We start from the raw sequence: 115,009 nt of genomic DNA, 5'->3' as shown, positions 1-115,009 counted from the left end.
TCAGCACAGCAACACAACATGACAACCGTTTTTCTTCTGAGAGTAAAGAAATCAGTTACTGTGCAGAAGGCACTGCACGAATATTTGTAAATTAAAAATAAGATTGCGTGTATGGAATTTGACTTAATTAAAATTAACAATACTCCAACCTTCATGATTGTCACATTTTTCTTCCAATAGTACCAATAACACACATGTACAGGTCACTAAAACTCACGTCAAAAACAAGTAAAAAAAAAAACTATTGCTGTACGTTTTTTCTGGGTTATGTAGTCACCACAGACAACACAACCCTCACACACTCCTGCAGTTTCTTCCGGACCTATGACGGAGCTGGAGCGAGGTCCTTGAAGAAGGACCCCTGGTTTCCTCCGACTGTGCGTGGCTAGAAAAGGAAATAACTTCAAGTATTTTGTAAACAAAGCTAAAAAACAGTAAAAAAATAAACAAACAAATTTGATCTATGACCTAACATCTACTGAGAGAATACGTAAAGAGAAACTTGCGCCTATTTTTCGCAAGCGTTTTGAATCAGGCACAGAGCTGGTGAGCTACAGCTCTTCCAAACCCTAACCCACATTGACATTGAGTGCAGGATCGCAGCGGGCAGTGGTTGTGAAACGGTGCTCTGGTAGACGGATAGGGGTGACGGGACTAGCAGCTCTTCCCCGGGAGAATGGCTCGCATGATGGGGCTGCTCTCGGCAGCGGCCTGGCCCCTGGGGCTCGGGTCCCGGTGCTCCGCGGCCAGTCGGTCCGCCGTCGCGGCGGGGGTACTTTCGGCGCCGGGCAACCGCAGGGTAAGCATCTCAAAAGCGGAGTTTTCAAAACCCGTTCGACCAGCTGAGCTGCTGAAAAAAAGTAGTTAAAAGTACTTCATTTTAAAGCTGGCGACAGTTTGGTAACCTGGACAAAAAAAGTGTTTTCTCTGGGGCCGTTGATGTGAAAAGTGTTATGCAAATCTGATGCAATGGTCGCTGCCTGACTCCGCAGACGAGAAGTCACGGAGCAGTCGGTACAACGCGGACGTGTTTCTGCTGGTTCTTAATTAAAGCACTCTGCTTATTTTGCAGGAGCTGGACATAACACTTTAAAACGTTATTCAGGGATTTAGACAACATTTACAGAGTTGGTTGTCTCGAAAACAGTTTTTAGTTGAACGGTAAGCAGGGTCTAAGGACTGAGCAACTGAGTAAGCAAATTCCAGCAGCGATGGCAGAGAGATCAGACTTAACTCTATGAGCTGTACCTGTCCTGTTCCGAGCCATAACAAAACCCTAGTGTGCTGAAATGTTGACCTCTGCCACTACTTCTATGTTTTACATGTTTTTTTTTAAAATTACAGATATTTTTCCTGGACAGACTAAAAAGTTTTGGATTCAGTGAAAAAAATGTTTCGTTCCACCGACGACTTTGTTTGAAACCACCAAAAGGTAAATAGTGTTACCTTAAAGTTACGTTCCTTGGTCTTATTGTTTCAAAGCGCATTTATTGTAGTTTGCTGGCGTCAAAAGTAGAGGTGAAATTGTAATTCTTATGCTATCAAGATTGCAGATTATTCATAGTGTTGCTTAATTGCAACTAGTAAATGGTTACTGATATAACTAATTTATTGTAAAAGTAAGAAACTGTGTGTCTCTTGTAAAACAAAAACTTAAAAGAGCATTCAAATTTGGATTGAAAATAAGATGTATCCAGTTATGAAATCTTATTTTGTAAATGCTTGTTTTGTCTTTACTGTAAGGTTTTGATAAGTACTTTCCAAAGAATGAGAAAACGCTTGGGAGAGACAGAGCTGGCAAGTCTAAAGGTAATAACATGGAAATCTACCAGGAACTGGGCTCCGTAGATACATTATTTTTAATCCAGTATTTTAGACATAGTGCTTTTTCCTGTTTTCTAACTTTCTAGATGTTCTTAGCTTACTATGGTAAAGGCTTAGAACATGGGAATGATGATGTGAGTGAAAACACTTCACTCAGGTTAGGTGTGGTCCAGCAGAGTCCTTTATTCACGTGCATGAAGAGGATACAATCATGCAGATCTGAGAGCAGTATCTCATGCAGATCTGTGAGTAACCTCTCCAACGAGATGGTAAATGCAATGGGTTTCATACAGCAAATTCACTCAGGCTAACTCATTCTAAATTTCCATATTAGGAGTTTTTTTCTCTCTACAAACACTTCTTTGTAATTGACCACTTTATTCTTAAGAAGCAGTTTTACCTTGTATACAGACAAATACTGTATACTGTACTGTATACAGATGTATATAAATAAAAGGTGTGAAATTGAGCTAGACATTCTGCAGTTTCTAGTATTAGCATCAAAACGTCAAATAATATGCTTGCAATTGTCCTTTCATACTGTTGCTAGGTAAAGGCATGTTAGCAAAGCCAAATAGTCACTATCTTATAGACTTAAAAAAGGTAAATGCTAAAATTTCTTCCTCAACGGTTACATCAAGAATCTTTCAGATAAGACCTTACAAGGTCCTGAGTGAATGGTCATTAAAGATCCTGTCACTGTTCAAAAGAGTACGAGGGGCTTGAGCGATCTGATCTTCCTAAGGTTCCCCTTTCATTCAGTCAGTGAAGCAGGTTCACACTTCCTCATCTGATCTGCTGCATCATGAGGCTCCTGGCGCAGAGTGGCTGCAGGCCAACATCCAGGTTGGTGCTAAACGTCAGTGATGGCTGAAGTGGGTCCTCCCTCATTAAAAAGCATGTTGGGATCCTCTGAGATGAAGAGCTCTGTGTAACTGCAGGTGAAGTGGCTCTGTGGGGCGATCTGCTAAACTGGCTCTTTTTGATTGGCAGAGGGGAAGGCCAAGGAGGCGGAGTCTGGAGCAGGTGGCGGGGGAGGGGCCAGTGGCGGGGGAAAGAAAAGTGGGAGGAAGGAGGATTCTAACTGGTGGAGTCGGGTGCAGAAGGTTAGTGCTGTCACCCCATTCCCTGTGTGCAGAGACTGGTCCTGTTTTGCTGTCGCCTTTGTTGCTTCCATGCATTTGAAGTTCATGCATAGAAACTGGCGCTTAGCTGTCAAACCTGTCATCTTGTATTCTCAAGTAGGAAATGGACACATGTTGATATTACACTGTGACACACATGGCTTTTGTAAGATCAGTGCCACTGGGACATTAGATTACTGATTTTTTGGGTTGGGGCCGTAAGGTACTGCCAAGACAAATGGCACAAACAAGTGTTACGTGCTGCTCATATTCACATCACTACACTTCGTTAGAATGCCTGAAAGAAATACAACATGTACCTAATGTTGCAAGATGACTGCATTCTCCACATTGTTGAACATTTCTCACCACAGCTGTGCAGTGCCCTGGTGAGGTTTGAAGAGTAGTTGTGAGACAGAGTCCGTGTTTTGGTGAAATGTTGAGATGGAAAGCTTTTTGTAGTCAGCTGAATCCCTCCTGCACAGATTCTGAATACTTGGTCTGTAGCGAAAGCCATTTTGACTCTCCAAGCTGGGTATTAGTATCCAAAGACTCAATTGATCCTTCTTTGATGCCTCGTCTTCAGCTCATACCACTTTGACACATTGTACCATTACCAATCTTTTTAAAGTTCATCTGTATCTTAAATATTTGGAATTTGTCAATTAATCCATCGTAATACAGTGATTAAATAGTCCTTGTAACACATTCCAGAGTGAATTGAAAATGTTTTTAGCCCTGGTGATTGAAGAGCAGTGTGGCTGTTATTTCTGCAGGGTGATTTCCCTTGGGATGAGAAGGATTTCCGGTACCTGGCCATCGTCATTGCAGGCTTTTCCTCTGGATTCCTGTACTTTTATTTCCGGGACACGGGCAAGGAGATCACCTGGAAGGACTTTGTCCATTACTACCTGGCCCGGGGACTGGTATGAATGGTGCTGTACTCTGCCACACTGTGTGTTGTGCAGGATGTGTAAGATGATTATAGAGCTAGTTGGACTTGCAATTGAAATTTTGAAAATGAGCAATGAAAATTTGTATGGAGCCCCAAATCATCACACTCACACCGGCCTGTGACTCCTGATTCCTGTGTTAACTACACATGGCGAGCCCTCGGGGTGATCTGGCTAGAGTGGAATTTAAACACAGATAAGCGTGATCAGATAATCAAGAGTATGGAAACTTTTCGTCCTGCTCAGAAGCAGCAGTGTACTGTTTATGTGCTATTGCTCAGTTTCACAAGATAATTGTCTGAAGAGGCCAACTTACGTTGTAAACACCCTGCAAAAAATACAGTGCCCCTCTAAAAATTACAGCGTGATACATTTACAAAACAATCAGTTTTAAAAAAAAATATTTACTGTATTTTATATTTATTTTGTACTACTGTAAGTATTCTAATGTTTCGTCTATTCTGATGTCTGTCTTTTTGCTTGTGTTGGGCTGGACTGCTGTAGCACATCAGTTTCCCTTTGGGATCAATAAAGTCTTATCTATCTAATGTATAATCCTGAAGCATGAGTGCAGTAAATGCAAGGGAGTGATTCTGCACCAGCTACTGTTCACACCAGTGCACTCTGTTCCATCTCCAGGTGGACCGTCTGGAGGTTATCAATAAGCAGTTTGTCCGCGTCATCCTGGCCCCAGGATTGAGGTCGTCAGAAGTGGTAAGACTTGGACTGTGGGTCCAGTTTAATCGAGACATAAACACACTAGTGAGCTGTCTTTAACGTGGTTTAAAATCTACCAGCGTTCACACTTTTGAAATGATTGTGGTCTTTCTTCTTTTATATCACAATGGGCCATCATAAGTTCTTCAGATATTATTTTTAGGTGCGTCTTTATGATAAGAAGTAATTTGGGTAAAAACATCCAAAATTGTCAAATTTAATATTTGAAGGAAGTGGATTCTGAGTGCAGATGCTGAGGGATCAGGAAGAATTTCAGTATGTAACTCTTATTTTATCACGTATTTTAGAAATCTCTTATTGCAGAGATGTCTAAAAAATGCTCAACAATGTTAAAGCTATGAAAGTCTCTCCAAACAGTACCTATGGTTTATAACTAGGGGGCAGTACTGCAGCATTGTCTTCTGACTTCACTTAAAGCGTAATGCTTCAAAAAAGGATAAGAGATATTTCAAAGCCAGAGACCTCTGGGCAGATTCTGGACTTTGCTCACAGAAATAAATGCAGATAAAACATGACATTATAGATTGATCTATAATTGTTATGATTAGATGTTTGTTACTAAAATGAGTATGCTAATAAAATGAGCATGCTAATATGAGTTTCCACTTTTCCGAAGCTGAATTTCAGAAGATTCAAGTTCTTTATGATTCCTAAGGGGGCAGCATTGTAGCACAGTGATTTAGCATTGCTGCCTGGCAGGGCTGGGTCCCTGGGTTCAGTTCCTGGTGTGCCGCCTGAGTGGAGTTTGCATGTTGTCCTTGTGTTTGTGTGGGTTTCCTCTGGGTGCTCCGATTTCCTCCCATAGTCCAAAGATACTGGTAGGTTAATTGTCTTCCAGGAAAGCTGGCCCTGTTGTGAGTGTGTGTGTGTGTGTGTGTGTGTGTTGGAGTGCCCTGCAGTGGACTGGTGTCCCATCCATGGTGTACCCTGCCTTGTGCCCGTTGCTTGCTGGGATAGGCTCCGGCTCCCCCTCAACCCTGCGTCGGAAGAATCTGTTACAAGATGGATGTGTGATTACTAAGCCCCCCGTGGTGCTCCAGTGCTCTTTAATACTTAGGGGGTGTGTTGTTTTCCCCTGGTAAGCAGTGTTAAACTGAGTGCCGTGCCCCGTGTTTCTTAGAGCTACGTATGGTTCAACATCGGCAGCGTGGACACCTTCGAGCGGAACCTGGAGTCGGCCCAGCAGGAGCTGGGCATGGAGCCCTCTCACAGAGTGGCCGTGGTGTACAGCACCGAGAGCGACGGGTGAGAGAGCAAAGCAGAACCAGCCTTTGGCCTGGCAGGCAGATCCCACACAGCAGGGGTCCAGCTGGTCCATCTGACCTCTTCGGAAGCTAGGAGCTAATGGCTCCCAGGATCTCATTCAGCCGTTTCGGGAATCGGCTTCAGCAACATCGGTTGCTTGATCCAGACTCCCACAGCCCTTTCGGTGGAGAAGTGTCTCCTGTTCTCAGTTTTCAGTTCACTGTGTCCTCTGGTTTATGTTTCGCTCTTCATTCCGAAGACGTCCGCTGGTGAGACGTGGTCACTGCCCTTGTGGATTCCGACCCTTGTACCCTCTTCTGGATTGCACTTCTATTGTTCGAGATTAAACAGGTTCATCTATTTCAGTCTGTCAGTCAGAGAAGGACGTTCCCTCTAGCCCTGTAGTGTATTGGGCTGCTTTTCTCTGGACTGAATTTAGAGCAGCAGTTTCTTTTGTTTAACAAGGTGACCAAGATTAAACGCAGAATTCCTGACGAGGCCTTACTAGTGCGTATCATCCCTCCATTTCAGTTCTACGCTCGTAACTATTTCTAGTAAGATTTTGTTTGCCTTTTAAGTTGCTTCCCCACATTGCCTGAAGATGTAGATAGTGTCTTTCATAGGCAGCCTCTGTTGTCTCCACTCCCCCACCACAGAGAGAGGAGGGGGCTCCTGTCTGTCCTGGGAGCAGGGTACAGCAGACATGCTGGCCGCGACGCTGTTCTGATCTGAAGAGAAGAGATGAGCTGTGCTTGTGTTGTGTGTGCACACCCCTTCCTGCACTGGCGCCCCAAGGATTCGAGATTGAGAAAGGGCAAATGTCAGCTGGAACAGCCGTGTCCGTATCTCCCAGAAGCAGACGGATCAGAAATTATGAATCACGACTGATCCCTGGGAAATGGCAGCGATCCGGAGCCTCAGCTGCCAGATCCCACCTGTCCCTGCGGGGATTGTGTGAATCACTTTTCCTCCATCTGCGCTGGTGGTTCACCAGCTGAGTGTTTGTTTGACACAGCTGAGCGCACTTTTAAAAGCAACTTAAAAGTAAATGAAGGGATTTCTCATGGATCAAATAGTGAATATTTACAAAGGTATTTATGCCCTGGAGTTATTTTCTTCTTTCTTATTTCACCACCTTACAGTTTTCTGCCTTTTGGAAGGTGGTAGCTAATCCCCCGGGATCACAACTGTGTCTGTGTTGTAAATGTCACCCTCTTCCTCTCTTGCTCTTTGGATCGTCCAGGTCTTTTCTCATGAGCATGATCCCCACCTTGCTGCTGATTGGCTTCTTGCTCTTCACCCTCCGGCGTGGACCAATGGGAGCGGGACGCGGAGGTCGGGGGGGCGGGCTGTTCAGCATGAGCGAGTCGCCGGCGAAGATGATGAAGGACAACATCAGTGTGAAGTTCAAGGATGTGGCCGGCTGCGAGGAGGCGAAGATCGAGATCCTGGAGTTCGTCAACTTCCTGAAGAACCCCAAACAGTACCAGGACCTGGGTGCCAAAATCCCAAAGGTATCACCGCCCTGCGACACCTTATTGCATTTTCTTTCTTCAACGTGATTTACGTTTTTAAGTCAGACACAGTTCAGGCAATGATTTACACACCGCCATGTCTTTTCAATAGAAAAGCACATCTTAAATTAAAATGTTTTTTTTCAGGTTCTAAAAGTCTTAATCAAGGAAGTCTGGTGTCTGCTATTTTTTTTCCGACTGGTTCCTTAATTGAAGAATTAACTGAACTAATAATTTGCTTAATTAGACCTGCAAGTCGTTTTCAGCCCCTAACGAATTGCTAATTTCACCTTTTTCCCAGTAGTTTGAATGCCCTCAGCTGAAAAGCTTTAATTAAGCATGTTGTAACTGGAATTGAGCTCTTCAGCTGGAGTAGAAACACTCCAGGAGTAAAATACTCAAGTATCAGAGTTGAAATGTAAAAATGTGGATATTCACAGCTCTGAAGGCTGGGTTTTTCTGTAGGACACAGATGCATTGTAGGCAGCTTTGCGTTTTTAATAAACCAAGAACTGTCGTATGTGAAACTGAAATTATGAAGTATTGGTTAAAGGTAAAAACATGCCTCCTTATCTCCCCTTACTCAGTGTGATTTAAAGGCGTTGTGCGATTGCGATGCTTCAGGCCTGTGTGATACTCCGGGAGGGTTGGGGTCAGGGGTTCAGTAGGGGCTGCTTGTCTGCAGCGCCAGCTCCCTGCTTGCCTCGGGCGTCGCATGCTGACCCCCTGTCCTCCTGCTGTGTCCCCCCCAGGGCGCGGTCCTGTCTGGGCCTCCGGGGACGGGCAAGACTCTGCTGGCCAAGGCCACGGCGGGCGAGGCCAACGTGCCCTTCATCACCGTCAACGGCTCGGAGTTCCTGGAGATGTTTGTGGGCGTGGGGCCTGCCAGGGTGAGCCACGGCCATGTGTCCCGCCTCCACCGGGAGGCGCTATTCTGGATCGCATGTTACCAAATGCTGAATTATTTGACAGGCTGGTGCAGAACGTGTGAACAGCGATCGTGTCCTTGCAAGGCTGTTGCTGTGGTCATTATTGTTCACTCTGCCCGTCCTGAAGAGTGACGAAAAAACGAGGTGGCAAAAGAAAAAGACTGCTGAGTTGCTGTGTTTAGTGAATGAGGTTTATTTCTCCTTGATGCCCATTTTTCCCCGCCGGAGGTCACCCCGTACTTTTAATGCAGTTCAAAGTTTAATCGACTGTTTAATTGACTCCACGATAAGCTTTAGACAAAGTGGACAGATATAATTTGAAGTTTCTGGCCCTGCTGTCCCTTAAGATTTTTCAGAACAGTGTCTTTCTAAAGATAAATGTTGAATTTGGTTTGCCGTCTCATTCCCCTAAGCAATCATGTGTGCAGAGAAAAAACATCATGTCAGCGCCTGTTGTTCTCGAAGGTGTAGTTGATTGCATCTCTCTTTCCTTTTTCTGAGAGTGAGAGCTGAAGGCTTAAGATGTGCTCAGCGATCATCATACCCAGTCATCGGTCTGCTTCTTTCCTGCCTCAGGTTCGAGACATGTTTGCAATGGCCCGTAAGAATGCCCCCTGCATCCTCTTCATTGACGAGATTGATGCAGTGGGCAGGAAGAGGGGACGGGGCAACTTTGGGGGGCAGAGCGAGCAGGAGAACACGCTGAACCAGCTGCTAGTGGAGATGGATGGTGAGTCTGGGGAGAGACGCGCTACTTGGCCAAGTGCTCTGGGTCACTGTCCTGCTGAAAGGTGAATGCCCAAGCGCATATCCAGAGCTGAGCTCTCAGTCCATCGGAGTGGTCATTCTAAAACTAATCTAAATACTCATTTCCTGGGCAAGAGCATATAGGAACTACAGAAAACAAAACTGAGCATGTTCTGTCGCACGTGTTGCAAGGAAGACAGACGCAGGGGAGAGTCATGGATCAGCAGGGGAGTTTTGTTATTGTACGTCTGCTTTCAGGTTTCAACTCCAGTACCAATGTGGTGGTTTTGGCGGGGACCAACCGCCCAGATATCCTGGATCCAGCCCTGATGAGGCCAGGCCGTTTTGACCGGCAGATTTACATAGGTACTGTCTTGCCCTGATGCTCTCTCACTGCACTGCACAGCGTCCTTGATGGCTTCAGAAACTCAAACACGCTCTGTTCCCTGCCACACTAGCGGGGATTAAGGATTGGTGGCAGGGATATGTTTTACTGCTGCCCCTTCAGCCAGCCCTGTAATCCCTTTATCCCTTGAAAATGAATATCTCCTGTAGATTTAATGAAAGGAGCTTTTCCATTTTAACTACTGGATGTTGTGGTGCTGCCAGCAGTAATCCTTAGAAGTGATATTGTAGGATTATTGGTAGGAATCTCAGAACACTAATGCATTTTAAACCACGTTATTTAACAAAACAAACAAGCTGTATTTACAGAACAGAAAGGCAATAACAGAGGAGAGATGGCACTGTGGAAGATGTCAGGTTTTAAAGTGCAAATTAGAATTTTGAAAAATAACTCTGGTCAGAACCAGTTCAGCTGGCAGGTTGCATCTTTCCCTTTTCTTAATTCTCAGTGTTAAGAGATGCCAGTCTGCAGGTCTTGTTGGAGCACTAACGCATCCTAATCAGTGCTCTTAAGCTCTTCATTTCAATACTAACGTTGACTATCAAGTAGTTGTTCCTCGTATTTGTTCCTTTTTTTCTCTTCTTAACTGCAACACTTCGTCCTTCTGTTTGTTGGAGAGGAGAACGATACAGGATGAAAAGTGTATTAAAAGCTAAAGACCTGTATGAGGAGGTTGTGTGCAGGTCCTGTCTGGGCTGTTTCTGTCGCCTCAGAGTGAATGCTCTGCAATCTCCCCCAGGCCCCCCAGACATCAAGGGCAGGGCATCGATCTTTAAAGTCCACCTGCGTCCCCTGAAGCTGGATGCCAGCATCGTGAGAGACGCTCTGGCCAGGAAACTGGCGGCTCTCACTCCGGGCTTCACTGGTAAGTGTGCCGCATGCTCAGGCGAGGTCAATGTCTTTGCTTTGCAACACAGGAAACTTCTGTGTGGGAGTCTTCGGAAGCCTTTTAACCTCAGACTTCTACTGAAAGTGCAGAGTAACTGCACGGGCAAGATGGTGTTTCTTGCTGTCGGGGATTTCGTCAGGATTGAATTGATTTTGTATAACTCTGGAAGTAAGAGGGTAACCTAGGAAACCTCTTCATTTGTCCTTGAGGTCCCACTGTCAAAGTAAAAATGAATATTTACTGCAAATCCATCAAATTTGTCTGAGAGATTTTGAAACCTGTTTCAGACTTGATCAGACAAACTATGATCTTACTTATATGCGGTGCTGAGATTTTGAAATTCAGGCTTTTTCTGCACTTAATGCCTGCTTGCTGTCATCCAAAATGTGAAAAACAGTGTGTCCATTATTGCTTTCTTTTCTGCAGGAGCTGATATTGCCAATGTGTGCAACGAAGCGGCCCTGATCGCTGCCAGGCATTTAAACGAGTTTATTGTTGAAAAGCACTTCGAGCAGGCCATCGAACGCGTCATTGGAGGTGAGTCAAGTGTGTCTCCTGTGGGCAGAGCTTTGCTGAGAGTAGGCACAGTCAGACTACCTGTCCCTGCTGCCAGTATTTAATTAAAGCAGCAGGGGAGTCTGTGAATCCCAGTGGCCAGACTGAAAAGCCTCCCTAGCGCTGGTGGAGAAACAAGTGGGTATTGCAGAAGCCATCTGCTCCCTCTAGAAGGCTAAGTCTCCCTGTACTCATTGTGTGTAGAATGCAAAGCTGGGAACTTTGAATTGTACGGGTAGTATTGCTATAGCCAGACAATATCAGGCAGCTCAGGTCATTAAAAATCTCAGACGTGATTAATCAGTGCCTCCAGCTGAAAGGTCTGTATCCTGTATCATGTAAACAGACTGTCACTTGCACTTTTGTTCAATGTGAAGCAGACCTGGGAAGGTAGCAGAGCTGCACATCCTTCGAATGATGAGATCAGTGTCCAGTGGGGTCCCTGGACGTCGGGTGTGATGCGTCCTAACATGTCTATTTCCTAATTGCACTTGGCACTCTGTGGATCTGCCGCTGTTCGGTCTGAGAAGCTTGTTCAGAATGACTGTGAGAACTCGGCCTGCTGTCATGAACTGAGTTCTGCAGCTCAGGGGACAGTAGATCTGCCAGATGCTCGCGGCCTGCTGCTCTGCTGTGTCAGCAAGACAGTGTTGGGCAGGGCCAGCAGCAGAGCACTAGCAGTGAGGCGCTTGTGAGCTTTGTCTCGAAGTACATAAGAGATTCAATCAGCTCCTTTGTTTATTGCCTTCTGTAGCCCCCTGCTCAAATGTTTGACTTGTTTCCTATCAGCAGAAATGACTGATTTCACTTCACTGTCTCAATACTTATGCTTTGTACTGTATGCGTCATATATGACAGCCCCCCTAAACGTTCGGTCATAGTTTTCCTGTGCCTTCTACAGTGCCTGCAGTGATTGAGCCTCTTCTTTATCCTGCGGCAAATGCTATCACTTGAAAATGCACCACTCCCTTCCCACGCCCCTCAGAAGAAGACCCCGGCAGTGAGCACTGAGTTATTGCTGCACATGGTGGAGGCCTGTGAAAGCAGAGCTCGGAACGGGAGGGCTGTGGGTAGTCTGCGCATCTAACTCCGACGCCCTTGCGCCGTCCCCTGTCGCTGTGCAGGGCTGGAGAAGAAGACGCAGGTGCTCCAGCCGGGGGAGAAGAAGACGGTGGCGTACCACGAGGCCGGACATGCCATTGTGGGCTGGTTTCTGGAGCACGCCGACCCCCTTCTCAAGGTACAGCCTCTCTGCTCCCAGTGTTTGCCAGGGACCGTTCTGCCCGCCGGCACGCTGAGGTCCTATGTGCGGCCTGGCACCGAGAGTCCGTGCCGCACTGTGGAGGAGCCAGTTACGGTATCCAGGGTCAGGGCCGGGATTTCAGTTCCAGTTCTGCATTGGAGCTGGTGTGAAAGAGAGAGCTGGAACTAAATAACAGTAACTGGCCATGACCAGAGTGAAGGAAGTTCAAGATGCTCTAGCAGGTGATGGTGCAGCAGCACCAGAGAGAGAAAAGGCAAATATCTGATTGCTCGGCTGCAGGAAGTAAAAGAAGCCCCAGCTGATGTGTAAATTTCTTATCTTTTTATTAGGTTTTTATTCCTGGGCCTGGCATGAAATGTCTTTCTGTATTAAAATAATCTTTAGCAGCTTCCTCTGTGATTTACCAGAGTTCAATTTTATCTTTAACCTGTGTTTTTAATTGCTATTTTCTGTCTGCTCGCCTCAGGTTTGAGTGCATCTTGGAACATGTCCTCACTGAAACCTGAGATTTCTTCTGCTTTCAGAAAGATGACATTTATTGACGAGCCAAAGTCCTAGATCTCTTACTCTGGTTCTTCCTTCTGAGAAGGAGAGACACGGGGTGTAACACTGGGGTCCAGGTGCTGCCCTTCACCTGTCCCTGGATAGTGTTCCTTGCTGTGTGTGTCGGCTCTCCTGGCAAGAGTGGAGGGCGGTGCTGGAGGCCGACACACGACACTCACGCTGTCCTCGCTCCCTGTGTCCCGACGCAGGTGTCCATCATCCCCCGCGGGAAGGGCCTGGGTTACGCCCAGTACCTGCCCAAGGAGCAGTACCTGTACACGCGGGAGCAGCTCTTCGACCGCATGTGCATGATGCTGGGAGGCCGTGTGGCGGAGCAGCTCTTCTTCGGGAAGATCACCACCGGGGCCCAGGACGACCTGAAGAAAGTCACGCAGTCCGCCTACGCGCAGGTACGGCAGTGCTGCTCCCCCCTCGCTGCCCCGTGCTTCTGCTGGTCTGTTCCCCCTTCTTCTCCACTGCCTTCTGATTTCTGTAGTTTGTGCTTTTCATTATCCTCTTTCTCTTTCTTTGTTCCCTTTATTGCTGAGTCTCTGTCTTTGATCTGTCTTTTCCCTGCTCCATTTAATACAGCGCTCGGTCAGAGAGAACTAGGGAATAATGAGCCCTCTCAGCTCCCTCCGATAACATCAGTTCTGTGTTGAAAGGGCCAAAGATGTTTGATCTTATTTCTGATCTTTTAAACTTTGAAAACTACCCATCCTACCTTCAAGAGTACATATTGTAGGTTTCAATAATTAAAGCTGCAGTGAGCCTACCACTCTTAATCCACGTTCATCTCACGTTCATCTCACTTAGATGGGCTTCAGTCTCTTTCACACATGAGAGGAGCTTCTAGAAATCATATTGCTTACCAAAAATCATATTAACACAGTTCTCTTTGTGGTTTTCATTAATATTTATTCACAGAAGATGGAAAAAAGAATTGACTTAAGTATTGAGAGTGGTCTGTTGGTCTGCACTATTTAAAGCCAAATTCAGTCACAGTTCTTGGGTATTGCAGTATGGGTTTTGAGTAATGGGTTGGATCATCCCAGCTGCCAAGCAGAAGAAGAAGTGACACAATTCAAGTGATTAACTTCTGATCGTTTTTTAATCAGGGGTATTTTAAAATTCATTTTATTCAATGGCAGCCATTGATATAAGTAAACATGTCATTTGCGCTATAAAGATATGATGCAACTCAGTGATCTGTGTTGTTCAAACCCATGGATGGCTCTTTAATCACAGTTTCAGTGCAGAGTGAAAGCAAGGGTATGTTTCATGAGTGGAAAGAGGAGAGGAAGGGTGCCCAGCATTCGTGACCGGTACACTCTACGTGTTGCCTTGTCCACAGATTGTGCAGTTTGGCATGAGTGAGAAGGTGGGCCAGGTGTCCTTTGACCTGCCGCGGCAGGGCGAGGTGGTGATGGAGAAGCCGTACAGCGAGGCCACGGCGCAGCTCATTGACGAGGAGGTTCGTGGCCTCATCAGCACCGCCTACGAGAGGACCCTGAGGCTGCTCACCGAGAAGAAGGAGCTCGTGGAGAAGGTGAGTCGGGGCAAGTGTCAGGGTCAAGTCGAAGGCATTGAAAACAAATATGGCTTTTATCATGGGTGACAGAGCACATACCTTTGCTTATATTAAACCCAGCCTGTGACCTGTCTGCTGCTGGCAGTTTACTGACCCAGTATTTGATTTGGAATTTTCATGGGGTAGAGTGAGATTCCTACATCATTCGAAAACCACATCATTGTGTGCTTGGTTTGTAGTGTGATTTTAGATAGGAGTTTGATTTAATCCTGGACTGAACTCGGAGAGTTTCTGGGAAGGAGTGGGCAGGAGTACTGAAGCCAGGTTGTGTTGCGGTGCTGTGCCGGCAGGTGGGCAGGAGACTGCTGGAGAAGGAGGTGCTGGACAAGGCGGACATGGTGGAGCTGCTGGGGCCTCGGCCGTTCACAGAGAAGTCCACCTACGAGGAGTTCGTGGAGGGGACGGGCAGCTTCGAGGAGGACACCAGCCTGCCTGACGGCCTGAAAGACTGGAACCAGGAGAGGGCCATTCCGCAAGAAGAGCCTCCCCTGGCGCAGGAGAAGCAGGCGTTGTAGGGCAGCCCGGATCTGAACCCAGGCATGGCTGACAGCCCCTCAGGGCAGGGATCACACCCACCAGGCTGCAGGAGGCCTGGAGGAGGTCTGGTATACTGAACGTGTTGAGGGCTGCCAGCGTTCCTCCAGTCAGGACCTCCCTTTCAGGTGACAGACCTTTTTAGGTTCAGGTTTTTTAAGATGCCAGTTTTATTACAGAAGCACTCCTGGAACTCTATAAGGAGAGGACCGTTTCCCAAGCAATGCCTTAACAGTCCCCTGCGCGTCTGACTATTCTGTCCCCAGGGCGCAGTAAGCAGAGTGACAGAATTGCGTCGGGCGCATCATCAGTGAGGATCAGTAACAAGCCTGTGAAGTTGCTGTGCGAGTGCTGTAGTGACATGGCAGCTACGTTTGTACGTTGTTCCCGTTATATGAAATCATGTTTTGTGAGCGGTGCAATATAGATCCTGTTCACCCTCGTTTGATGACATCATGTTTTTAACGTCTTGGAAACTCGGAAATGTATACTTTCTTGATAACCTCTTTAATGTACAGTTTTAATTTAAAAAGATTTTTGCAACGTCGGAGCTTTCTAATTGTCAGCTGCAGTTATCCATAGAGTTAGGTTTGTTTAGTTGTGCTAAGTGAGGTAGTTGACAGTTGCAGACCATTACAAATATCTTATCCTACCAGAAGGTCAAATTGGTTTTTAAATATAAATATTAAAAGGTATGCTGTATGTGCTTTTGCTTTTTAAATTTAAATGAAGAACAGGGAGGCTTTCTTCCAAAAAGAGGGAAATATTTTTTCTAAAGTGACAAATGAATTTATGATGCACTTTTTCAAACTGCCTAAATTATAATACACCCAATATTTATCTTACTTCAGATTTACTAATAAGGTAAACCACAATTTGTGTGGATATTGTGTGATTGATACATCTATTACTTTATACTGAAATGTTTACAGTTTCATATCGCATGAAACTTTCACCTTAACTAGAAGTTAACTACACGTTCCCGTTTGTTGCTGTATTACTCTGCAGAAGGCCAATACTAATGCATTGACACTGTCATTTTCTGATCCTGCTCAAGTACGTAGGTCATACTTACTTGTGAAGAAACTGGCAGGGCTGCTAGATTGAGTCACATGTTCCTCTCTGGGGTGGGCCAGCCAATCAGGAGGCTGTTTGAGTCACATGTTCCTCTCTGGGGTGGGCCAGCCAATCAGGAGGCTGTTCGAGTCACATGTTCCTCTCTGGGGTGGGCCAGCCAATCAAGAAGCTGTTGGATTGAGTCACATGTTCCTCTCTGGGCTGGGCCAGCCAATCAGGAGAAGTATAATTACTCATGAGACCAGCTCCTGACATGCATTACCGCACAGTGACACAAACACATTCCATACTGCACCATCAGATGGACGGGACAGCAGTCTGGATAGTTTGACAGTTTATTTGAAAAACAATATTGTTGTCCCTTGGCTCCTCTTGTACTGAGCAGGGTTGCTATTGCAAGATCACATCATAAAGTAGGTTAAAAGGTACCTGTCCCATGTGCGATTCTGATCACTGCTCCAGCTGTGCATGTGAAACCAGTGTGCAGCAAGGATTAAGACCCAAGCTAATAGATCAGTCCATCTGCCGTATTGCTATGTTCTCTTTGCTACCTGGTTTTGAATGAGAAAAAAGTTTGAAAAGGCAACCATCTTGCATGACTACTAACTTGTAGTGTTTATCTGAAAAAACAGCAAATATAATTTTAAGATTTTATAAATCTCAACTGACAGATCAAGATTTTGTTTAGTTAAAATTACTCTTAGAAACCACAGTGTCGTTCCTCTTACTCTCTAAGAGGGTCCAGATCATTAGATCATGGAAACTAATTGGTGCCATTGTCAATGAGGGTGCATTGCTCCCAGCATTCCTGAGCGAAGGCACCGAGAGGTGTCGTACAGCAAAGATCTATAGCTCTAACTCTGCAGCGTGCCAAGAGATGTGCTATTCCTGTATTCCTGTGGGACCTCCAAGACACTTTCCACTTTCTTTTTAATCATATGGAAAACACTCTATTTAAAAGAACAACACCATAATGTGACATTAAAGATAAAACTGACCCTAGAACAATTCCATAGTCAATGAATTGGGTCTGCTGTTAGCTCCAATCTCTGTTGTCTTTCAGAATAGTTCATTTAATGTATTATATTAAAAGGCAAATTCAGTAAATTTGTATCAGGGCTGGAGTTCTGTTAACCATTATAAAACACTTTGATTTCTGGGCTTACTAACATTTCTCGAGGAAGCAAGGAATGGCAACTCATCTATGCAGATGAATTCTAAATAAGGTATCATGTACAGTATGAAATATCTCAGAACTGATGTTACTTTAAGGGTCTGTAGCTTGTAGAGCCTGAAAAGGTTGAAAAGTGCAACAGGAATCTTATTTCCCAAGCTGAATGGTTACTGTATTAACAAAACCACATTTTGTTTAACTTTTTGTATACATTAATTTTTCCTCTTTAATCCACATTTTGGTATAGCCAAAAGGGCTGTTTAACTTGGTTTGGGTTGACACCAGGGATGCCCACTAAAATGTGGCTGGTTTTTCCTGGTCACGCTGCAGGTCTTGAGCTCTCGCTGTAGGGTAGAGACGGTTTCAGCCTAAACCGCCAGCAGTCTGACCTGGTCCAGAGCCACAGTCGCACCAGAGGCTGGAGCAGCCCGAGTCCTGCTGTGCTGCTCTGATTGAAGTGGTATGATAGGGGTTTTCTCTCTGACAGGTTACAGACCCGTTAGGAGGGGTGACCAGTTAGTGTTGGCTCACGATGCACATTTTTAATAACCAATCTTCTGGTTGTGAAGGTACAAATTCGATCTCCTCTGTTTTGTTGTAGTAAAGTTGCAATGACCTCTACAATAGGCAGTTTTATTTCTTGCTGCCAAAAACTTTACTTTACCTTATGTGTGAAAATATTGTGCTTTCTACAATTTTGCAGAATCTCTAGTAATGCTGTTTAATACAGCAAAAGCGCCATTGGATTTATTACCGTCTATCTACTGTCTCCATTATCTATCTAGTCTGTCTGGACACGAGATTGCCTGCCTTGCTAAAATTCAGGATTTACCTTATTTAATTTTACTTGAATATTGAATTAATAATGGGCCTTTTTGTAGACATTTAGTTGGTTCATTCCAAACAGTTAACTAACAGGGATTAGGATTGCATGTGCGCAGCTGTGATGAAATGGAATCGTGTGCAAGAACACGTGTCCTCTGGAGGCTTGAGATGAAGCAGGTAGTATACAAGTAAACTGTGTTCATAGAAATGCAGCTATCAGAGGCCCTCTGTTGGATTATAGCAGTGCTTTCTTGTGGACCAAGGGGAGAAATTCAAAGGGAGTTTCAGAGAGAAGATGAACTATATGAAATTTAAAAACTAAGGAATATTGCTGTGTAAGGACACAATAATTAATAAAGGATAAAAAGACTGCTTTTTCACTTTTTTTTGTTATTGCATGGATATGTTACAGTACCTGAGCTTGAAGAGAACTCCCCAGCAACTCATGTTAACTTCGGAACATCTGAACAGTTACAGATGAGAGATGGCGTTCAGTGCACCTAGGTTCCTGGTAGTAAGTAGCAATTTTATCTAATCAAGCTGATTCTTGTAAGAAGCCAGGATATCAGGTTCTTTCCAAGGCGGGATCTGCAAAACTCTGACCTATAGTTAAAGGGATGTGTAAGGGAGATCTGCAATAATAGGTAGGATCTGCAGTAGTTGGAGGGATCTGAAGACCATCTTATGATCTCAATTCTGATGGAAGAGGAGCAATCAGCATAGTGTGGCGTAAATGAAATAATGCCAAATGATTATTTTTGTGCCTCGATACTGATAAGAAAAATTTTAAACTGAAGTCAACGAATCAGGCCAAAGTCTACCAAAGACCAGGCTCCACAAAATGGGCAATGGAGCCTGCTTCTGTGCAACACCATGCAGATGGCACGTGTTTAATTTGTGTCAGACCGCAGCTGAATGTTTGAACAGGACAAACACATGGAAACCACTCAGCCTGTGGCTGTCTATTTGCCCTTCTTCTGTCAGTACCTGAATAAGGACATGGGACAGCATGTAGTTTGTAAGACATTGTGGTTTTGAAGCCTCTCTTTTCATGCCAAACTAATGGGTGTAATTTGGGCTAATGAGCCACGTAGCAGACAAAGAATCCCTTCCCCCCTCTCTCCCCCATCTCACCCCCTGCTCTCATGCTGACAAGTCAGTTCTTTCTTCCAATATGTGTTTGTCATTGCAAAGCCAGTGATCATAACCCTAGATAATCCTCCAGCTGAGCCTACACCTACCTGTATTTAGCTGCCATTATTGAAGCTCTTCAGTACCTCTGTGCTATGTGCTGGGAGTCACAGCCCTGTAAGATCCCTTTCAGCTTTGGAAACTCACAAGCACGTCAGTCCTGTCTCGTCTCCCGGCCACTGTCCAGTCTCGGAGCAGGGCTCCAGTTGCATCTGTTGTGTTGATTCCTGCTCTTGTGGGAATGACAGGTGTTTGGAGGAATGGAATTTCATCTTGCAGCCATGAAAACCTCATTTGCTGAGACTCCTGCCTGAGAGCGACCTACTCACAGCTCAAAAATCATGTGGGCGGTTTTCCGTGTTAAAATCCATGGGAAGTTAATCGCCATGTTTAATCTTACCTTGTGTAAGATTTCCTTCAAACAGAATAAGCAAGCTGTCTGGCTGACTTTAGCCTAGCTCATCCGCAGAGCGAAGCAGATGGGACTCCTCCACATCAGTCTTTCCTTGTAAGAGCTGGCTGCAGTAGGTGGCTTGTCTTTTTTGGATAGGCTTGATGTCGCCACCATGTTTAGAACAGAAGAATATTTACAAACGAGAGGAGGCCATTGAGCCCATCTGGGAGTTCGTGGTCAATCGATCCCAGGATCCCACCGGGGACTTCTTGAATGAAGCCCAAGTACTGGCTCCACCCACATGGCCGGGTTGCTTGTTCTACAGTCCCACAAGCCTTTGAGTATAAAGATGTGCTTCCTAGTCTCTTCCGCATAATTTCCTCTTGTGTCCTCTGGTTTGTGGCCTGCTGTTCATTCTGCAGAAGCCCACTCTGTTGTCAGGGTCGTTGGGGATTTGAACTCTTGAGTCAGGTCCCTGTGGAGTCCTTCCTGCTCCAGACTAAAAAGGTTTGGTTCTTCAGCCTGTGATTATAGGACATTCCTTTGTCCCAGAATGTATCTGCTTTGTCTTTTCCGGGCCGATCTCAGTCCAGCAATTACTTGTTCTAGAGCTGTGCAGCCAGTAAATAGGCTGGGAAAGACGTTGAGGTCGAAGAGGACCCTAGTATTGGAACACAAACTTGAATATAGTCCCTTCATGGGACTCATTTCTTATTCCATCTATTTATTTTGTATTTTATGTAAAATCATAAAAACACAGACCTCTGTAAGTAACCAAGATTCAGGCCTTTTCATTGTGAGACTTCAGGCTAGATTATTTCAACAGTTTTCTTATGTCAAGTTTTTCTCAAAGTGATTAATGAGTCTGACTGATCAAAAACATAAACATTCAGGTATGAGTCATCTGGTCATATTTGTACCTGGCCACAGAAGAAAACTGAACTGGCACAAGTATGTGCTGTATTAACTCAGCGATGATAGTGCTGCTTGTCATTGTTACCCCCTTGTCCTTGCTTTGTTTGACCTGTGGTATAGCCCAATGTCGCCACTTGCCCTGGCAGTGAAGATGAGGATGTGATAGTGCCATGCTCACATCTGCTGGGGCACTGTGGAGTTGGCTAGTGTTACCGCAGAAGCCGGCCACGCCTCTACTCACCTGTCAGTCAGGGCCAATTACCATGGATACACAATCCGACAGGAAGCCTGTTTCACCTGTGGGCAATGCACAGCCTCCCCCATCTGAGGTGAACCAGACTCTTTACGTTCTCATCTGGCAGCATTCTGGGCTCTGGTTTAGAGGTTGCCCTAGCTTCTAGTTTCTAGTTTCCAGAATTCTTTAGTTCTGCTGTGTCTTACCCTGGATCTTGACCTGCTCCATGCCCTGGGTTTTGTACTGGGTCCAACTCAACTTACCTCAACTCCGCTCTTGGTGCTGCTGTGCTGCTGTGTGAGCCCTTGCCCTTTGTTGACCTGGCTTTGAACCTTGCTCGTCTGGAGTATGACTCTGGACTGTGTTTCACTGTGTTCACACCGAGCAATCCTGACTTCCTGCCTGCACTTGGGTTCACCAATCAAACCTTGGACCCCTGCTTTATTCCGGACGTCACAGATATATTGATAGATACCTTGCCGCACAGCCTAATGGGTTAATCTGCGGTGCTGTGGTTCTCCAGTCTCTTATATGCTATGGGGTCGTGTTTTCTCTCACTCCCTTCATCTACGTGTGTGCACCTTGATCTTTGTAGGGCTGCTGGTGCACAGAGGAGTTCATAAGCTGTGCGGGGTGAGTGGGTTTCACAGAGCTCTGTCAGTGCCACGGCTGTTGCAGAAAGTGATGTCACGCCCTTGGAATCATGGGCAGTGTGGAATTTGCCCATGATGGGAGGCCTGGCCTTTTTGCGGAGGGGAATTCTCTGCAGTCTGGTGAGAGGCGCTGTGCAGCTCTGAAGCTGGAGGTGCCTGTAAGAGGCCATGACTGAACCCATCGGGGGGGCAGATCAGCTCTTGTTATGGGGATGTTATCCACAGTGCAATGAGGTGCAAAAGAGGGAAGAAAACTACCTTCCTTATGAGTGCCACGTAACTACCATAAACTACCTTATGAGTGGCACTTAAATCCCATTGGAAGTTTGGAATAGTTTGTCCTTCCAGTCTACCCAAAGCTCTGCTGTGAATGTCATATTTTCACGAATCTAACCTCCGCCAGAGTTACATGACCCAAATGCTATTTTCATAGAGATGGAAGTCCATAATTAGAACATGCTTACATAATAAAATTCTCAGTTCTCTCAAAATCCATAATCCATGGCTAAGGATGGAAAATCTCTCAAGGTGATATTAGTATGTGATGTAGGGTGTTTGTTCTACACTATGTTTCTATAAAATCCTTCAAAATTATAAATTAAATCCAATGTAATTTTTTATACATGTTTCTGAAGATAGTGTTATAACAGTTACTTTTAAATTATGTATTGGTTTGTGAAATTCTTACAATTATTGAATTTCACTTTATAACTGTCAAAACACACTTACAAGAGCTGTGTGGACTTGGAAAACTACCATCTGTGAAAAAAATGAAACCCTGATATTCTAAAGATAATTAAAATGTATTTCAAAAAATGCAAATTCTGATATTTTAGCACAAGTCAGCTTTGGTTTCGTTTCCAAGGGGAATTAATAACATGCCTTGCAGTTGTCAGTTTGAACTACTTTAGAAACAAAGCAAACACAAAACCCCAAACATTATAATTTGATTTTTTTTCCAAGGAACTGCAGTATTCACAGAACGGACTCCAGGCAAAGCTTTTTTTACTTGAATTTATTTTATTGAATGTCAGATCCAGTGTTTCATGTATTATTAGTGAGGGACTAGTTATGTCAGCTGTCCGTTCGCATAGGCAGGCAGATTTGCCTGTGATAGATATGACCTATGAAACCACAATGGGTTCACATCAGTCTTACCCTGTTTCACAACCGAGAGAGAGAGAGAGAAAAGGATTTGACATCTCGCTATAACATTAGTAATTTGGTTCCTTGTGCTACAGTAGCAGTTAGTCATTTGGGGAAACCGTAGATACAATTACTTGAAAGGCAGCAAATTATAGGCTTGTGGTTTACACATTAAGTTACAGCAAAGCACTGCAGGAAGTTTCCTGCTGTTAGTGAGCTTATGGTCTTCACGTTGTACAGTACATCAACATCTCAGTGCTGAAAGAATATCGCTAAGGGACATTTCACATTGTTATGATTCCTGCATACAAGCAGGGACAGTGGTCTTGACTTGAGTGGTTGTGCGTTAAACCTATTTCTGCCTTGTTCTCTCCAGTAGGATGTTGCTTTTGGGGCACAAGGCTTCCCAAGCTCAGGGTTCAGGAAGGTAAACATTTCATCCAAACTGGCCAAGGCCAACACAGTCCCAGTACAGAAAACATCAGTGAAAGTGCAGCCTGTGAACACAAAGGATGTGCTAATGAAATCCCTCACAGCGACACGTGTTATGTATTTATAGGTGTGTCCACTCACAGCTTGGCTTCTATTAGTTTACAGTGCACAGCATTCAACAGCAATATCTCTTTAGCACCATGGGTCGGTGGGGGCAGTCTTGGCTTGTGCTGGCCGGTGACGGACTCAGGGCTGCTTGGGCCGGTCCATCTTGAGGAAGGGCTCCGTGTTCTCCGAGTCGCTGGGGTTCTTCCTCTCCCGGGGCTGCTCCCCTTTGCCCCGCGTCCAGGAGGGGGAGCGCAGGTACCCGCAGCGAGGAAGAGGAGGCTGGTGGCCTGTGAACACAGAGCAGAGGCGTCACCCTCACAGACGGGCGCTGTGCATGTAGAACTTGTGTGTGACTTGGACAAACTCTTGTGTTCTGTATTCGGCTGACTTGGGCAAACTCTTGTGTTCTGCACATTTTAGAGAACATCTACCCATCTTCTGACAGCTTCTTCCAATTCAGGGTAGCGACAGAGCCAGAGCCGATCCCAGCAAGCAGCGGGTGCAAGGCAGGGTACACCATAGACAGGACGCCAGTCCATCTTGGGGAACACACTCGCACCAGGGCCAGTTTTCCCAGAAACCAATTAACCAAGTGCAGTACGTCTTTGGACTGTGGGAGGAAACCAGAGCACCCAGAGAAGACCCACACAAACACCCCAGCTCTGGAATCAAACCCAGGGCTGCAGCACTGAGGTCTTAGAGAATGTATTGTAAGAAATGCATCTGTTTGCAGAGGTGCATTGATGATATGTCGGTCATGCTTTGGCCAGCAGAATACATGAGAAGACATCCCTAGAAAACTTGGGACATTTCTCAGTACCACTGCCATCGAGATTAATCTGAAAATCTGTAGCTGGACCTTCTGCTCTTGGAATTAAAATTGTGTTATTATGTGCTCATAAATAGTGCAATTTAAAATATTGCATTAAAAAACTAAAATTATCCCATATTCAGTAAACCACAGAAGTGTTTGGTGTAAGCCTTTTTTTTAAGTGTAGGTTTGGCTAAGATGAAGTGATATCACTCCAATATGGACACCCCCATTAATCATCTTTGACGTTCTCGGATAGAAAAGCTGACATTTATATTTAATAAGCACCTCTTGCTGGAAACTGATTCCATAAACATATACAGTTAAGTGAAACAAGCATTGACTGATGACTAATTTACAGTGATAATCAGTCTCTGCAGAGCTGAGTGCACACAACAAACACCGTTTTGTTGGAAGCCCAGTTAGAGCTGTGCAGAGGCTTTCACACTGCTTCTGTCAATAGTGTCATCCAACCATCAATTTTCTAACCACTTCATCCAATTCAGGCTCATGGGGGAGCTGGCATTTATCCCAGCAAGCAACAGGAGCATGGCAGGGTACCTCCTGGATGTGACGCCAGTCCACCGCAGGGCACACAGACACAAACACACACACACCAGGGCCAGTTTCCCAGAAGCCAATTAACGACCAGCAGATCTTTGGACTGTGAGAGGAGACTGGAGCACCTGGAGAAAACCCAGCAAACACAGGGAGACCATACAAACTCCACACAGAAAGCTCACCAGGAATCGGACCCAGGGCCCAACACTGCGAGCAGCAATGATGAGCACTGCGCCACCGTGCTGCCCTCAGCAGATTTATATTCTCAGATAATGAAAGCTCAGAAGGGTTACTGGACACAGAACTGTAAGAACGGGCTTGAGTCAGGTTTATTACTTTTTTTTTTTTAATTGTGGTGGTGTGTGTGGCTGCAGGACATTCACAGATTTAGTGGGATTTCCAACATCCCCATCCTGGCATCCCAGCAGCAGACTGCTGTTAAGCACCATTTCAAAGAAGTGAAAAACAGTTGCTTTTGCATAATTTAACCACAAAGTGGCACTGTTTACTGTAGTAGGTAGTCTTTGATCTTCATTTCTTGACTAAATGTCATACAGGGTATGTAGTATTTAGCATGTAGTATTTTTATTCTCTTTATATTGAAGTAATCATATCAACAAATTCAAACCAGATAATAGATAATCTCACAGGTATCAAGTAAAGAATTAAAAGCAAGACCTCATATTTGTTATTTGGGTAAAGCCAACCAGACTAATTCTTTTTTTTTCCTGCTGTGAAAATTGACCATAGAATTGCAAATCATACAGTGCCTAACCCATTTTCTCTCCTTCTCTTCAGAGCTGCACTATCGATCTCTGGTAGATTGATAGTACCAGTGCAGAATTTAATGAGCATGCATTTACATCCTGTCCACCGGCTCTGAGGTGTCCTGCTGCACTCGCCGAGCGGATGGGGAGAGGAAGGGAGATGAGTGGTTCCCGCTCTCTGTCATCTGCAATACAGGCCACACTGTGGAAGCAGAGTTACTTTGTGCTGAGTGAGTTTAAAATACAAATACCACACCAGTCAGCATTCCAGTCAGCTAGCTGACAGAGTGTTGGCTGTGCTTGATTGATGGTGGTATGAATATACATGATGCAGACCACAGCGTACTTCACAGTGGGATATTAGCAGAGGGAGGTCTTCCCAATCGATGCATGGCCATTCTTTGTGTGTATGATGTATATGAGACACCACAGGATTCAGCAAGACATCTCACAGTTGTCATGCCTAAAGTTCTGCCAGTGTGCTTCCCACGTAATCCACAATTCATTCATGAATCACAAGAAATGGCTTAGTTTGAGAAAGCTACTATTTCTCACATTCGTTTCTCTACCAGAACTACAACTATATGCGAACACCTACTTTGTAAGTTTTTCTTTAAGCATCCCCTCAGCATTTAAAGATCTAGCAATGTGGGCTGGTTAATGGGAGGGCTAAGCTATTTTGACAAAGAAAGAAAAACTTACTAAGAATATACAGTGACCAGGTCTGTCTGGAAAAGACTGATAAGTTCTGCTGAAATGTCCAGTACCAGCTTCTGTTCTGTTTCTACAATAGCTATGGGGATTCCATAATTCGTCTTAAGAGTTCAATGTCCAGCCCACCTTTACAACCTCACACTGTCCTGTCTGTCAGGAGTTCAGGAGCTGATACAGATGCTGAATAAAGCTGGGCTTTGGCTTGAAAGAGGTACTTTACTTCATTTGAATAAGAAATGCTGGTGCTTCTCTCATTAACCTTTCCTTGTCATCAATATTTAATGACGTGTGTCACTGTGTGCTCTCTTTCATCCAAAGCAAACCCACAGGCCTCCCCTGGGCTCCCTGGCTGGGACTGACTCAATCAGTCAGTGTCATGCGTCTTGGTGACCTTTGACCTTTCAAATCTTTTCGCGATGTGCTGGACGGAGCTCTCTGTCCTTTGTAATATACTTAAGGGTTTTATCCCAGACAAGAGAAGACGAATCATCCCCTACCATTAACACTACACAGATGTTCTGAATTCAATGCCCAGTCCTCCTAGTGCCTGCTGGACATTTCTCTGGATAGTTTAAGCACACCTTCTAATGAGGCAGAGTTTAAGAAGGGAAATGTGTACGGTGGATACGTAGTCTTCCATACAGCTAGGTTTTGAGACCAGGAAAACTTAATTTAGCCATCTAGAGAGTAAAAGAGAAAAAAGAGATGCATTTGAGCATATGCATATATATTGTATTTTATTTATATACATGACATATACACAATTTTGACTTCACCTCGTAAAAAGGAATAATATCTCAAGTGATTACATTTAAATGGCTAAAATGGGAGTTAATATGATATATGTTTTAGCTCCTAATTATCAGCCACATCTACATCTAAACAGAGCAATCTAATGTCTGTCCCCATGGACCCCACACTGTCTCTGTACTGCCTCCACAGTGCAGACTGACAGGCAGGTCAGCCAATGGGAGAGCATGCAGCAGGCTTCCTGTCCCGCCTTAATAATCCTGCAAGTTGGAAATGGGGAGACAGAACCAGGAAGCTGCTCAGTGCAATGCTTTTTCTTGACACACTGGCAGTAAAATTTCAACATTTCTGTTTCCAGTGCTAATAAACAACATGTTAACTTTAAAAATGATTTTTAAGCAATGAGTGTCTTCATTAATTTCAAAATTTAGAAATTTGCTTGCTAATAATTGGTCTTCCCAACGCACTATTCCATTACTATTGCAATGATTGCACCAGACAGCCAACGGAAAACTTTGCTGCTATTTCTTCTGTAACGTGGTGAAACATTTATACTCATTTTCAGTTTTCAGTGCTCCATTCTGGCAGTGTCCATCTCACAGCAGGAGTCTGAAACATTGCCTCACCTTATGGATACAATGAGCACTTTGCCCTGTGAGCTCAGAGCCAAAGACATTCTTGCAGGGATCAGTAGCACAGTGTTGTGGCATGAAGGCAGGACAGTCTTCTTAGGTAGAAATAACAGTTTCTCATCTACTAGAGAGATCATGATCACAATGCACTTGCAACCGAAAGCAAAAGGAAACCATTTAGCCCATCATCCAGGTGTAGTGAGTAGTGAGTTACGCTTACTGTAATTTAACATGTGGCCTATAACGAGTCTTGGTTACACTGGCTGCCAATGATATATAAAAATAAATCCACGAGAATTAAAATTCTAATTAGAATCCTTTTTTTCTGCTTCGTGCCAGAGACTTTTTTAAACTGATTTACTGAATATTATTTCCACCACTATCAAAATGCAGGAACATGTAAATATGTTTTAAGAACATAAGAAGTGCTGAAAACGAGAGGGGGCCATTCAGCTCACCTAAGCCATTTGTTAGTTCGTAATTTATTGATCAAAGGATCTCATCCAGCCAGGGTATCAACAACGGTTCAACAAAAGGGACGGGTAGCTTGTTCCACACTCCCACCTCCCTATGAGTACAGACGTTTCACCCAGAGGATGCATCATACCAACTTATAATGACTTACAGTATATTGTATTGAAACATCTATTGATCTTGATGCACCCTGTCAGCTGACATCACCAACCTTTCACTGAAATGGTTTTATGAATTTACATATTTTACTAAGATGGTGAAGTAAAAGAGTTTGCCGTTTGCTGGATTTGTTTCTGGCTGTGGTGGTGGTTATGTATGATTATGCATCTTTTTCTTCTTTCAATGTTGGAGATTGGTTCAGGGGAAGGCAAGTATATTTGCTTGGGTTTGTTTTTCGCTCCCTGTCTGAGCTGAGTGAAAGCAGAGCGTCATCTGCACGTACAGCAAGCCCCCGGCTGGGGAGTGAATTATTCATGGCTCAGTGCGAGTGCTTTCAGCTTCAAGGAGGACCAAGCACGCTGCACCACTATTCCCACATTGAGCATGACTGGGCTTTAACTCTTCGCTTACAGTAGGATTCTGCTGACTCTACTGATTGCTCTGGTAAGGATGACATGGCATATATTCAAAATATAATGATCTTGTTAACCACATCTATCTAGTCAGCAAATGAATGGTTCTTGCACTGTGTATATATAATAATTATACATTAAATATAACATACTTTTTCAGTGTCTTTCTCAGTGTGTTGGTGTCCTACACACTCTCACAAGAGAACGAATAATCACACCAGAATCATCACCAATTATGTTAATCAAGTTAATCAATAAGTTACCATAACAGCCTTCTACGGCAGAGGATCTGCTCCACCTTTTCTATCTGTGTTGGAGCCTTGCCAGTCTCTGGTTTGCGACATTGTGTTCTTGCCAGTCTGCTTCACCCCTACAACGTGCTACTCATCTGCACCTGAATCCAGCCTTCGGCCCCTGACCACTGTTCCTTACCAGTAAGGCCAGTGGCATCCCAGGCAGAGGTCCTTTAATTCTGCTACAGATGTTATTATACAGGTCTTGAAGTGGTGGCTGTACAAGGATAGGTAAGTAGCCTCCTTCAGAAGGAAACCCTGGGCTCCTGTTTGTGTCAGAGCCTGGACATGACTGCCTTTTCCTTTAGGGTAGCCTGATCGGAATGCTTTGGCAACCCGTGGCCTGGATTAAAAAAGCTCCTCTCTTGCCCGTGCTCAACACACACTTATTATTGTCCAACGGGCTGTAGTGTGGCAGCTCAGTCAGGATAGACTTAACTGTTTGACACAGTCAGCATGGACCTCACCTTGTCTGTGAGAGGTTCTCTCTTCATCAGCATGATGGAACATGAAAAAGAACAGCCTCCAGCTCTTCCACTGTAAATGCCTGCATTAACGTCCAGAGTATACTGCGCCTTGCTTGTCTGTGGGGGGAGAGGCTCTGCTTTCCTACAGTGTGTGAAGCTGCTGTGCATTCACCCAGAGTGTATGTAGTATCAGAAAACAGTTGGTTAATAACATAGGAAATATGCATGTTAATGGAAGAAATTATAAGAAAATTAAACCTCACTACATTAAGAATGTACTCATTTGTCATTTTGTGGAGTGAATAAACCAGTCAGTGGCATGTTAGACCTAGCGCATCTGTAATCTGGAACATTAATTTATTATTATGGCTTAATTTGTCATTATTGGGCATATGCATATCCACACAGAAACTATTTATAAACCCAAGAAACAGCAACTGAAGGCTCTCCAACAACTGTGCAAAGCTCAGATTGGTGCCTATAATCAAGCAATAAAAAGATTGGTTTAGCTGCCTCCTCGGAGATAACAAGGTATTTTGTGAACAGTTAATGCACAAGAGCAATTATATGTTATCACCAAAATGGATGATTTCATTTTGGACTGCTAAGGAGGATTAGCCTCTGTGTGTCGGAGGTGTGATGTTATTCCCAGAGGAGATTTGTCGTGTGGGAGAGCTGTGGCAGATGAGCAGTTGCTCAGTTTTGTGTTCTTCATTTTGTTTGTATCGATCAACCTCTGTGGAGAGCGACTGAGGGCATCAGGCTCTTCTGCTCGGGTTTTGAGTTTGCTGGACTGAATACCAAAAAGTCTCACCCAGTGCCAGATGACACCCCCTTGCCAGACTCTAGCCGATCGAGCTGACTCACTGCAGACGTGCTGCCGGTCCTGTGTCGGTGACCTGAGGTGTGCGCCCTGCGTTCTGCTCTGGTGCTGGGGCGATGTCTTTGGCAGCCCTGGGCAATACCGTAGTGCTAAACTGATAACCGACATCTAATACCTGTAGTGAAAATCTTTTTAAGTGTGTGGAACAAAATCCCTTTGTATCGCTGGGACTACACCAGCTAAATAGCTTACGACCTAATTCCAGAAAGTAGTCATTGGCCTTTGCCCTCCTGAGGAGAGAAATCCCACTCTCACAAGAGCCCCTTTAGGGAAGATGTTTTTTTTATATGTAAGAATTACTGTTATGTATTCATATATACCCAATTACTAATTCTGCAGAATCCTAAAACAGAAACTTCTAAATAACCTTTTACTAATGGTAATGTTACTCTTCCAAATAATTTATAATGTACAATACATATTTAACACATTACATTTCCAGCATATATAAAATACATAAAAACAGCAGAATTGAAACAGCCTTCTTCTGCAGATTTGTAAGGGCAATACAAGGTATTTCACCTACTTTGAAAGCTTTGCAAATGCATTTCAAATGATCTTGCGCTGTATTACAAATAATAAACACTTAAAATGACTAACCAATGACATTTAACATACATTAAGTATATCAAACACATTGTATTCGTGGGAAACCTTAAGTGATCAGAGATTCGTGTGACTAATTGACCAGTGTTTCCGGTCTGCGCTGTAGACATGGAGACAATGGTGTTAACAGTGAGCTCTGAGAGGAGGAACACTCCCTAGAACAGCCTACTGCCACCTGCAGGACCAGGAGACCTCAAGTCTGCACACTGAATTAGAGCAGGCAGACAACTGTGAGAGAGTCCCAATTCATAAAATATTGAAGAAATACACGGTTCTGCACTTCCCAATGGCGTGGATTCGAATAATTATGAGATGCAAGATGCTTGCCGGTGGAGCTGTGTGGTGCTGGACCAGTAGTGTGCGATGGTGGTAAAAACAGGATGAAGGGTGAGGAAGGCTTTATCCAAGCACTGAGTTGCACATTCATTGTTCAAAATAACAATAATATGTCTGTTTCATACGTGCTTTTAAAAAGACTCTGTTGTCCACTGTGTCAAGCCTGGTCTTGGACAAAGTAAGAAATGAGCAGATCTCAGATTAAGTGCTGGACTGTAGAGCTAGACTATTCAGTGCCTTATATGTAAGCAGGAAAAGTTTATGATGTGTTTTTTTATATGTAAACCAGAACACTTAACTTCACAGGGAGCCAATACAATTTACAAAGGGCAGCAGTTACAGTACATGCTGTAGAGTATTTTCAGCACATAAACCACAAATGGTGGACATACTGAAGCCTACCATAGAACCTATTTACTGCAGTATGTAATATAGTCTAATCCTGATTAAACAAGGTCATATCCCAATATTTCCACATTGGACACACAGAGCAACACAACCTGCACAACCTGGTTATGTTACAAAGAGGGACAAATATACTATTGTGACATTTCTAATATTCACTTCAAATGACAACACAGGGTCTAAAATATCAGCAGGTTTTCAATTTTCAGTCAATATTTGATTTCAACACAGTCATCAACAGCAGCAATGAAATCACCAATGTTGTGTACATATTTTTGGGAACTTATGAGCACAACCTGTCTCATCGCAGCTTAGCTTAAACACTGTGTTGCACCCATACTTAATATCAGACAGACAGCTGAAAAGTGCAGAAAGTGCAGCAGTGGTAACTGAATTAGTCTGCAAATATATCCGTCATCAGTATAGCAGTGAAACCCAAGATTATGGTCATAATCTGACCTAGATGCTAATTCATCCAACAGACCCATGTGGAACACCCTGAGTAACACAGGAGAGGCACAGGAGCAGATTTAGGACAGCCAAGATTTACTCATTGGCCCACAGTATTCAAGTAGGAGCAAAGCCAGTGATACCTGGATAATCTTCTGTGTGTCCCAGCAGGGCCCCATGACTGACAACAAAACAGCTGCATTTATGTCCACAGGGGCAAAGGGTATTAAGTGACCCTGGGTCATAAACTATTAGAAAACTATCACAACTAGGACTGTTTCAGTGATGCATTTCTGTCTAAACCCTGATTTAGGTTCAAACCTGGTTAATGCTTGTTGATATTTTTTTCTTGTTTTCTACTTTGCTTACTTTGATTTCTCGAAGGAGAGTTAAAGAAGTTGAAATAGCATGAGGAAACGGTAGCAGAGGAACTTGGGCTGACATCACACAGGGTGAGAATTATAATGAAATTAAATATAATAAAATTAGTACATATAAATTATACTATAAAAAAATAAAATGAAACTGTTTTAGGAACAGGACCTTCACCAATATAAGGAACTACTTTCTGTTTGACCTTAAACACCCATCAGAATGAGAATAGTTGCTTTGCTGTGTCACTACAGAATCAGAACTAGTGTAAACAAAAGATTACAGCACTGGGCTCAGGTTTCAGACGTACTGTAGTGGTAGTCCCTGCGGACCTGTCTACATGGACTGGAGGGAATAAGGGATCAATACTCAGTGAAGGAGTTGGCAGACTGTTGTTCATCGCCAGGAATTGGTTTACTATTTCTGACCACAGCTTCAGTGTTGATAGATGCTACTTACAGTCGCAAAGTCTGTCTTGTTTTTACTTTCTTTTCTCTATGAAAGATTATAGCTTTTCTTTTTAAAAATGCACATCCTCATCTGACTTTTAAATTGAAACTCAAATGAAATATGAACGTGTTTTTTTTTCAAACATGTGTCTCAACAAATGTGAGGACTTTGTTCTGTTTCTTGTGTCAAACCTATAACTTCTTTATGTTCACCAGTACCCAAATCAGCAAATTCTACAGGGAGTATTTGATGTGTGCACGTAGGATAACATCATAAAAGCTGTAAAGCTAGGACCACTATGTGTTGTGGACTTCAGATGGATTCGAATCTAGACAAAGAGTACAAAGGAATACTGAGAACAATGTATATATTACAAAGAGTGCACAATACTGGATAAATATGTACATTTGTATATATGTAATATAATAGCTTTAGAATATTATTATGCTCACTTAATAGCTTCAGCAGACAGATCTATTCTGTTTGTATTTCCAGAAGAAAAATGCTGCTAAGTGAATTTCGTCTTCACTTAAGACCCCTCTTGTTATTCTATTACTGCAACTCCAGTGCAGAAATATTTAAAGCAGTCTCTGTGAAACGCACAGCCGGTGCTTGTAATTCCTATTCAAACTGTGATAGATTTCCACAGAGCTTTGGAGGGATTTTCTGTTCAACAGAGCTTTTGCTAAAAAGCACAAATTAATACTACTTTCCATTATCTCTAAATGCTTTGTTTTTTTCCCATCAGAGGACGTGTGTAAACCATCTACTGCATCATATCACATATCACTGGAACGCAAAGATATTTTGCTTTGAGAAAAATGTTAAAAAGATTGTGAGGCTGTGCCCAGTCCTCCTAGACCTTCATATCCGCAGTTCATTTCAATGTACATATGCTCTGCAATTTCTGTTTTTGTTTGATTATATAAGCAATCCCTCACGCAGGCAGTATATAGAATCTAGGCCATTCGTTACCACATTCAGTATTACTCTAGCTGCTTTGCTGCTGGTGCACAACAACACACTGAAGAGCACAGAAGACACAGTAGGAGCCACTTACTTGCTGGGGGCTCATTCTGGTTCTCCTCATCCGAGTCAGCGAAGACCTCGGCCAGCTCCTGGTCCGACATGTCCGTGAGCTCTGTGAGGTCCAGAAGGTCAAAGTGCACCTCCAGCGATGAGACGCTGCTCAGGGGCTCTGTGCAAGACAGGGACGCCAACAGGTCAACGCCACACAATCTAACACTTCTGCCTGGGCTTTCAACTGGCTCCTAGGCCTCCGTTTTCGACTATGACGGCCACAACTTTTTTTTCCCGGTTTCGGTCTGAGAGTACCCTGAGCAGGTACCCTACCGCTTCTCTATGGGTTTATTGTTGCTGTGTTTTTTAATATCTTAAATCGTTTACATATATATGTCTACTTATCTCTTCTTATTTAATCTTTGGTTTATTTGACTCGTCGGTGTCCGTCTGCTAGCTGCATCTGTTTTGATTCTCACTTTCTGCAAGCTGCCGAAGACTTTCCAATGCATTCCGCCTGCTCACCTGCTCACCGACCTCGACACTACGCCTGTGTGAATTGAACTGGTGAATTTTCCCACCTACGTCTGTGGTCACACGCTTGATCTTGTTTGTGCTTCTGGCAAGCATGTCTCTGAAATTTGCAGTACTCATGACATTTATTTCTCCAGCTCTTTGCTGTATGGGCTCCCACCTCTCTACTCAACGAGCTGCAATATGTCCAAAACTCTGCAGCTGGACCAGTTACTCACACCAGACCCCAGCAGCACATCACTGCTACACTCAGGTCTCCACACTGGTTGCAATGTATATATGTACAAGTCACATATTCAATATAAGATCTTGTTACTGACTTTCAAGGCTCTAAACAATCTGGCTCCATCACACATCTGTTTACACTCCTCTCCATAGGCTCTGGTCAGGTGAGGCCGGTCCTCTGCTCACTGTCCTTTAGATCTACAGTACTTTTTTATCTTGATATAGCCTCTGTAAGGTAGTGTGTGGCCTTGAGCCAAGATGGCCACCTGTTAATTGGGAAAACCAGTGGAATGAGGCAGTGATGGTCCGAATGAGTACATGGCACTCAGAGGGAATGAGATTCCACCTGAGGGAAGGGGGCTGTCAGATAGGCTCTGTGTGGAATTATCCCCTCCTGGAGGCTAATCAAGAGCCTTAGAAGAGCAGCTGGGAGGAGAGGGGCTTCAGTCTGCGTCTGGGCTCCAGCCTGGAAGGAGGGAGAGTGCATGAAGATGACTGGGCTGACACACAGGCCTATGGGACTAAGCGAGCGAGTGAGGAAAGCTTGAGAAAATATACTGATGGAAAAAAGAAATGCAACATTGCAATGCAGGGCATTGTTGAAATACCACTAAGTGCCACCAGTCTGAGTGATGTAGAAGGCATACTGATTGAACAGAACAGTCTTGCTCATAATATTGGTATTGTACTGTGGAAGTTAGCGCTATTATTTTTGACCAAATCCCTATAACAAAGTGTAGAAGTGTAGCAGAGTCTTGATTTTCATGGACTGGAGCTGCTCAGGTGATGCCGGGGGGTTTAAACCTTCACACTGTGTGGCAGTCTTCTAGCTGGCAGAGAAGGTCTCTGCAGGTCTATTCCTGTGCTAAGACAGGGATCACATTAATCTCATTACATGGCATCATCTGTGTGCAGTCGGGTCAGGAAAGACAACTTGATGGGTGAATCTAATGTTTCATGTACTTTTGTCCTACTGTTATTTTTGTGGGAGAAAAACCAAACATTTGGGAAACTCTTTTGTGCCATGAAATTCTGCAGTATAATATAGGACAAGCAATCTTGAATGTACACACCAGTTTTAGCCTTTAGCAACTCCATTCAGGTATGTCCACGAATAATAAGGAGGACAGTCCTGTTATCTTCCAATACATTGCAACACTGTACAGGTTACATACAGTATAAGAGGAGGCTGTACAGCCCATCTTGCATGTTCTAGTTCTATGACCCGGGAATCTCATTAAGCTTCATCTTTAAAGACCCCACATAGCCAACTTCTACACATGACTAGGAAGCTGGTTTCTGTACTAAATCTTACCGACATTAATTTCCATTTAGCCCCAGGGAAATGTATAAAAACGGGCTTTGTTGAAAAAGTTTCCTGATTCATTTAGTCAAATTATCGCCACATAATCTTCCCTGCTCAAACCAAAAAAAGCTCAGCTCCCTTTATCTGTCTGATAGTCCCTTCAGACCACATGCTGTTACAGGGAATCTCACAGTAATTGGAAACAAGGTTAGTTTCCAAGCTGACCTTTCAGAGTAACAACTGGTAACAAAAACAGCACCTGTGAAAGACTGAGTCAGAGTACTGGGTAACCAGTGCCCATGGCTACAGCTTTAAGAGCAGGAGGGTGGCTCTCTCGGCCCAGTGGTCAGGTGGAATTCAGCTGCACTCTGGAGAGAGTGGTTTGCACGCAGCTCTTTCTGAGGTTACACAGCAGCTCGGTGGCTCCCTGTACAAGTGCAATAGCAGGGTGGTTCAGTCTAGTCTGATCAAGCCACATTAGGATAAACAAGAACTGTGTGTGTGCTATGCTGAAGCCTAAATCTTAATACATACACTGACCACAGATTTAGACATAAATATACTAGACTTACATGTTTTCTGTGCTGGCTGCGACACAGTGTACCAATGCTTTATTTACAAGCAATAAAGTAAAATAGGAGTTAGAGCCCCCTTATGTTTATTCCAGAACACAATGATCACCCCAGGGAACAGACACTGGTCTGGTTCAGCCCAGACTAATGAGCTCTAAGCTCAGGGAGCTAAGTGTTACTGCAAGGAAGGTCAGACCAGATTCCTGCTGATTCAGGGAGGAGACAGAGTACGTGACTGAACACTTCCCATGATGCTCCTGTTCTGACAATGTCAGCTGGGTGGTGTGACACGCTCCTCAGGGCTTACTCTCCTGAGCTGGCTCGTCAGCAGGATTCGCCCGTGTGGACTATGGGTGCATGGTAATGTCCTGGCTGGGCGTTGGGGTTTAACAGCACTCGTGCAAGCATGGGATTTTATTTAAAAGGTATGAGGTACAACTGCTTCTTTTTTAAACAACAAAACATAAAGTCACATGTATTCAGTTTCAAACACATTTATGTTTGTGCAGAGAGTTTTTCCCCAATGAAAAGTGCTATACAAATTAAAGATTATAGATCTTATCTCTCGGTTAATTCCAGTTTCATGCAGACATCATAAAAAGGTCATGTATTCCATATATTTACAGTATATATTAAATAGATATATAGATACAAATATTGATATATTCCTTTCTTATTTCTGTATTTTGCACCCGGGCATTAACTGTGGTGAATGCATTGTTATTGGTGTGATGAAATGGACAAAATGCTTGATTGACTGTTGTTGGTTGTAGAAAACTCTGAGAGTCGGTGGAATCTCATGGAGACCCCTTGTGCATCCTGAGAAACGGCTTTCTCTTGTGAAAACCATGCAAAATGGATCAGCAAAAAATCGTACGGTTGCATGTGAAAAGAAAGAATAAAGCAGATCATTTAGCACACTGACAGACACTGTGCATGATTCTGCCTCTCCTGGCTAACACCTCATTGTCAGGCATGTCATGGGTGTAAACTGCAGCCTCTGTAATGAAGCATCCCTTGAGTCACTACTGGAGGATCTCCGAGTCCCAGCGGAGGGAATTGAGGCTTTATTATGGAAAGCAATTTGTTACAGGATCCAAAGGGGTTTTCTTCTGCAAACCACTTGATTAATCTGTAGCACGGATCTTGGTGAAAAAGAACAAGCAGGGAAAATCAATATCGAAGGAGATTGCTCTTCATGAATAACAGCTTTTCTATTCCTGTTGTGTGTGACCAATGAATTATTATTCTTTATTACTAGAGAGTCAAAGTAAAATCACGACACAGTGTGTGCAGTGTCTTGCTGAAGTATTCAGATCCTTACTATGTTGTCCCATTTTGTGAAATTAAAAAATGATACATATACATTTTTTAAACTTAATATATTCTTCAAGACCTGAATGGTCAAACTGAAGACTTTAAGGGTAAATTACAGTAAATGTAAAAGTAAAGAAAAAACAGAAATAAGTATTCAGACCCATGAACACAATATTTCGTTGCAGCAGTTACAACAGCAAGTCTTTCTGGGTAAGTCTTTCCCAGCTTTACACGCAGGCTGGTGACATTTCCTGGCGGATTTACTCAGACTCTCTCAAGGTGCTTGGGGAAGGCTTATGGACATCAGTTTTCAAGGCTTTCCACAGTGTCTCAACAGGACTTTGACTGGATCCCTCAGGGACATTCTCTTCCCTGTCCTAAAGCCACTGCAGGGTAGCTTTGGATTATTGAGTATTGTCCTGATGAAAGGTATATTTTCATCTGAGTTTGAAGTCTTCAGGAGACTGAAACAGGTTTTTTTCACCTTCCCCCCACCACTAATTCACTGAAAAATTAGTAGGGGTGAGGTGAGGTCGCTCAAGTTGCTTCCAAACGCTTTATGCTTTCAGAATATGAGAGTTCTTCTGCCTTTACTGGAATTCCTAGAGGCCCCACACACTTACAGAGCTAGAATTACTTTAATCTAAAACTCATTAGTCTTGAATAAACATTTTACAGTGGCATTGAAGTCAAGGAAACTGAATAAATTCAAAACCAAAGGGAGCTGTCTGAATTGTGAATATGAATCCAATTCTCTGAGAATGACTCATCTCCCCTGCTCCCCTGTGGAAGTGCTGACCACTCTAAAATCACACATGAAAAACAGAAAACAAAGGACCTTTACATGACTTTCCTTCTCTTCTTTTGGCACCTACTGAACCCTTCCATAAATCTGCCCCTTCTGGCACAGTCTATGATGAGGGCTGATAAACTCCTCCTTCCTCCACCCCCTGTGGTGAACTACCGTGCTGGTGAGATAAGAGAGAGATAAGATAAGATCACTTTATTAGCCCTATACAATTTCTTCTATTAGGAACTTGGCTTTTGGCATACCCCAACTTGCTCTCCATGAGACACACAGACAGAGAGAGAAGCTTGGGGTTAGAGCGCAGGATCAGCCATTTATACGGCACCCCTGGAGCTGTTGGGGTTAAGGGCCTTGCTCAGGGGCCCAACATAGTAGGATTCCTCTGCCACAGGATTCAAACCGGCAACCTTCCAGCTACAGGCGCAGATCCTGAGCCACAGAGCCAACACCACCTGCCCCTTTCTTTTTGGTGTGTATCAATCACAGAGGCTTTTTCTTCTCACTACAGACTGTGAGTTGTGATTTTCCATAAATATAACCATCTATCTATCCAACCGTTTTTCCAACTACATGTCAGAGCCTATCCCAGCAAGCAACAGGTGCACGACAGGGTACACCATGGACGGGACACCAGTCTTACTCACATTTGTTTTATGACAAGATCCTCATTTGTGCTAAATATAGGACCCTCTTGTATGGAAAATGAGAAAAACACAATGACAATAGTTTTTTTACCAAACTGGAACAAAAACTTTCAAAATGTTTCAAGTTTCAAAATGCAAGTGGACGCAGCTACACAATCATTGGCCTTGTGTTTGCCCACAGGGTGATAGTATTAGTGCAGTAGTACTGAGGAAAAACTACACAGTTCTATTTTGGAGGTGTACTCAATAGAATATAGCAGAGCAACAATTACTGTTCTAACCTGCTTTACATCTACAGTCTCTATTGTAACTGGGACACATACTGTAAGGCATCACACTGAGTCAGTATGCACTTGTTGAACATAGTATTGAAGTTCCACACTTTACAAATAAACCTTCTTCTAGAGTATTTCCTTAGAGTTCAAATGTAGTTCGATATTCACGAGGGTTCAGTGCAGAGAACCGTCCTGAATAGTCAAATTCGCCCCTATACCGTCACATGAAGTACTACAGTATGTAGTCTGTATGGTTAAAAAGACATAAGTAACCCTCCCTTATATGATAATTAAAGTACTAATGCGTTGTCTTTAAGTTGATTTAAATTAACATTGATCAACTAAAACAAATAAAAGTACTTATAGTAATCAGCTAAAATAAACAACATGAATCCCTGCTCTGTGTCCATTCTGCGCTTTCTCTCTCTTTCTTTCAGACAGGGTGCTGGTTTCTTAATTGACCGATTGCCCTAAACAATGGTTCTAATCTTTAAGTAACTGGTGATTTAGGATTTAGGACCTATAAGTATAAATGGAATGGCACTGTCCGGGACCAAGGCTGGAGTCCCCAACTTCAGATAATACCTGGTTCAATAGAGAAGCAAGCTGATGAATTCGATATTGTTACAGTCTAGATATCTAGAATCTAGAAGGACTGCAGTTGCCGTCGTACTGCACATATTCAGTCAGAGAGTCTCATCAGACAGTCTGGGATTTGATGTGCCCACCTAGCTGCAGGTGGGCTGAGAGACAAGTAAACACAGATGATCAAAAGGGATTTTCTGGTTCACTCTGGTTAATTAACTTCATGCTAAATCATTAGCGCTCTTAAAGAAACCCAACATGAACAGACAAGGGCAGCAGATAGAGTATAAGAGTCAGAGGAAGACCGAGAAACAGAGCAGACACAGAGAGCAGAAGACACACCATCATACTCAGCTTCCTCTGAGTTTGTGCCATGTGAGAGCTCCTTGTTCTTATCAGTCATGGAGACCAGGTTGTGGCTCGGTTATCTAAACCTTGTAATAGAGAGTTTGCTGTCCTATTTATTTCAGGACATCCTTAACACCAACAACGTGATGTTGCCTGTATTTTTGCTTCAGTTTTTTTGCATCTGGAATTGTATGTATTCTTGTAATTCTATTATTTTTGTTCTGCAGTTTGATCTGTTCTAAATAATTATACTGCTACTGACGGCCCGCAAAGGAGTGTTTTCTGGCTTTTGTTCCTGAGTTCTTGTTGTCTAAACTGGTCAGTTACCTAACTAAGAGTTAAGTTAACTAGATCAGATCTAGATCTCTAGTCTCTGGCCTTTTGATGTTCCCTATAAAACCTGCAGGACCACAGTTATCAGTACTGGACATTCAGACTGCTGTCCCAGACAGGCTTCACGATGTGTATAACCAGGAAATTAGCGATAGGAGAAATTACTTTCACATCACGATATTTTATAATTGCATTTTCAAAGAGTTGTATATATTATTAAACATTATAATATCATTAAATATTATTAAGTCTTATTTAAAGAGTTGTTGTAGTGACAAAACAGCTGACTAGTAGGTTAATTGTCTAATATAATGGGTAACTGTCTAGTCCGAAGGCAGAATTAAAAAGTCATCAGAGGATACTCCACAGGGGAGAAATCGAGCAGGTCGGTGCTTTTGATGGGGAGAGAAAGTGGGAATGGGGTGTGTGGCGAGATTTATCCAGCACTTATCTTCACAATGATAACAGTGCCGCGCTTGTATCAGTCACACTCAAAACTGAAGCCCTCACAGGTCCACTGAGTGTGACTGGCAGCATATTCCTGACTTCTCTGTGGTGCCACTGTCTGCCAGGTGTGGCTGCACTGCAGCTCCGGCCTCCGACCCGCCTTGGGAACACAGTCACCTTCAGGGCCTCAGTCTCGATTGTGCATTGAGGCCCCTGGTATAACTGGTCCCTTGTGTGGTGCTCGTGGCTACTCGCTCCCTGAAACTGGGAAGAGGCTCAATCACAACACTGTCCATGCTGGAGAGCCCCGAACAAACAGAGCTTCTTCTTCGGAAGTTAAACATAATGCTGCTTTTCAGTTCACCCCACATGTCCCCGACAAACAAAAGACAATGGCCGCCACACAGTGTCCTCACAGCTGAGGTTTCGTGACTCTTTTTTTGCAGAATACTTTCCAAGGATGTGTCTGCAGCACCAGGCTGCTGAGATGTAGTGCGTCCAGGGCACAAGGTTGTGGAGAGATACATTCATCTTGCCAGATTTGAGCTGATACAGCTTTTAAATAGCGCACTAATGAAGTGCATTCCCACTGGGCTCACGATATGCAGCCCGGTCAGGAGCAACAGCACAAGTGTTCGTAGAAATCAAATGATTGTGTTGCAAAGTTAAGAGAGAGGGCGATCTAAGAACAAAAGAAAGGTTACAAATAAAAGAAAGCCGTTCTACCCATCTGGCGCTTTTGGTTGTTAGGATCTAACTGATCCAAGCATGTCAGCATGTCATCCACTGGTTCTTGGAAGAAGGCAGGGTAACGGCTTCAGCTGCATGGCTGAGTAATTTCTTTCATGCTCCCCAAACCCTCCTCATAAAGAAGTGCCTCCTTCTATCACAACATTGTTAAAACAAGTACAGTATGTGAAATGTTAGAATAAAACAAATTCATTTTAGTCTAACATTTCCATACCTTGAATGGAAGATGATGTAAATGATGTAGATCCTAATGATTTTAACATTGTTTGCACTGGAAAATGGTTCTACTTCATGGCCTCATGAACTAACAAGCCACGGGTCTTCCAAGAGGAATGAACGGGCATCTGGCTCAGTCTAGGTTAATCGAGCCCTTGAGCATTACTCCACTGGGAAGACATTGTGTGGTGTGGCTTTTAAATACTCCTGCATGGCATGCTGGATAGTGCTGCTGAGTCTTGTATCTCATTACACAACATCACAACACCTCAGTCTCTTCCCATCCCCCGGAGAGCCCAGACTTACGCCGCCTCTCAGCGACCTGCAGCAGCCCGGAGTTGGGAATGGGGATCCCCCCCTCCTCTCCTGGAGGGCTGTGGCTCTGCTCTGCGGCCAGGTCGCCTGAGCCAGAGGGCTTCAGCAGGCTCTGTGCGTCTTTGATGGGTTCTGCCAACAGAAAGCAAAACAGTGTGTGATTCCCGGGGATCAAAACACACCGGCAGGCGGATCTCCTCCCTGGACAGGGCGAGAGCCGGCGGGGCGGTGGAGCTGCAGCAGGGCAGAGCCGGGCTTGGGGTCCTGGACTCACACCTGCAGCCGGGCCCCTGAGCAAGATGCTTACCTGAACCGCGAGATGCCCAGCTGTAGAAACGGGTACAGATGTAAGTCACTCTGCATAAACACGTGAGCCAAATAAATCAGAAACTGGCTTGTAGCACTCATGCCGACAGCGGAGACTGACGCTGGGAACACAGAAGTGCTGCAGACGATCTGGAGAACCCCGTTCAGATTTAGGTGGCTAGACGGGAAAACTGAGGTGGCTGTGCTGAGCAGGAAACTTTCAACAATGTCTGCGTCTTCCCACAGTCCCAGAGATTTGATCACAAACATCACAGCAAATTGATTAGCATGTTGTTGTGCTGGTTCTGAGGAAGGTACTTTTTATTTTTGCTTTCTTGTAGTGAAATTAAATTTTAATTTTTTACTTCAGCCTTATTGCCCAGATAATTGACTTTTCTTGTTATCATTTAACAACACGGAAAACCTATTAATTGTTAATTCATGGATTATGCATTATTAACAAAGGAAGCTTCAGTATAAACCGAGTATTTTCAGCTCTTCTAGAATTAAGAGGTATAGAAGCAGGTATGGTGCTATGCTGTCCTAAAGCAGAAACTGCAAAGCAATATTTATATACTGTTTTGATATGTTTATGAATCTACAATATGTGTTTGCCTCTGTACCCTTGTAAATTCCAGCCATGACATGTATCTGTCTGCCTGTCTGTCTATGTAGAATGGACTATGTAAATATTGTCTAAAAACTACTAATAATTACAAATCTTCCAAAGGTATTAAAAGATACTGACTCTAGTGCATTAATCTTCACAGACGGACAATCAGTATCAAACGATAAAGCTCTTTAGACACCAGCTATCCAGCTGTGTTTATCTAAATTAACTATGTCCTTCTTTGTGGTCGACCTTTTCTTTTTATTCTGGAAACAATTAAAAAATGAACATCCCCCCCAAACTCCTCCTCCCCACAGGAACACACCCCTTCCAGCCTTCCTGAAATACCCCTCTATCCCAGAGCTCCGGTCCAGGGGCATGATTTATGTCCTTTTAATTTAATTATGTTAATAAAAACTTCAATAGATTCACTTTATATTTTCTAGAGTAATAGGTCGCAGGACTGTTAACAAGGTAATAGCGTGTTGGAAATTCTTAGCATGAAACATTAAAATTTCTGACCTTTTTGAAAAAAAACCATCCAATTCAAACCTGAACTGTTATCGTTCATCTAACAGAGTTTTTAATTCACCAGACTTCTGTTTTAGAGACTCTTTTTTAGTGAAGATAATGTTTTTAAATTGTGAAACTTAGAGAAATTGTTCCCCATCCCTTGAGAGACTATTCATGTAATTTAATGACAATCCAATTGAAATAGAATCTGTAGTACCAAGTAACGTTTTCTGAGAAAGCCCCTTGTGCTTTTGCCTGAGAATGGTAAGCAATTTCCGACAATTAAAGATTGTTTTCAGAAGCAATGTGGATCCCTTTAATTTTGTGACTGTGTTTAAGGAAGTGTTTCTAAATGGCAATCAAGGTGCTATCATCAATCAGTACTGGCCTTACTAAATTTCAACAGAATTACTCTGAAAATGGATCCATACAGAGCCACAGGATGGCGCAGTGGTTAGCATCGCTGCCTCGCAGTTCCTGGGCCCTACCAACGTGTCTTTGGACTGGCTGCTCCGGATTCCTCCCCCAGTCCAAAGACATATTGATACTGAAGGTTCATTGGCTTCTGGGTGTGTTTATGTCAGTGTGTGCCCAGCGGCAGACTGAGGTCCCATCCAGGGGGTACCCTGCCTTGTGCCCGTTGCTTGCTGGGATAGACTCCAGTGGTTAGAGTGGTTTGAAAATGGATGGATGTGTCTCTGCGGTGGACAGTGCTGTCCTCTGACTATGACGTGAAGCAAGGGTCACCCCTTCTTACGAACTCGTGGGGCAGCAGGTTCCAGAGGCTCACAAGGAGATGGTGGTTTTAACAATGATGTTATTATAAGGCAGCCTTACATCAGAGACTCGTTAATATTGCGGAAGAGAGACTGACATATTAAGAGCCCCAGAAAAACTTTACTCTCCCGAGCGTTTTGTAAAAGATAAAAAAGTAGATAACTGATGTTCACTTCTTTTAAGCTGTGAAAAACAGTAACACCCACAATTTAGTTTGGATGATTTAGAGCCTTAAAATGAATTATTGTTGCTAAATAAATATGGGACGCATGTACGGTATGCTTAGAATGCTTTTCAACTGATCTGTATCATCCCCGATGAAATAACTGTTCTTAAAGAAAAAGAAGAGTAAAGGATTTTTTATTGAAAAAAAAAGTTATCATAACACTAAAAAATAATGATCGTACTGCCTTGGTATTGAATGAACTACTATCCGAGTCAGCAGAGTCTGCAGGAAAAAAATGTTTGGGCTAACGTATCATAGTGAAGTATCATAGTAATAAGCAATATTCCAACAGTGTTTTTCATTGTCTGTCATTATTTTTTCTATTTGTCCTGTCCAAAGGTTCGGGAGACTGTAATTGAAATGGGAAATATTCTGTGCCCTGTCCTTCCAGTTTTTTTACCTGGCAAAATGCATGGTATTGTATAAAACAGGAACCCCATTTTCTCTGAAAGTAAGCTGCAGGAAAACTATTTGCTTGCTAATAAACAGAACAGAATGCATGCAGATTGTAACAGAGAATTACAAGGTTTATGAGTCTGTTTGTTGGCTTGGTAAATATGAATGGATACAAATATTTTCATCCTTAACTTTTACAAGGCCTGTAAATCTTCCAAAAGTGAAATTGGTCATTATCTCCTGAACGTTCCTGGAAATGATGTCACAGGTGAACTCCAGTCCTGCTAATTTGTTTGACCACCTCGGCCAGAGCATCTGTCACATACTGAGAGCACTTCCTGTTGTCACATTGAGATGCGACTGCGAATCTCACAGCTGGGTTTGTGAGTATACAGTGTTTAACATTTATCCATTATCTTCTGTAATAATAATAGGTAAGTCAGGAAATACAGAGAATTGGTGAAAATCCACCCAGTCCTCTTACATCTGGGGAAACCTGTAGGTGTCGGAAAGCTTTTTGATCTATAACCCTCTCTCCTTGCAGGCCCACACACCGCTTCCTGCGGTGATGGTAGAGAGATGTCAGCTGTCTCCCTGAGCCGCTCCTGTGTTGTCTCCGGGGCGGACGCTCTGGTGGGGTCAGACTGACATTGCCCCGGGGTGCGCGATCCAGACTGCGAAGGGGTGGGGTTCGACTGCACATGGACATGGTGATGTCCTGCTCCTCAGGGGGCTGCTCTCTGAGCTCACAACTTCAGACACGACAGCCGGTCCGAGCGTTGCTGCAGAAAGGGCGCCGATCTTTCCTGCACTGTTCTGTTATAAAACTACCCATAACCCTCAGAAGTGACTGCTGACGTCAGGCTGGTGACTATTCTCACCCATGAGGTACACATTGTGGATAACCCACAAAGTTTGCCTTTTGCCTCTTGACTTTCCCCTGCAACAATCAGCTGAAACACGACAGATTTTTATCCCAACTATCGTCACCAGAAAATTAGAGTAAACATCTGGAGAACTGTCAGTGGTAAATCTGGACAGAGGGAAGACTGCCTCACACCGAGATAACAAGATTCATCCATGAACGTGCTGCCATATTCCGTTATAATTTCCTGCAGTGTGTCACCCAGGGCAGGCTCTCAGATTGGAGACAGACAGCGTTTTGCATTGCTAGTGAACATACCATTCTGAGGACAGAGGTACATTTCATAGGACATTTGTTACCCACGAAAAAAAGTCTTGTTATTTTTTCAACAGGAATGCAATTTTAAAAATTGAAATAAACCCTTAAACTATCATTATTACGATCATTATTTTCAGCCCTGTTAAACAGTACACAGTATGTTGTATGTCAGTATTTGCAGTGTGGTTCTGTCACATTAGGAACAGGAGAAGCTAGAGCCAGGGATCGATGATTAAGGAAGAGCTTAATTTAATATAAACTTTTTTTTTCGTTAAAATTGAGTCATTTATATTCAATATTTGTGTATTCTTCTTGTTTGCTGATGGTTAGGTTCTCTGGGAAATTCGCTAGGAAATTTGGTGACACAACATTTAGTCACTAGAGTAGGTAACTAATGGAATATGATGTTGTCTTGTCCTGAAAGGAAACTGCAGTGATTCTTGGTCAGAGAGGGCATGAATAACAATGCCCTGTGGTTCTTTATCGGAGTTGTCCTCACCGTTTGCTGCATCGGCTGGTCAGAGACCGCATGTGCCGCTGCGATCTCTCGAGCTGAACCGGCTCCAGTCCGACTCGGGAACAACATCAGTGCTTCTGCTGCAACAGGCGCCGGAGCGGACACTACACTCCGGCCGAAAATGATTTCTGCACGCGTTTCGGAGGAAAGTGATGTCGCTCATGGCTGTGGGAGTTGTAAACCGTGCCAGCCCGAGGGCGAATTTGCGAGCACTGGATAAGTGAAAGCAAGCGTGGTCTAAACACACTGGGCTCTGGTTTCACTGTAAAGAGAGCGCGTCAGCCTCCCTCACCAAACAACACAATAGCTTTTTAACCCTTAGAACAGGCACAGCGAATCAGGCCACACTTTAATTATGTATTTTATTGCAGTGTTAACTAATTATTGTAAGTTACAGGTGTAATGTTACTCGTCTTCTTAAAACATTTTGTCCAACACTTTTGCAGTGACACAACGCTTTCGACGCAGTTTACGTTACGGTAAACCACGGGAGATCAAAAATTGAACAGCCTCTCATTTAAATTCTATGGGTTTTTTTTTTACTTTGGAAAGACATTGGTTTGTTGTGAGCTCTAGCTGGAAGACACATAGGTGGGACAACTCAGACTCGGGATCTAAATAAACGCTTCTCATGTCTAAATACCCGAAACAATAAGCTCGGTAACAAATCCTAACAACAAGGCCACCGTACTGATAACGATATTGATATCTGTAACCGTTTGATAGGACGATAAAGCTTTCATTAAGTATCTTTAATACTTTTATATATATGCTATTAAATAATGATGCGAGTATAAAGTAAGTTGTTTTCCATCCATTTTACATACTGTACTTTACTACTGAATCTATAACTGTTTATGTAGCAGTTCATGGTTTCCTTTCTTCCCTGACAGAATTTGTCACAATATTAAGAGAAGATCTTTTGGGACTAGAAGTTGTTAGCAGCATGGCAATTGTATTAATTCTCTAACATTCACAAAATTCTGTGAAGGGGCACTACTGAGTAGTTCGTATTAATGTGTAAATCCTTGAGACCTTTTTTCTATTGTACTCCTGTGATCTCTACAGTTAACCTATAAAGATAAAGATCTAATGATGGGACTGTTTTCTAGTTTGGAAATGATTGCACACTGTGTCCCTGAGCTGACAACTGAATGTAGCAAACGCTTTGTTTTGGGCGTTTTTGTTTTCTTCTCCGCTGGTAATTTTCATGGTGATCCTGACTTTTGACTCTTCCAGTATTCATATTATTCAAAACGCTCGGGGTCTGCAGCAAGACCTGTGCTTTGAGGGGGTGGGGAGGGGAGAGTGGTTTCTCCCTGGTTCCTCAAGTCTTTGTGTTGACCTGCCTGTCAGAGGAAACAATTTTGTGTGTCAGGCCAGTACTAAGCTTTGTGGTCCCATCTGTCTGAGCACATGGGACCTCTGCACCATGACACTGGGCTCCTGGTGAGTCGCCCATTTAAATGAGCTGATCCTGAGATCCCGGACCAGCTTGCTGGTTCTGCAGTTTTACAGTGTCAAAGATGAATATTCCAGCCAAAACAGAATCAGCACAGAGGAGTCCTAGGCAAAGTAAGACATGTCTTATCTTTCTCTGGCTCTGCAAGACCGTCTTTAGGAGGTAGGCTGTTCTACACAGTGTAATTTTATCTTGTGTTTTTCAGTGTAGTGATGTAGCTTTCAAAGCACGCTAAGACCTCTGCAAAAACACACAAGTGAGCTGCAACATTTACCATTAAAACAGATGGTTTATACTCTTTTCTTCACAAATGTACACGTGAAGTCCCCGAGAGCCCTACAACAACCAGAACCAGACAGCAGCAGCAAGTTTCTTGTACTGAAAGGAAATGTTTCGGATCGCTCTAAGATCTACCGGTCTGTGAAACTGAAACACGGTGCACCCACCTGGGGTACCTGCCCCTCCTTGTGCGTCCATCCAGGCAGGTGGTGTGTCCGGGGCTGTCTAAGGCAGCAGCATGAGACAGGAAGAGAGAAAGGGAAGGAGACAGCAAGGCAGAGCGAGGCGCTGGCTGCACTCTCCACGGCATCAGACACCAGCAACACCCTCACCGATCCTCACAGCCGGAGTATCCCCGCAAAATCACCACCCTGGGCATTGCACCAGCACAAACACGTTGCCATGCAAGCAAAGATCACTTTGCAAATTGCAGAGCCACGCTACACTGTAAGCATTGCATTGTAAATGAGCTCGGGAAGGGAGACTGCAGAAAAAAACAGAGGGAGAGAGAGAGAGAGCAGAATGCAAGACACACTGGCGATCATCCAGATCTGGATGGGGGGGGTGGTGGGAGGGGTGTGGAGTGCGAGCTCAGGGTTTTGTGTGTGTAGCACTGAGCCACACCTAAATTAAAGAGGAAATCTTCCATCCACTTCCTGTAAGCTTTGAGTAAAGCTATTAATGTAGGGCTGGAAGACACCATCCAATTTGCACAAAACCTAATGCCCGATTCTTCCCATCAAGGTTTAAACCTTAAGTGCTTGCTGTTGAAATGAAAGTTTGATTTTTTCAGATGTTCCCATTTGAAGGTAGCCTGAGGGAAATTCCCCATTATGCATTCAGCTCTTCTGACATGGTTTTTCTCTGCTATAAAATTTTCATAAGAGTTAAACACATGCATGAGATTAGGGCTCTCTGAGTACCCTTTGTTTTTTTGAGTGATTCTTCAATAGACAAGTAGTGTTCATTCTTTATTCTTAAAGGCATTCTGTGGAGTTAATATCTTAAATATTTTACACACTGGAAAACAGCAAAAAAACTAGCATTGGAACAGAACTGGAATAACACATTCAGAATAATTTTAAACAATTGAAAAGCTTCAGAAATGAAGTCACTGCAACTTAGTCCAATTAAATGCTAGAAAACTTATTCTTTGCTCAACAATACACATACAGCTCATCATGAAGGTGCAGATGTTTGCTAGTAGTATGAACAACTGGTGATACAGTGATATGATGTGGTGTACTTTTAAAGACAGTGGTGTAAATGTGCCTGGGTGGGTGTCACTTGTAGGCATGAAGAAATGAAGGGCATGGAGCAGTGACACCCTGTAAACTAATCCCACAGGACTCCATTTTCAAGGCGGGATATTGCCTTGGACAGGAGACGCCACTCCATCACAGATCTCGCTGAATTATTGAATCTACCAGGAAGTGAAATGTCCAGTATTTGTCTGGATAGTGGACTGGGATTGGACATATCACAGCATGGGATTGCATCACATCCTAAAAATAATTTTTCACCCTCCAGATTGTAATCTCCTGCTCTTAGAAAAGAAAAGGTTAGAGTTCCTGTACTGAATAGCTGGTACGATTTGGAGGAGATACTGTGCTCTCATTGTTAAGTGGAGACCTGAAAGAAACACAGCCACCACAGAACATGTACTGTATATTTGCATGGAGTGAAACAGCATTTGTACTGCGAAAATCAGGGGGTTTGGCTTTGCAGTTTATGATGACCTTTTCTTCTTTCTATTTTTTTCCTATATTTTCTTAACAAAAATAATACCCTAAAAGGAAATACTATGAAAAGTTTCTAAAATTGAACACCTGTGTAAATTGTTTAATACAGGATGTTTTAGAAATATATTTCACATTTAACTGACATTTTGAGGCACACGTATGCTTGGAAAAGCAGAATTATAGTATTATTCTTATATAAATTAACTTCATTTTATGCAATAAATCTGTAAAGTTCACCCTCTGGGGCCCACATAGTCATAAAGGTGTAACGAATATGCTCTTAATTCACTGGTAAAGTGAATAAAATACAAATGAAATCTGAAATGCATGCTGGCTATTTGTCGCTCATATTATTCGTAGATATGGATTTCTACAGAAAAAAATAATGCTAATACAGATTTTCTTTTAAATTCTTTGTGAAAATAGGCTGAAGAGTCTGCACATATGTTCATTTTGGGAAATGTGAATGGAGGAGCTGGAAATATCTGGCATTTCTCTTATCAAAATTAGATTTTCATTGGATTTCTGGGGCACTGTCAGGACAGCTACATCACTGAAATCACTGGGATTACATGTTATTATCTTGCTGTGGTTTTAGTTAATAACTTGATGTCTAAGGGAGCCAAATCTCCTCTTTTATCTGTTAACTCTTTAAAATGAAAGCCAAGGTTGATGTTTATTTTCGTACAGGATTATGGATAAATAAATATGTTCATGTATTTATCTTTAATAAATACATTAAATATTTTCACATTGGTTGACTGTAGTACACGTATTTTAAACTGTAGATATCTAAAAGTTTTTCATCTTCATTTGAATGTACTTGTCTTTTGAAGCCATCTTTATTTACAAGCTGTCGTTAACATTGTCTTTTTCTACTATTGTCCTAATTTTCTCAGCCTGCTGATTATAGAAGTACTTGTGTATGCACCATTTCTTTCACAGATTAATGCCTTTGATGGGTAGCCAGAGGAAAAATTAGGATTTAATCAAAACACATTTCCTTCAGTCTTGCAATTCAGGGCTGAGTGGAGCTGAACCTTATCCCAGCAAGCAACGGGCACAAGGCACGATACACCCTGGATGGGACGTCAGTCCATCACACTGCACACTAACACTCACACCAGGGCCACTTAGCCTACAAGGGTGTCTTTGGACTGTGGGAAGACACCAGGGCACCTGGAGGAAACCCATGCAAACACAGGGAGAAGAGACAAGCTCCATGCATATATACCCCAATATACTTCAGATACTTTTTATTTTTTCCATTTATAGGGACCTGCTGTTTTGTCAGGCCACACTTGGTATCTAAGCGGCAATATCAAGTTAATGGAGACTTCTGTCTTCTCTCTTCATCATCTTTTACTGAAACAGACCTATTTGAACGAATCGTGTGTCTTCTTAACGTCTGCAGCAGACAACATTCCTCATTTTTGTGCCAGCATAAAAATGCTGAATTTATTTGTGTTGATTTGCATAACAAAACTTTAACGAGGCACAGTGGAGACAACTACAGTACTTGTCCTTCAGTCACATGTACTGTATGCAAATCGATTTTATCTCCATATTTTGTTTATAGGCGTTGCCAGGAAACGCGCGTTTCCTGCTCCATGTCCTTCTCGCGAGAGCACGGCCGTTGCCAGGAGACCGCTGTGTTGCTCTGTAGGCCGATGCTGCAAATCGCGACAGCAGCTCTGCCAGAACAGCAAAATATTTCCACCCCTGCCTTTTACTCAGAATCAATAGTTTGTTGAAAATGGTAAGTCTGCATGTATTTTACTTTTATTTTTACTTACGGCAGCTTTGGAAACATGATTTATTAAGATCACCTTGACGTTGACGATCGTGGCTGTGAAAACTAAGGGTCCAAGTGAATTGATTTTATGCGTAATAATGCAGTCGTATAGTTTAAGATGCTTTTGTTAAACAACTCAGCTTTTGGAAAGACTTGACGTCGTGCTACTGTGTGTGTACTGTGTGTGGTGTGTGTGTGCTGTGTGTTATGTGTATTTTGTGGTGTGTGTGTATTGTGTTTTGCTCTGTGGTGTGTGTGTGTGTGTGTGTGTGTTGTGTTGTGTTGTGTTGTGTGGTGTGTGTGTGTGTGTTGTGTTGTGTTGTGGACGCTGCTGCTGTTGATCTTGAGTTCTGAAGACTCAGTAGTAAATCTGATAGGAGGTTTTAAAAGGCTGAACCGCGTCTCTTATTCACAGCCCCCCAAGAAGAAGAAAGGAGGGAAGAAGGGGTCTGCCAAGGGGAAGAGCCCGACTGTGGTGGACGGGATTTCCACGGAGGAAATGTCCAAGGAGCAGGTGAGCTGTGGCGGTACACTCGTGCGGTGTCGCAACGTGTTTTATGATGTTTCAGAATGTTTAAAAGTAAGTCACATGTGACATTAAATTGCCAAATAAAACACTGTATAGAAAGTAATAGAATAAATAATCATACTAAATAGTAATAAAAATATTTTAAAAAGTACAATAAAAAGTAAAAGAAAAATAAACGAGCATAAACACGTGTGTAAAGACAGAATGTCAGGCAGACACAGACAGTGTAAAAAGGTGAGTTTTGAGTTTGCATCTGAGGAGAGTCCAAGGTTTTGTCCCTGGCAGAGTCTGAGAAGCACGTTCCCTGTCACTGGTGCACCTGCGCAGGCGCGAGGCGGGCTCTGGCGCGCCTGCGCAGGCGTGAGGCGGGCTCTGGCGCGCCTGCGCAGGCGTGAGGCGGGCTCTGGCGCGCCTGCGCAGGCGTGAGGCGGGCTCTGGCGCGCCTGCGCAGGCGTGAGGCGGGCTCTGGCGCGCCTGCGCAGGCTTGAGGCGGGCTCTGGCGCGCCTGCGCAGGCGTGAGGCGGGCTCTGGCGCGCCTGCGCAGGCGTGAGGCGGGCTCTGGGGCGCCTGCGCAGGCGTGAGGCGGGCTCTGGCGCGCTTGCCCAGGCGTGAGGCGAGCGGGCTCTGGTGCACCTGTGCAAGCGTCCACTCGCTCTGTTTCCAGCCCCAAGGCTCGGCTCACCTCGAAGTCTGTGGCTACTTGTGTGCAGCTGGAGGAGCACATTGTCCGCCTGCGAGAGGAGCTGGACCGGGAGAGGGAGGAGCGCAACTACTTCCAGCTGGAGAGGGACAAGATCCACACCTTCTGGGACATCACCAAGCGCCAGCTGGAGGAGAAGAAGGCGGAGCTGAGGAACAAGGACCGGGAGATGGAGGACTCCGAGGAGCGGCACCAAGTAGAAATCAAGGTTAGGAGGGCTGTCTGCTCTGTTTGGCTCGCTGATATTTTTTTCCCCTACCAATACTGAACAAACATGGCTTAAGGTAAGAACATACTGTAAGAAAGGACAACTGAGAGGAGGTCTTTCAGCCCATCTGGTCTGTTTGGTAGTCAGTAGCTAATTGATCCCAGGGTCTCATCCAGCTGTTTCTTGAAAGAAGCCGGAGCATCGGCTTCAACAACGTGGCCGGGCAGCTTGTTTCACACTCCCGCCACTCTTTGGGTAAAGGAGGGGCTCCTGTTCTCAGTTTTAAACGTGCTTCCATCCGTTTCCTCTGGTTCACGTATCAGTGCTCTGTCTGAAGACGGTCGCTGGGTTAAGGGCGTCAAACCTGTGCGGAGTTTGAACACCTGGGCCAGGTCTTCTCGAGAAGGGCTCTGATCCTTCAGCCTGCGTGGACGTTCCCTCGAGCCCCGAGCTCCCTCAACCAAGGAGTGCACTTCATAATGGGATAAAATAGAGCTGGTAGAGTGTTGAGGGCTTTTAGTGGTTACATGTCCCCACTAAGGGCAGATTTGTCGTTTTATGAAGGTTTACAGAGTATCGCTAGCATGATTGTTGGCCTCGGTTTTCTGTGGGGATCGTTATTTGTGCCCAGTTTCTGTCATTGTCCATAAAGGCCTAGAAGAGGGCTTCCTATCCAAAATCATTGCTGAAATTTTTTATTGTGCATCACATGATTTTCTTTTTTTATGAACATCTATGTCTCTTATTTTTGTTGAAGCAAAATGCTCAGAGTGTATTATAGCCCTGATGACTTCATAATAACCTTACAATTTTCCTTAACATTGAAGAGAATGGTGGGTGCCTGTAAAAAAATAATAGGTTACCTGAATAATTAATAACAATAATTCAGTTAAAAAATACTTCATTCATCCCCAGGGGAGTAATTAATATAATTTCACTTTGATTACTTTCATGTGGTTATTGTTTCAGAACTCGTTTGCATTGATAGTAGTCCTTTTTGTGCTGCTGCAGAATATTCTGGATTGTGTTTCGGCAGGTGTACAAACAGAAGGTGAAGCACCTGCTGTACGAACATCAGAACAGCACCTCCGAGCTGAAGGCGGAAGGGGTCGTCTCCGTGAAGCTGATGCAGAAGGAGCAGAGCGAGAAGGAGGATGAGCTGCGTAAGGGAATGCGCACGCTCAAGGTGGACATAAAAGAGCAGGAACTCGCCAATGAGAATTTGGTCAAGAGCTTGAAACTGGTATGTGGACATTTTTTAAATGTATTTAAAAAATATATATCATATATATGTTTGTATCTATATTTCATTTTAATTGTCCTCTTTGTTTAACTGGAAGATCGAGTCTTAATTTAAGCTTTTTTCTCCACTTACAACCCGAATAGAAACACGATGAAGAAATTTCCAAACTGAGGAATGATTTTGAAAGACAAGTGCGAGGTACAACTTCCTTTTCAATAATGCCATTTCCTTTCTACAAGTTAAGAGGCCAGTAGATATGACTAATCAACTGGGATTTGTGTTTGTGTATTTGGATTTTACTGTTTCACTTGTAGTCTTGATGTATAGCTCCACCTAGTGATGTAGATCTGTAACAGTCAGAATATTGCTGTGTGTTTTCATATTCACTGTTGGACAGAGACTTACTGCCTTTGTGCTGAAACAGGAGACAGAGACAGCTCTGAATTCATTGTGTCTGACTATTGTATTTCATTAGATGATAAATGAGAATGTCATTGTTTGGTATATTCTGCATCTTGAATGAAAAACAAAGTAAAATACTCTTTGCTGGAGTTTACAACCCTCATCAGGAAAAGCAGAGTGAAAATGGATAAATGGCTAAAGAAGTAGCTTACGTGCTCCGAATGTAGATGTTGCCTTGATAATGATGATGATGATGATGCATTATTTTTTCTCTTGATACATAGTCTAAAATGTGGAGCATTTAATATTCTGTGTATGACAAACCGATAACTTGCTAGTTAGATTTCTGTGATGGGTACTTTCAAAATATGTGAATGTTCTTATTGGTTTTAACCAAAATAAATATGAACTAAGTTCTTATTTATTAATTGCTTCATATTAATTGCTTAATAATCCCTCTTAAAGTCCCTTTTTCTTTTACTTCCCGTTGAGCAGAAATAGAAGCCAAGTATGAGAAGAAGATGCAGGTGCTGCGGGAGGAGCTGGAGCTCAGGCGGAAGACGGAGATCCACGAGATCGAGGAGAGGAAGAACGGCCAGATCAACACGCTGATGAAGAACCACGAGAAGGCTTTCAGCGACATCAAGAATTACTACAACGACATCACCCTCAACAACCTGGCCCTGATCAACTCGCTGAAAGTAAGGAATGAGGAGCACAAAGCGCCTCTCGTGGCCAGGTTCCCGACCGGCTGAGATCTCTTGTCCTTGTGCTGTGAAACACACTGAGGTTGAGGACATTTTGAATCCCATTTGTAAGCCAAAATACTTATTTGACTTTTACAAATATATTCAGGTTTTGTGAAATCTTCGGTGCTCATATTAAAACATTTGTAGCTTTACTTCCACTTTTAGTAATGACAGTTAATAATAATAACAACAAAAACACTATTCGTTTCAGCTTTGATTTAATTTTTACATTTCTGATAGCTCTTTGTGAACTCTAGCCTGTGTCTGGAGGGATACAGGACCTCCTTTGCCTTTGACCAATGCTTCGGTCCCCCTCATTTTCAGGCTTGTGCAAACTTTGCATTGCTCCTGTACCCTCGGCCCCGTCACCGCCCTGATTGTGTCGCGGTGACCTCGGCAGGACATTCCTCAGCAGGGGTCCGATCCCAGCCTGCGGGGGTTGATTCTGAAATGTCTGTCCTGCGTGCAGGAGCAGGTGGAGGAGATGAAGCGCAAGGAGGAGCGCCTGGAGAAGGAGATGGCGGAGGTGCTGCTCCAGAACAAGAGACTCACAGAGCCCCTGCAAAGGGCAAAGGAGGAGGTGGCTGAGCTCCAGAAGCAGCTGGCCAATTACGAGAAGGATAAGGTTTCCCTAGCGGTATGTGTCTCGTACAAGCCATCCAAATTTCTGCAGAGTTTCTGTCTGTGTCTGAGGTGGGTGTGTTTAGATCTCAACAATGTCTTTGTCACCATTGGCCTATGCAGGAGAGAGGTAAGAAAGAAGCCATTGCAGTGTTTATGACAAAGCACTTGAATGATACAGCAAACATGTGGCAGAAGGATCAGAAGGTAACGATTAAATGTTTTGGTCTAAATTTAAAGCGTTGAGTCTGGGTACAAGCCCAGCACAACACATGATCAGCTGTGTCCCGGCTGGCTGCACGCTGCCATGAGGACACTTCTCATCAGCCGGGCCTGGCAGCTTGGCAAATGCCAGGTGAACTCTAGAGGGAAACCTGGTTGGCTCAAAAACTTCATCAAACACTGACATTATAGCACGGCAATGAACAGACCACTAGACATGGGAAATTTAACCACTGTGTTAAGTTGGTAGACACCTATTAAAAAACACTAGCAGCACAAATGTCTGCCAATGGTGTGTCTATGAAGTACTGGTGTAGGGTGGTTGAAGACTTGTGCCAAGTACATTTTGATTTTGATTTTTAGGTTTTGTCCATATTCAACTTTCAAAATAACAGAATTGAGTTTGATTATTACAGTTTGAAATAATAAACTGCAATTGAACTTTTTGAAACTGTATTTGTAGTGGTATCAACGTGACACTGCTTGTTGTGGTAAAATGAATACAGTTCACCCTTTCAGAACTAATGCAGTAAGGATGGTGTTTTTCAGGGAACTAACACGATGTGACTATTTTTCTAACCAGTGGGTTACTTGTTCAGACCTTAGATGATTTTCTGTTCATTCTTTTTTGAAGTCTATTGCATGTAAAGAACGCATTAACTTTTAAAAAGCATCTCTTCTTTGTAAAAACAAATAGACAAATAAAATAGTCAGGGTTAATAATGTTAACAATGTTAACATAAGGTTAATTTATAATAATGTTAATTTTTGTCAGGGGGCCAAGGCGCGTTTGAAGGTAGCAGACAAGGAAATGAAAGACTTGAAATGGGAGCATGAAGTACTGGAACAGCGGTTCAGCAAGGTACTGTAACACAGTTACAATTAATAAAATCAACACTCCTACACCTGGAAGTATAAACCTTTCCTCATTCCTTCTTTTTATACAACATAAACGCAGTCTGGAATCATTGGCAGATCAGTGAATCGTTCTGTGTTGTACACACTGAACAGAATTTCACTGTCCATCCATCTGTCTTTTAACCGCTTTGTCCAGTTCAGGGTCACGGTGGAGCCGGAGTCTATCCCAGCAAGCAACAGGCACAAAGCGGGGGTACACCCTGGACAGGACGCCAGTCCATCGCAGGGCACACACAGACACACACACCCTGGACAGGACACACAGACACACACACACACACCCTGGACAGGACGCCAGTCCATCGCAGGGCACACACAGACACACACACACTCGCACCAGGGCCAGTTTTTCCAGAAGGAAACTAACCCGCCAGCATGTGATTGGAATGTGGGAGGAAACTGAAGCACCCGGAGGAAACCCACGTGAACATGGGGAGAACGTACAAACTCCACACAGACAGCACCCCAAGTTGAGGTTGATTTGAAACACAGATAAATAATTTGGATATGAAACCTTTCTGAGACTTGCTTGATTCACATTACTAACTTTATTTCCCAGATTGATTTTCAGCCACATGCATTTTTTTAGATTCAGGTGTGCATTTAGAATCAAATTCAGATTGCTGGATTGAGATTGTTGCATGACTGATCTGCAGACTGTGCTTCTGTCTCATCATGGGTCTTGGTGCCTCCAGGTTCAGGCTGAGCGAGATGAGCTGTACCAGAAGTTTGTGAAAGCTATTCAGGAGGTCCAACAGAAGAGTGGCTTCAAGAACCTCCTGTTGGAAAGAAAGCTTAGCGCTCTCACCGAAACACTGGAGAAGAAAGAGGCTCAGCTGAATGAGGTCCTTTCTGCATCCAACCTCGACCCAACAGCACTGACCATTGTAACACGCAAACTGGAGGTATGCTCTTAAGTCCCACTCCTTGAAAAAAATTTCAGATAGGACAACAAAACCACCTGTCCTAAACCTGACTTGGGCCCCAGAATCCAGCGCTGAGCCTGAAAATTGTGTAAATAGTGTGTGAATGCTGACCCTAACCCTACCTGGGGTGTCAACTGAGCGTGTCCGTGATCTACTGTAGACATCACTTGTCTGAGCAGCCACTGAGCACAGTTTGCCTATTTTGTGAAGATGTAGCAGAAATATATTATCTGAAATGTTTTTTTTTTCTTTTAAAGGATGTTTTGGACTCCAAGAATGTTGCTATTAAAGATTTACAGTATGAGCTGGCTAGAGTTTGTAAGGTAGGAATGGTCATATCTTTTAAGGGTAATGGGATAAATGCATGAAAAAATGGCTTATTTTAAAGAATTCAGAAGAATTCATTTTGAGGTACCTACTTAGAAAACTCTAAGCTATTACATTGAATTCTAAGTGTTCTGTTCACATGCATTATAATTTTACAAATCTTGTATATTTGATTTCTTCTGAAGACGTATAGTTTATAGGTATTAAACTGTTGATAATTATAAATTATAACAGCCAAAGAATTCTGATTGTTTCACTAGTACTGTACTTCATTTATACCTGTGCTGCATGTAGGTATATGATGATATAGATATGATTCTGGGAAAAGGGTGCTCTGGAATGTATTCCTTTTAGCTTTTGGGGCTATTTACTATAGCAATGGGAGTTTAACAGATTTTAAGAACTTAGATCATCACTCCACAGTTATTTGTTTTGAGAATGAATATACAACGAAGTACAGTATTTTACATTTGTGTTTCTTCCAAATTGTAGGCTCACAATGATTTGCTGCGGACATATGAAGCTAAGCTGCATGCTTTTGGGATTCCAGTGGATGAGCTGGGATTCAAACCGCTGGAGAGCACAGTGGCAGGACATACTCTTGGCAAGGGGCCAGCAGGACTGGTTTCTTCCCCAACATAAAAAACTGTGTCAGAGATGTTGCTGGACATTGATAAAACAGAGGACGTCTAAGTTTCTATCTTGAATATCTCTGCAGCCTTGCTTTGTAAAACTATAGCCTTTGTTCAAGTCTCTATGGACAAAGTTTTTATGAGAAACCAACCAATGTCCCTCATTTTATACTTTTTATCATGCTATCTGTTATCAGAAAATGAAGAATATATTTATCTGAAACAAAAATGTTTTCTTTTTCAGATTCAGCTCATTTTTAAATCCTCTTTTGCCTAGATGGTTTTAATACCTGAAGACTTATATGGATTCAGTTTAAACCTGTGTTCTGAAGCAAAACAGCAACTGAAAGATGAGATTTTTCTTTAAGAGGATGGTGTGCTTGTGAATTCCCACACACTTTAATTAGTTTTATTTCTGAAACATCTGAAAACTTTATTGCATAGTCAAGGAACCTCTTGAACTCAATTAAGTTTTCTGTTCTTCATTATTTAAAAACAACATTTTTTCATACCAGAATGGTTTTGCTACATTCATGAATTTCCAGTTCCTTGTTAACAAACAAAATTGTGTGTAGCAACAGTGTGTAGCAAAATTAATTATAGTGACACACATATTTACTCGTTACTCAGTTTTACCAGTATCCGGAGGTGGCTTCACTTACAGGCAGACTATTTCTGTTTCAATGTAATGTCATCCAAAATTTGATGTGGAAGGTGTGCTGGAGCTGGTGTTAAAGCAGATTCATAAACACAACTAGGTACCTAAATTTCAACTGTAAAGAAGTATAAAAAACGAAGCTAAAGACTTAACTTCACTGGTAAATGGTTTTTAAACAACAGATCACAAATGAGAATGCATCTGAATGAGAGACAAAGTCAGTAACAGAAAGTTGGAACAGTTCTTCTACAATAAAAGACAGTACTCAGGAAAAATCTTAAAATGACCATAAATTGGAAAGAACATTTTCTTCCTGTACCTAATAAGCATAAGACAGTACAACAAAGAGGAACATTTTCACACTTGGAAGAACACAGACAGACCCATTTTCTCAATTGAAATGTGGCCTCTTCAGATCTCATTCACATGGGTAGTTCCCACTCTTTCACAGAGACGGTCTGCCTTCTGCTGGTTACTTTACTGTGTTGGAGTCTTTCACATAGGCCTCTTCACAGTCATGCCTCATACCTCCCAGTCAAGAAAGGATCTGGGGTCAGTGGGCTGCTGTACTGTATATGATATAGATATTACTTATCACTTGAACGAAGTATCACTTGAGCTCAGTGGCTGTTTGCAAGGTCTTCGTATCCTTGTGGTTTAGAACAATACACGCTGGGGGAGCTTGCAGACAGATTGAGGCAAATGTGTCCAAACCTTTTGGATACAACAATTAGTGTTCAGTTGACATTTATTTAGTACTGAAATTAAATAGCATTTCCTTACACATTCTTACAAGATGAAACACTCTTGAATGGATATGATGGCGTCATGTTTCATTTCATTTGAAGTTAAAAACGCATACATCCCTCTAAGTAATTGTTTATTAAATGTGATCTAACACTCGGATGGTTTGTCTGAAGCACCAATGTACTGCGATATACTGTACACACCGTGAAGTCAAGACAGGCACGCCGACTGCGGAAAGCAGCGCAGGCGCGTTGTCGCCGGCGAGCACGTTTGTGTCCCGCGGGCCGCCGTAGCGTCAGCGCGTGTGGAGGGTCGGGCTGCGGGTTCAATACGACACCACAACAAACCCGAGCGGTCCCGATCTCTTTATAGGTGTAGCCGGTTTCCGGAGACGGAGACTGTAAGAAAAGCAAAGCTGAACGAAGAATGGATCCTGCTGTCCAGTTTAAACCTGGTATTTCTTTTATCAAGTTGGAGTCTTCGGGCAGTTTAACTCCTTCCACATCGATATACTCTGAAAGTACATTGTACATGTCGCAAAAGTTAAATACACGGAACATAATTTCTTATGTTGTTTCTGTCTACTTTAGGCGTTACAAAATGGGATATTCGGCAGAAGGTGTGGGATTACATAGAAGCCAATGATTTAGCTAACTTTCCACGACCGGTTCATCACAGGATCCCCAACTTCAAGGTAGTGTTATACGACGTTATTTACTGTTATGCATCAGATGTGGCACCAAAACGAGTTATAAAGCAAATGCTTTCAAATATTTAAATTTCCTAAAGTATGGGTTCAGTTTTCAAGTGTGTTTTGATGGCCGCAAGGTACAGACCAAGCATCTCACCGGTCCTGCGTCTGTTTCTCACTCGGACAGGGAGCTGCCCACGCTGGACACAGGCTGTCCGGCTTGCAGGAGTTCAGGGCCGGCAGGGTTATCAAAGTCAACCCAGACAAACCCCAGGAGCAAGCTCGCTTTATTACCCTGGACGTAAGTCCCGTTTCATCGCTGTCTCTGTTTGCTCCAGGGGGCCTACCGCTCCTGCGACCAGCTCGCAAGTCTGGGGGTCCTCCACCATGCGAGCGAAGTTAAGGTGGACCCCGATAAGCCACTAGAGGGAGCTCGTCTCGCTGTCCTGCAGGTAACCTACTGTCGAGGAAGATCGAGGAGGAAACTGGACACAGAGGATGCTTTAGCACTGTTTTCTTAACCTTAACATCCGTGCATTTTAACATTTTAACATTTTTTTTAAGTGAGGGCAAGCGCAGGCGTCACTTTCTAGAAGTTAAATCTGTAATGGCACTAGCCAGTCGTGGCACTGTATGAGAGTAAATGTGACAATTGCTGTCTGAATTCTGTCATGTGTTTTTGATTGATGTGTTCAGGTAGAGTAGGGGTATCCTTGGGGACATCTGGACACTGTGGATGAAACGATTTGAAATGGACGTGTATTTATCAGTGAAGCTGTTGTGCCTCCTGGCAGAGCTTAGCATACAACAGGTTCTTGTGAATGACACCCATGGCCTAGAAGGAAAGGGTTTTGACTCTGACCACAACAAAGTGCCTTTTTATTTCAGGCAGGCAAAACCTTGCTGGTCCCCACCCCACGCCTCAGGACTGGGCTGTTCAATAGGATTGTTCCTCCCCAAAGAGCCACCAAAGAAGACCTCCGCATCTGCTCCACTTCCCAGGTGTCCGTCGCCTCTGCCTGCATGTTTCTCCTGTGTCCATTGGGCTCGGCGTTCCTGCACCTGTCCCGTGTCACATAAGCAGGGCAGGGAAGATCCCACACTCATTTCCATGTAGTGTCTTAGTGACTTTCACACAGCTAACACAGGTAAAAGGCATGATAGAAGAAGACTGCAGTGCAGCAAAAAGCCATTTTATGAAGACCAGTATGGTAGAGTCCTTCAAAACTCTGCTTCATGCTGCAATGAAGACAGTGATCTTTATTAACTGAATGGGCTCCCAGGTTTGTACGTTTTGTAATGTTTTTAATTTTGTCATCTTTTTGTTCCCACTCTCTATATTAAGTAGTTCTTGCACTTTGTAGTTCGGTGCTTTTTTTAAAATAAAAGCCATCGTGCAATTGGCATCAGCTGAACAATGAGTAATTATAGCATATGTGCTGACTGACTTCATCTTGAAAATGATATCCTCTGACATGTCTGTGCCTGTGACTCGACTGCTTGCCGTTCTTTGTTTTGCAGGGTGTGAAGCAGTACAGTGTGCCTGTTGGTCTGGATGCTAAAGTACATGTGGACTTGGTGGTGGTGGGGTCTGTAGCAGTATCTGAGAAAGGTCAGTTAGATTTGAATTACTGCTGGACTCAAAGTCAGTGCGTTACGTTAACAGTCGTGCCCCATGCCACCCCCTGTAGGCCCTTTTTCTGGAATGAAATTACTACCTTCTGCTACGTTATCAGCAAAATATTTTTGTCTGTTGAGTTGTGACCCACATGTTTGTTTTAGGTTCCCAGTGGACTTTTTCTGTTCTCAGACATTACTACCTACAGGGATGTTCCTTGCCTGCAGCCTCTGAGCTCCTCGTCTTTTTTTATCCAGGGTATCGTATTGGGAAAGGAGAAGGGTTTGCAGATATGGAATATGCCATGATGGTTTCAATGGGAGCAGTTAATGATTCTACAATCGTCGTTACTGTTGTCCATGACTGTCAGGTTAGTACTGAATTCTCCACAGACATGTGGACCTGTAGAGGAGTAATTCCTCACCTTGTTGTCCATTTGATTTTCAATCTGGACACTGTCAAAATCAGTAGTCTGTTTGACAGCTCTGTAAATACTTTTCAACTCTTAGCAATAGAATCAGTAATATATCCTTGCTTCTCTGGTTACTTTTTCCTCAGTCTTGTGTTAGTTCCTGTGGATTAAGGATTTTTTTAAGAGTTGTGGTGTTAGAGCTCATTAAAAAAAAGTAGAGATTTAAAAAGGGTGTAAAAAAAACACTTGTTGGTGACATAAACAATTCAGTCAGCAATTCATGTCTTTGAGTGTTTTACAAGGGCAGTGGTTAACCGAGTGTTTCCAAACGTGCTTGTTGGTGTGTGTTGCAGGTTGTTGATCTTCCCGAAGAGCTGGTGGAAGGCCACGACCTTACTGTGGACTACATCCTCACTCCGAGCCGCGTGATCACAACAGGTTGCTCTCGGCCCAAACCACAAGGAATTGTTTGGGCTAAGGTACAGTTTGTTTATATTTCTTTAAGGATAATGACTTCACTACTGAGGAAGAAGTGTCCTTTTCCTTATGTGCTTTGTTGCAAATGCTGATGTCAGGTTGTTTATTTTTTTATGGAAATCACCCATGTGACCTGAACCCATCTTTCCCAGTAGCTCAGTGGGGGAGTCTTCCTCATGCTATGGGCTTTTTGTCCTCCTCCAGCTGGATTCAGACATGTTGAATAAGATACCGATCCTGAAGACACTCCGCTACATGGAACAGAAGGCAGGGAAAGATGTGACACTGAAGAAGATGCTTTCTGGGACTGCTGCATTAGGGGAGAGGCCATCTGGTTTCCTCACCCACAGCTCTGAGGACAGGGACGCCACTCCAGGCCTGAAGGACAGAGACTCCGCTCCAGGGCCGGGGGACAGAGTCTCAGCTCCAGGCCTGAAGGACAGAGACTCTGCTCCAGGGCCGGGGGACAGAGTCTCAGCTCCAGGCCTGAAGGACAGAGGCAGAGATTCGGACTCCAAGGTGAAAAACCCTGGGCAGTACAGGACCTCCACCATTTACATTGGCAGCCTTCCTCCCAGCCTGCGAGTGAGAGAGCTGAAGAGCGCCCTGAGGGAGCGCGGCGCCGTGCCTGTACATCTGAACTGGCAGGGAGCACAGCGCAGGGCCTTCCTGGATTACAGCGACCAGCAGACCGCAGAGAGAGTTCTGGCTGTTCTGCAGGGGTTTTGTATAAACGGGAACAGCATCCGCGCTGAACTGGCAGCGAGTCAGAGAAACAGCTGGAGAGCAGGCCAAGTTCTCAGACGACCCAGAACAACAAGCACTGAAGGTGGTGCTGAAAGCCAGAGTCTTCCATGAATGCAGGGTTTTTTCAGCAGTGCAGGAGGGATGGCAGTCAGGATGTACAGTGTGAAGAGCTTATTTGTTTTTCAGAGAACCCTTCCTTTTCCAGGAGGTTTTCATTAGGGTTTTTCCTTGCTTAACTTTTGTTAACACCACCGTATCATGCAATGTTGAACTGGAACAGGATGACGTTTATCTTTGATGTTGTGGAGGACGAAATGGAATAATCGAATTTCTGGGTGATGAAGGTAGATCTGCACAACCAGAGCATGTTGTACTGTGTTGAGGCCGTACCATATTATAGCAACTGTGTTTTTGATTACTTGGAGTGAATATTGTAATCGGAATAGCTATATAGCTAGTTACCATCTAGCACATACCAGTTTAAAACAGAACGTGACTTAGGACAAGCAGATGGGGAAGTCTTTTCATTATTGTAGTTATTGGTAAAACTTTTTACGTTTGACAGAATGTTTTATGACATGAAAGCGTTCTTGGGCGCAGTAAAAAATAAACTAAAGTTGAATTGAACTTTGTTTTTGTTTGTTAGATGAAGTGTTCATTATTTTCAGTTGCTCTACAGTTATAGTTGTGCCTCAGTACAGACGCCATACTCTGTGTATTGTTAGACATGATTTATTTAATCATAAATTAACTGTAGTTTATGAATATATGGAATTATCCACCTGTTCATCACATAATTGTGCCCAGGTTCAACATCACTGGCATCAGTCATGCAGCTCGGTCTGACTCGGAAGCAGCTGAGCTCTGCTGTTAGGCATGTTTAATAATCCCAGTACAGGTACCAGATTACTGCACAGCATGCCTCATTATTATTAATAAGAATTCCTTGCACTTATATAGCTTTTTTCTGGACACTCCACACAAAGCGCTTTGCAGGTAATGGGGACTCCCCTCCACCACCACCAGTGTGTAGCCCCACCTGGATGATGCGATGGCAGGCTCACACCTACTTAGCCTCTGTGGGCTGCTAATTGTGCACGGTGATATGGTTTATTAACCCTGTTACTGCAAACAACTCCACAGATTACCACACAACGTGCCCCATTAATAGTACTGAACAGTTTAATCGCATATTCAAATGACCCTACTATTGCTTAATGATGTTATAACTCCCTGTATAGGTATAAAGTAGCCCATCATGAAGAGAGAACTGTGCTACTGACTGTGCAGACTTTCTAATGGAATAAGTTTAATTTGTGTTTTGACCTGATTTTTTTACTGCTGCTGACTGAAGCTTCCTGACTGTATTTCATGGTGCTGTTCTTTTAGTGCATGCTGGCTATTTATAGATATAATTCATCCACATACAATTGAATTGGTTGCACTTTAGGAATAACCTGTGTGCTGTGTGTTGTCCGTTTGAGAGTAACCCAGTGTTTTAGCACTTTGAGACCAGTTAGATTGTCCCTCACTTTCCATCGATGAGGCAGCTTGTGTGCTACAACAAAAGCTGGAGTCCCTGGAGCTTTGGGGCTTTAGGTCCCGTGAAGATGTCAGACTGGAAACACTGCTCACAGCTGGGAGATAAACTTCATAAAGTCTCCTCTTGAGTCGGGCGTAGATCAGCGCGGTGGAGACGTTACACTGCGATGGAAGTTTAAGGGGGAGTAATGGAGGTGTTGGGACTGTGCTGTGCACCAATGCCGGGAGGCGCTGTCCTCTCTCGTGCTTGGATACCTGAACCCAGGGAAGCTTCTAGAGTCTGTGCTTTAGACGGAGGCTAATGGATGAGCAGATTGCATGTATTCTTACCTAAACAAGGCCAGTTTGATAAAATCGTCATCTGAACAGCTGTGGGCTGGAAAAGGAATTTCACCCTCCAGTGCAGCCAAGTTGCTCTGTCTAACGTCATCAGCCAACAAATGTGTGGTCCTCACATCGCAGAGAAACTTGGACAGCGTTTGTGGAACTGAACGTTTTTTTTTCCAGAAGTTCAGCAAATGGTCAGTATCTGTAGTAGTTCAGTAATCCTTAAGACAAGTGCCTGACATAGAAGTACAAATTATAATCAAAATATCAATTTTTCAGTCAAGTACAAGTTTATCTTGTGGCAGCCAGGAATGCAGATCAGCCAATCTGGTGTATATATAGGTTGATCAGCCATTGTTATAACTTCTGAAACAGACAAACAGGAAAGTTCTTTTTTAAATGTATTTCTGATTTCATGTACTTAGAAATGCTTACCTAGAAATATTAATTTTAAAAACCATGGAAAGAACTTCTGATAATCTTTGATATTCAGAATATTTTATATTCATGTATATGCATATATATATACTGCATATGTATGTCAGTTTTCAGGCATCCTACATATAATTTATTATTTTTAATTGCTAAAGTTGCTAATAATATGGAGGTCACAAAGACTCGTCATTTAAAGTGTTATTTGGGAATGTCATTTTGAAAGAACGTACAGCACTCTTCAGATTATAAAATACTGGTAATGTGTCTCGTTCTTTTTGTGTGATAAAAAGGGAACCTATTATTTATTTGTATAGAAACACCTGCATAGTCTCTGTGGCTACGGTCTAAAGATTTTTGAATTATATAACTTGTTCAGATTGTGACCAGTTTTTTTTTATTATTTAATAAGGAACACTCCCAAATTTTTCCTTTTCCTGTTCCTTGTCCAAATCGCGGTGGAGAGGTGAAGCGTGTGAGCGATAGACCTGGATGAAAGGTCGTTACAGGTACGTGCCGCTAGGTGCCGCTAACACAGAAAGAACCACAACCTCAGTATATCTGCCAAATTCCTCCGATGTCTATCAAAAGCTATCTTGAAGATATTATTGTGTTTTTAAAACCATTTTCAAGTGCGAATTCAGGTTCTATATACGGTTTTCACAATCGCCTTGCCATAGGGTTAATCTTTATTTTGTTTTCCGATACAGGACTTTCGCTTCGTGCTAGCTAAGGTTTCTTTCTCTCAACAGCATCAGCCGCTAACCCCCGCGACGCGATCAGCTATCATCGTTTCTAAGGATTGTATTTTCAAAGTGGTTGCATTTAGAAATACAGAAAAAAAAGCTGAACTGTGAGAGTTTATTTTATTTTAATTTAACCTTTTTTCAGACGAATAACCCCTATTTTCCCTTTTCATTTCAGGTTTCTTCGTTTAATTGATTAACCCGTGTTTGTTCCTTTGCAGCTCGCACGCAGAGCCCAACTGTATGTTTTAAGTTTTACTTCTCATCATTTACATTTTAAATGTATGACAGTAGGATACATTTTATTTGAATGCGTTTTCTAAAAAAAATGACTATCCGTCTTTCATATGTAGAGACTTTAATAATGCGTACTGGTACTATATATGATGTTCACCAAACTACAAGTTTTTTTTTCTCTTTAATACAGAGTAATTGAAAATGAATGAATTTCTAGGGAAAATATTAAAACAGTTGTTTTTGATTTATCGTGATGATTTTTTTTTAATGTGAAGAAAACCCTCCCCTCACGGAGAAATACATATTTTAAAAACAAACTCCACGTCCAAAATGTCAAGTTTGAAAAGAAACAGTTCCTAAGGAGACATTCTGTTGCGAGAGCACAAACCGAGCAACTGTAGGTGGTCAAGTTCCTTTTCACTTTTAGCATAAAACAGAATCCGGTATGAACTCATTCTGCTACCCATTCGCGCATTACCGAGTGAGCTGCTTTGTACCTGGACAATTGCAGCCTCACTGCACCGATAACTCTAGTTCCTACCTGAACGTCACACTGAAGAAAACGTCGTACGTCGGGAACATTCGTCCTGGCGTTGTATTCCTTATTAAACAATTACAGAGGTTAAAAGATTCCATGATGTGTTTTGTGAAAATCTCTGTCGGTTCTTCTGCTTATATATATTGAGTAATTTGTCCTCGCCATTGAAAACGCTCTTTGAGGGACAGCTGCATGTTCGTTTCAGAGAGATTTTAAAAATTAAAACGGTGCTTTATTAGGGGAAAAAAATAAGAATTTCTGATTACCAAAATATCCAATAACGTTCGCTGAAACAGTTCGACGTGGACCTGAACAAACACATTTTCCCGAACATTTTACAATCCCAAAATAGAAAGAACATCTTTTTTAAAAGAAGATTTGTGTTAAGATAACATCGTGTCAGTATAACGCTTGGTATTTGTTGGTATTAGACAATCCGTGTTGCCATCCTTAAATATAAATTGCATTTTCCACCTTAATCATTACAATCCGTGGTAGTTTTATTCAAAACGAATAAGTTATTCATTCTTTTATTTCATTCTAAGCTAAGGAGAGTAATGTGTTGACGGACCTCTATCTAGTTTTCTTGAATTTTATTTCCCTGTTAATGTCATAATATTCTATATGCACCGTACATCCATCCCGTATTTATCTTTCTTGTCAAAGAGAAATATACCGTTATATATGAAACCAAGGGTTAAATAGTTAATAAAGAGACTAAATATATTTTGAAAAAAATGTTTATAGGTGTTTCTAACAGTTTCACTCAAACTGCATGCCAATATTTTAGTTTTATAATACAAATATTGTGTCTATTTACAGACTAAGGAGTTTTGTTCAATCAGAAACGTACACAAAAGACATTACAACATGTACAATTTATACAGTGCAGAACACAATAACATGAGTGTCAATAGTCAATACGGATATATACACATTAAAACATAATGTAACTGGCATTAAGTTACCGATTATCCTTAAACCTTGCTTACGTCGCATTATTTTAAAAAAGTTCTTCATGGCAAATATTGCCAATAAAGTAAACCGTTTAATACTGAGACTATGTTTTTACAGTTAAGTATACGCAGAATAAATAAGAGGTTGCGCTTTGCTATAAAAGTGCCTTAATTTCTCCGCTGTCTTTAAAATCGCATGTCCGTGTATTTCAAGATAAAGTCAAAGATCGTTTTCATTGTCATATACATCATATTCCTGGGGACAAAGTCTCCCGTTTAAAAAAATCATATAAACTTTGAGTTTTATCAACCTAATGGGCTGAAACAAAGGGTAAAAATGAAGAAAAAAAAGTTGTTCATCTCTTTTTGTCTTTTGCTTTTTAAAGTTGCGTGTATTAAATGTATAAAAGTGGTGAGTCTTCCGCCAGCAGAGTTAGTACCAGAAGCCTTCCTCATGGGGGAGGGGCGGGCTTGACTTCGCTTTTCTGTAGGTTGGTCGCAAGTTCTAAAATTTAATCACATCTTGTCGCTCCATAGTGTCGTACGTTACGTCTCCAGAATTCATGAAATCTTCGTACTGTACTTCGGTGATCGGAAGCGGTTCCAAGATTTCCCCACGCAGCAATCAGTTTTTAGGTAAATGGGAGCTGTTTTTGTTGCTTTCTTGAACGCGCTCCTTGTGTGGCGTGTAAGAGGCCAGGCTGAGACAGACCAACTGTTCGATTTCTGCACTCCCGTGAACTCGGCATCTTGCAAAGTGCAGAAATATTGCCGATTAGTTGAACTGTTACTGCTGGGGTATGCTTAGCCTATGCAAGTCCTTATTTTCCTCTCGCTGACCTAGTGTTTACCTCCCCTCCGGTCTCCAAAGCAGTGTGATGGCTTTTGGCAGTGTTCAGACCGATTGGCTGCAGCTGCTGTCCGGCTCTGTCACATAACGCAGGGCTTGATGTCTTGATAAGCCATTTGCTGGTGATAGTAGGACCCACCGCCAGTCGAGTGCATCGCCGACGATGTCATGGCGTTGAAAGAGAAGACGAACTCCTTTCTGTCGCACACGCTGGGCGACTGAGAGTGATACCGTGGTATGCCTGTCAGAAAACATACAGAACGGGTTTATGGTCAGAATAGCAATGCGGGCTATGGTTTACATTTGTATAAAATGCTGCTATCTTGGCAGAGCCACAGTAGAACCATATGTCCAAGAAATGGGCATATTTCAGTCAACGGATTATAGAAACAAGATGTGTGTTTCTGATTAGAATATACTTTATATGCGCGCTCAAGAACAGCTTCCTGAAATTAGCTTTTGGGTATCAAGCTTTGTTAGATGTTGAATCTTGAAATGCCTAGGCTGTTACACAAAGCGTCCGCCAATTTTTAAAAAAACGTTTTTGTTTTTTAAAAGTACTTTAATAATTAGCGTAACAATTTAGTTTTAAAACTACACAAACGCCACTGCTGGTATTTCAGTCTTTACGGGGGGAGTAAATTAAAATCACATAATCTTTTTTTACGTTATATGTATTTTGCGAGCGTAAAAGCTACATATTTCCACCCAGATTTCCATAAAAAGAGATCGAAACAACAAAACTATTGTTTTTATGGATCTATTCCGTCTTTTTTTCAGGGAGCAGAAGTCCAGTCCTTTTTTGAATTTTAAAAGTCAAACGGCACTGTGACTCATTGACTGTGGTGCTTGAGGCTCTCTGTGTAGACTTGGCTTTCGCAGAAAAATATGAAAATACTTTTGTTAAAAAAACAGTTCATAAAAGTGAAAATAGGATGTTTTGTTATAGAATAATAGTCATATAATCACCAGGCCAGTTAAATAATTATTCAAAAATATGTTACTTTTGAAATTGTATGCGAGTTACAGTTCTTTAGATTTTGATAGACCCTATTTTGTACTCATTATTGGAAGGTTTTATAAAATAATTTTAGTTTTAATGGAACAATCGTCAAATGACACCCTGGGTTTCGTTAATAAAGAAGAAAACATTTTTTTAAAAGTTTGTAAAATTTAGCAAAACATTCTGCTTATCTGTTTGAACAAGCAGATGTTGTTTGAAGGAATGTTGGGGACGAGATTAGGAGATTTATATAATTAGTACGAACGGACCCTTTATCACTGTTAACGTTTTTCAATTTCATTTTTTCAATTAATTTAACACATTGTTCTGTTTGAGGTTTTTTTTACTAGAAATTGTCAAAACATGAATATGTCCGATATTAATAAAGAACAAATGCTTGATGAATTCCACACTTTCCTCGCTAAAATGTAGAACGAAAAAGCACATCATCTTGTTTGCTGAGATTTCTTCAGGTGTGAGTCTTTCTTTCTTCCTAATTTCAGCCTGGAAATAATCTTTAATTGTTGTTTTGTAGACAAAGCGCGCTTAGGTGCAGTAGCTCTACAACTCGTATTAATACATTCTTATAACCCTCTGCAGTTCAGTGCTTGACGCCGATCATCCATTTTCAATCATAAATGTCGATTTATTCTGTATATATATATATCTCAATTCCCACTGACATCCAGGTTTTCAAAGGGGAGATTAACGACATGCTTTGGAAATGTTTTCAAGAAGAGTTAATAGGAATTTTAAAGGGCCTTCGGAACTGCTGAGCGGCCTACATCACTTACACGTTAGTGACAGATATTGTGAAATATGACGACATGACATTAATGTGAGCTATTTAAAATAGTTGAAAACTTTTAGACCAATTTTGTCAAATTATGTAACACGCAAAAGACGAAGACGTGGCGGGTAAACCTTCTCTCTTTTGGGAATACAGTCATTATGAAAATATTGCAATTGGTGAATATTTGTTTTACGTTTTCTGTATATATTATAACACGTTAAAATATGTTATATTCGTACTATCGGGGTATACGAATTAGGTATAATATCGCGTTTCCTGTCGGCAAGACAATTTTAGCAGATATAGCCGCGTCACCTCAGAAATACTAATAAAACTCTACAGGGCCGTGAGAAGTGGCCTGTGAAAATGAGGAGCTATTAGGCAGAGCTGTCGTTCTCCTCCGGTGGTGTTGAAGAAGGGTGGGGAATGAGGATGTCTGAGCAGTCCGGGCCGGGACGGGCTTAATTGACAGTGGACACGCTAATCCCTCAGGTCCCGGTGCAGCGGGGAGCGCAGACCGGCCGCGCTGGGGTTGTTGTTCTTGCCGCCGGATTGGCACGGTTCTGTACGCTTTCCCCACAGAGATGCCCTCAGCGTGCTTTCTGTAACCACCCCCAGGAATTTATTAGGAAAACAGAGGCAGGGTTAAACCCTCTGTTTGTTATTTAGTCGAGTCCTTGCCCAGTTAAACGAGGACAGGAAGCCGAAGCACTTAACTTCCTTGCTATGGGCTAATTAGACTATCCAGCTCTGTTTTTGTCTTTGTTAAGTAGATAATTTTAACATACTGAAATAATAACATTGACCACACTATATGCTCATGAAACACAAGCACTATCTCACTTTCTGCGGACTCTGTCAAAGTGTAATGTTCCAACCTTTAACTGTCTTTCTGAAACTCGATTTGAAATTTTAAAGCGTTTTAAAGATGTTTTAACGCATGCAATGCAACAGATTATTGCAATAGTTTGGCGTTCATTTCTGAGGTTTGAGACAGAAGATTTCTATAAACCCGTGCCAACTACAGCCAAATGTTTTCAATGTTCGCAGGTTAGTAATGTCGTAGAGCGTGCATTGCAATGGAACGGGGATAAATCTGTTTTTGAACACGGTTTTGCTTCTGTGTAAAGTTTGCTCCAGTCTTCCCGAAAACGAATTAAACCGTTTATTGTACCGCGTTAGAAAAGTGGAATTTTCAATTGCACGCTTCGATTTACCCTTATTACAGTAACCGGGATTATTTTAAGGAGGAACAACTGACGCACATTTAGTTGTGAACTTCATCAACCCTGTTAAAATAAAATTCACAGTTGTAAGATAAGCGCAGATGAGTGGTACGATACCTTGCAGTTCTGTGGTACTGTGGCCGTTTTGATGAAGGTACGACTGGTCTAGAGAGTGTGTCGGTAAACTGGGCTGCAGGGGGTTCGCTCCGGGATTGCAAGGCGACAGGGGCTGCTGTTTGATATAGGAAGCGCCGTTATTTAAAGAGGCTGAAGCCGCGGGGGCCCACGCCGAGGCAGCGCTGGAGTAGACTGAGTGAGGCTCCATCACGCCCCCGCTGGTGAGCAGCGGCGAGGCCGGCACCGAGTTGTCGTGGTGGGGGTAGTCGGCCCCCGACGAGCCTGTGCAGCTCCCCATGTAGGAATGTCCAGTGTTGGCAGACAGATGCGACACCGAATGTCCCGGTAAACCCATCCCTTCCACGTTGCTCGCCAAGTGCCCGTTCATCATGCCGATCCCGCTGTCCAGAGACAGGCTGTTGGGGGGGCAGGCGAGCGCTCCCCCGGCGCCCTGAAAGTTGTAGGACTCGGGGATGTGGTTGAAGCCCAGGCTGTTCATCATGCTGTACATGGGCTTGAGCGCCTGGCACTTTCGCCGAAATCCTCTGGGCCTCCTGCGGAACGACCCCTCCTCGAACATGAACTCGCTGGCGGGGTCGATAGTCCAGTAGTGTCCCTTCCCCGGCCTGCCGAGCCCCTTCGGCAGCTTGATGAAGCACTCATTCAAGGACAAGTTGTGACGCACGGAGTTCTTCCATCCCTGGTAGGAGCCTCTGAAAAACGGGAAGCGGCTTTGGAGAAACTGGTAGATTTCACTCAGCGTCAGCCGCTTCGTTGGGGAGCTCTGGATGGCCATGACTATCAGAGCTATGTAGGAATAAGGAGGCTTCTCCGGTCTCCGGATTCCGGCATTGGTCTTCTTGGTTTTAGTTGTAGAGGAGGCGGTTTCCATCACTGAAGTCTGTCCGTTCGGTTTTTCCGGCGCAGCAGACATCGGGCTACTCTGTGCAGGAGTCTGCAATGGTTGCTGAACCTCTGCCGTCATTTACACAGTCCTTTGCGCAACTTCAGGCTCCTTGAATCCAGAACCCCAGGGTTTCCTGCACAGGATGTAAAAAACGCGTTTGCTTTCAGGAGTGCAAAAAAGTCCGCGCTCTCGAACTGTTATCTTAAGTAGAAATTAAGGTTGATAAAAAAAGTATCAAAACTAATATCAGCACAGCACTGGGTATAAAGTTCTTTTTTTTTTGGTCCCGAAATGGCATGCGTAAACACGTTCTCCCTTCTCCTAGGCTGGCCGTGTCTGTGCTGGTGTCCGAAGTTGGTGGGCACACACGGGGAATCGCTTTTCAACGTTGTTGGTCTGTTCTCTTCCTTCCTAAGGAGATCGCCTTTTACTTATCTCTTGTCATCAGCTTCTCGGGGCTCTTGACCGTCAGAAGCGTCAGAGGCCAGGAGACCGCCCAGCCTCCTCCCACTCGGAGCGCTGCGCTGCCCGACTCCGCACCGCCCGCCTTCAACTCCACTCGCACGGTTTTTTTTCTTCTAGAACCAGACACACGATACATCTGTGCCCGAAATTAGCAGTATCTACAATTAAAACACTTCTTAAAGTTTTAGAATGGTGAGGGTAAGAAGTGGGATTATTCAAACATTTTTGCGTAGAATTTCATACTCAAAGCATTTCATCTCTCCTTCTCCCATTACTCTGCTTTTAAAGTTTTTTTTTTGCGTATAAATAAGCATTGCACTAGTGTAATTTTTTGACATCCCGGTTATCGCTCAAATTGCTGTATTTTAATTGGAAAATGAAAAACAAAGTTTGGAATGTTGCTGTCCTACAAAATGATGTTTAAGAAAGGTGCCCCTCTTTATAGACTACTACAACACTATCTGGCTGATTAAAGTTAATTAAATATAGAAAATAACGTGTTGAAACGCCAAATCGTGATTTAATATGAAAAAGGCATATCCATTTAAAATCCCCGTTCCTGATTTCTTTTCAAGATAGACAGGAACATGGGCAGGATGTTTATACAGCAAAATGTAAACATAATCGCTGGGCTTCTTTAAATAAAAAATCAAGCAAAACTCCTGCTAGATCAGCGAATGCCCCTTTCCGATGCATTGAAAATGTCCGTTTTAGAGGCCGTCGTGTGTTTGGATTTGACTTTTGAAAATAATTGCAGAAAGGCTTTCAAGCTGTTTCTGAAACGCTGCTTTCTTCCAGAGTGAAAAGCATCCCCTCGGCCGGGCGATGCGCCGTGTCTGCGCTGCGAACTCGGAGGGGATTTGTAATAGGCGCCTGGCGTCCTCTCCTTCATCAGATGTCATCCACAAATCAAGGTAAGTCACTTTCAACTCTTGTCACTCTCAAAAGATGACAGCCCGCTCTCGCAAAGACGAGTACCGAGGTGTCAGAACGCATTCCGCGTCTTTCTCGTCTGATCAAAGCAGCGGCTCACTGTGGAAACGCAGGATCAAAGCGCCCCTTCGGACTCGGTTACGCAGGCCTATGTAAATTATATAACATGTTGCGTTATGATCAAACTACATAAATTGTGATTAAAAGCAAAACTGGCAGGTCTGTGTATATACAGATTCAGTATGAATAAATTAATAGGTCACATTAGAGATATAAAGACATCGATGGGATCCCTTACATAAACTTCTTAATAAAGAAAAACACGCATTGTTTTAAAAACAAGCAGAAAAAAGAGACAGTAAAAACGTTTTTGTTGAGAGATATGAACAATAACCGTGGCATGTCATTAATATAGCTCTATATTTAATGAAGCAGCAGTGTGACGCCTTTCGTGGCTGAAAGTATATTAATTTTATCGATTGGCAAAACGTTTAATAACTAGAAAAAAACGCAGCTTTCCTGCGATGATGTGCGGTTCATTTCACGAGGAAAATCCTTTTAACACCAATATTCACAAACATCTGCTAAGTATGGTGCTGCAGGATTATTGTTTTATGCACATGTGCAAATTCTTCATACGTGTATTTGTCTACAGCTGGTGCGCCCGCGCTCTCGGACTTTTTCAATTTGCCTTTCGAAGCATTGTACATCAAAGCGAAATATAGAAATACATGTCATGGCTTTCCAGAGAACAGGCACTTAGTACCTACAGCACCATCGCTCAGAGGCAAGTGGCCTCCTGGATCAGTTTAGAAGCAGTGTCCACGAAGCATTGACCTTAAACCTGGAAATTGGTACAACTCGGCTCGGACTCCTGAGCTGCTGGATGCTAAACGTGTCCTTCGTATTTCGAATAGATTCGGGGATAATTTATGTATACCTGGAATTATTTAAAAAAATTCTACCTTTAAAACACTACAGCTTTATACACTCTGTTTTCAATTTCGTTTTTGTAACTTTGCGTTTTATATTTTACGTGGTACAAAAATATCTTAAATATATTTCATCACTTGAAAACAGCTTTTAATTGAAATTTCACGGATTCCATATTCAAAAGGAATTATACGAACAGTCTTCGTAGAAGAGTCAATATTTGTTTTAATTTCCTTTATTGAAAATATTCAGTAAAGCTTCTAAAATGAGGACATGTGATGGAAAATCCACATTTTAATAGACCCCATTAAAACGGAAATATCAGGTCCATATATAATGAAAAAAGATGTGACCTAAGTAACAGTACGCTTATACCAACCTGAAGTACCTCAAATATGCGGTTCTTGGGATGTAATGTCAGTTGTATTTATTCATAATCCCTTTTCGCTCACATGCTATCACGTCTGGTTTTAAAAAATATTTTATTTTTGTTCTGCTTCATAAATTGTGCGTGACCCAGCGATCTGTGTGCCCCCTGCTCGGGCTATTGCGTGGCGGGGGGGGGGGGGGGACAGCACCGGCGCAAGCGAGGCCGGTCCGCGGCTCGACCGAACCCCTAACCCGAGTGCCGAGGTGGGCATGGAGAGTATTGTTTTAGCCAGCCTCTGCAGTGGGCGCCCGGTGGGGAAGGGAGGCCCACGAATTTATCAGGAGAGCAGACCACCCAGCGCGCGAGGGCAGGGGCAGGCGCGCGCCCGTCTCCTCTCCCCTGCTTTTAATTAACGCTGATGACTTCATTCCGAGAAGACCCCTCGCCCCAGCTCCCAGCTCCGAACCCCCCCCCGCCCCCCTTGCTTCCCCGCCTGCGCTCTAGAATCCGTAGTCTTCTGCAAATTGATCTCTAAACGTTTACACAAACCAGAAGGGGAGCGACAGCAGCGATTCCGCCATTTGGTAAGGGGGGTCGGTACAAGACGAGAAGACTGGCGTTTTGTTACCTTGTAAATGTTCCAAGTAAAAGGTGTTGACAGGTCAGCGCGCTGTATTCTGGACACCTTTGGTGTTTTGGGTGCTGTGGACGCATAGCCGGTATTAGCAGAACACCACCGCCGCGCCAGGATAGCCAGTCAATCACGCTGTTATTATTCTGTATTGCAGCTCCAGAGTTATCGCAAGCGATCGACTTCTGCAATCGCAGACGCTCATGGATTTTGCACAGTGAAAAAGCCGCACGTGTTGTGGTTAAAACCAAGCTAGCGCGTATTTGGCCTTTTTAGATTCCGACCTGCTAGCTTTCACACGTTTTATATAACGTGAAAACAAGCTTTTAATCGAATATATAATGCTCCAATTTGGCAATTAAGCAAGTGGAAATGAAAAAGCGAGTAATTTAGGGGCTACGTCGAAGAAGCTAAACTACGTTAAGGAGACACATGTTGCTTATAATAATTAACGAAGGAGAGGTATTTTACACGAAAATGCATTCAAATGTAATTTATTCACATTTTTACCATCAGTGAAGAGGATAGGAAAGAGCTTCATCGAAATGTGTGCATGTAGGTTCCTCTGGTAATATTTTACAAGGTCATTCCATGGTCATACCTAAGTCATTTTTCCTTCATAGCGTCCTGAAGTTGCTTCTTTCCAGTTGGCCCTTTCAGTTGAAAGTACACACATTTTCCATGACGTTGTTCAATGAAATATTTGACAACATCGCATCTCTTGGAATTTACGACCACTTTGCTGGGAGAATTCTTCAGCGTTTGGCATCAGCTGCGTGCGCATTAGTCATGAAGTTGAACTACGTTCCAAATAAATTCCTTGACCCAAGGTTGCTCGTAGTCGTTCTCTTTTCTCACATAATACTTGGTTCTGCAATCCTTTAATCCAGTCTGAGGAGGCTATCAGATACAAACATCTGTGTTTAAAATGAAATGCCCAGCACGGATTTTGAATACACCTTGAGTCCCATAAACCAGACGATGCCATGTAAAACCCGCAACGTCAGAAATGCGCCTGCAATCACTTTTTACTTGTACCTATGAAGCAGATCAGTTGCATATTTGTATTTACCACTTTGAGTATATATTTATTGATTAACTTAGTATCTTACTGAGAAACTTCACAATTCGTGTCCTACTGTACATGTAACGCGTGTGTTAGATAACCTTGTCTCGTGTATTTAAACTTCTTTTGTGGATTTAACATAATAACAGATATTTAACATAATTTAAATTGCGTCATGTGTCTCGTTATTAGTTTTCAGTTAAAAGCACGAATTAACTGACAGAATATGAGTCTGTAATGGTGCCTGCTTATAACAACACTTTCCGATATTCCGATATATATGAGTATCTTCATGAAAGAATATTAAGGCTCTGAAACAGCCTTTTGGGTTTGTCTGAAATCTGCTCGAAACATAAGGAACTTTACATTAATCTTTCAGCTCTCTTCCAAAGGAAATCAGGTAAAAATAGCGAAACACTGTCTTTTGTCCCCATTCACCACTTCAGTAACTTTAGTTCAATTAATTAGTGCGGATTGTATCCGCACCTCCAAGCCGAATTTGTATTTTATAGCGTTTAAGAAATTATATTTTAATCTAGTGAAATCATATTTATTAAAAATAAATCCCAGTAAGTGTGATGGGGGACACAAATGGCATAATACAAATCACGACTCGTGAGATCTGAGCTCACGGCGGCACAATGTGTTTTGTTAATATATGGTTGTATTAAAACCGTCTAACTATTCTTTTGTTTTGATTTTATCACAACAAAAATACTGTCCCGTTGACAATCATATTTCATTGCTGCGGGCACTGTGGTGCTGTGTAGCATGTGCGCACATTTTACAAGTAAAATAAAGCAGGCCTCTTGCAAAATGCAGTCTCGGTACTGGCATTCACAAAATGTGTTGAAAATAATCTTTTGTTCAAAAAGGGGACTACTGAATTGTGTGGTATAGCCAATATATGACAACATAATGTATTTTTATAACATAAGAATGTTTTAATAATCCCAATATTAACAAAAGCATATCGCTGTGGTGCTGATTGTTGATTTTAACACAAGATGTACATCGTTCTCGTTCCAGCACTCGATTTGTTTTCTTTTCAAAATCATTGTTTTGAGTGTGGGAGTTGGAGTTGTTGCAACGCTCATTAGACAGATGCCAGTGCTCTAGATTTTTATAAATCGGAGGCAGCGTTGCTGTGGCACGCTACAGTCCAGCCCAATGCAACACACCGGCAGTGCAGTGCGGCGTAAAGGCGCCTCAGAGGCCACACACCCGCTAACTACGGCCGGTTAGCAATGAACGAGCAGAAACAAGTGTTTTCACGAAAGCGGCCTTAAAAGATTTAACTAGCATTTGGCTCAAAACTGAGAATCGCAATAGTTTAAATTGTTTTTTCTTACTTGCAAATACAGTATATACCCCATACAGATATAGTAATGTTAGATTTTACAATATTTCCTTAAAATAATGTAGTTAATACACTCGCTTGCAAGTGAAAGGGCGATCTTTCAAAGTCCTCACTCCTCCGCTATGGGGTAAACCAGAGCAGGCTGATTTCAGCACGCCACGCTTTCAGAGGGATGAAATAATTTAACTATTACAGTTGGAAAGGCATGTATAGGTGAATATGTCAACGATGCATTGCCCGATTCGAACAGCGAAGATGAGAAAGTTTTTATATTATATGTGATATTATCCAATGTGTTGCGAGACTTTTCAAACAATTACTAAATGCATTTTGGGGGGCATTTCAAGTTCAAGATTAACAAAATTATGGAATTACTACAAGCTTCGAAAAATAAAATTAAGATTTATTTGCATTACATTCCTGAATTTGTAGCATAACCCACATTAATATTATTTCCAGCTAATACACAGGATATATTATATCCATAACTGTATATGTGTATATTTAAATTAACTACCGTTGGTTCACAGAATCTCGTTTGTGTGGTCAAATCTATTAACATTAAATGTTTAGGTTATACTTTGCGATGTTCAAGTAGTACAACCACAGCCAAGACTCAGGTTTTCTAAGAGCTAAAAATCCTTCAACAGAGGAAAATAATATCTTGGACTTAAAATCCATTCGTTGTGTATATTTTCCACAAGCCCCGTTCGAGGAACACGTTGCTTGTTTATATAAGGAAAATACCGTGTCAAATCGGTCAAAAGGCATGTAATGGTCACGAGCTGAGAAGGTCAGAGATCCTGACCCCAGCCAGCGCGAGGAATTCGGGTTTCGGTCATTGTCATATCGGTGGCAGGACGGCCGGTCCAGCTCGGCTGTGTATTTGGAGATTTTTTATGATTAGTTCTTACATTTTAGTGTTGAAAATGTTTTTCCATTTGAATCTGAAGTTAAATCGAAGGAGAAGTACAGTACTGCATATGCAAGACTGGTATACATAAATAATACATAAAATGTTTGTGGCTGTAATTTTTTTTTTAATATTCACGTTTAAGAGATAGTCCACCATTTAATCTGGGATAAGCATTCCTTCCTCCATATATATAGGCCATACTATACACATTTATAGAGGCTGCTGCTGAAGATCTTTCGGTATGATGCTCAAACATCGTTTATTATTTCTGGATATTTTTAAACGTCTGTGCAATATCTCTATAGACGTACATACAAAGTCGGACAATGAGTTTAATTGCAGTGAATTAATCTCCGAAATTAGATGGTTTACAATTAAAATTGGAGCTTTGCATGCGGCAGGAAAGTGAAGTCCATCACATCCTTTAATTGCAGAATAACAGAGGAGCTGTGCTGACCAGGTTACACTCAAGGTTATAATTAAATGCTACTTCGCCAAACCAAAATAGCTGAGAAAAAATAGGTAGGTTAAGCTTTCTGTCTACTAACAGAGAAAGGGGAATTTTAGCTTTATGCTGTGGTTATTGTATTTTCTTCCTTGGAGTGCAATCTGGACATCCCGATCCAATTGAATTTAATGAGTTGTATTTTGAATTAGGATTTATCTAAAAGGTATGTAAGGGGTCTGTATGCTTTATATTAAGACAAGAACAAGTTTAATTTTTTGCAGTCCCTTGTTTCCACTGTTGCTTCTCATTAAATGTTGTGCTAGAAAATGAAAGAGAACTGTACTGACCACGACACTCCGAGGGCCGCCTGTGTTTTTTATATTATTCCCTTGTTTCCCTGCAGAGCCGGTCTGATTGACGCATTTAGTGTCTTAGATTAGTCAGGCTACCTATAAATATTGTGCTCGGAGCCCAAGGAATAAATGTGGAAGGATTCGATGCAGCCCTGCTGTGGCGACAGCAGATTCTCAGAAATCTTGACAAAGGGAATAAACCTCCAACATACATATTATCTGCCGTCCACATCCTGTTCTAGAGGTATAGATGACAGTAGCAATATTTTTTTTATATCGCGACCTTCGTGACACCCCATCCCCAGACACTTTACAATAAAACAAAACTGAAGCAAAATAGGAAAGAGATCCACACACACACAGATTGATAAAGTCAGAGACACGGCATTACAAGCTTTTGTGCAAAAGTAGGTCAAGGACATGGTCTGAAAAGGGCTGCCTGTCTTGCCAGAGCTAACGTGAGCAGAGAGGATATCCCACAGCTCGGTCTCCCCGGTTCCGAGCCGCGTGTGTGGAACTGAAAGGCAGGAATCGAGTCCAACACAGATCCCACGTCAACGAAACTGATTCATCACTAACGAGTGGAACCGCTTTTATAAAACGCCATTAAGGTGGGTATTTTTCTGAAACCATAGAACTATAACTCCCAGTAAAGGTTTGAATAAAACAAAAAACAAATAATATGTGACGTCTTATATAAATAAGATCACAGCTTCTTACGGGACAGTCATCATTTTTTGAAGATAAGATTTTGTCTCCACAGTATTTTTTTTTCTGAACTGTAGCTATATTGCTGCATTTGTAGCATGGGACAGAGTACTGACTTGAAGTATACATTCATTCGAGCAATCCTATCCATCTCTGGACCTTTTAATACAGGTGTTTGTAAACTAGTTGCCACAAGCAGATCTGATAAATACAAATACTTAACAAATGTGAGACTTTAAGATATTTATTTAGTCTGTATAATAACGTGAAAATATACCTAATTATTTTCTATTGCATAAATATGGATTATTATATATCTACTATATATTTGTCATATTTTATTATTAAATAGAAATGTACAGGACATCACAAACGATTTGAATAGCAATATGCTTTATTACAGCGACTCTGCAGTTATTGAAAACTGATGAGTGTACTTCATTATATTCAAAATTAAAAGTCTAGTTTAAATCTCTCAGTTTTTTCACCAGTGTATGGTTTCTTTGTTAGCAATAGTAGTTATTATGATTGATAAGAACATAAGAAAGGGTCCTTTTTCAGACGAGAGACATGTGACCCGTCTAGCTCGCTTGGTTGTTAGTAGCTAATTGATTAGAGAATGTCAGCAGTGTATTTGGTGAAATAACCCTTAATATCGAAATCAAAAGTATAGCTTCTTCCAGTCTCCCACAGTCCTTTGTGTAAATCCATAAAATATTAATTCATAACTGTAATTAAATTTAATCGTTTTATTATTAATAGTTTGCTTTGAACGACTGGATGCATTTTGACTTCCTAATCTTAAATTAACACGTTGTTGGCTAATTTGAATAAAAACAAAACTGTTGTCGAAAATACAAGATCCGCTGTGACTGACGAAGTGGGGCTTGGAGTGGTTCGTTCGCTTATTTTTCCAATAGCGTGAATTATGCATTTGAAAAAAAAAGTTTAGTCATAATCATAGTAGTTTAAATTATTCTCTTTGTACATTAGCCCACCATCGCTCTACGTGCGTAAAAAGCGCGCCAGCAAGCGCACAAATAAATAATGTGATTATATTGTAATTTCTTCCAGAGGCCGGCCATACTGCTGTACCTTAGAACTTAGGATGACTCCAAGTGTCGTTATAGCGTCCGTTACAGCCTAATGTGTCGCACCTCTCTGCACTCGTTTTTTAATTTGTCGGTCTTATTCCTCCTTCTATCTACTTGCTGAATACAATCGATTTTTAAAATATCATAGCTGTTGTTGTGAATCGGGAATTTAAATTGATCTGTTTTGGTTACAGAGCAGGACTGGACTGGGTCGTACTGTTCTTACTGTATTGTTGTCATATAATTGAAAACAGCAAAAAATAAAAGCACGGGCACGCACTCATCACTTTTACTTACTTAGTAGGTGGCCGTGTATATTTTTGTTCAAGTGGTGTTTATGTTAATGAAAAAGGATGAGATTACAAACAGACCACTGATTGCACTCATTGGACTGTTAGATTGAGTTGAACCGTGTATTTACCGACCCCACCCTTTCATGTAATCAACAGCACTAGAATCTCGCTATATGGTTTTTTAATTCTTCTGGCAAAATCTAGAGTTTAGACCTCCGTGGCACATTGTTTTGTGTAAAGCAGAGGGACAAAATCCCTTTTGCCTGTATTAAAGTATCCCTTTGAGGTAACTGCAATCAATCGAGGACGTAAACTCTGAGTCACGCTTTAGTGGCGCTTTAGCATAATCCTGAATTTGCATTCATGTATATACATATAAAATAGCAGGTTTATTTGAAAGACCTGTGCTGTTAAAATTAAATACAGATTTTAAAACATCGCCAACAAATTAGGACATTTTTACACACTTTTGTGCAGTGGCGTTATCTACATGTCTTTGCAGCGAGTCCCCCAGAATTGAACATGTGTGTCCTATGTGTAGGTATTATCATCACATATAGGCTGGGTCATATGTGCTTATACACATACGTGAGACGAAACTTGTGGGTCTGGTTGAAAGTCCAGAGAATGTGTCATGACTTTATCAAGACGTAGTCTTGTGACAGTAATTGTTACGTTTTGAAATAAGTGGGTTGTTATAATGTATATTCACATTGCCTAAACAGATACAAAAAAATCACTTGTGTTTTTGTTATATCATTGACAGAAAAACAGGCTCTCCGGAAGAATTTCAGAATCAAATGGTTTCCACAATGCATACGATAAGCAACAATTTTCTGAGTTAAAATCCCACACAAGTTATTGCTCTGAGCAAGATTTGTTTTGCATGGAAACATGCTTGTTATTACTGCGTATTGTTGTGGGTGAAGTTGCTATTAACAAAAACGTTTAACGTATTAAAACTCCTCTGGACGCCTAAATACAAAATGTTTCTGATTTGGTTTATGATTATTTTCATTAAGGATGTGGCTTCGTGATGCATCGCATGAGAGGGTGTAATGGAATTCGGTCCCCTTTAGTTTTTACAATCAGAGGTATATTTAAACGGGATTTCCATAATTAGACCAATTCAGACATATGTATGAATGAAGAGACGCCTCAATGCTACATGTACACATAGCGCACCGCACACAAGGCTGTAGAGGGGTCTGCTGTAAAGACCCCACTGCTCAAAGTCGCGATCGGGGGATGTTGTGCGCGTATGAAATGGAAGCGTTTGGATCCGCGAACATTTACAGGCGGAAAACGGACTCCTATGCCTGCGACGCGCATAGCTAATGGTTACCTCATTAGGAATGAACCGAACACATGAGCGCCAAGTCAATGCGGGACATTGTGTCTGTGCTGATGAGAGGCTCTGCTGCCTGCTTGTAAACGAAAATCAACTCTTATCTCTGCTCAGATTTATTTTTACTGTAGCCTTGAATTTGCGTGTCCTGGTGAATTAATTTTCTTTTATTATATTAGGTAGGTCTCTTTGTTCATTTCGTATACATTTTACTCTCTGATACAGTGTTCATCGTCCCAGCACTGAAAACGGGCTACAAGCTTGAGCTCGCTGTGGGGTCATGTTTAACCCTAAAAAACAAACAACACTCTTCACGATCGGGCATGATGTACAAGCTGGTAGAAATGCATCAACTTCTTCTTACAGGTGTAGACATCTGCTTGGAGCCAGATGTGAATGGGAAGAATCACGTGTCACGTAGCACTTGCGCCCCACGAGCTGCGCGCATTAATCTTGGCGAGGAATCTGTCCGCGCGCAGTGGATTCGGCAGGTGTCCGATGACGTTTCCACGTCACGGTGTCAAAAACACGCTGGCCGGGAGGAGTGACCGTGACAGTGACTCGGGAGCTCTGCTTCACTGTCCGCCATCACCTGGCGTATCTGGTTCAGGCGACTGATATATCGAACTATGTCTATGCCTTGTCGAACTCCAGAGAGGTAATTTACAGCGAAGTGTTGCGATGTTTATTTTTTCTGAGGCAGCAGAGCCCTAGAGCCCTGTCCTCACAGAAGATTTCTCTAAACCGGGTTTATTATTTTAAACTATCATGTATTTGTCCCTTCAGCCGAAATCAGTCACCAGCATACAACTGCAGCCCCGAGTTCACGTGTTGCCTTCGCCATTTGGCACTGAAGTTGAATAATCGCATGTAAATATTCTGCATAAACTGCGAGAAAAAGGTTATTAATACTTCTATTAAAAAAGCTTCTAAAATAATAATAATGTGTTAGATTCGTTTCAATAGCTACGGTATAGTTGCAATAGACTATTAATTGACAATACATTAAAATATTTAGTTTTACAGCCTTAAGTTTGCATTGTTAAAGTACTAGTTAGGACGTGTTAACCAGCGCGACCTGCATGCTCATGAATAGAAAGGTTCTTTCGACTGTATACCCATTGGTATTTCGCTTCAGAAATATGCAAACAATATGTAAGACAATGTTCTATTCGAAGAAATGTTGCATGAAAGTGCAACAAATAATACAGGGATTGACACAAAATAAACATAAAAAATATCACCTCTGATTTTTAGCAAACGGAGTTAAACCCCGAACTAAAACAGGTTGAATTTACTGTCAACAGGTAAAATTCTATCCATAAAAAAGCACCAAGATTCAGTTAATTTTCTAATCTCCTCGATTTACAGTACAGACTACTAGAAAGCTACGGTTTATTTATTTTAAAGATTAATAAAAGCCCAAATTATGACGAGGGTAATCGCTATTGCGGATGCGAAGAGCATCCCAAGACGTATTCAACGCCCACAAAATACCGCAGAACCGTAAAGTCAGCAGAACAGAATTTGTCAGCATAACCTATTGGATGCATTTGGGGTCTGTGACTAGGGGACTGTTTATTATTAGGATTGATTAATAGTCAGTGGTTGAAGTGGTGGATTCATTACTTCCGTCCTAGTTTCACGAGGCAGGACTTTCCATCTTGTCGGAATACCTGCCGGGGGAGAGCGCGACCCCAGCGCGTCCGTCACCGTGCGCGCCCGCACCGGCCGGGCGAACAGACAGCGCCACTCCCCGCGACAGGGGGCGGGTGCGTTTCGTGCTGTGGCTTCGTGATTAATCAACATTTCAATTCAGTTTAGCTTAAGAGCGTTCAAAGGCACTTAATTTCCCCCCTTTCCAGAAGGGTTCAAAGGGCGCATTTCAAAATGCAGACATTTCACGTAATGACAACTAATTATTCGCAATCGCTCACTAAGATTGTGTCTTGGAACTTTAAACATTTATCACAAAACAGGTGTCTTTTTTCCTAGCCTGGGAGGGGGGACGACTACGACTTTGTAGACGTTTCTCTTCATTTCCTTTGAACAAGACATGAGCGCGCATTCAAGTAAAGACTCTCAAAGAGAATGATGAGAACGTTTGTTATTATTAATTGTCATTTCGGCATACGCTGCCTTTTCAGTTTTTATATAGGGCATTTGCTAGATCTCGGAACCCGTTGTCATATTTTTAGAAGGAGTGTTCGTGGCGAACACCCCCCCCCCTCCCCCCTCTGGAGATCATACTGCGGTTTTATTTTATCACAGATGATCTTATCTGAGCTGTCAGACTAATGAAGCGCCTGGTCATAGCACACCAACAATTATTCGGAACAAATTGGATGATGATGGAGTGCGGGGCTGTCTTACAGCTTGTTTCGTTCCTGCGGGGAGAGGAGTACTGCAGTACCTCAGCACAGATAATACTGTACTAAACCTGCTTCAGCACCGGTCTGGAAAGGTGGCTCCATTCACAAACTACATTTAAATACATTCTGACACTACTAAGGCTTTGAAGCATTTCAGGCAACAGAAACACCGATAAATTTAGCGTATTATACTTGTGCAATTTTCCTGTTACCCCCTGAGTGCTTTGTGGGTGCTTCCAAAGATACATCCGTCTATTTAGAGAGAAGACTAATATGGACAGTGTGATGGAACTATAATAATGTGATTTCTAACAATAATAATAACCTTAGTTAATATAACATGAATGATACTAATGCAATAATTTAAAAAGCTTAATAATTCTAATAAAGGAATTTATTTTTTTACTGTAAAGTAAATCTATTAGTTTCAATTAATGTTTGTTAAATTAGAAAGTACCAGACTAGACCAAACATACATATACATTATATATAAGAGAAGATGTGATATCCAGCCCTGACAATCCTGTTTAAATGCCAAATAAAATAAAGGGAACAGGACCTTTCAGAAAATAAATACTGAAATTCAGCATGAATTCTGTTCCTTGTAAGCTCATTTTATGTTCAAAGAAGATATGATAGAAGATATGATATTTATATTGATAAATAATTTTGCAATTTTAGTTTTATCTTTTCTATTTCTGTTGTTTCACAGCTCACAGTTCAATGGACACTGTTTTGTCTTCTTGCTGCTACAAGTGAAGTTATAGTAAAGGTGCTTTAGTGTACAATTTCTCAAGGGCAGAAATGCTGGTTGGAAGACGACTGATTTAACAAGTACTATTTTCCAAGTGGTTGGAGGTTGATAATGTTGAATATTAACATCTAGGTACCAGTTTTGGTCTCATATTACAATGCCCTTTGAAAGGAGTATACTTTCATTCTCTCTTTTAGATCTTTTTTTATCATTAGGGGTGCACAATGGCTTGGCTGCTAGAGCTGCTGCCTTACAGATCTTGGGATCCTGGGTTCAACTCTGGGATGGGCACATTCTATGTGGAGTTTGCATGGTGTCCCTATGTGCTCTGTTTTGGACTGGTGTCCCATCCAGGGTGCTGTCTTCCCTTGTCCCCTGTGCGTCTGGGATATGATCCAGATTACTGTGACTCTCAACAGGAATAAACTGCTTTATTACAATAGATGGCTATTATCATTATGATTATGTTGATTTTGCAATAAGCTAACTCCAAGTAGTGATCCCTTTCTTTAATAATGGTAAATATTCCTCCCTTTTCTGAATGTGCTGAAACATGACTCTCTCACTTTTTTTGTAGATTGCTGAAAAGTTAATGTGAAGAAATAATTTCACCTAGCCAGGAAGTGAAAACAAGGCAATAATGCCTGATTAGTGCTTTTCTCACATAGATATCACTAAACACTTAAAATGTTCCAAAATATGTTACAATATTTTGTATGTTGGAAAACATTTTTTTGCACAGTTGGGCTTTATAAAAAGCATACTAAATTAAGTTAAAATGTCTTGTAATTGCTTGTTAGAACTGTTTCTTTTAGAAGTAATTTGCTTCCTGAATATGGTTAGTTTTATTGTTTTTTAAAGCACAGTCATTTCTGCCAGGCTGGATTCACAGGGCCGCTGTACATGACCAATTACAGTTGATTGAGCTGCCCCAGACAGTTCTGTGACATCCTGATTTCGGAAGAAGGTTGCTAAGCCAGCTAGGTTTAGCCTGAGCTCAGATTTCAACCAAATTTGTTCCCATCAACTCGCAGTGCAAGTATGAAAACAGTTTACCAGGGAAAGGATAAGTTGTCATGGATACTCCTTGTAGGATCCTCTCAGTCTGTCAGTATTCTCTACAGACACTGCTAATGATAATTGAGAGGTATGGATTCAAACGATTGGGTAGGGTCATAGTCTCTCCTCCTGCAAAATACCAGAGAAACCACTATAAAATTACCATTTTCCTTCTCACGCACTGCACACAGGCTCTTTAGCTCAACACATGGTCATGGAGTGTTGGCTGAAGGAAATCGTTGTGATTTCTGTTTGTTTCCCTCTTTAACTACAAAAAGGCCTATTCATGTCAGCTAATTATGGATCAGGAGTAAAACATCATAAGCATGAATTCAACCTGAACGTATAAAACCACAACTTCTGGCGCAGGTTAGTTTGCAGACTGCTTTGAAAGTGATCTCACTTTGCACAGAAAAAAAAAACATTTACATGGATATCTACATAATTCCCTTTGCTCACAAATACACATGAAGGAAAACTATTAAAAATCCAATTTAGAATTTCCATGGTGTAAATACTGAACACAATGTGTCTGTTTTCAAAGTCAGTTCTGGCCATGGGAATCTTCTGTAAAGTTAAGGATATTTTAAGCCACAGTAAAGCCACCTACTACAAACCGCCAAGAAAATTAGAGGAGGTGGTCAGTGGGTGGCAAGATTTTGAGTTAATTTCAATTTGTGGTGCTCTTAAACAAATGCCTCTTGCTGTTTTTAAGTGCAACTCGGTTCCAGCTGAGCAAGATGCAAGCTGGTTCTGTATTTGTGTTTCTAAACCTCTCATAGCCTTGAAATTCAGAGGCATCCTCCCTTCCTTTGGGGCAAGTGGCTGCCATTTCGTTTGTCAGAAACAGGCGTGTTGCATCCACTTTGTCTTGTGGCAGTGTTATATACAGTAGACTCCACTAGCCGTCTCGCTGGATCAAGAGAATGTGCACAGTTCAAACAGCTCAAGGGAGGTCTCAGTGAAGCATCAGGAAAAACTAATATGCGTATAAAATGATCCATGACCCTGGGACAGTCCATCCCTGTCATACTGCTAGAGTCCTGGCCATGCAGAGTTTTGACTTTGCTCCATGGCCAAAACGTTGTGTTTTCTTACTTCTCTTTTCAGCATGGAATAAACCTATTACTTATTCCTTTGGGAAGTTGTCCTGTAAGTGATTGTATCTCTGCATCAAAACTTTGAAAAATCCCAGTTAGTTCTGCCTTTAAGAAAAAAAAAGAAGACGATTTCCTGGAATCAAACCGGGATCCTCGGTGCTCTGGGCCTGGAAGGAGGTGTGCTCTAGAAGAAGACAATAGGATAAAACAACACTGCCTCCAGGCCAGGCTGCAGAGAGCCTGATATAATGTCATCTCCTGCCTTGGACTTCATTTTCATTCTACAGCCAGAGCCTGCTCCCAGGAGCTTATATAAATGTTGAAAGGAGCTCACAGGGAATCTTTCTTGAAATTGTCAAAAGGCTTTTTATTTCCACCTGCTTATTCCTCTTTCCGTTGGACAATCTCTAACAATGGAAGTGGAAAAGTATGAGAGTGTCACATGACAGTTGCTAGATTAATACAGGACTGTGTTTGGCTTTTTCTCAGATGTAAACCAAAAGGAAGCAGCATATTTCCCCTTAAAGTGCGGCTTAAAAGAAAGTAAAGTGCTGATCAGTACTTTTAAAAAAATGTCTTACACGAAAGTGCCATTCCCCAGAAAAAAAGCAACTTGGCAAGCTAATGTAAACAAGATTTTCACTACTCGTAAATCAATTCAGCACTACATGGAACAGGATAAACCTAATTTATACTGCTCCTTCGAAACCGAACCTCTCCACCCCAAGTTCACCCACACTTTTCATTTGGGATAAAAGACTCCAGCAGAAAGAGACTCTAGCAGCCAGTCTGACTTGCCTGCTTTCCATTTCCCCAAGTCTGCTAAAGAATGATTCATCATTTTAAATATGTGCTTTCTTTTTTTGTCATTTAGAGTGGATTGAAAGATGTGTGGTCAGCGTGTTTCCTCATTCAGGACCATGCAAGCTGTGTATTCCTTTGAAATTGTTCATATCAACGTTCTTCCTTGCTTCTAAGGGTATGTATACAGTATAGGAACAAGTAGTAGGCTTATTCCCTGCTGAAAAGAGAAGAAAGAAAACACAACGTTTCGGCCGTGGAGCCTTCTTCGGGTGTCACAGCCGAAACGTTGTGTTTTCTTTCTTCTCTTTTCAGCCTGGAAGAAACCTCTTACTTGTTCCTTTGCTGCCTGCGCATGCTGGCGCAGCTCCCCATCTGTAAACAGGATAAGCATACAGTGGGGTCATCTTGCATGTTTTGTGTTGAATTATTACTAATTTATTTGGTTGAGGTTTTCATCCAAAGTGACTTTAATATTCACCTATTTATCGCGATGTGTATTTTACAAAAATAATTTGGGTGCAGTACCTGGAAAATGTCCTAGCCCTACGTACAGTATTTCAGGACATTTTCTGAGAGTGTTATTACTTTAACATTTTGGTTCTGAAGCCCTGATTGTTTAAGTCAGTAGACAAAAAAAAGTGCAAAACAGAATTTTGGATTAGTTGTTTTCTGGCACTACATATGCCATTGAATGTTTTGAGGAGGGAAATCACCCAAGACTGTTGCAGTGAAAAAATAACAGAGAAAATGGAATAAACCCCCACGCACAGTACCTTCCATCTGGGAGCTGATTGAGACTGCACACAGCCAAGTGCAATACCACTAAGTCACAGGTTTCATGTTGTGTTAAAAGTATTGTGTGGTGTGTTATGTCGTTTACCTGCTTGCAAAACAAATTTCCCATTTGGGACAATAAAAGTAAGTAAATATTAAACCAACACCAGTTGTTCAGAGGAGCGAAAGAAAGTTCTTAAAATTCACATTTTTTATAATCTATAGACTTTGTATAGAAACTACTAAAGAATAATTTAGGTCACCAATTGGAATGAGTTTTTATCAAGCAGTTCAGAGTGGCATTTCAGCAGAATAATAACGTTCAGTCTCTTTTCACTCTCTTCCCTGCTCTGTTGAGAAACTTTGTGTTGTTCTAGGAGAATGCATATTCTAACACATCAATCTAATATGATCTGATCTAACAGTAATCTAACATTAGGACATAGTCTTATCCTTAAAATGTATCCCTTTTGTCTTTTTCTTTCTTGTGAAGGATAAAACATTCAAGGTTTAAAAACAGCCACTTGAAATTCGGGAGAGCATCCAGATGATTCAAGGAGTCCTGGAAATGTTCTAGATATTGCAAAGAGGGAACCGAGAAAGGGAAAAAACAACCAAGTTTGAAAAGGACAGATCTTCATGTTGCAAATTGACATATTTTATTAGTTGGTCTCCTGGTCCACATGAATATTTCTTTTCTTGCTGTCTTTGTAGGTGTCTAGTTTTAAATCAACCACAGGAAGTTTATGATGTTTACCTTGAGAGGAGTCTGCACTGTACTTTTATGTGATTCTTTTAACACTGACAAAGTGTTGTGCGGTCATTCATACTGTTTTGTTTTTCCCTTTCACATGAATAGGACTGTCATAAATAAAACTTAAAATATTTATTTGTCCTTCATGTGATTTTGATACATTCAGTCTGTTATTATATACCTGTGTTTTTCTCTGCCAAAAGACTCCTAACCTTGTTTATAACAAATGATTAATCTGAATATCTTGTTCTGAATTTTTCCAACAGAATTTCCTGATTTGTTACACACAAAATATTTACTATATTTTACACATTAAACACAGAACAACAGAAATGTTAAATATAATATGTGGAATAAGAATATTGCACTCGTATTTGCCAGTTTACAAGCAGATTAACAGAAAATCAATCTTGTGGTCAAAAAGTAAAAAAAGACAAACCTTATTATGACAAGTTATGCTTTTAGAAGTGGATTCTAAAATTCTGGTCTGAAATAGTCATTTTTATTATGATGAAAATCCAAATTAAGGAAGACTAAACAATGAATTCAGAATTCAATTATCTAATGAAAAGGAATAAAGAAATATTTTATTTTGGCAAAGAGTATTTGTAGCCTAAATAAATCTGTCCCAGTAGTTACAGTTTACTTAAATCTCACTTTGCTTAAATTTGCCACTGTTTTCAATATAAAAACCAGAACACAGGAATTGGCAGAATCAGTGGATTTCCTTATCAAAAAATCTCTAAAGCACAATAAAACCTTGAGGCTTTGAAAATAGAAACTTCATAGTAAGCCCCTAATCCCATACAGAGCATTAAAAAGAATAACGATACTGCACAAAACCAGACTTGCAAATGTTGAGACCAAATATTGAATATTTCTTAATTACTAGATCTACCATTTAATAAAACATAGACTGCGTTTCATACTGGTCTAAAATTTTATCATAATTACACAACAATGTTCCCCTCTTTGCATATTTCACACTCTTTACCTTTGGAGGATTTTTTAATTTAGTAATGTAGATAAACATGACTCTCTACAAACCATCTTCAGTGGCAAATCTGGAAATCAGCCTTGCACTCATTTGAACTACGTTTTGCTTTGCCTGTTTTCTGTGTACATTCAGCTGCAAATACACCGAACTGTCTATTACAGAGGAGTCACTGTAGCATGTCTCTGCCATTATAAAGAAAACGAATATACTTTAGACTTTTCTAGATCTGGAAAGATGTGTAATCAGTTATATTCTAGAGGAGCATATTCTTGCTGAGGTGTTTCATACAGATAAAGAAGGCTGGTTTTCCACAGTACTTCATGTGTCTCGATGGCTGCAAGACTTACAAACAGTAAAATAAAAGTGTGTATGAAATTTAATATTTCACATGTTTTTAGGTACTTTAGACAGTAAATGACATAGCCATAGCAACTATATGTAGTAACCAGCTACAGTACCTTATAAATGGAATTACTAATTATTTTCATCCATAAACAATATATAATAATCTCTTTTAGTATACTGTTGAACATTGTCAATCTTCTGGGAATTCAAAAGGTCATTTGAAAAATTAAGCACTTTATATATCCAGCTCCTTCTTTGGGTAGATTGCTTCCAGGGAACTTCAGGAGGGAATCTGCCTCATGCTCATATTAGCCAACAGTGCCGTACTCCTGTAGTGAGAGAGCCATCAGCCTCATGTCCTTGACTGAAGTCAAGACAGCTGATTGACAGGTTTATTTGTCAGCATGTGATTAAGCAATCAACACTCGCTGCATCTCATCCTCGGAACCCTTAATTCCAGTGAAAAGGTTAAGATTTTGATATGACTAAAGCCCTGGGAAAACTGTTTTGTTTTAGATGTAAAGCCTTCAAAAAAATAAAAATATTTCAAATCATGGAGTTTGTCCTCATTTTGGATTTTTAAAATTTATTTTTTCTTGCACAAATTTATAGACATATGACTTGGATGAATATCCTGGACATCACTATTTAATTAATCAGCATCTTTAGACAGAATAAGATATTTTTAAGACTCTCATAAATGACACATGATGTTCATATATTTGACAACAGAAGATTTATTTCCCTTTTTTTCAATCATCATGGGGGCATTATTTATTGTTTATATAGACTGGCTTAGTAGATACAAACACTTTCACCAGGTGAGGTCTGCACATTTGTATTACAGCAAGCATGACTCTAAAATCTGAAATGCACAATGTCCCAAGATCAGTTTTGCACTGGTTGTGTCATAGTCTCTTGTAGGTCTGCCTTATATCTTGGTCAGATTGAAAAGGAGATGGTCCCGTGTTCTTCCAAAAGGTAGCGATTGTAATTAAACAGTTATTCTTGTTAAATCTGATGACTACTATGATGCTAAAATATTTGAGTGAACTGGAATAAGCACCGTACTTGTGGAAGTGGAAAGCATGATGGGTCCAGGTACATGACATTTTTCTGTCTGTACACGCAGCGTTATTATCCATCTAAGCATCTTCTGTTTAATCAACAACCTTTCTCAACAGGTCCCCAGCCCTAAGCACGTCTCCACACTGTGCTTTCAGTAAGAGCCGTGAGGACACGCTACCAGAAAAGCCATCGCAATTTGTCAACACCTGAACCAGATTTATGTATGGAAAACAAGGAACAAAAATAAACGTAATTACACTACAAAAAAGCCCTGTCACAAAAGCTCAAATTAAAAGATCAAATGTCTCCACAGGTACCAGGATACAGTAGCAGAACTCATGTCATTCCCTTGGCGTACTCGCGGATACTACTCTTACCGATTGAAAATTAGTTGATTATAAGTAAATATTGTTTATATCTTTCCCACTCGTAGTTCCACAACTTTTACATTCTTGTTTTTGGATAATTTACTCAGTAGTGTGAACCATAGTTTAGACGAAGAACGATAAAAATAGAAAATGACCCATTAGGTATGCGCAGGCTTTGCCTGTTAATCTCAGGACATTAGACTATTGCTACTAAGTGAACGGATGCAATCTCTTAATTCCAGCTGATAGAGACGTTTCCTTTTTCAAATATTAATTTTTGAGAAGAAAAACTTTTGTATGGACTGTGAATTAGAGTGCACATGTTCACAACACAATGAAGACAGCCTGCGATTTTACGACCAAGTTTGATGAAGGTGAATGGCAGACTTTGACAACCTTGATCTTTAAAACGCGCCCCATATTCTGTGGTAACGCCATTAGTTTCCTTCCACAGTTAACCGTTTTATTTCTCTCAGTATCTTTACTATATCTTTGAGGAAACGTGCAACTTAAGAACGTGCCTCCTTGTGTTTTTTTTTCTTGAAAAAACACTGACTTTCAGAAGGGCTGTATAGGTTTGTCTATGGTGGTCAAGAGTTTACGGCTATAAAACACATTTTTTGTTGTCCATCTTACCTACCAGTCCTGCAAAATAGAGTTTATAACAAAAGTTCGGGAGAGATGACAACAACCAAGCTCAATCAGAATCAGCTGTCAGTAATTAGCAATCGCTCCTGACAATCCATTCCTCTACCCAACGCTATAAATTCCTAACAGATCCCTATATCTCTCTCTTGCATCCCACCTCCCCCTCTGCCGCTGCCCCTTGGTCACCCTGCGGGGGGTCCCGGTCTCCTCTGGCCGGGAGGCCAGCCCTCGGCCAAGCGGGTTAAATCACAATTTCGCTCAACGACGCTTTATTCTTGGGTGTTTGTCATTCATCGTGAAATGAAGGCTTAAGAAACAGTTGTCTGTGGTTCTGACAGTTCGGTGGCTGACATATTTGCCTATCAGAGACCAGCATGGACAGAGTTCCACGGATATAGGAAGCTGCAGGGCTACAATTATAGGGAAGCTTATTAGGGTAAGTCTCATATAATCTGTTTTTACCTGTTTGTTGTATCGTACACCCACAGAGTGCAAAACCAAAAAATTTATATTAAAAAAAACATTTTAGTGAAGTCAAAAAAAGTAAGTCAAGCAAAAAGTAACCATTGCATTTTTCAAGTTCCAAGGCAGCTGTGCGTTTCATTCGCTGGGATTCTTAATAGTTTTTTTTAAATTGGAGTTTCTTCGACATCTGAAAGATGTAAGACTTCAGAAACAATATACTAAACACTAAATACTGTGCAATCAATATGATGAGACGTAACTGGCAAAACCGAGTTGAATCAGCCTGTTTTGTTTTAATACTGTTCTTCATATTTCACTCTTTTTGAAAAATAAAGCAATTTGTTTACAGCCCTAAACAAAGAATCACTTCACCATCTGACAGAAGACCAGCTCTGCTGGGGAAGACTGATCTCTTAGCTCCGCAGGTGTTTAGGATTAAGGTAAACATTTATCTCGCATATCTCAAACGTAAATGTATCTTTATGGTGGTCCCGTGTTTATATAGGCACTTAAAAAAGGACGATTCATCACATAGTCCAGCCTTTACTCAACACAAAGGGGTACCTGTGACCACATAGAACCCATTTAGAGAGAGATTTAGAACAGAAAAAAAGCCCTCCCGCGTTTTATATGACCTATACGTAGCCGGTTGTGCAAAGCAGTGTTGATTCCAGTGGTTTGATGAACGGTTATAAATGCGGGTCTTACCTGTAGTCCTGAACAGCGGATATCTCGTGAAACTCGACACTTGATGAATATTGGAGCTTCTGCTACTTTGGCGATCTGCAGTCACAACAGGAGGGCAAAATAAATAAACTGGCGTTTCAGGACACTTTAAATTTCTCATGTAGAAAGCAGAGCGCTTCTCCAACTATACATTGTAATTATTTCTGAAGGCTCATGATTTAATTGGTTACCTTGCAGGGAAAAGACTAGTAATTATTTTCGTGATTGCTATAAACATGTACAATTCACTCACACACATAACCTTCAAATGCTTTCATTCTTAGTGATTCACTATCTGCTTAAGGAGTACAGCGTTCATGTAAGGCGGATTGCAAATATATATGTGAGAGAAAATGTTCTTCTCATGAAGCACTTGCCTTTAAAGTAGTTTGAAAAGAATTTTTAAAATGGTTAACATACTGCACACCAACTGACCCTTATCACTTGCAGCTGCCACACATTCAAGTTAGCAGAGAAAATGACCACATTGGGTTTTTTTGTGCTACAGTAGGCGCATGGACACTCTAATGAACAGACCAGACATACTGTAGGTATATTAATCAAGCTGGATCGCTTCTGTTATCAACAGGAGGCTTACTGTGGAAATCATTGCTTAGTAGCATATGTGTCCATCCTTGGAAGCAACACAAGCTGTGAGCTGTGATCTGTGATGGATCTCTTTCTGGATGAAAATACTGTCTCAAAGGGATTCTGCTCGCTTGGCCTGGTCGAGCACCTGCCTGTTGACTGGTTCCTGCCACAGGCCTCCTCAGCACAGCTGTCACATTCTCACCTCAAGCAAGCTATTGCTACACGATCAGTTGAGGACTCGCTAAGCACATCTGGAACGCTGTCCTAGCGGGACTGAGGTAGCGTGACTCTGTCAATGCAGCGGCCAGACACTCCTGCCTCGGCCTTCCCATGATCTCGGTGTGGTGTCTTGACTGGTGGTTTCCCGCATCGTGCCTGTCATTGACAGATTGTGGTTGCCGGCAATGTCTTTCCCGGTTGAGAGAGCGGAGGCCCAAAGCCAGTGGTCTCTAGACACCTGAGCATGTTGGTTCCTTTCTGTGTTTTCTGTATTCACTGGCTTGACCTTCAAACAGTGAAATCGTCTCCTCCCCTGTGCCCAATCAGCTATCCGACTAAAGAGATGATAGTCACTTGTGAATAATCAATCATAATGAAAAGCCAAAATATAATCAGTGTTCAAAACCTCTGGACCTTATTTTCTTGAAGCAGATGCTCATAAACTGTGAATTTTATTTTGATGTTCTTTATATTTTGATAACTACTATTTTTTCCTAATTATACTGTAATCATAATGGTATTGTACAGAGTAAAGTCATATTTGTCATAAGTAATGAATTGAAATCCTGATAACAAGATCTAGATAAGTTTTTCCATTGATTTATCTGCTGTATCTAATACAGGGGCATGGGGGAGGTGGAGCCTGTCCCCGCACAGCAGGGTACACCCTGGATAGGACACCACTCCATCAGAGGGCACGCAACCACACACGCATCAGAGCCACAGGACCATTTTTCCAGAAATCAATTATCATACTGGTGTGTCTCTGGACTGTGGGAGAAAATGGGAGTGCAGGGAGAACATGCAGACTCCACACAGACAGCACCCCAGGAATTGAATCCAGGGCCCCAGCGCTGCAAGGCAGCAATGCTGAGCACTGCACCACTGTGCTACCCCCAGAGCAGTACTTCTGTAAATAAAATCTGACGAAAACAAATCCAAAATAACATTCTGCTATTTGGAAGAGCAATGCAAGCATCTGGAACTATACAGGGCCCATACTGTTTCAAATTTTTCAAGGTCAGGGAGCACTCAGAAGAGCGCCAGTAAACGGTCTTTGACCTTTGGAAGTTGGGAGATGGCTATAAAAGAAGCCACAAACAGCAGATTCTACCCCTTTTTCCTTTTGTTTTGTCCATGATGAGGAACTATAAGGTTTAGTGGCAGCCCTGCAATTTAAGCAAAGATCTATAAATCTTTCAGTTATATGATGGATTTTGTTCCTGTTTCATCAGGGGTATAATGAATCTGAAGGGCGATATCTGTACACCTTGACATTGCCTCGTTAGTGATTACATCATCATGAGTGAGACATAGAATTTGTACAGTTTTGCCCACAGCTGTGTTTATTCTGTTGCTTTTCACATTTCCCTTTCTTTTGGGTAATCTAGAGAAATCGCTACATTTATTTCCATTTTATGCCTAATGGGTGATGACAAAACCATAGAAAACAGATGTTTTGTTATCCTTGCAAAACTGTATTCGTTTGCTTTTACAGTTTTACTGTTGTTATGATGCAGTGACCCCTGTGAGAGCACTGACATGGCTTTGTGAGCCAGCAAATCATAGTGTCTTCTGCCCCACATCTGATCTGTTACTAAAGCGATAAGTCATCATTGGGAATCGCTGATCAATGAAACTAATAACCTCCATGGCAAGCACAAGCATGCAAATTCACACCAGCGTGCAGAATAGATTGTTTTATGCGTTAATTTTTAGTGAATGTGCTGCGATGGAAATCTGTAAAAGACGAATCGCACAAAGCCGGGAGTATAGCGGAGTGAGTCATGTTTTCATGTGCCTTTAATTATTAGCTGCTGTAGTTAGGAAACCACAGACCAGCAAGTTGCCTTGTTGTGGTGAGGAGGATCCCTGTGCCATCAGGGCTCCACAGAGAGAGCAGCTCATGTGAGAGCAGTCGGCCTGAGTCATGGGGCTGCCCAGAGCACATGGGAAAGCTGAGACCCGGGATGTGTAGGTTCGAATGAGCCATGATTCTTTTCTTCTCTTTTAATCACGGACCACTTGCAATTAGGCGATGTGGATGGTCTCTTTCTCATGTGGCACTTGCCACTGTCCCACATAGGCACAAAACGCAAGCAGCAGACAGAAGCTTTGTTGTTCTGAGGACTTTCCCGGTTTTGAAGTATACCTACGGGTTTGCATGCTGTCTGGAAAAAATGCAATCAGAAGACAATTGCATGAAGAAAGTTTGAAACTGAGCGAAAGGGCCACTGAGGAATGCCTGTAGTTCTACACATCCATGATGTCAGACGCTCGCACATCTGTGGTGAACAATAGCCCAAGACATTCTGTCGGCTGTGTGTGAAAATGAGTATCTACAGCATGGAAATAAGGGTGAAAAGCACTTTGGATTACCTATTTACAATGCTGTTATAAGTATAAGATCAGACTCCTCCTGTATTGTTTGTTGCTGAGTTACTTTGCAGCAGAACAGAACATAGTATGTGTGTGGTACAGAAGTATCTTTTTAAATTTTTGGGTAAGTCACAAGATTAAATGCTAAACTGCAGATCACACACTGATTGGCAGTTCAGCATTTAAATGCTTTTGGTATGTCAATTGCCATTTATACTTTTTAAGTGGAGGAGAGTTAAGTGTTCGGTAAGTTTCAGAACTATGAATAGATTTACATTCCACGCTCCTGAATTAATAAAGTTAATGAGACTTAAGAAAAACATGATCTATTGTACACTTGGTCTCTCACTTATTCAGGCTTACTCTGTGTCTCCAAAATTGTCTTCATTTCCAAATCATGCTTCTGTGCTAGTGGATATTTATTTGCTGGTTTTTCTGTTTTTGACTTAAAATGATAAATGAGTTCAGTTTTGTTGGTAAGACACAGTAGATTTTGTGTTGTAATGAGTCAAAAAACAGCAGCATTTCACTCACTCTGAAGTCCCTGGGAAAATCGCATAAAAGTCAAGCCAGCTGCGGACTAACAAAGGAGACCAGGCCTTGTGTAACTGCACCCGTTTTGGAAAAGTGAATGAGTCTGTGCCACAGGAGAGACTGGGAGCTCAGGCCAACTGTAATTACGGCTAAGCTAACTTCTAAGAAATTGCAGAAAAATCTGTAAATTGTAGAGTAAACAAACCTATTCACAAAGATGTGTTTAATTTGGCAGAATGAAGAATTCAGGCTTTGGACAGCTTTTGTGTTAAAGGCTTTCAAAAAAAAAAATGCAAGATAATCTGTTCCACTGATTAGCAGCACGGGATCCAGGTACTTCAGTTGCTCAGCTGATCACGGAGGTGCGAGGACCTGTGTCTGCCCATGCAAACAGTACTGCTGCTGCTGTTGTTGTTGTTTCCAATTAACTCCACTATCATACATTTAACTGAAATCACATCTATGTCCCTGAGGTGCAAATGGTAAATTCTATTATTTATGAAACTCTTATCATCTCTGTTGTTGACCAAAATATCTTGTAATCTGAAGATCTGTTTTTTAGTACTAATAAGGAAGAATGCCAATCTCTGATGGGAAGAAGGTGTTACCTTATATCACCCTAAAAATTCTTTGTATATATTCTTGTAATAAACTAGGTTTTAAATATTATAACTCATCTTTTAAGGAAGGGTAACTTTTTTTATCTGAAATATATTGGGGAATGTTTTTCACATCTCATTGATTATTAAAAGATTTTGCATTTAATTGATTTTATTGAAAAAATCTGAAATGCCATCCCACTGTGTTTAAAACAAGCTGTTTGAGACTGTGCTAAGTGTAAGCCAACAAAGACTGAAAGATGTGTGCACTTGGTGAACGCTCAGTGAAATTCATTCCATTTCAGGGTTTTAAACTGGGAAGGGGCTGGGCGATGCTGGTGGACCAGTAGGAGGCATTCCCCCCAGGTGCACAATGCCTGCCATGAGGTTGCCAGGTGGTTGCTATTCTTTTATGGTGGGTGAGGTGGGTTCCCTACTATATGCAAACATCTTTGGGGGCATTTACAATTAAAAAGCACTATAGAAATTCTAACAATTATAAAGGCATGGTTCTTCAGATTTCTGGATGAAGCAGCCTCAGTTTTACTTTGAGTGGCTGGGCAATTTGGAATGTCTAATACTTGCATTTTTTTAAAACAGGCTGCGAAATGTTATTACTGGCACACTGTATCTGCTGAACAACCACAACCTTTCAGCAGGTTCTTTCAACTACATTCTGAAGCCCTTTAGGAGACTAGTCAGTTTATATTTCTTTGACTTTTATGTTCCAGTGAAAAGACTATAGAATGCATAACATACAGTAGTATAAGTATAAAGGATCCAAATGATAATACCATAGCAGTAAGGTGCTATGGAACTGTTGTGCTTCAGGTTGGATTGAACCAGAAGCTCGCAAAATATTTGTAATATCTCCACCAACACAGAAACATATTTCTAATTGGAATGGCAAATTGTTTCCTGTATTTTAAAAATTACTTCCTACATTCCATATTCTCTTTCAATATTCATCTAAATAACACACAGGGCTACTGCTACACAACTCACTTGCATTAATAGTGTAGGAGTGAGAAAATATTGAAATGAGTTACCATGCTTGATGAGTGGAAGGTGATGCACCCTAACTTGCTTCACATTGCAAGTGAATCTTAGTTTTGTCTGAAAAAATTTGGACCTTTCAATATTTGCTGTGTCCGGCATGTTTTTTTATGATGTGTAGTGCAACCATTAGTTAACGCTCAGCTGGGAATTTAAGAACATTTTTGCTGATTGGCTTCAGTCTACAGTACATTAGATGTCTGTGACTTTTTTAGGTCCTGCTAAAAAACATCAAGACACTGAGATGACAATAAAAGGTCGGAGAAGCTTTAAATTGACTCCCGATTTCACTGGTTTAAGTTCATTTACAGCTCTTTAAATGGCAAACGTCTTCCAGTCGTAAATTATTACATTACTCTGTTATAATCCTCCTGTTAAACCTGGCACATCCTGTTGTCTTATTTACTTTTCATTGCCATGATCTGTTCTTACAGCAATGAAATAAGCGCCAGGCCATATTGCAGATGAGAATTGTTTTATCAACTGACTTATCTGGTGGATGAAATAATTATTGAAAGGTTTCTTAGTCTCTCTATTTGGTTTGTAATTTGTAACTCTGCATTCCAGTCTTGTACTTTCTAACGGAATATTTTAAGTTCCAAAGACTCGGGTTTACCTCATTACAAGTAAACGTCTCTCAAACTAGCCTACCAGTTCTGTATCAAAGCTCTTTGAGCAGTTTTTCACATCTGTATTCACTTTTGTTTTTTTTTACACTTACTTTGATCAGAGTGATGTTTTCATTAAAACAATTTCTCAAAGGGTATATGCAATACTATAAACAAATAAACACATTCATTTTTAACATTTGGTGCTAGAAGAGGCTTGAATTATTAAAAGAAATTGTGTGAGTATTCTTTACTTTTATGTTAACTTTCGTTTCGTTAAAGACTTTATTTTTTAAAAAAGCCAAGGAAAAAGTGAAGGTTAATGGAATATTTTCTAATAGAAATACATAAAAAGGTTACAAATATTGAATAGGTTTACTATGCTGAATTTGTTTTTTTAAGCCATTAAATATAAATCATGAACATTGGAATATTTAATTCTTCAAGATTCCTAAGGATTGCAATCTTCCCTGAGCTTTACTAATCAAACCTGTCTTCACCTCCACCTGGAAGTGAATCTCTTCACCACATCAGCTCACGACAGGAGGACCTCTCCAGGCTCTCACACTGGCCCCAGAACTGTCATTTCAAAAGGTCATGCCTCTCCATGATCAGCCTTCCCACATCTGGCTGTCAGTCAAGGAGAAAAGAAAAGACAAAAAAGGGAATAATTTGGCGAGCTTTACAACAAAACCTGGACAATATTCCTGCTTTCTGCTTGAAAATCGATAGTCAGCCCCAGCACTGCACGCAAGACCCCACACGTTGCAGGGCTAGCCCACTGGGAACCTGATGCTTATAATTTAGTATTGGTGGAGAAACAGTGCTCCCTTTTCTAACCCCTGTGGTAGTGAAGCTTTAAAACTGCAGTGACAGAGCAAATATGCTGATGGAGAGAGAGTGAGAGTGGGAGAAGTCATGCTGGCTCAGACTGTACAGGCAAATATTTCCTTAATGACTCATCCCCTGACCTTTCATATGAATGTTTAATATACCCTGTGTCTGTTTACCAGAATGGAGTTTGAGTTTCTTGGGTCTTTTTTTTGCCTAGTGGTTTCCACTTGGGGCCAAAGGTTGCATAAACAAAACAGCCAAGACAAGATAAACACCTGTCTCCACAGACAAACCTTTTCGTGACGACATCAGCTGATGAGTTTTCTTTACTTGGGGGTCATCCGACCCACGCGACTGTACGTGCATGAACGCAGAGAGGCGGTGGGCAGTTTTCTATAATTGCTGTGGCTTGGCAGCACGGTGACGCAGTGGTCAGCGTTGCTGCTGCACAGTGCTGGAGCCCTGGGTTCACATCCAGACCTGGGGTGCTTTGTGTGTGGAGTCTTGATGTTCTCCCCGTGTTTGAGTGGGTGTCTTCCAGGTGCTCCGGTTTCCTCCCGCTGTCCAGAGACACGCTGGTGGGTTCATTGGCCCTGGAGTGAGCCTGGTGCCCTCACAGAAATGCCAGCAGCTCATTTTAATTTGTAGCCAGGAAATAGAGCCTTTAGACAGGGAAAGTCTGAGATTTACCCTCGAGGGTTTTATGTCTTTTAGAGTTTATCTTGCAGCGGTGAAGCAGGCAAGGCCTGCATTTGTGCCCAGCTTCATAGATCATGTGCCTCTCATGCAGGTCAATTAATTCACTGTAGCCTGGAAACGAAAGCCCAAGTGTTCTTATTACTCCAGTAATTAGGGTATTTGAAAAATAGCAGAGCTGAAGCGGATCAATAGATTCTCTCGTCACTGATACAGGAGAGTAGCATTCCTGCTGTGCACCAAACACCAATTCATTTCTGATTTCTCAAGAACATAAAGATTCTAAACCAGAGGAGGCCATTAGACCATCTTGGTTGTTTAGCTGCTGGTAGTTAAATGACCTCAGCTGTTTCCTAAAGGATTCTAGGAACTGGGTTCTTAGTTTGGCTGGGTGAGATGTCCCTGAGACAGTAGCGCCTCCTGTTTTCACTTCAGTAACTTCTTATTTTCATTTCTGTCCTTTATGCATTATTTTGCTGTTGATCCCGAAGCAGTTCTCTGGACTCCCTTTGTCCACCGCTTGTGAGAGTCTAAAACTTGTTTCAGGTCCCCCTTGTAATGCTTGTGACGTGCTTAGCTCTAGACTAAAGATATTTAGTTCATTTAAGCTGTCTCTGTCTGGCAGTTCTTTAACTTCTTCTCTTTTTTAAATTAAAGCCAGAGTAGCAATGTGCTTTATTCAAACATCACAACCAAAACCATACACCATATTCTTAATGAGATTGTAGTAGTGCATGGAGACTTGCTGTTTGATTTACAGTCAATTCAACACTTTTCACTGTATTTCATAGAAAATAATGTATGTGTATTTTTTAACTTTAATATTTTATTAAAAACTCAAATCCTCAAACTGAAGACTTCTAAGGGCAAGATTAGTGTAGTAAATGTCAGCGAAAACATTTTCTTAGTCCATTAATGCAAAGATCCTGGCCCAGGTTAAATCAAAACTTTCACCCGTTCGACAATAACAGATTTCTAAAACCGAGCCCCGATGTCCACTTTCCATTCTTTGGGTGCAGGAAGCTTCCAGCACAGAGAAACCCAGCACTGAATGACACATGTAGGATTTCCTGTTGGCAGCAGGCTGAGGTTTTGAAATTGTCCAGGCCACGGTTAAACAAATGTATTTTGTTTTTGGATGAAATAAAGTTTGAAATTGAAATTGCAATATGAAATCTCATTGCAGAGCCTTTTGTTCATGTCCTGTAGTTTTCTCACTTTGTTTCTCTGTGTTGAGGGGTGAGCAACGTGAAGGCACCTTCAGCAAGCTTTGGATTCTGGGGGATTTCAGTACTAAGCTTTAAACATGAGAAGTCAAATTGCCCAGGATGTTAGAGCTAATAATATAAAGGAGTGGTAATATTAGATTAAGTTTCACAACGAAATTGGTTGAGAACAGAGCTTTTCAACAAGGCCCAGGAGGCAGAAGTGACAAAAAGATATTCTAGTTTTCTTCTCTGCATGAGACAAGGGAGGATTCCTTTAAGAAAATACTTCCATGTTTACTGGATAACACATCTTTAAGTATGGGACCCCCAAAAATGGAAAATATATTTCTAGAATAGTAGGTCCTCAGTGGCATTGTATCTTTAAAGAATAGTAAATGGAATAAAGCAGTTTGTGGTGGGTTTTGTACATATTAATTCACAGTAATGTCTCCAACACTCAGATTCTGTTAAAAGTCATGGTTATTAATATGCACCTCAACTACTCATACATTCAAAATAAAAAAGAATCAGGAATACACATTGTCTGACAGTATCCCATAGGTTGAGTCTTTGATGAGATAGGATACTAATCTTTGGGGAATGTGAGGATTTGGTGTAGCCGGGCTTCTCTATACCTGGAGATAACTAAGATAGTCTAACTAGTGATTCTCAGTTTTCTCTCCCATTTTGTGAAATAGACCGTGCTTTCTCTTTTTCCAGATTCTTAAAATATTTCATATTTAATTTACTTTTAATGCTTGTAATGTATAGTTTCCACAGTCAGAATGGTCCCACAACAGGTGTATTTCTTTTAAATGCAATGCAAAACAGTGTAATTTTTATAAAATAAATATAACGAGTTTGTGTCAAACACGTGAGTCACTACTGTATTTCCAGGACTGCTGTAGTACAGCCAGCAGAGTTTATGAATAATCTATCTAATGTTACACATAATACAGATATCATTGTTAGGTCTCAGTGTAAAGTTTGTTTGGGGTTTTTCCCTCTCAGAGAAGTTCTTTTTTCTGGCCTGAGTTTAATGTAGTCCTTGACGTCTGTTTCTCTTTGTGTTTCATATTACATTCTTGTGATTTTTTTTTTAAATGTCTGACTAAGATGATATTTCCCACTTCTTGCTGGACACGGCCGATAAAAGAAAGGAAATATTAATTGTGGGTTTAAGAAGCCTGAGATTGGCAGGTGTGATAATGAGGTCAAAGGAAAGGATGGGAGTCAGCACGCAGGCTGGAGCTTTAGACATGTGCTGGAGCTGGAATCCTGGAATGGGTGGTTCACTGAGCCTGAGGCTGATTTCAGTGGGAGATCTTGGAAAGCTGCGTTTCAGAAAAGTATCCATTAATTGTGTCCTTAATGCAGTAGCAATCAGTTCCCCAGAATAGCACCCATGTGTATCGAGAGATGAGTACCACTTGGATCTTAGGGTTACACACTTGGCTCTTTTCTGTAACTTAATGAGATTATTAGACTAAATGTATATATTGAGTTTATTTATACAAGGGTGCATGCCACATTTAGTATGTATTGCTCAGCAGCATACTAAAGATTTTTCCTTTTTTATATAAAAGCATAATTTGTAAGATCTAGGTTTACGCAGCACAAAGTATTAAATAATTTGTGTTCATGTGCCAAAGGGTGCTGAATAATCTTGACATTTTGAACATGTGGAAATAATCATAAAACATTTCATAGGAGTCTTTACTTTGGAGATTCACATGCAACTGAATTATTTTTTTGGAGTTCTTATCCTTAATTATCTTTAGAAGGGTCCTTATTGCTTTACTTTACTTTAAATTAGAGATATTTTTGTTCTATGCATTTCTATAAAAATATCTTGCTTTTTATAACCAACACATAACCAAAATGTTTATTTTTTTGTAGTTGTTAGCCTTAATCCAGACTGGAGTGTCTTTAAATGGAGTTTTCCCTGTTTTAATAAGTATTTTTATATCTGTGCAGAGACAAAAGCCAGAAGCCCAGAGTCTGTATTGTGATACGGTTTGATAGTAACTCCCAATACTGAATGCACTGCTTTCAGATTAATAGTTTGGCACACAAGACCAACTGAGTTCGTTTCACACTTAAAAACAAATCCTTTGGTCTGTGTTCAGCCCCATGTCTGCTCCTTAACTGATCACAGGAAAGAAAAAGGTGAAAAGGCCTTCCTTCATTTTGACATGTCAGAGTACACTGTAAGAAATAAATCAAAGAGCTTTACTCTGTTTACCATTCTGGACAGCAAACCAGGATCACACAGTGAGCTGCAGCACGAACTTCTTCTGTGATTTTGTAATTCAGAAAAAAAAACTCCCAACATAAACCCAGTCGAGAATGTGTAAATGTCAGGCTATAAAGTTTTATTTGGCACTGCATGCCTCAGATACTGTATTATTGAAAACAATAGGGTTCCTGCTCATAAAGCAAGTGAGCAACACCAGGTAGATCTGAGCTGTCTGGTTCTCATAATAGGCTTGGACTCCCCTGACGTGTGCAGCCATCTTGAAAATCAATGTTTGCATGACCTTTGACCCCCTACTTTCCTCCTGAGTGTCTTTCTGCAGGTTTTCTCCCTAGGATGAAAACAATAAACCATACTCCTTCTTTAACTGTAAAGTCTTAGGGTTAATGCCTTTAACAAGTTAATGTTACTTAGGGGAACTGTAAATGAATTCACTGCTAAATTCCATTTGTCGGCTCAGGCCCGAATGGCATTGTAAAACCAGATGTGAAATCCACTGACAGGGGTGAGCTGTAGCTGCAATGCACAGCACAGCGAGAGTAGCTGAGGGAGGGCGGCTCTGGCCTTTTTACAACTCCTCCGACAGATCTGAACTAAAAGAACCTTCTCAGGTGCGTCAGTTAAGCATCTTTGGTTTTGACCCTCGCTTTCATTTCAAACAATTGATTTTAATGTCCTCTTTTGTGCTTCATATGAATTAATTTAAGTTGGTTTTGGCCCAGAAAACTGTGTTATGGAGTGCAGATGTGCCTGATATTTGTGTATTACTCAGTTCAAACATTAATCCAAATCATTCGGCATTATCGCATATGAAAGAAAAAAAGAAGCTCATGAAATTTGCACTACAGGCCTTCTTAACAATCAGATTTTCCTGGGCTCTGCATGAAGTCTGTAGCCTCTGATTATCTAATTCTTATATAGATAGATATACTGTAGATATAAATAACAGATTTAGATTATCTGATAAAAAGTCAACAGTGACTTCTTTCTTTTATTAAAAAATAAAAATTAAAAGAAAAAAATATCCATGCAGTTAATGATAAAATGTAGAAAAGTGGTTATAAAAGCCAGTCAAATGTTTAGGTTGAAAGAAGACGTAAACTGCAATGACACTTTTAAATTTGTTTAAAAAACTCCATCTCATAAGTTTTAAAGATATATTTATTTATTTTGCCACTTGAAGCTTCAATCCACAGTGCAATGGCAGCACCAACACACAGATATGGAGTTTTGTCTTATTGCCCTATGCTAGGATAAGGCATTTAATTGTATTAGACAGGACTTCACAATCTTTCTCCATGTCTTGTTTGGGATCTCTGGAATGAGACTTAAAGGGCTGATTGCATTAGAAAATGAACCTGAATTTCCCTCAAGACTTCCAAAGCTACGCCTGCTGAGAAAGTCCAGCAAGAAAGCATTCGTCCACCAGGTCCCACACAAGTACAATTAACACATTGCAGACAAAATGCATTCAAATGACAAATAGTGTTTCAAACATCCATTATTCATTCTACGTGAAGATGAAGAACAACTGTACATGCTTTGCTAAATACACCCTGAATTTCTTTGAAGGAGAATTCAGAGCTCACCGTTTCTGCCATCTTTTTTTTTTCCCTAAAAGCCAAGTTGCTGGCTCTGCGAGGCTAAACATCCTGTGAATTCTGTAATTCACTCTCAATTTCCCCAAACAGATGACAGAAGGAGGCACGGAAAGGAGATCTGGGAACACCTGCACAGTTCAGATGTTTCAGATCACTCTGTTAAAAGACCTGGCCCAGATCACACCACAGGCGAACAGACTTCATTACCCAACACTCTATTTATGGAATTTGAAAGGACTTCAGTCATTTCTTCACAATCAGCACAAAAAATAACGTGCAGCTAAGATATGTACCATATGCTCAGAGGAAATGTATGAAGATATTGGTTTCATCTGTTAGTGGTATCGCATCCTCAATTTTAATGCATTTGTCAGTATTCACTTCAAATAAAATGCGATTGCTTAAAGCTCAGCTCTACCTCACTTGACAACACTTGCTGTGTTTTAGTCTCTTTTTTTCATTTTTGGTGAAGTTGTACAATGTGATGTTGGAAGCTCAGCCATTGCCTAATAAATACATTTTTTTCAAGCCAGGAAAACCAGCTTCTTTGAATCTTACTACATTGTGCTGTTACAGGGCTTTCCTCTGCTCGGAGGTGGTTAGGGAGCTGGGGGAAACAGTGGAAAAAAGTACTACTTAAAGCAAAAGATAAGAGGCAGATTTTTTTTTTGCTGGTGTGTGCAGAGAGTGGGAACTGTGTGAACATTGCAGGCCTGTGATAACGAGTGGCTAGCAGGCCTGGCACTGTCGAATTGTACTGCAGCTCTATTGTTAAGAAAAGCAGGTTCCTGAACTTCACAGGGAGGAAGTGCAGTGCAAGGTGAAGGATACATTGCCCATTAATAACTTGGTTAAGGTCATAAAATACCTGTCGAGACTCAGAAAACGTCAACAAAGAGGACTGGGAAGAAAACTAGAAGCCCTTCTGGATTGTGGATTGGGATCAAAACAGATTGGTTTTAAAATTCTTTAGAAATTACAATGAAGAAATGATAATTATCTTGTATATAACTTTTAGACACTTGCAGAGGCATGTTATTGGCTGCCAGGTTCTCATTATTCGATAGAAAACAGAGTTGCAGTTTGTGCATGAAGTGTTTCTTCTGTGCTGCTTAGAAAGAGAGGCTTCAGGAAGAACGTAAGAAGACAAAAACAGAAGAGAAAACATTTCACAAAGAGACGACAGGCTTTCTGAAACTTGGAACGTAATGCATTTAATCTTGAACATAGGAGACTACAAAGGGGTTTGATCCAAGTATTCAAAATCCTCAGAGACACTGACGAGGTCAATCCAAGATAAACAGCGAGAACCACAAACCAGAGATAATGCAGACTAAAGGAAGGTGCGTTGTAAGGCTCAAAACAGGGGGTACGTCTGTACACAAAGGATTGCAGGAGTCTGGAGCAAGCTACCCTGTCACACTGATGAAGCTCATACACTCATTTATTTCAAGAAATGGATGAATGTGATTCTGGAATTAATCACCTATGGGCATTCAAACGATCAGGATGTGCTGAATTGTCTCCTCTGTTTGTAATGTTCTTGTGTTGAAACTGTCTTCTCATTAAGGTTCTTTCTTTGAAACATGCAAGTGCATTGGCTTCTCGTATGTTGCTTTAAATGCCAGGAGACTTTGTGAACAGAAATACGGTACTTTATCACTGCTCCATCTGATGTGATGAGCGGGGAACTTGTGCAGATTGTCCACACGGACTCTGCAGGTCACTGGTGGAAGAGAGGGACCCCTCTGGGATATGTGAGACACTTTGAGACAGGATGAAAGTGCTTTACCATAACACGGAATAGTATAGTATGATCCCATCCTCTTTTCTTTCCAAAAATACACTTGAACTTAAGTACTATTTGTGTGCTTTGGTTCTGTTTCCTTTTTGGTTGTGGTTTGCATTACCTCCAGGAAATAAACAAAGGAGGAACATTCATGTTGCTCCGTGCCCTAGAACAAGATGCCTGGGAACAGGGGATGATTTCTGTTCATGACGGAGGCTTTCTCAGGCCTGTTGAGCACTAAGGAGCTTCTTCTGTGCCTGGTCCTTCCTTGCAAGCTTCGGCTTTAATGAGACTTCTCAGAAGCACTTTATTTTTTAAAAAATTTTGTGTAAGGATTTTTTTTCCTTCTTTCATTCCTTCCATTGTTTCCTGTAAATTATTATTCTGGCTGCTGGAAGAGAACAGCTTGTAAGAGAGGAAGTCAGCACACACCCGCCTTTGAGGTGTGAACCAACAGGCCGCGCATACACTCTTTTTCAAGCCCGCTATGCCAACGGCAGCGGTCGGGTGTGACGTGAGACGGAAACAGTCCCCAATAACGACAAACCAGCCTGCAGCCTGCACAACCTGAGTCCAGCTCCGATTATGTAAAAGGTATTTTAAAGATCCTTCATTAGCGTGTGTTTAGTAACATGGAAATTATAATCTTACCGTAGCAGAAACAAAACCCCACTATCACACGTGATTTACTGACAAGCGAACCAAACAACAACAAAAACATTTAAGTGCAGGTGGCAAAAACCACTGACTTTCACTTTTAATTGCTGCAGTCAAATAATTTTACCTGTGTAACGAGAGGTTACGGGTCACCACTTGAGTGTTTTTCACCGCAGTATTCAAGTCAAGAGTGCATTGTTAGCTATGTTCTAGAAACAAATAAAACAACAATAGCTTTCACTTAGTTGTCAGAATTGGTAATGAAAGGTAATTTTTATCCTGTCTGTTTAGGACAACTGAACTGTGTTCTTTTTAATTTGTTGTACATAAGAATTACCAATTACGAACACTCTTTAAAGTCATTATGAACCGAAGAGCTGCTGGCTTTATAGACTTCAGCGTGGCGAGCGTGGTGTGTGTTTGCGCTTGTAAAAACTATGTTTAGAGTGGAGCAGTTTCTTAACTGCTCAGCTGTTTTCAGCTGCCTGTGCAAATTATACCCTGTCTGCTAACTGATTTGTTTATGCCTTCACAATTTTTTTTACTTTATTTAGCTGTTGTTTTATAAATTTTATGTATTTATGTCACAACCATTTACTTTAAACATTATTGTTTCTTTTCAGTTGCGGAGTTCAAGGGCAGCTCGTCTATTTTTGCAGCATTTAATAAATTAAAAATCCCACCCGCAATATTTATTATTCTTTACGATTCTCAAACATATGTACTAGTATACAACATACCCAAACTTAATAAAGTACAAAACCTTAAACAAAACGAAATTAATAGAGATTTTCTAAAATTAAGGAGAATAAACAAAGTTTCGATACTGTTACATTTTTTAGGCCAGTAGTCATAAGGCCACTTAATCTTTATTTTAAATATTGTTTTAAAGAAAATTCTTGCAGTACACATCTCACAAAATAATAAACGCTATCTACCTCAATTACCCTAAACACACCTCAGTATACACGCAGACTGATTCATCTCACTAAACCTGCAAACGGCTACTGTCACACTAGAGAGACTTAACAAACAAATCTAATACGTTGTGGTGTATTTTCCAAATACACTTTTCATTCTCTTTTTTCACTTTGGGAACAAACTCCTGATTTATAACGTCCATTCAGAACTGTTGTCCTGTTCAGCTACAGTAGGTTTGGAGTTTTAGCCTGTTTTAAGGGAAACTTGCTTTCCTGATTATTTTTATTAGTAGTAATGTATATTTTGTAAATTCACATCAATAATGGTCTTTTACAAAATCTGCTACAACATGCAGAAAATCCACAGTTTTTTTCACAAAATAATATTAGAGTCAGAAAAAAGTGTTATAATAGATATTAGCCGTTTATCATAATTTTTATTACTAGTGGGAGCAGCAGCATACAAATAAAATTAAAGAAATCAAAATCATGCAAAATTGTTACTTTTTTAAACTGAAGAAAAGTGATAAATGTTATCAAATACATGCAGCTTTGTTTAAAAATACACTTAATTACTCTTAAAAATACTAGTTATTTTGATGAGAAGAAAATGCATGGCTTGTGCTACCCTTAGGTAATTATACCAGGCTGGGACTTATAACTAAATTCTAGAAATAACAGTTTACTTCATATTTTGACAAGGGACAAACAATCATTCGGTACCACTTCGGTAAACTTCCAAAGGCTTCTGATTCAGATTGTCATAAATATTGTTGAAATGCTTCATTTTCCTTGCTCAACAAGTATATATTATAGTGGTGTGACCCAGATGAAAACAGAAATGTCTGGAACTGTTCTGCTGGCTGTTAAAGCATCTTTATTCATCTCTTGTGCACTTATTTTGAAGGAAGAAAAAAAATCTCTTCAAATCGATAAAGAACTGAACAACATCAAGATCTCTTCAAGGCCTTAATGTGGGTCCTTCCACTGTTTGTTCCAAATACAATGAATGACTTTGATGTGTTTCACCATAAGAGGATGTTAAGAATGTTTTGAAGGAAACTGTTCATTTTTGGCTTTTCTTTTTTTTTTTCAATGATAATTACAAGGGGCACTGCAGTGTTACTCTGTTCAGAATGGTCTGATTTTACAGCACAAAAGGACCGAATACATTTATCTTCCTAATATACCATGCTGTGAAATCCATCCGTTCTGAACAGAGTAACACTTACCTAGCTTTTAATTTAATGCCTGAACCTGAATGATAAAGCTCTTGAAATCAAGGGCAGGATGATTGGAGGTTTAATATTTTTTTGAGATCTTATTTATTTCGGGAGAGTTTTTTTCTTTCCGTTTTG

General features: G+C 41.6%; 5 protein-coding genes and 1 long non-coding RNA gene across 7 annotated transcripts; 4 read left to right on the top strand and 2 right to left on the bottom strand.

Moving 5' to 3' along the window:
* The first annotated feature begins 582 nt into the window (after positions 1-582).
* Positions 583-18,302, top strand: afg3l1 (AFG3-like AAA ATPase 1). The gene is made up of 17 exons (XM_088939070.1): positions 583-799; positions 1,345-1,432; positions 1,744-1,809; positions 2,818-2,930; positions 3,725-3,874; positions 4,541-4,615; positions 5,760-5,884; positions 7,128-7,398; positions 8,151-8,288; positions 8,904-9,057; positions 9,333-9,440; positions 10,220-10,345; positions 10,796-10,906; positions 12,049-12,164; positions 12,941-13,141; positions 14,086-14,280; positions 14,613-18,302. Exons 1-17 carry the CDS (start codon positions 677-679, stop codon positions 14,835-14,837), a joined length of 2,385 nt encoding a protein of 794 aa, XP_088795196.1. The 5' UTR covers positions 583-676; the 3' UTR covers positions 14,838-18,302.
* A 4,018-nt stretch (positions 18,303-22,320) lies between these two features.
* dbndd1 (dysbindin domain containing 1) lies at positions 22,321-49,078 on the bottom strand. Its single transcript, XM_088938738.1, has 4 exons — positions 48,681-49,078; positions 42,236-42,376; positions 33,610-33,747; positions 22,321-23,293 (listed from the first exon to the last, which is right to left on the bottom strand). Exons 1-4 carry the CDS (start codon positions 48,709-48,711, stop codon positions 23,145-23,147), a joined length of 459 nt encoding a protein of 152 aa, XP_088794864.1. The 5' UTR covers positions 48,712-49,078; the 3' UTR covers positions 22,321-23,144.
* A 2,817-nt stretch (positions 49,079-51,895) lies between these two features.
* drc4 (dynein regulatory complex subunit 4) lies at positions 51,896-59,756 on the top strand. The gene is made up of 11 exons (XM_088938716.1): positions 51,896-52,014; positions 52,466-52,564; positions 53,290-53,487; positions 54,524-54,730; positions 54,874-54,928; positions 55,628-55,833; positions 56,351-56,518; positions 57,500-57,586; positions 58,338-58,547; positions 58,826-58,891; positions 59,388-59,756. The coding sequence occupies exons 1-11, from the start codon at positions 52,012-52,014 to the stop codon at positions 59,535-59,537; spliced, it is 1,449 nt and encodes a 482-aa protein (XP_088794842.1). The 5' UTR covers positions 51,896-52,011; the 3' UTR covers positions 59,538-59,756.
* Positions 59,757-61,226: 1,470 nt separating this feature from the next.
* Positions 61,227-65,504, top strand: mthfsd (methenyltetrahydrofolate synthetase domain containing). 2 transcript variants are annotated; one of them, XM_088938717.1, is made up of 8 exons: positions 61,227-61,386; positions 61,523-61,626; positions 61,962-62,075; positions 62,512-62,625; positions 63,145-63,235; positions 63,499-63,611; positions 64,007-64,132; positions 64,335-65,504. In XM_088938717.1, exons 1-8 carry the CDS (start codon positions 61,359-61,361, stop codon positions 64,986-64,988), a joined length of 1,344 nt encoding a protein of 447 aa, XP_088794843.1. In that variant the 5' UTR covers positions 61,227-61,358; the 3' UTR covers positions 64,989-65,504. The 2 variants fall into 2 exon arrangements, with proteins under 2 accessions (XP_088794843.1, XP_088794845.1); XM_088938719.1 differs by lacking the exon at positions 61,962-62,075 and adding an exon at positions 61,811-61,924.
* A 3,921-nt stretch (positions 65,505-69,425) lies between these two features.
* foxf1 (forkhead box F1) lies at positions 69,426-74,960 on the bottom strand. Its single transcript, XM_088938847.1, has 2 exons — positions 73,645-74,960; positions 69,426-70,746 (listed from the first exon to the last, which is right to left on the bottom strand). Exons 1-2 carry the CDS (start codon positions 74,627-74,629, stop codon positions 70,586-70,588), a joined length of 1,146 nt encoding a protein of 381 aa, XP_088794973.1. The 5' UTR covers positions 74,630-74,960; the 3' UTR covers positions 69,426-70,585.
* Positions 74,961-75,682: 722 nt separating this feature from the next.
* Positions 75,683-94,984, top strand: LOC148816948 (uncharacterized). The gene is made up of 4 exons (XR_016094612.1): positions 75,683-75,930; positions 82,478-82,637; positions 91,629-91,733; positions 92,826-94,984. It is a non-coding gene; the product is annotated as an uncharacterized LOC148816948 (long non-coding RNA).
* The last annotated feature ends 20,025 nt before the right edge of the window (positions 94,985-115,009 follow it).

This window comes from Atractosteus spatula, chromosome 21, assembly GCF_055471065.1.
Source record: "Atractosteus spatula isolate fAtrSpa1 chromosome 21, fAtrSpa1.hap1, whole genome shotgun sequence".
NCBI classification, from domain to species: domain Eukaryota; kingdom Metazoa; phylum Chordata; class Actinopteri; order Semionotiformes; family Lepisosteidae; genus Atractosteus; species Atractosteus spatula.
The sequence above is the reverse complement of the archived record's forward strand: the minus strand, read 5'-3'. Positions and strand labels throughout refer to the sequence as shown.

What these genes read in the sequence shown, in the direction of transcription:
- afg3l1 (XM_088939070.1), top strand. Translation starts at nt 677, where the DNA reads ATGGCTCGCATGATGGGGCTGCTCTCGGCAGCGGCCTGGCCCCTGGGG. An exon ending in GATTGAGGTCGTCAGAAGTG is followed by an intron (nt 4,616 to 5,759) that starts GTAAGACTTGGA and finishes CGTGTTTCTTAG; the next exon opens with AGCTACGTATGGTTCAACAT. An exon ending in TACAGCACCGAGAGCGACGG is followed by an intron (nt 5,885 to 7,127) that starts GTGAGAGAGCAA and finishes TGGATCGTCCAG; the next exon opens with GTCTTTTCTCATGAGCATGA.
- dbndd1 (XM_088938738.1), bottom strand. Translation starts at nt 48,711, where the DNA reads ATGGACGCACAAGGAGGGGCAGGTACCCCAG. An exon ending in GCAGGTCGCTGAGAGGCGGC is followed by an intron (nt 33,748 to 42,235) that starts GTAAGTCTGGGC and finishes TGTCTTGCACAG; the next exon opens with AGCCCCTGAGCAGCGTCTCA. An exon ending in CCAGAATGAGCCCCCAGCAA is followed by an intron (nt 23,294 to 33,609) that starts GTAAGTGGCTCC and finishes CTGTGTTCACAG; the next exon opens with GCCACCAGCCTCCTCTTCCT.
- drc4 (XM_088938716.1), top strand. An exon ending in TGGTCAAGAGCTTGAAACTG is followed by an intron (nt 54,731 to 54,873) that starts GTATGTGGACAT and finishes CAACCCGAATAG; the next exon opens with AAACACGATGAAGAAATTTC. An exon ending in AGCTGGCTAGAGTTTGTAAG is followed by an intron (nt 58,892 to 59,387) that starts GTAGGAATGGTC and finishes TCCAAATTGTAG; the next exon opens with GCTCACAATGATTTGCTGCG.
- mthfsd (XM_088938717.1), top strand. Translation starts at nt 61,359, where the DNA reads ATGGATCCTGCTGTCCAGTTTAAACCTG. An exon ending in GCATCTGCTCCACTTCCCAG is followed by an intron (nt 62,626 to 63,144) that starts GTGTCCGTCGCC and finishes TTTGTTTTGCAG; the next exon opens with GGTGTGAAGCAGTACAGTGT. An exon ending in CTGTTGTCCATGACTGTCAG is followed by an intron (nt 63,612 to 64,006) that starts GTTAGTACTGAA and finishes TGTGTGTTGCAG; the next exon opens with GTTGTTGATCTTCCCGAAGA.
- foxf1 (XM_088938847.1), bottom strand. Translation starts at nt 74,629, where the DNA reads ATGACGGCAGAGGTTCAGCAACCATTGCAGACTCCTGCACAGAGTAGC. An exon ending in CAGTACCACAGAACTGCAAG is followed by an intron (nt 70,747 to 73,644) that starts GTATCGTACCAC and finishes GTTTTCTGACAG; the next exon opens with GCATACCACGGTATCACTCT.